Source organism: Pipra filicauda, unplaced genomic scaffold (genome assembly GCF_003945595.2).
Source record: "Pipra filicauda isolate LSUMZ 115617 unplaced genomic scaffold, ASM394559v2 scaffold377_size797966_pilon, whole genome shotgun sequence".
Taxonomy (NCBI): Eukaryota; Metazoa; Chordata; class Aves; order Passeriformes; family Pipridae; genus Pipra; species Pipra filicauda.
In genome coordinates, this window is record NW_024104506.1 from 378 (window position 1) to 142206 (window position 141829).

At 45.5% G+C, this 141829-nt stretch overlaps 5 protein-coding genes and 1 long non-coding RNA gene across 8 annotated transcripts; 2 read left to right on the plus strand and 4 right to left on the minus strand.

The window, feature by feature from the left end:
* Window positions 1-958: 958 nt before the first annotated feature.
* Window positions 959-15612, plus strand: LOC113997167 (ligand of Numb protein X 2-like; the record flags this gene model as incomplete). Its single annotated transcript, XM_039384804.1, has 8 exons — window positions 959-1185; window positions 2549-2745; window positions 4110-4475; window positions 6455-6634; window positions 7680-7854; window positions 8026-8236; window positions 12266-12424; window positions 13488-15612. Coding segments are annotated over 8 exons (1651 nt in total), but the record flags the coding sequence as incomplete, so codon positions are not given.
* Window positions 15613-17066: 1454 nt separating this feature from the next.
* Window positions 17067-39354, minus strand: LOC113997191 (pre-mRNA 3'-end-processing factor FIP1-like). Of its 2 annotated transcripts, none has more exons than XM_027738844.2 (16): window positions 39148-39354; window positions 38175-38214; window positions 35209-35293; window positions 33956-34062; window positions 33166-33224; window positions 32076-32186; window positions 29725-29855; window positions 28846-28970; window positions 27791-27896; window positions 26625-26823; window positions 25247-25273; window positions 24188-24245; window positions 23647-23702; window positions 22360-22564; window positions 20647-20805; window positions 17067-18292 (listed from the first exon to the last, which is right to left on the minus strand). In XM_027738844.2, the coding sequence occupies exons 1-16, from the start codon at window positions 39239-39241 to the stop codon at window positions 18160-18162; spliced, it is 1695 nt and encodes a 564-aa protein (XP_027594645.1). In that variant the 5' UTR covers window positions 39242-39354; the 3' UTR covers window positions 17067-18159. The 2 variants fall into 2 exon arrangements, with proteins under 2 accessions (XP_027594645.1, XP_039240739.1); XM_039384805.1 differs by lacking the exon at window positions 39148-39354 and adding an exon at window positions 38537-39035.
* Window positions 39355-42310: 2956 nt separating this feature from the next.
* LOC113997193 (cysteine-rich hydrophobic domain-containing protein 2) lies at window positions 42311-63321 on the minus strand. The gene is made up of 6 exons (XM_027738849.2): window positions 63073-63321; window positions 56611-56665; window positions 49963-50118; window positions 47227-47283; window positions 46931-46990; window positions 42311-46106 (listed from the first exon to the last, which is right to left on the minus strand). Exons 1-6 carry the CDS (start codon window positions 63240-63242, stop codon window positions 46056-46058), a joined length of 549 nt encoding a protein of 182 aa, XP_027594650.1. The 5' UTR covers window positions 63243-63321; the 3' UTR covers window positions 42311-46055.
* Window positions 63322-72659: 9338 nt separating this feature from the next.
* Window positions 72660-81190, minus strand: CDX4 (caudal type homeobox 4). The gene is made up of 3 exons (XM_027738848.2): window positions 80767-81190; window positions 75755-75900; window positions 72660-73308 (listed from the first exon to the last, which is right to left on the minus strand). The coding sequence occupies exons 1-3, from the start codon at window positions 81188-81190 to the stop codon at window positions 73102-73104; spliced, it is 777 nt and encodes a 258-aa protein (XP_027594649.1). The 3' UTR covers window positions 72660-73101.
* Window positions 81191-89518: 8328 nt separating this feature from the next.
* On the minus strand, window positions 89519-103075 carry LOC113997181 (homeobox protein CDX-4-like). The gene is made up of 3 exons (XM_027738832.2): window positions 102649-103075; window positions 92734-92879; window positions 89519-89773 (listed from the first exon to the last, which is right to left on the minus strand). Exons 1-3 carry the CDS (start codon window positions 103073-103075, stop codon window positions 89519-89521), a joined length of 828 nt encoding a protein of 275 aa, XP_027594633.1.
* Window positions 92103-102457, plus strand: LOC113997182. 2 transcript variants are annotated; one of them, XR_005564853.1, is made up of 5 exons: window positions 92103-92180; window positions 96115-96588; window positions 98398-98528; window positions 99782-99988; window positions 101904-102457. It is a non-coding gene; the product is annotated as an uncharacterized LOC113997182 (long non-coding RNA). The 2 variants fall into 2 exon arrangements; XR_005564852.1 differs by having other exon boundaries at window positions 98401-98528.
* Window positions 103076-141829: the final 38754 nt, after the last annotated feature.

Genomic DNA, 141829 nt, shown 5'->3' on the forward strand with positions numbered 1-141829 from the left:
TGCAAAATGAATTTTTTTCTTGCCATCTAAAGAGGGCACAAGTGGATCAATCAGCTCCTGTCGTTAAATTTCAGGATCATCTTACTGCTTGGAGAATAAATGAGTAGGAATAAACCAGAGGAAGTAATACTGGGGTGAGACTTGTTTAGCCAGAATGTAAATAGTCAAGTTTAATTTGAAAAGTGAGTGGTAAACACCCAATACTACCCATGTCTCTGAAAGTGATGATTTTGCATTCACCACCCTCCTCACCCGTCACCTTTTGTATAAGGACTCACAATAAAAGAGCTTGTTCTTCCTCACCCCTTGTGCTCAGAGAGGCTGGTTGTGGTGTATTTGAGCACAGGGAACATTTTGGATGGAGAATTGCTTCTGTGTGGGGAGTACCCAGTGGGATCAGAAACTCTAAATTGCTCTCATTGAGGCAGAGGCGTCAACTGCATGGACTGGAGGAGGCTGGGGCCGGAGTGTGTCTGAGGGGCAGGGCTCATTCCACAAAACAAAATGCACAAGCCTCCCTTGCTGCTCTTGTGTGCTAAAAACAAAGCCTAATTCAAGGCCCAGCTTGAAACTTGAGCCACCTTCTTTGCATAAAGATACAGTTCATAGTCGTCTCTAAAACGTCAGAGCTGAGTATTTGCTTATATTTTAAGTATTGTTCTCTTCGTGGAGTGTTTGCCAGGTAAATATTTAGCAAGGGAGACTCCCATTCCTCTTATGTTCTCCTTCTTAAAATAATTTGCTTAATAATTTTGAAAGTAGTGAAACTGCAAGCCTGCTCTTAAGCTGATATTAGTACAGGTGGAAGCTGAAGGTCAAATGAGAATAAGTTTTAGCATCTGTGCTACCAGCATTGCAGCTGGTGAGATCTGGAACATACATTTGTCAGCCAGAGCTTGCATGTGCCAGGTCATCCAGGCAGGGACAGCACTGACAGACCCTGACAATCTCTCTCCAGGTGTCCCGGGTTCAAGAAATACAAATCTGAACTACAGAGGAAAAAGAATCCCATTTCCAAAGGGAAGGAAGATCCTCCCACCAAGGGGGAGACAAACACGCCCAAGGATGCGGAGGTACCAGGTGGAGGCTCATCACTTGTGGCAGAAAGCTCTGGAGCTGCTGTGGTGTCACTGGGGACTGCTGAGCCTGGGCTGGTTAATCCAGCTTTTGAGGAGACTGAAGAAGGTGAGAGTTTGATACACAAGTGTAATTATGTATTTATCTTTTATAATATAAAAATGAGGTAATTATCTCAGACAGTTCAGTTTCTAAAGTGTCCCCAGCACTCTCAGACATCCTCAGTGCTATTCAGCCATTAGCAGCCATCAGAGTAATCTCTTTGCTCAGCTTGTCCTTGAGCAGCAGGGAGATGTGTTCATGTGCATCAGGGGTGGCAGGATCTGCTCACAAGCACAGAACTGAGCAAAACAATTTGGAGAGCCTCTGTTAGACAGCAGCGAGTATTTGCAGAATTCTTTGCAGAAACAAAGGCAGTCCCTGTCCATGTGAACGTGGAGCCAAATAATTAGTAACTAGGAACTGTTCCAGGTTCTTTTTAATCTCGTTAGGAAAATTAAATATACAGTTTCCTGTATATTCCTGGTCAGTCCCTCCCTAATGGTGTGCAGTGAGTGTGTTTTTACAGCATAAGTTAGGGTTTGGATTAATAGTCAGTTCTGAAAGCCTTGCAGATAAAATAACCATCTCCAGTGTAGCACCGCTTGTCTCAAGCCCTGTTAGGAGGCAGCAGCGTGGAAATCCCTGTGCCTCTTTCAAAGTTACTCTCAGCTTCCAAGTGAGCTGGAGCTGACAACTGCTGTGCCTGGGACAGAGGTAACGCACAGGTCAGTTCACTTCTCTCTTGGCTTCTCCTCAAGTGCACTTGGAGCAGGTTTGGTGACAAGTGCCCTTCACCCTGCCAAGCAGCGCTCTGGGCTGTGTCCGTGCTGGGCTGCCTGAACGGCTCAGTGCTGGGAGATTCAATAGGACCTGCTAACAACTACTCTCATCTTCAAAGTGAGGCATTGCTTCATCCTCAGGATGCTGGGAAATAGCCAAACATGATTCCTGTTTTACAGGGGGGCTGGGAAAAGAGGAGCAGAGGAAATTAGAGGAAGGAAGTTGCGGTGAGGTGCCTATGGTAAAGTCACTGCAGCAGCAGAGCAGTAATTACTGGGTAGTCCCCTTCCCTAATGGGCATCATGGAAATTGGAATTTGCTATGTGTGTGCTTCTAGCAGGACAGCTGTCGCAGGAGGAAAATACACCTCTAAAGAGTAGCCAAAACATACTGAATGTCCTTTAATAGAACTCAAGCCATAATAATAAAGAGTTTGAATTCAACATAAGCTAGGAGAAAATGGGAAGCATTCTGGAGGAACTGTAAAGAAACAGAGGGTTTTTAAGCCTTTCATCTGACCTTTTGTCTCCTGATAGCTGCTTTCCCTCCAGGCTTTGAACACAGCCTGCCAGGGGTATGAATCTTGTGGTGCTACGAGAAGGAAAATTCTATGAATGTGTTGTTTTTTCTCTTCACTTTCCTCGAGCAGACCTCCCTCACAGAACGAGTCTTGTGGCTGAAACCACCACCATTGAAATCCACCGAGAAGACCTGGAGGAGGAGCTGGGGATAAGGATCGTGGGGGGTAAAGACACCCCACTGGGGAACATTGTTGTTCAGGAAGTGCTGCGGGACTCTGTGATTGCTGCAGATGGGAGAATAGCACCTGGGGATCATATTCTGGAGGTAGGAAAAACCCCACTGGTAGTGCCATTGCTACTCCTGACTTGACATGAGGGCTGGGGGAGGAGAGCTGCCCGGAAAAACTGGGAAATTTCCACAGCTGAGGGTCTTAAAGCACTGATCAGACCTGTGTGTCAGCAGCATTGTGTATCTGCTGGGGCTGAGGAGCAGACTTTTGTGGCTCCTTTACAGGCACACTCATATTTCCCTTGCATATTTGATGGTCTAAATTTAGACCATTTTGGAAAAAGTGGAAGATTTCTATCTGGTAATTTTCACACAGTAGCTCCGTTTCTCTCCAAAGGGCGACGCTCTAGTCAGGAAGTCTCATAATTGCTTGTTTTCCCATGTTGCTTAAGCTGCATGTTCTCCATGGGCAGGTCCAAAGTGACCTTATGAGTGAAGTGAGCATTAGACATGTGATGTGAGAAATGCAGAGCACCAGCCCACAGTCAGGGGAGTTCCCAGGTTAGTCACCTGTGTGGCAGTGGGGGACCAAGGGGACACCAGCTTTGTGCAGCAGGGAGGGGACACCTCCATCCCTGGCTGCCCAGGCATTTGACAGGCCATGAGGACCTCACTGTCCTGTGGGATCCTTCCTGATGCCCACACACGGTGGGACTCCTGGGGATGGTCCTGTGCAGGGCCAGGAGTTGGACTGGATAATCCTCGTGGGTCCCTTCCAGCTCAGGATATTCCATGACTGTGGTTCCATGAAGGAGTGGCAGCCCCACATGCACAAGTGGCTGATCCCATCTCTGACCTGGTTCCTTAGGGAGACCACTGGAGTAACTTCTCTGTTATCCAGTGGGATTGTACATGTCTCAGTCTCGGCTAGGTGTTAATAGGGCAGGTCCCCACACTTAGTCCCAAAAGACTGCACAGAGTCTTACGTGATAACTGACAAAATGAGAACTCTCAGAGTTACCTTGGTAACAGCGTCATTAGCCAGGTGATTCCAGAAGCTTGTGGACTGTGGACCACTCCTCAGCTTAAAAGGGAGGATAGGCAGCCTTCAATTTGAGCCTTTTCCAAGTCTGTACTGAAGGCTGGAAGTTAAGGGAAAGTTGCCAAGGGATGGAAGGAATGACTGAACACTTTGCAGTGTCAGGTTTGTTAGTATGTGAGGTGTCCTATCTCTCCCTGCCCTCAGTTAATCACCAGCAATTACAGTCTAACTTCATCTGCAGCTTTCTTCATTCTTTTTGGGAAAACTGCTCTCTGACGTGCCTCAGAAGCAGCTGCTGCAGTTAGAGCCTTGCACAGGGAGTTTGACATCCTGCTCCAGCTGGGTGATGTCCCACCCTGTCCTCAGAGCCCAGATTCCATGGATCCTGATTAGAGCCTGTGCTGTGTTTGTCTCTCAGGTGAATGGTGTCAACATCAGCAGTGTGACTCACTGCCAGGCTGTCTCCTTCCTGCGCCACCCAGGCCCTGTTCTCCACCTCATGGTCCTGCAGGAAAAGGGCTTTTCCAACAAGACTGCACAGCAGGATTCCAGTTCTGCAAACCGGGAAGTGATCCACGTCACCTTGATCAAGAGAGACCGCTCCGAACCCCTGGGAATCAAACTGATCAGGAAGACTGACGAGGCTGGGATTTTTATTCTGGATCTCTTAGAGGGAGGTTTGGCAGCCAAAAATGGGAGGCTGAGTCGGAATGACAGAGTGCTGTCAATAAATGGGCAGGATCTGAGGCAAGGGACACCTGAGGCCGCAGCACAGATCATCCAGGTGAGCTCAGGTGTAAGATGTGGATGGGAATGCTCTGCAGCTCTTTGGCTGATGGCAGGGCTCCTGTTCTGACCCAAGGGCTGGCAGAACACACAGGAGCAACCTGCATTCCTTCAAATATCTCTTTGGGAAAGCGACTTCCCTGCGGATGTGTGGGATCACCACTTCCACATGAAGACAAACATGAAGAGTGTGTATCACTGTGAGTCACTCTGACAGCTCTGGGGCCAGGCAGTGGCTCATGGCTCAGTGGTTCATCCGAGGTGATTGGATCTCCTTGGTGCTGTTTGCAGCCTTTCCTGCAGAGGGAATGTTGTCTGCACTGTGTGGATTCATAGAGCAGGGATCAGGACAGCCCTCTGTGATTCAAACAGAGGGAAGGTGCTTGTTGGGAGCTGTGATGGGCTGGCAGCACAGAACAAAACCCTTCGGGCTGATTTGAAGCCCTTTCTCCCCATTTTCCCTGTATTTGGGAAGAGTCTAGAAAACAACGTGGGGCCCCTCAGCCCGAAAACATTCCAAGATGCTAAATGGATAGAGGAGGGGTGGTCTTCCCCTGTACAATGAGGAATTGCTGCTGTTGCAGCATGCCAGATGTTTTGGGGAAAGCATGGGCAAGGAATTTTGGTGAAAGGATTAAGGGTTGCTCATGTGCAGCAGATATCACATAGATCAGTTTAAGTTCTTTATCTCCTAGGCAAGTACCTCCAGTTTGAGGTTTTATCTGAGGATCCTGACACAATACATCTCATCACACTGTTTATATCCCAAAAGGATGTGAGGTCAGTGCTGAGGGAGAACCAGTTCTCTTCCTGGCAATCAGAGGAGCACAGTGCATGGGAGAAAAGAAGGGAAAGGGAATAGTTCCACTACTGAGATCCCTTTTCATGTTAAATATGTGATTCCATTCTATGGCCTCTTAGAACTTGTTTGCATCCCACAAGTGCCGCTGTATTTCTGTCACAATGTGGACACACAATTCCCAGAAGAGGAACTCTGTCTCATCCCACTGGAACCAGTAACCGAAGTCTCAGAACTGGCTTCATTAGGTTTGGGGATTGAATCCTTTTGAAGTAATATTTTTGTAAAACTGTGACAGTTTTCCAAACATTATCTGTTCTTCTGAGGGCTAACTCCAATTCTTGGTTAAATGTAACTTAAAAAGTCCCTCTTCCAAGGCCAGGGAATTCCCTGCTGCCTGTGTGCTGTGGCAGCAGGGAAATGGGGTCCTTCTGTGGCAAGAAGTGAAGCAGCAAATGTATTTCTGTCATGCCCTGCAGGAAACACCCAAGGGAGCACATCCACCCTACCCCAGTGGAGTCCTTCCCAATAAGGGTTTGTCAAGTGATCTGAAAGAACAAACCAAACCAGAAGAGCAGTAACAATAGTGGGGACGTCCCCTGTAGTTCTGCCAAGGCCAGACATACAGCTGGTTAAGTGTTTAATTGGCAGCAGACTCAGAGCAGAGGTCGTGTCTTCAGGTACTCTGGGGGAAAAATGGCTGGGAGATGTGGAACAATGGAGAGCACAGGCTGGGAGGGAAAGAGCTTGAAGAAGTTTCTTTACAATGGAAGGAAAGCCTCCAGTGCTTGTCACGACAATGGTGTGGCCCAGTCAGTGTTCCAGCTCTGCTCACCTTGGATCACAACACAATATGTCATTTTGGCTATTTGTACTCAAGTGGAGGAGTTAATCATCCCTTTCCACCTTCTCTTGCTTGGCATTTGTTGGAGAGGGGGGATGAGTGAAGCCTGCCTCTCCTCCTGTTCCTTCTGGCTAGTGTTTGCCAATCCTCTTCTCTTCTAACAGCATTCCCTGGCTCTTCGCAAAAGACTTTGCAGCATGTCAAGGAGCTGTTCCAGACTTTGTGGGGATCAATGCCAACCCTTCTCTTTCCCCAGGAGAATGTCAGGGGCTGTCCCTAACTGCTCATTTATTTTTCTCTCTGTTTTATTTACACTCCTGGTTTCTCCTGGCAGACCACTGAATCCAGAGTGAACTTTGTGATCCTGAGGCAGCCCGGGGTGCAGCTGCCAGAGCCAGCAGAGGATGGCAGCTCCTCCAACAGCAGCAGCAGCAGCAGCAGTGGGGGCAGCCCCGTCCACCACCGGAGGCGGCTGGACCAGAACCACTACAGACGGAAATCCACCTACCAGAAGGTCAGGCTGGCAAAGGAGGGCAGAAGGGCTGCTTGTTCCTGGCCCAGCAGAGGGGCTGTGTTTGCTCTGCAGTGCTGACTTATCCTGTAGGGCTGAGCAGCAGCTCCATTGCTACTTGACCTGTTGAAAAGCAGCAGGTTTGTGGCTTTTGGTCTTGGAGAACCAGTTTGTCATCTGCTGGGAAACATCATTTTAAGGGAAGAGGTGTCAAAATTTCTTCAAGTGTCTCTCATGTGGATGCAGAACTGGTGTTTAATCCTTTCTTGTCTGGAAAGGGCAATGAGGAATTTACCATTCATGTGTTGCTCGAGACTTGCTTCTCCACACCCTCCAAGCCCCACATGTTCAGGGTGTTGCACTGACCCAGGTGATGCTGGTGTGGGGCCAGAGGCCTTTATGGTGCAGGAGCAGAATCCCAGAGGACACTGGTGCTCTGGGGCTGCATTGTGTGTTTGTGCAACACAGAAGGCACCATGAGCCAGAGGAGAATCACCAGCCTAGTGTACCAGGAGAGAGTTACTCTGTGTTTAGAACTTCCCGTTGGGTGAGAAAACATGCTGCATGTGCTTAGGCTTGTGTGTTTGAGTGTCCCTGAGTCCCGTAGGTAGCTGTCATACAGGGAGCGTGGTTCCTTGATTTAATCCTGCAGGAACATTTCCATACTGTTTGTACAGCCTGTGCTCTGATGTGTGCTCTCACTGCAACCTCAACACTTAGTCAGAGCTTGATTGCTTGATAGGAATGGCCTTGAAATGAGTTCAAAGCTTTTCCTCAGTGTAAAATTATCTTCCTCAGTGAGCATCTCCACAGCAAAATGGATGTGGGAACACCAGGACAGCACTGCCCTGGTCCTGCTGGCTCACCAGGGAAACACTACTCTGCATTTCCACCCAGAGCAAAGACATGGGGAGCTGACTTTGCCACCCAGCAACACTGCTGGAATGTTCTGGATAACAGATAAATGTTCTGTGGTTATCTCCCAGGTCTGGGTTCTAGTGTTGATTACATTACTGAAGCTGCATTTTGTGCTGTCATTCCTTTTTAGGATTTACCTCAGGGATATGCAAGTCATGAAAAGACAGTTGCAATCAAAAAGGAACCAAAGGAATCTTTAGGAATAACAATTGGAGGTGGAAGGGATAACAAAAACAAGCTCCCTATTTATGTAACGAGTGTGCAGCCCATCGGGTGCCTCTTCAGGGATGGCAGAATCAAGAGAGGTAAGGAGGCTCTGGGACCCTTTATCCTTTTGGAAATGGGGGTTTTTTTCAGTGAAAGTTGGACTTGGACACCAAAGTGAGGCTGGAAACAGGATTCCACATGACACCTTGAGGCAGAAACGGGCTTCGAAGCAGAAGGTCTATAATAGTCCCTTTTTATTTCATCAACAGGAGATGTACTTTTGAGCATCAATGGCATTGATTTGACTCATCTGAACTATTATGAAGCTGTGGCAGCACTGAAATCTAATGCTGCTTCCCACTCAGTCACACTGAAAGCCTTGGAAATCCTTTCCCTCAACTCACCAGAGGCACCCCTGGACGTCAGGGAGCAGGGATTCAGCTGGTCCCCCCTCTGGATCACATGGCTGGGACTGCCCAGGTATGTGTGTTCAGTGGCTGTGCAGAGCAGGTAATCACAGGCCTGACTTTCACTCAAACACTGGGAATTAATTGCTTTGTTGACTACCTTGGAAGCATTGCTGGCATTCCCATTTAGCTGTGAGGCAGTGGGAAGCCTTGTTTGCCAATGAGATCACAGTGTAATGAATGCATAAGAAACTTCCACGGCTTTTATGGTGTGACCCATCATTGCCCCACTCCTGTGGGACAGTAACCGTGTGGTAGAAGCTCCTGAATCGCCTTTTTTCAAAGAGAAATAGTCAATGTTTGATCCAGCCCCTGTTCTGGTATTAACTGAATTCCCCTTCTAGATCTCCTCACACAAGCCAGACCCCGGAGCTGTTTGGTAGTTTCTAATCTGCTCATCTCACTTAGGGGCAGACATTCTTTCAGTCTGTTCTTCTTGGCTGTTGTAATTGTGTCATCTTTAGCATGAAGCAGAAATGATTCTGAATAGCTGAGTTTTCCTGCTGCAAGGCTTTGGAGCACAGACTGAGCACAGCTTTTAGCAGCATCACGGGATGTTCCAGGTGACAGCACTAAGACTTCCTGGAAAGGTGAAAGTCTGGTTTGCTCACTTGTGCAGTTGCACCAAAATCAACTGAACTGCGAAAGGCAGAGCCTGTTGTCATCCCAGTGACTAGAGGAGGATTGTGCAGGAGATGCACGTGGAAGAGTAAAGCCAAACCCTTCTGTGGGAAGCCTGGATTATTTACAGCCTTGTTTCTTGAGGCACCTGAAAGAAGAAACACTTGACAAAGGCTCTGTTGTGTTACCCCTGAGTTACTTAGCAGCCTGTAAATGCTGAACAAACCAACCCAAGGAAGGGCTTTTGTGTCTGGAGTGACTGTAACTTGGCCTGTGCTCAGCACTCTCCTTCCATTCCCTCTGCTCTCCCAGGAATCCCTGTCTGTGCTGGGCAGGTCTAGTGGGAAGCAGCCCTGAGCTGAGCCCAAACTGGAGCACAAACCCTCAGATGCTGCCTGTGTGTGTTCCTCAGGGGTGCTCCTGCAGCACTAGAGCAAGACAGAACCTGGCTGTACTTCTTTCTTTCTTCCTTTTTCCCAGTTTCTTTGGATGTGGGTGACCTGCAGCTTCACCACACCCTGTTCTGCTCCAGGGACTGGAGTCCCTCTGTGCTCATGGATCACCTGCCCTCATTTCAGGAGTCTCCTGGCATTCCCTGCCATTTAATACATTGCTTGATATTCTTTGCTGCTGGTGTTAATGTTGCCCCCCTTCCTTTGACTGTGACTGGACCTGGAGCAGGATTTCAGGTGCCCTTTCTGCTCTTTTCTTCCTTTTGCTCCAGCCCAAATTCCAGCCCCTGTCCTTGTGTACAGTTCTGGTTGTGAGGGTTTTCAGAAGGCACCTGGTGAGGTCATTTCATTTCAAGAACTCACCAAATCTTCTTCCTTGTTTCCAACAATAAAAATTCCTGTGTTTCCTCACTCCTTTTCCCATGTGCTCGCAGTCAGACCTGGTAGGAACTGGCTGGTGACCCACAGACACCGCTGTTGGTCCCCTGGCAATGCTACCTGGGGTTTCAGGTTTCAGGGAGGTGCAGCTGAAATGAGGATCCCTCCAGTGTCCCCCTGCAGTGTTTGGGGTCACCCCCCGAGCTGGGTTTCCTTGGGACAGGACTGACCCTGCAGTGCTGCAGAGGAGCCCATTGCACAGACCCCACGTGTGCCACCCTGACCCTGCAGTGCAGGAATCCCCTGCAGTGTGCCCAAACTGCCCCTGTGTCCTCAGCAGTGGCACCTGTTCCTTTGGGCTGCCCTGCTGAAGGGCCTCAGTGTGCCAGAGCCTTCTGCAGTGCAGTGGGAGAGTTTAATGCTTACTGCATGTGCAATTTTGGGTTTGTTCAGCTTTTATTTTTTCAGTTATTCCTCTGACCCAGCAGAAATATCCCTTTGTTTCTAGAGGAATGTATTTCTTTCTAGTTTGAACCCAAACTAGGGAAGTATATCTGGTTGTTGCAGCGCTTGAGCCCACAGTGCTTAACTCAGGCTTTGATTCTTGATCTGTGGTCCCTGTTTCTGCCAAAAGCTGCCACCTGGGCACTCCTGGGGATGTGCTGTGACAGTGGAGCCCCTGCAGCCTGGCCTGGGTTCTGTGCCAGGCACTGCTGTGGGTTTTAGGAGAGAGAGAGAGAGAGAGGACAGCCCTGGTCCTGTGCCCTCTTTGGGACCCTGGGGAGCAACTCCTTGGCTATGCTGACCCAGGGGCTGGCATTTCTTGTCTTGTAATGCAAACCTGCTGTCCTCATAAACTCACTGCCCTCCATTCTTTGCGTTAACTGGTGGCAGAGAGGGCTCCAGTGGTTTACTACCATTTATTGCTGCTGCTTGTTCGTCACAGATAGAGCATAGAAACTTTGATTTCTTGATGGTATTATGTTAAATCAATACCAGCCATAGGCAGTACAAAATACCATCTCAAATGCTGGTTTGGAGGGGGTCTGTGTCCTAAACACTGCACCCTAAAGGTACCAGAAATACCAAGGTCACAGACTGATGTATCTTTTCTCTGTAAAACCTTTGCTTCTTGAAAACAGTAACTGTGCACAGTATGGCTTATGGGTAACTCCTGGGGGTGGAAAAGCAGTTTTCCTCCTGCCTTCTTCCCTGGTTTGTCCAAGACAGGGACACAAAGTTCGAGCTCTTCCCACACCACCGTGGTGCTCCTGCCTGGGCCCTGCTGGAGCTGCACACTCCAAACTCCCAAAGGGCTGAGGAAGTGCCAGCTCAGCATCGGGCTTAGGCTTGGCACTGTAAAACCGGCACCTCCACCTTCCCTAAAGTCCTCAATTCTTTTCCCACAGTCATTTTACATAATACTAAATTAATGTTTCCCTTCCTAAAACCTCTTCTTTTGTGCTGAAAACTGATTTCTAGCAAACTGCCTTTATGTCTGATGCTTTGATTTCCATTCTGTGCACTTGCCCCTCTTGCTCTCAGGGCTGTTTATTTGCACTGCCCCAGATGTGTCTCAGAGCTGGTTTTGCACTTGTGTGGTACCTGTGAAGGAATCCATGGAGGAACCAGTAAGCTGGAGCTGGATTATGTGTGTTTATGTGTGAAAAACTCCTACCAAAGTAAACAGTTTGAAGTAGATAATTGGATCTTTCTCCTGGTGAGAAGTGAACTGAGAAGGCTTTTGAAATCTGAAACTCCTCTGCAAACGGCTCCAGCGAAGCCCTCGAGGCAAAAACGTTTATTAGGAAAAGCTTAGCTGCTGGAACAGCTCAGGGGTGAGGAGCAGCAGTTTCACACCGAGCCCTGAGTGGCAGCCAGGGCACACGGGACGCTCCTGCCACCCCTCCCTGCCTGGCCAAGGCTTTGTGTCGCTGTGCCACCCTGGGCAGCAAGTGCTGCTGAGCACTTCACATCGCATTCCCAGGCTCCCTGAGGAGACAAACCTCCATGGCCAGCAGCCAAAAACGGGCCTGGCAGCTCTCAGCTTACAGCCACCCTGCATCCTCAGGACAGGCCACGCTCCGAGCTGGCAGGCAGAGGAAAGGCAGCTCTGCCTCCCGTGTTTGCCCTCTCCAGGGCTGGACAGCTGCCCTGTGCCTGCCCTGTGCCTGCCCTGTGCCTGCCCTGTGCCTGCCCTGTGCCTGCCTGCACTCTGCCTGCCCTTAGAGCTGGGACAGCAGGCCCTGCTCTCAGGAATTGTGTGGCTGTAGCTGCTGCTCACCGTTAGCGTGAGTTTGTCACTGGGCCATGTGTTCCTTGGGAGAATTCCTGAAGGTATTCCCGAGTCTTTCAGGTCACAGACCCCTCCAGAGAATGGGAATTTCCTGTTAACTCTTTGACAACACTGAGAAAAGAGTCCAAAGGTCAGATTTTAGAATTAGCCCTGCAAAGGGGTGTCTCAAATCCTGGAAAAAAATGAGGCTGTGACATAGCTGGATCCATGTGCTTTCCCTGAGGGGAATCAGAAGCTTCTGGTCAGGCAGTTTTCCTTCAAAGGCTCTCACCAGCTCTCTCTGTTTCTGCCACAGCTACCTGCACTTCTGCCAGGACATTGTCCTGAGTAAAGGGAACCTGGAGAGCTGGGGCTTCAGCATCGTTGGGGGCTTTGAGGAGAGCAAAGGAAACCAGCCCTTCTTCATCAAAACCATCGTGCCTGGCACTCCTGCCTTCCGGGACAGGAAGCTCAAGTAGGTGTGAACTACCCGGGTGGCTGGGGGGCATCACAAACAGTCCCGGGGTTTTCCCTTTGCCCCTTGAGACCAGCCCAGCTAAAAGTTAATGACTGTAATTCCTACACACTCAACTGCACAGTTAATGCTGATGCCAAACATGTAACAAACCAAGTCCTGTATTAAGGAGTGTTTTGGTTTCTCCATAAAGGTGCAATGAAAAGGAATTAACAGTTAAGTTTTAAAGGGCTGTAAAGGTCTTAATTGAGTAATTAGGGAAAAGTAGAAAGGGGATGTTTGAGATGAATCTTGGAGGTTCTAGAATATAATATCTCTTGGGTAAGCAGAAGTATCCCAATAGAAGCAACAAAAGGAAACTTAAAATGGAGCTTTGCCGAGCTGTTTGTGAGTGAGAAATCCCCGAGGGGAGGAGTGGAGCTGGAGGAGCCCCAGTGCTATCCCTGGGAAGCAGGAACTGGCTCCCCACAGGCTGCAGGTGCAGGACTGTGAAGGACAGAGGCTGGTCTTTGCAGGGGCTGTGGTTTGGGTGGAGGGAGCCAGGCTTTGCTCTCCTCAGAGCTGGGAGAGGCCAGAGCTGTGGTGGGAGGACTGGGCTCAGTGGGAGTGGGAGGACAGGAGAGGGATGTGTCTCCCCATCAGAGCCAGGGTGAGGTTCCAGCACCTCCCAGCCCTCTAGAGGTGCTGCTGTACCAGAGGGGCAGATCCCACAGGACCTTCAGCCCCTGCTGTCCTGAGCTGCAGGGTGACAGTACAGCTCCAGCCTGCAGAGCACCTCCTCTGGGGGACTGTGCCTGACCTGCAGCACTGACCTGGGTCAGGAGTGTGGGACAGCACAAACCTGCCCTTGCAGCTTCTCCCTCTGCTGTCCCTGCCCTGGTCGTGCTCCTGGGGCCATTCCCTCTGCCACCAGCAGTGTCCTCCCTTTCTCTTCCCTCGGACTCACAAGGGAACAAGCTGCTCCCAGTAGGAGTTGGTGACGTTGGCTCAGGGTGGGTGATCTGACCCTGGGGGCTGCAATTCCGGGTTGCCTCAGCCTGCCCAGCGTGTCCTGTGTTCCCAGGTGTGGAGACGAGATCGTGGCCGTGAACGGAGTCCCGGCCATCGGAATGAGCAACGCGGAGCTGATCCCGATGCTGAAGGAGCAGCGCAACAAAGTCACCCTGACGGTGGTGTCCTGGCCAGGGAGCCTCGTGTGACAGCTCACACCATCCAGCACTGCCTGCGGGATCAGGGACCAGCTGCCACCACGGGGGACACATGGACCCGGGGCCTGCTCCGCTCCTGCTCCCGGGGCAGTGCCAGGGAGGACTCTTTGCTTCCTTCCTGTGGAAAACATTTTCCTGTGCCAAGGTTGTCACCAAATCTGGCAGTTGAACTCCGAGGAACAGTTAATCCAACAGTTGTGGCTTCCCAGGCTCATTAAAACTCCTTAGGCTGCTGTTGCAGAGGAAGCTCTTCCCAGCGTTTCTCACAACCTGCCTTGGAGGCTGGTCAGGCACTTCCCTTGATTTTAGGGCTCAGCTTTCCTTTTCCTATTTTGATCAGGTTAAACCAGTGGCTCTTAGGAGCTGCTGATAAATCATTCTGTAGGGACAGGGACCCACTCTTGATATTTTCAGGTTTCAGTAACCCAAGGAATGTGTTAATACATTGAAAAAACCAATGGTAACTCAGAGCTGGCACCTGAAGAGCTGCTGGGGCAGGATGGTGGGGCTGTGTTGACCCGTACGAAGGTCCTGTCATAAATCCTGGTTTAGGATCCTGCCAACTCCACTGATTTATTGCAAATGGACAATTTAAACTGCTTAAAGAACCCCTGTCAAAGGGAGCAGCAGAAGTGGTTTCACTGACATGTGATGTTGCAGAGTGTGACTTTAGCAGAGGGCGATGGCAAGGCTCACAGAGAAGCTTCCCTGGTTTTATGACTTGATAAAGCAGCTTTTCCCACAGAAGGCAGGTGATTCAGTAAACAGGCTGTAACCAGTACCCTGTGTCCCACATGCTGTCTGGGATTCTCTCAGCTGCCTGGCTTTCCCTTATCAATCCCAGTGCCCAAGGCGGGGTTGGGGCAGGGGGAGGAGCCCCTGCATGGTCAGGCAGAGCAGATTTGCTCCTGCAGTTCTGTTCACATCCCGCTCACAGCTGGAGCCAAATACCAACTCACTTGAACCAGGGAGGCTCCAAGGGCCATTGCTCCTGGGCCACTTTGTGCCCAGGGCAGCAGGAAGTCCCTCCAGGACAGTGCCCGGCCTGGCTTCAGTTCACACCCTCTGCACAGGGAAAATGTACCTGCAGAGCTGGAGCTGGGCCAGGGGGGTTGTCCTGACAGCCTGCCACGTTGCTCCTTTCAAGCTCCACCTGAAGCAACTCATCCTCTTCCAGCAGGTCCTTAGTGAGCAGGAGCAGGGACGGGTCCTTCTCAAACCGGGCTGCACTGAGAGGTCTCCCCTCTCCTGCTGCCTCTGCTGCACCTTTTACAGGACCAGCTTTGTACGAATCAAGAGTCCCCTCTGGCGAAATGCTGAACTCCCTGCAGTGCCCCTGCAGGTGGAGCCCGTCCCTGGCTGAGCGAGGCTGCCCCTGGGGCTGCTGCAGAGCTGGCCCTGGCCCCTGCACACACAGGGCCCCCACTGCCCGCGCTGGAGCTCCAGGCAGGCACAGCAGGGCTGTTCCCAGAGCCAGCACACAGCAACAGTTCGGGATCCAGCCCCACAACAGCCTCCCTCTGGCTGACAAACACCCCTGGGACTCTGACAGCACAGTCGTGGTTCCCTGTTGTTTCTCCTGAATGCTGAGAGCAAAATCATTCACACAGGAAAACTCCTCCTCGACCTTTGCTCGGACACAAAGGAACACGAAAACCTGAAGCAATGTTTTGTCTCTTTCCAATCAATGTGCAGAACCTGTGCCTGGGGTGGAACAGTAAATATTGGTGTACAGAGAGGGCCATTCCTCCTGCCTGCACCATGTGCCAGTGGCTGATGGGCAGGAGGAAGAGCTGCTGGGCAATGGGAGGGAGCAGGAGCTGCAGAAGGATTTTACTGTTACTCCACCTCCTTCCAAGGTGCCTTCAACTTCACCAAAATGTCCTCATAATTTAAATGTTGTTTCAAAAATCAGCTTGTTAATAGATGTTGAATTTGTTTTGATGCCTTTATAAATTATTGTAATATTGCTGAAAAATATGTGTCATAGGTGTGGTTTTCACTTTCTTTCCACTGTATCAGTTAATGCCCCCTGAATAGGTGACCTCAACAAGACACTGCTCCAGGAAGCTGGCTCTGGGCGGCAGGAAACAGCCCCCAGGAAAGGAGCTGGACTATCCTGAAATACCCTGGGGCTGGGAAAACAACCCTGACCAACAGTAGGCCCACATCCAACAACAGCAAACCTGCAGCAGCTTCCTGGTGCAAGCAAAGATCGTTTCCCTGGTATTAAGGGCAAGCATTTGATCTCTATTTATTTAAGAGAACAATTTAAAACCTTAACTTCCTAGCTGCCCCTGGCACCACCATCCTGCTCCCAGGAGTGCAGGACCCAGGTCCAGCTCCTTCAGTAGCTCGGGAGGAAGCTCCCCCTGCCCCATCCCTGCAGGATTCCCCATCTCCCTGGTGCAGAGGGAAGCAGAGGGATGTGACCACCAGGAATTCAGTCTGTTTACAGCAGGCTTCTGTCACCTCCACAGGCTGTGGAACAGCTCTGCCCACCCCCGGAGAGGCCCCAGGACACCTGAGCCTGCAGCCATGGCAAACATGGCCCTGGCCGGGGCCACACCCCACTGCCCTTGGCAGGACACGCTGTGCCAGCCCCTCTCTGACCCAGGGTGGGCTGGGGCCACTGCCTGACCCCCTCTGGCACTGCTGCCCTGCAAGTTCAGAGTTCAGTGCCGGAAAAAAACAACCCCATTTCACAATTCCCAAATCTGGGCTCTCTGTGGAGCCCAGGGCAGGGCTGCTGGGCCCTCTCCCCTTGGCACTGCCCTGCCCAGGGGAGCCTGTGCTCTGGGAGCCGAGGGAGGGCACAGACCAGGCGCTCCTGAGTCCTCACCAGGCTGGGTGTGGTTTCTCCCTGCCCAGGCCCCACCAGTGCCATGATCCTGCTGACAAGGTGGTGACGGCTCAGAGGCCTTTTCCAACCCCAGTGATTCTGGGATCCTGTAACTGCATAGAAGCCAGTTCCCCCCAAGCTCCTGAACGCTCCTGGGCACTCTCAGCTGAACTCCAGGAGCATTGCCCTTGGTCCCCCCCCAGTGCCAGGAGATGAGATTCCCTGGCTGGGGTTACCCCTGCCCATCCTCTGCTGCCCCTCAGAGACATCGCGTTCCCAAACCCTGGGGTCTGCTGTGGCTGCAGAGGGAGGAACAGCTCCAGCCCCATTCCAGGCCCTGCCCCTCATCCTGGGTCAGGGCACACACATTTCCTGTGACCTCAAAGCACATGAAAAACCGCCATAAAAACCAAAACCCAAGACAGCCCCCACTTCTTCCCCCTCTCCCCCAAGCTCTGCAGTTAAGGACTCATCCCAGTGTCACCCATTCCCAGAGGGCTCTCCTGGCTCAGGTCTCAGCCCCGACACTTCACAGCACACTCAGACTTGCAAGGTTACAATACCAAAATATACAGAACATTTCAGAACCGTATTATTTTAGGACAAATATTTAAGACAGTTTTAAATAACAAGTCAAAGAAAAATGAGACACTTGTGGACTCACACAAACTGAAGGGTGGGATCCTAAGGACCAAAACCCGTAAAATTATCTCCCCTGTTCTCCCCACCCAGAAACATCTCTGTTACCCCTCTCCCCAACCAATACTAAGTCCAAAGAAACTTTGGAATTCGACTAAATTTATTTTGGGATCTAGGGGAAGGAATTCATCGGACAGGAGTGTCGGTGATAACCAAACAGAAATGCCAACCCCACGAGGGCAAAATGCTGGGACTTGGTGCTCTCTACTGCCCTTGGTTATTCAGCTCAACTCAGGAAAGAAAAAGGAAACAAAACAGGCAAGTCAAAAGTAATTAAAGAGAAAGTCTTACTACAGGTCTTCATCGATTCCCACTCAGAGGTGTAACATGACAGAGCTACCTTTGCAATGGGTAACAAAGTGAGTTTTGGGGTCTCTGCCCACGCTGGGTGAGTGTCAGGCAGAGCAGACCCTGTGCCCAGCAGGCAGAGCAGACCCTGCAGCTCCTCAGCCATGGAGAAACCAGAGGCTCTTTCTGTAGCTATAAAGGAATTTATTTGGGATGAGACTTCACTACCACACCAGACTCTAAGCTGGCTCTCGGGGTCTAAGTCACACTGTTCTTTGGACAATAAATTTCAAGTTGCACTTACTGTCCTATTGAAAAAGGAATGATGATGACAAAAAAGAACCAAAAGCTATTACCTAATTGTGTTAATTTCAGCTGAAGCCATCTTCCATCAGAAACCATAGGATCTGATACACCAAAGTCCTCCCTAGGGATGTGTATGAGTAGAGTAGCTCAGTGCTTTGTAACTAGTACTGCTGTATTGTCTTGTATCAAAAACAAAAAACAACAAAAAAGGAAGTTTAAGGGCATGTGCAGCCTCAGCTCCCTGAGCCCTGTGCCGTGTCAGGGCTCCCAGTCGGCCTCTTCCCTTAGAAAAAGTAAAAAATAATAAAAAAAAATCACCCCCCACCCCAAACATCAGCAGTGCCAGGCTGGGGGCCCAGGAGTGGCTCCTCCCGAGGGCTGAGGGGGCCTGCTCACTCCTTGGTGTCCTGCTCCTCTCCCTCCTGGGCCCCGTCCTCGCTGGTCTCCTTCTCCTCTTTGCTCCGCTTGTTCTTTTTGTGCTTGTGGCGCCGGTGACTCTCCCCCTCCTCGCTCTCGTGCTGCTTCCTGTGGGGAACAGAGGGGACAAGTGACACCTGTGCCTGTGCCAGCACAGCTCTGCCACAGGAGGGACCTGCACGGACAGGGATACACCAGCAGGGCCTCCCTGGCTTTGTTTGGGATGAGCTGATCCCGCAGGTTGTGCCAACACCACACGTGGCAGCGGCACAGCCCGGCAGGCAGAGCCACTGCGGCTCTGTGGAACACCCACGTCCCTCCGCTCCACGGGAGCTCCAGCAATGCTGGCACAGCACGGAGCTGCTGAGAGGAGGGAGAGCCCTAAGTCCAGAGGGGTTTGGAACCTTCACTCCTCTGAACACCTGGGGGAAATCCTGGGACTTGAGGCAAGAAAGGGGTCAATGGAGTGAGGGAAATGTGGATTTCCCAATGGGAGGCAGATCCTCTTTCTGCTTCTGCTTACTCACACATGACCTGGCTCTTCACTGGCTCCATGCTCCACAACTCCTCTATCTCCTCACCCGTTTTCCTGATGCAGGTGGAAAGCTGGGATTGTTGGCACAGGATCTCTGTGATGTGGGAGGAATCCCAGGCAGCAGGGGCTCGGACTGGGCCCTGGGCACAGTTCTGCCTCCCATCAGGGGAAGTGGGAAGGTGGGAGCTCTGCTCTGGTCCCTCCTGGGAGGAGATTTTCTGCTGCTTCTCCAACACACAATTATTTCTCCTCACAGGCTGCAAACCAGGCGAGCTCTTGAGAGCTGAGCATGGGGTGAAGGTGGCAGAGGTAAAACACAGCACAGAGCACAGGAAAATGCAGACGAACATTCCAGCACAGGCACAGTTCCACGAGTGGGGACAGTGTCAGGTTAGAGACAAATCCTGACATGGCTGGAACACTGGTTTGGCAGCACAGACACCAAACTGGCTGAACCTGGCTGAAAAGCTCCTGGCCTCGAGTAACTTTCTGACTAGTTTAATGAATGGTTTCATAGTCATTAAAGGGGAAAAAATCAACACCTTCAGCCACCCTGTGGACAATGTGTCAGTGGGTTGTGCTGGGACAATGGGACTGGCCTTTAATACTGGAACCAGCATCGGTGATTTCCTGCAGACTGGGCACTTTGCAGGGAGCTGGAAACTGCAACCAGAGCCTTTCATGTGCCTGCAGACGCCTCATCAGGCTCAGAGCTCCGTGTGCCTCAAGCAGGGACTCTGACATGCACCCCAAGTGGCCTTAAACACAGTATTGCCCCCGTTTCTTTAGCTCACAAACACTGCTCATCTCACTGCTTTGAGTCAGAGGGAGCATCTGTGTGTGGTTTAGGGAGCAGAGGAAAAGTCTCCCGGTTCCCACTTTGTGCCCCAGCCCAGATCTGCACATGGAGCTCTCAAGCAGATCTGCCCCTGCTTGGGTGAATTTTACCCTGTTCACAGAATCCCAGAATGGTTTGGGTTGGAAGGGACCTTTAAGATTATCGAATTCCAAACCCCCTGCCATGGGCAGGGATTCCTACAGCGAGGTATCTACTACAAGGTTTCAATTCTGAGTGGAGGAAGCTGAGAAATATCCCCTAAAGGCACTGGCTTGTTCATCTGGTACCAGCCCAGCTTCCATTTGTTCTGTATTCAGAACAAATTCAGGTGGTCCTGGCCTTTCTTCCCAACACTTTGTTTCCACCCCTTCAGCCATCAGTCCTTCCCTGATAACTTCCTCATCTCCTTAAGGATGAGAACAGCCTTTTACTTCCATCACTGTGCAGGAGTGATACCAATTTCAAAATAAGGGTCATCACCTACAGAGCTGACCCAAATTTCATCTAAAAGAAGGAAGTAAGTTGAAGCACCAAGCAAAAGGAGCAAGAACAAGTCTGCTCAATCCGTTACCAGGATGTGAAGTGACAGGATCTGAGCAGAGAACCTGCCTCAGCCCAGGGAGCAGAGCTGCTGCTAGAACAGTGCTCTCCCAGGAAGATCATCTGTTGCAAATACATTTTCCCTAGAAAAACTGGGATTTCAGGACATCTGGCTGTGCCTCAGCAGTGTCTCACCTTTGTGCAGCCCATCACCAGCCTCGCTGTCAGGCGCTGGGCACAGAGCTCTGATCACACATTTCAGATTGCAGAGAGCTCTGCCCTGGTGCACAAGAGCAACAGGACCCACAGCACAGGTCACCCCTCCTCCACTCCTCAGTGCTGCCCCTCTTGAGAACTCACAAGCACTGAGGGCTCCTCTCCTGTTACAGATGTTTCCTCCTCCCGAAGGCTCTTGCCCTCACCTGGGGCATCACCTCTGGGGACATCAGCAGCTCACAGGATGAGCCAGGGCGACACTTCACCCCGAGAACATCAAGCTCCTTGTCCGCAGCCAGAAGCGTTCCCATCCCATCCCATCCCATCCCTCACCGCCGGGAGGACTTGTGCTTGGAGCTCTCCTCCTTGTCGCGGTGCCGGCGCTCGCGGTGCCGGTCCTCTCGCTCCCGGCTGCGGTCGCGGCTGCGCCGATAGTCACGCTCGAAGTCGTAGCTGCGCTCCCGGCTGTAGTAGCGGTACCGCTCGTCGTCACTGGGGGGAGAGAGCACAAGTGAGGCACAGGAACACGCCCCTCGGACCGCACTGTGACCCTCCTCACCGACATCTGGCACCCCGCACTCTACTCACAGCAATCGGGGGTGCTCCTGAAAAAACCTGCAACAGGAAAACAACACAAACAGGCTCCTCTTACCACTCTGCTTCCCCTGCTGCTGGGTTTTCCCTCACCACACCAACACCCCAGAAAGTCTGGAACTCTTTTCTCTGAGTTGGACTAACGGGCTGTTTTCTTCTGTGAGCAGAGCTGAGGTGGTTCTTCTGCCTACAAAGCATCTCATTCCATCTCCATACAGGAGCAGGCACAAGTTACCCCAAAATGAGACACATCTCCCATCCCCTTCCCTCTACACCTCACAGTCCATGTGCAGTTTCTGAAAGCCAAAATATGAAGGGTTAACAAGTCCCTCTGTGAGAAACAACATTCAGACTCTGACAGAAGGGAAGTCCAAACGTTGTCCTGACGCTCCTGGGAACGAGCTGGACAAATAAACTGATGATCTGGGAGTGCTCCCAAGGAGCACACCAAGCACTGCCACTCATCCTGCTTTGACAGGCAAGATCTCAGCTCCAGAGTGCTCCACATCACCCAGAAATGCCAACAATGTGCCCAGGAGTGCTGATCCCAAGCCTTGGCTGCCCAAGGACCTGCTCAAGGGAGTGGGGGACTCTGAGCTCTTCCCACTTTGGCAAATTTGCCATCTGTTGTGTTCCTGCCCCTCCCACCCACAGTGACCACAAGCTCATAAGTTCAAAAAAAAAAAAAAAAAAGGGAAAGTAAAAGAAAAAAGCTCAGGAACAAGTTGCCCTGTTTGCTCCTTCCCCAGGCTGGGAAGGTCCCCAGCAGGAAGCACCCCATGTCAGGAATGCACATTCTGATCATGTTTTGAATGATAATTGGCATTTCTGGGCCTGCAGAGCACTGGCACTGCTGGTGACTGAACACCCAAGTGATGGGTTTGGTTTAGGAGTCCGTGCTTCCCAGCCTCCAGTTCAGCTCTCCGGGTCAGGGAGGCTCCAAGCCTCCTCTCCTTCCCCCAGTGCTCCCAGCACTGCTGTCACCCGAGGGCACAGCAGTTCCCACCGAGGTGGTCTCTCCCGGCTGCTCCCAGGCAGTGGCACTCCCTGCCCCAAAGCCTCTCCAGGAGAGCAGAGTGGGGCAGGGTGTCTGTCCTTTGATCTGCCAGTGACATTTAGAGGACAAGAAGCAGCAGCTCCTGCGCTTCACACGGAGCTGTGAAAGGCCAGGTAAACACAGAGGGGCTGTTTCATTTACTGGCCTGGTGGGAGGGCAAGAGGAACTGGTTCTGCTGGATTTAAACAAAGAACCCCAACCCCAGACACAGGAAATCAGCCAGTGACACCAGCTCCTGGTCTGTCCTTGAGTCATTGATCCAAAGTATCCCTTCCCCAGACATTTCAGAAAATTCCACTGGTACCATCCACAATCCCACCCTGTGGCAAACCCCCTGTGGGGCTGTGGGGCAGGGTCAGCCTCCCCATGTGAGCAGGATGAGCAGCAGCACTCACTTGTTGTATTCACTGGTGGTGGGGGTGCGGTCCCGGTCCCGGTCTCGCTCCCTCTCCCGCTCCCGCTCCCGTTCCCGCTCCCTCTCCCGCCTGGAGCCCGAGTACTCCCAGTGGCTGCTGCTGGAGCTGCTCGTGCCCTTGTCCACCGTGGTCACCCAGGGAGTGTGGGACGTGGAGATGGGTGGGTAGCTGATGAAACCTGAATCTGCAGGAGAGCAGAAGCCTTGCTCATCTGAAGCAGCCACAGCATCCCCCCTTGTCCCTCCCCTTCCAAAGATCCCCTCTGGCAGTACAGCTAGATCCAAGGACACAATGGCCTCTCCTGTCCTTTCCCTTTCCCTTCCAGCAGTTTGCTAAGAGCAGAACACCTTTTCCCCGAGGCAGACGCAGCAAGAGCAGGTAATCACAGGCAGTGCTGCACAACCCCTGCTAGCCCTGGGCTCTTGGCCTCCTGTCTCACCTCTCACCAGGGACCTTCTGGTCTAAGGTGGCACCTGGTGAGGGCCAGGGCCACCAGCTGTGAATGAAGGATGTCACCTGATGGGCCCAGAGCCAGGGGTTGGGCTGCTCAGCTGGGCCAGTAAGGGGGTATCCCGAAGCAGTGCCAGCTGCTGAGCAGCGGCACACCCGGAGCTCCGGAAGGACTGGCACTGCTCCAACCCCTCCTGCAGGGACACACTCTGGAGCTTCCACCTGCTCAGCACGGCCAGGAGAGGTCGCTCCGAGTGCTGGTCACTATGGACTGGGAGAGAACAGGGCACTGCTGCCAGGGCTGCCCCAGGGAGGGATCCTGCTGAAATCCTGGCACTGCCTCTGCCACTACAAAACCAAAGGAGATGGTGCCTGTAGGCAAGGCAGAGGGGGAAGTGGGCGAGGAGGGATTCAAAAGCTCAGGAGGAGATGCCAAGCTGATAGTTGTGGATGGCTGTGCTTGTCTCTGAGGGTGGGGAAAAGGAAGAGAGTGTGAGTGAGGGAGAGCACGTGTGTGTGCAAACAGGCACAAGGACACGGTGCTGAGGCACCTGGGGGAGCTTCTCTGGTGCTGAAAGCTGGCCTGAGCCTCAGCACTCAGCCACAAAACTGCACCACCAGGGCTGCCCAACATTCAGCTCTCCAAGCACTGCCCAGTGCAGTCAGACTCAGGGTGTGTTCCTACTGACTGGGATCATCTGGGGCACAAGCAAGAGCCTGAAGTTAAAGCAAACCTGCTGCCTGTCAGCTCAGAAAAGCCTGCACTGCCAAGGACCAGAGGAGAGAGAGCAGCAGTCTGTTCTGGGCAGTGCTCACCTGCGGAGTTGTAGCCAAAGGGAGGTGGCTGCCTGTTGTTGTAGCTGGCTGGCTGGCTGGGGGAGAGAAAAGGAGGAGTTACCAACACCAGGGAGTCCCTGCAGGGATGTCTGTGCTGCAGGGTCACCCCGCTTTTTCTGGAGGTCTGTGGAACATCCTTATGGGAACCCTCCCCACCAGAAATGCACACGGGTGCAGGGGCTTTGCCACGGCTTCCAAACATTCCATAACCCCACTGCCTGCCCTGCTTCACTCCAGCCAGGCTTCCTGGGAAAGCACCCCTGCTCCCAAACTACCTGGAGAATCTTTATAGTAACAAAACATGCCATCAGCTACCCCAGATTTTGCCTAGATTGTATGGACTCCTTCCTGTGCCTTGAATGTGACAAAATGCACAGAGGATTCCTGACAGACTCTGCTCTCACCCCCGTCCCAACCCAAGACCAGCCCATGAATCACTGTCACTGCTTTTTAACCTTTTCTCCTCCCTTCCTCACTCCAGCAGAGCTGCACCCCTGGCTCAGCCCAGGTGTGGTCTTACCCATCCAAGGTTGGAATGAGAAGAGCTGGTGGCGGTGCCAGAGGCGGCGGGAACAACCCTAAACACAGAAGGGCAGTGTCAGCACAGAGGCCCAGCTCGCACAGGGGAGCCACATTTCAGTGCTGTTCACAGTTCAAAGCAGCTAAAGAACCTTTTACTCTAAACAAGGCCTTGTTTGAAATGGAATCATTTTCCTTTAGGGTTGTATCTCCTCCCAAAATTCAAACCCTATGGCTGTGTTAGTTCTGTGGGGGTATGGGAAGAAAAACGAAAGAAAAACTACCTTGTTTTGGCTTATAAATCTTAACCATAAGAGTCATCAAGGAGTAAAGATTAACCCTTACAGTCCTACGGAAGAAAAGTAGGTTTTGGGATGCAGATATGTCACAACTACAGCAAAAGTTTTATCGCTCCATTAATTACAATGAGTAACTTTGTCCTTTACAAAGCACAGAATTCACTGTCAGCCCTGGATTTTCAGAGGGGCAGCACCTGGTCACACCTATTGCTCCAAGTGCTCTGCTCTACCAGCAGCTAACTGTTTTCAATGGCAAAATTTCCAGTAGAAAAAAAAAATAACAGCTAGAAACAATTTAGTCCCGAATTAGGGAGTTCAGCAGCTCTGAATTAGGGGCTTCTTGACTTATACACAAGATTAGTTGTTACATTTTTTCCTTAGTTTTCAGCATCTTTGCAACGGCCTCTGCTGGAAGTGGCATTTGTTCTGCTCAGTCTCACACCCCCAATTCCTGCATAAAGGAATCCCAAGAATTAAACCATTTCAAATCTAAGTGGCTTTTGCCATGTCAAGTTCTCCATTTCACTGTTTCAAATTGTCTTCAGAGACAAAACAAGACAGAATTTATCCTTATGGATGACTATTTAGGTCCAGAATATAAGATAAGATCGAGTTCAACACTGCATTGGAGTTCATTAGTCTTAAATTAACTGTGCTCTGAACTGGTGCCATCCTATCTCACGTCACTCACTCCAAATGCTCAAGTAGGGCCACTGTGTGTTCAGAATTGCTGCTGTTACTGAAAGCAAGGTAACACCTACCTGGAATGGGACCTGGAGGTGGCAGGCCTGTGGAAATCAGTAAGGAAAACAAGTGAGGACAACAGGGAAAGCATGGCACCTCTGTGCCTCAAGCTAAACCTCAAGGACACTTTGAATAAATGTCACATGTTGGAGCAAACAGCAGCAGAAAAATTGCTGCTCCTAAGCAGGAACTACCCTGCAAACTGTATCATTTTCTCCAGTGATGATCTCTTTACCTTTATGTTATAATTTAAAATGTTGCTGCCCTCTTACACTGGAGAATTCCTTTTCTAAGTGTCAACACATGAACAACTGACTTGGACTTCAGAACAGAGGAGAACCTGCTGCAGGCTCCATCCAGTGTGTCCATCTGGATTTTGCCAATCATTTTAACGAAAGGCAGTAGGAAAAGTTACCAGGAAAAGTATCAGTGAGTTCTGCAGGAGGAATCCTCCTCAGACAGGGGTTACTGCATGAAGTGCTCCTGGTGACTCCTCTGAAGCCTGGCCAGAAGCCCAGAGCATGGCCCCTTCACTTAAAACTGGCACTACTTCAGCCAGAAGCAACAGGGGCACAGACATGACTCATGTGGGATCGGAAGATGCACAGACTCAGTGAAAAGTGAAAAGAGAAATATGTGCCTTAGGCCACGGCCACTATATCTGTAAACTTGCACAGAAAAATGACCCTGAGCCCCTGGAAAATGCTGCAGATTTGTCCTTTTCCACTGCAAAGTTCTTTGTTCTCTCAACCATTTGCCTGATGCTAGAAACTTATTTATACTACTTATACTTTGTTTTGAAAATGAAGCACTGCTCTGAGGTCTGCACTGGACACTGGACTCCTCTGGGAGCAGCAGAATCCCCCTGTAGTGGCAGCTGAACAGTAAAATGCACAGAGAAAGGTACCAATTTTGGTATTTCAAGGCATAAATCAATCAAGGCCTGAAAAGTTATTTGTTACGGCTGCTGTTGCAGAATTGCCTATTCCAGCATCACCTTTGAAACACCTACAATCAGCAAGAGCCAGAGAGGACCCTGACCTGAACAATCTGCTGATCTGACCCAGGAGAGCAATTCCAACATCCTCAACTTCTTTCACAGAGAAAGAGGAACCCGTTCCTTTACATTTATCAATAAAGCAAATGGCTCAGTAGCACTGAAAGGTTCCCTCAAGGAAACAAAGTCCAGAGTTGTTTTTTTGAAGGACCAGCTGCCATTTTTTAAGTATTCAAGGGCAGATGTTCAACAGGCTGATGGAGACACTGAACAGAGCCTGGCCAGTTAAGGAGCTGTTCCCTGCCTGCTCAGCTGCCTGACAGCACCTCACCATGGAACCTCTGGTTTGCTCCAAGCCTGGGACGTCCCAACTCGCGTTCCTCAGAGTGAGCACGTACCTGGAGGGTGCAGGGGAGGTGGAACAGAGGTGACTGGAGGAGGAGGGTGCAGGAAGTGTGGTGGAGGAGGCCCAGCGAGCGGGGGAGGCGGAGGCCCTGCTGGTGGAGCGAACGGCTGCTGCTGAGGAGGCTGTTGGGGCTGGGATGGCTGCTGGGGCTGCTGGGGAGGCTGTGGTTTACTCCCGTGGTCTCCAAGGACCTTAGAAGGCAGAGGAATGAGGAGAGACCATTTTAATTCCGTTGCTCCTGCAGCAGGGACCTCCCAGTGCTGGCAGGAAGCAGGCGGGGGGGAGATGCCTGGGAAGAGTGACCAATCTGCAGAGGCACCAGAGAGACCTGGAAATGCAGCTCTTAGTGCTTGTAAGGGCCAGGAACAGCCACCACTGCCCAGCAAATGCTTTCTCTCAGGCAAACTCCTCTTGTTGGCAAGAAATAAACTGACCACAAACCCACATGTAAAAACAAAACCAGGAATTGTTCCACGTTTGGCTTTTCTTGGAGAGTTAAAAGTGGCTGGTAGGAAGAAGAGGGTTAAGAGAAGAGCTTTTGGCAGATGGTCCTCAAACCTTGCACACAGCAGCTTCCTACAGAGAAGCCAACCAGAACATGATGGTCATACCCTGGGCATGCAAGCTCAGAACTGAGACCAGTTTTATACCCCAGGCTTTCATTCCTTACAAGGGACAAGATCCAGTACCACAGGCCCAGCCTGTCTGAAGCGTGGGCTGCACCAAATGCTGCTGAGACTAAATGTTACTTCAAAGGAAAATGAAACACCAGTCCCAGGTACAAACCCTCCACTGCAGAACTGGAGATTCCACCCCAACAGTGGGAAAGGGAATGATCCACAGAAGAGCTTCCCAGCTATACAGCCCAAGAAATACTCTGGGAGAGCTGATGAGGAAAGGAACTCAGGCTTTGCCACTCTGAAGGGAAGACTAGTTTTTAAAGGACAAATCCGGCTCCTAGCGAGACCAAGTTTTTAACCCAGAAGTGAACTGAGCCTGCAGGAGGGAACAACCCATGCGCACACCCCTGTAGGGTCAATACATCACCTGCTGCTTTGCAGGAACTGGGACGGGAGGTCAGGAGTGCACAGGCATTTGCTCAGGGTTCAGCAGAAGTGCAAGAGTCAGGAGTTTGCCAAGGCAGCACAAAACCTTTACCTGGATGGGGTTCTCCTCCGAGGCATGTTTATCCCGACGTCTTCCTTCCACCCTCCGAATGGTGCCTGCCTGGCCCCCGATCACATCAATGGTCCCACCCAGCTTCCTGGTACAAAGCAGAGGCACCTTTTTAGGCTCAGAGACATCAGAAGGAGCCATTTTCCCAGACTTCTCTCGTGCATTCTTTCCCAACAGGCAAACATCTCCAGAGACAGCACTCAAATTGACAAGAGGCAAATGAAAAGCCTGTTTTCACTTCTGGGAACTTCACTTTGAGCAGGGCTGAGTTTGGTCTCTCTGAAAACCCAGAAATACGATCCAAAGAATCCCCACAAATGGGTGTAATAACAGGGACTGCACACTGGGACAGAAATAGCCCCAAAGTGCTCAAATGCCAACACACTGAGCAGAGCTTTAAAGTTTAAACTCAAAGCACAGAGCTGGTTCTCAGACTAAGTGTAGAGCTGGAATGACAGGCTGGTTTCTGCAAGGCAGGTGTGCAAAAGCTGATTTGGGAATGAAGCACCAGAAGCCCCCAGAGCACAAAGCTCTGGCCTGTCAGGTTTCACACAGCTTTGTTTGTTCTGCAGCTTTTGATAAACCCATGGCTCTCAAAAGGGCCAAGTGGTTTCCCCAGCAGAGGCTCCCATCAGTGACTCAATTGTTTTACCACAGTCCAGCAGTGTCACACACAGGCTCAGGCACCACCTCTTATCCACTGCCAAACTCCAAACCCACTGCCACTGAAGATTACCATCATGGGAGCAGGGATCAGCCAGGCCAGCACAAGCAGTGTGCAGGGTAAGCCCTCAGAGCTGAGGGGTTTGCCTTGCTGCCTCTGCTCCCAGACATGTGTCCCATCAGCTGGGATCCAGGACTCCCTCCCTGCACTGACAACAGCACCAGGAGAGGTGAATGGGTAGGCAGGGGCTATCTGTTGAACAGTTTCCCAGCTTCCTGGGAAGTTTAAAAGCTTCTGTTTGAGGCTTGAGGAGGTTCAGATGTGGCCCAGGTAGATCCCAGCTGCCCCCAGGAAGAACTTGTTCATCTCTCACCTGTTGGGAGGAGGCCCAGCCTTCATCCTTCCTCCCACCAGTGCCAGGAAGTCTGTTTTGAACTCTGTTTTGATGATGTTGTTTTCCACCTCTTTTTCAGCATTTCCTGTTCTCCCCTGCTGAACCTGTGGAAGGCAATATTTAACAGACAGCTTTAATGCTCTTTCAACTGAATGTAGCACCAGAGAGAACCCTCAGCAAAAGAAAAGGAACAATCACAGGGCTCTTGCCACAAGCCACCTATTCTTCAGTCAAGGCACAGACATTTCTGTGAACTAGAGGCCATTCCAGCCTTCCTGCTGGCCACTGTCTCCTGATAGAAGTCCAAAGGTTTAATAATCTCATGTCCCTTCTCAGGTAGTCCTTAAGTCAACACTGGAACTTGTAATACTTGCTGTACTGACAATTTGGCTGAAGTTCTGGTTCCCAGCTGTTGGCCACCAATGGACTCTGCAAAGGCTGATGGCCAAAGCAGCCTCCAAATACAAAAGGCAGCCACACAACTGCAGCACTCAACAGCAGTGAGCAGAACAGCCATGGAAGCCCAGCTCCCCTCCCTGCATCTCCTTCATCCACAGGATATTCCAGCCAGACATCCCTATTGCTGGGGAGCCTCAAAGTCAACTGGATATTCCCTCCAGTCTTGCTGCTGTGGTGGTTCAAACCTGCCAGACAGACAGAACTGTCCCTCCCATAGAGAAAAGATTTTCAGCTGAGAGACTCAATCTTTAAAGACTCGTTTTTGTATTTCTAATCACTCAAAGAACACAGAACAGTCTGGAATTGAGGCACCTTCTGCTTTCAAACCCTTCTCTCTGTGATTACAGCCCCAAGAGTCAGTTTTCCTGGAGCCATGAGCAGCAGGAACACGTCACCCACCGTGATCTTGTTCTCAGTGCTGATGGGGGGAGCAGGGTCCAGCCCCAGCTGCAGCCGCCGCTGCTTCTCACAATAAGCCTTCCACGTTTCTTCATTGAATCCATAATTAAAGTAATCAGAGAGATCAGCACCTGCCAGAGGGAGCAGAAGTTACACAGAGATTCTGCAGACTGGCATCCTCCAACTGTTCTTTAACTGCTTAAATAAAGAGCTAAGAAAACCAAGATTTTTCTAGAGCCCCCAGCTGGCTGTGCATGTCACTGTCACAATCTGCTGGGGCCAGAGATGGCAGAACCTTTGGTGGGAGGGGGACACCATGAGCACCATGGGACACCTGGGACACAACACAGCACCTACACAGGCCATGGAGAGCTGCTTGCCACTACTTCTTCACCAACCTGATTTTTCCAGATTGCTTTCTTCCAAGTGTCCACATGTGGTGAGTGCTGGGGAGAGCACAGGAGTGACAGTTCCCCAGCTCCCAGCACAAAAATGGGATGGTGTCAGAGAACCTTTTTCTTGGCAGAACTGAGCCCACACACTCCCCTCCTGACTATCACTGCCTTTGCTGTTTGGTGAAGAGATTCTGGGGCTCACCCATTCCATGAAAGACATCTAAAGTGCAAGTTTTTTATTGATATGTCCTGGACTGCACAAGTAATTACAGTGCAGTCACAACCCTGATTAGTCATCCAAGATTGTTATCTCACACTGACAGTCTCCTGTGCAATGTGCCCATTCAGCACCAGCACTTCTGAACAACAGAGGTGCCCACAAACTGCTTTGCCAAGGATGCAAAGGGACAATCCTGGCTGCAGGAACTCCCTGAGCACTCCTCCCACTTCCCCCCAGGAAGCACTACAAAGCACCTCCTGCCCCGCTGAGGTGTCCCTCAAACATCCCACACACAAAGATATCCCTACAGAGACCATTCCAGAACATTGAGCTGACACAGGGCTAAGCAAAGCACTCTGAGAGTGGTTTAAGCTGTGAGGTCTAAGCAGTGAGGTTTAAGTTTATCTCCTAGGCAGGCCACTCTTCCTGTTGTACCACCCAAACATGCAAATTGCACCAACACCGACTCAGCAACACCACATTTACTCATCTATTTTATCAGCCTCTATTCCAGACCCCTATCAGCTCCTCCACACAGGATTTATTCTTCTTCTCCCTCACTCAAAGGGATCCCAACTTGCTGAGCAATTAACTGTAAAGGATATAAACTCAAAAGGCTGTTGAATAACAAGCTACTTGCCATCTCCAATAAACCCAGGCCACACACCTCTGCAGTCACCTTCCCTCTACTCTACTCCCACAGTGTTTTAGGGCCAGCTGGCTCTGTTTTGGTCCGGGAATGGCAGCACGGCTACAACCATTTCCAGGCTTTACCTCTGAACTCCACTGTATTCTTTCTAACTAATTTTCTTCCCATTCCCCTCTTTCTCACCTCACAACCAAGGGAAATCCCTGCAGGAGAAAGGCTACATGTTTTATTCTGCCTGCACTTGCTCCATCACAGGGAGCAGCTTTAGTGCTGGTTTGATACCCTGACAGAGTTATTAGCTCTGGTCTGTACCCTGATGCCTTTCATGTGGGCAAGAGACACCCAAACCACACCACAAACATCCTTAGAACAGCACCACTTACTCAGCACAGCAAGAGCTCTGAAAGATAAATAAAATACAGGGGCAGGCAGGGAGAAGAATTATTTCTGAGAAGAGGATTTTTTGTTTCAGGTGACATTTCACCAGAGCACATTTTATGAGCAGCACAGCAAACATTTGGATCTCTTGTCCCTCCAATTCATTTTGTGTCAGATGAAGAGCAGCAGTTCATTTGTGGCATCCTACAGCTGTCCTGCAACAGTGGAAACCTCCCTCACATCAGGGAGTGTGGGCAGTCCCAGGACTCAAACGAGGAGGAGACATGGGGACAACTCTGGGCTTGTTCTGAGACACAGAACAAGCTGCTGCACAGGAAGAGGAGAGCACAAATCAATATCCAAATCCTGATCCACTCAAATGCCTTTAAGGCCAACAAACATTACTGGATTGGTATCAGTGCAACATTTTCTGGAACTAGGGAATTAATAAAACAGATCATTAAAAAAACAGCTGTTCCCTTTAGCTAAATTATTAGAATAAATGCGGCCCAATTTTAGAGAGAGCATGGCTTGTTCAATCAGTAAATGCCACTGATTGTCTAGACAGGCATCAGAGGCTGAGCAACACTCATTGTTCCAGCTGCCCTGTTCCCTGGCAACAACAAATGGACAGAAATGACATGTGAAATTAAAGAGAGACAACTAAAACTGCAGAAAATATTTATCACAAGGAACTGTGAGGCCCCACCTGGTTTCCTCCATGGCTTGTCTTCAAATGAATCCAAATCCACTTCTATAACAGGCAATCCATTTATATTCCCTGCGGCATCCAAGTCAATACCTTTGGGCTGCAACTTGGCTTTGGAGAGAGAGAAACTGTTACTACTTTTAATGCAATGCCTTTAATCCTCTCATTTGCTGAGCAAATTATTCCAGTCAAAACCAAAGAGCTGCTGTGAATTAATCTCTGGCTTTGCAGCACATAGGTAACCACAATCAACTTTTTAATAAATATACTTCAGTCACTTCACAAACAAACAGCCAGGGTGTGCAGCACTTGCAGCTGAACAGCAGAGAAGCAAACTCAACCCAGATTGGTACTACAAGACAGTAAACCATTAGATCATGCATGAAATTTACCCCAAAGGAAAATAAAATAAAATTATTTTTCTCCACAGGCAAAATATTTATATTTTTGTCGTTACTGACTGTGGACTAATGGGAGTCAGCAAAAATCTGATACAGAATCTTCAAGGAGAATTTTTCTTATTTTCTCACTCAGAAGAGAATTCATTTGGATAAAAAAAATAAAGGGAAGGAAGTAGATGAAGCCCACAAAAGGACAGTCTCACATATGTGGAAGGAAAGAATCCCAGTCTCAACATACAACAGACACCAAACTGAAGGGGGGGAAATTTCATCAGCAGAAACCTGCAGAGCTGATACTCGAGGCCAGAGTTTGTTTCTTTGAGTATCCCACACTGCAAGCAGCTCAAGACACGGAGCAGAGTTACAGTCCTTCTCCAGGCAAGCAGTGCAACAATACAGTTTAGAAATATTCTGGGTTTTCTACTATAAAGTAATAATGTACTTTTTGTAGTTTAAGAAGAATTATAATCACCTTGTTCAGCGATGGGTAAATAAGTCCCTCCACTGCATCCTGGACTTTCAGACTGCCCTAGGAGCACTTATCTTTAGGAAAGGCACTATGCCTGGTTTACATAAGATGCACTAATTCTATATCCTTCCAAACAGAAAAAAAACTGCAGCTGCTGCAGCTCTCAGTGCCAGGGGAGTGAAACGTTGCAAAAGGTGAAGGATAAAAACAACAGTGGTACCTGAAGCAGATGCTCCATAGCCTCTACCCGTTTTTAAGTTTAGGTTCATAGGAGTTCCCCTATTGGAAAAGAATCACTGCATTGGCATTTGAACAAATGACTTGGCTGAAGATTCACATGCAAAATATACTCAAGCCCTGACACCCTTCAGAAGATGCTTTAGTTCACCTGGGTTTGCTATTCAGAGTCATCCATCAGAGTGAAACTACCTTTACAACAAGAGAAGGAAATTATCCATGAAGTGGAAGAACTAGAATATGCAGCAAAGCACAGGTAAGGCATTCCCCTGAGAGGAAGGCTGCTAGCAGCAGGCAAGAGTGCTGTATTATTATTTTTATTCAATGCACATTAGGCAGTTTTAAAAAATTCCATCTCCTGGTTCTCAAATCCAGCCTCACCATTTCTGAGCCATGAAAAATCTGACAGCTGGGAATTAGTAAATCCACAGCTTTATGCAAATTCTCAGCAATAGAGATTTGGGTTCTGGAAGTTTTCACAGATGAGTTAAGTGTGACTTCCCACCTTTGATTCTGCCCCATGAAGCACAGTAATTTGTAGGGTAATTTTCCAGCAGCAGACCCATGAATACCATTCCTATTTTACAGATGGATTCTCCAACAAGCAATTGCAGGACAGAGTTGCCCATCAGCTCCCAGTCCCATTCCAGTGTTCTGGGCGTTACTCCCGTGTCTCCCAGGAGACAGAGCAGCTCTTGCCTCATTCCCAGTTCAATCCCAACATGCTGGAGCCACCTCAGCCCCAGCATCCAACCCTGAGCAGCAATACCCACATGTAGGACGGTGCTCCCGTTTTGATGTTGCCAATGGTCACTTTGACATCGTCATCATCACTGTCGCTGTCGCTGTCATCTTCATCATCCTCGCCGCTGGGGAGGGCCTGCAACAGTGCCACCACAGGAGCTCAGTGATGCACACGAGTGACAATGCCCCAGGACACTCAGCCACATCTGGGAAAGCTTCCTGAGCAGTCCTCACACCAATGGACAGAGAAACCCCTGTGTCCTTTGAAGGCATTGCCCCAGTTCTCATGGAGGGTCACGTTTCTGAATGCAGGGAAGGTTTAGCTCAGGTCTAAGAATGTCACCACATCCCTCAGCTCCTCTGCCCCACTCTTTATGAAAGGGTTAGGGCTTTTCTGACACACCTCCCTCACAGCTCCATGGTCAAAGGACATGACCACAAATAAAACCTACCAAAATACATTCACCAGGCTTCCCCCAAAAACCTTCAGGCAAATATTCTCTCACAACTTCTGTGGTAGGAAGCTGCTGAGCAGTTTGCCTTAGCTGATTTAGCACAGTCAGTCCCCAGGTCCCTTCACTTTACAGCTGCTGATTTGACCCCAATGAAGCCCCAGTGCTGGGGCACAAAAATGAAGGAATAGGCAAGGAAGGTTTCCAGACATCTGGCAGTGCAGCTCTGTGAGATGCATGAGCTGAATTAACATGTCACCCTACAAAAGGGCATGAGGAAGGTGTTCCTTCCCTCCCTCCTTTTCCATGGCACACAAACCCTCTGTAAGCCCTCTTGATGTGCCACAATGGCAGAAAATAAACCCATCAAAGAGACCAGGAGAGAAGGGAGGGGAGAAGCAACCCTCCTCCTTCTCTTTCAGCACCGAGCCACGGATTGCATTCTAAGAGGTCTGGGCCTGAATCAAAACTGATTCCCAGCACTTTGGGCTTTCTATCCCAGTGTTTGCCAGATCTTACTGGCCCTTGAGAAGTCACACTGAATACTGAGCTGGAGGTAACACCATGTTCTGTTTTTCCTGCCAGACTGCAGCACCAGAGCCCCTCATGTGCCTCCTGGGTGGGCACAAGCAGAGCTCACACCAGACTCCCTCCACACTCCTCAAGGCAGGCTGACAAGTGTTGCTGGCACTGGGAATGGCTGTCAGTGCATCCTGACACTACAAAGATAAGGCATTAGGCAGTCCCAGGATCTTTACAGCTCATCTGTTTCTCCAGGAGTGTGGAGCAGCACAGCCCCACCCTGTGCACCGTGGGCAGGGGACACGTACGTGCTGGGACATCTCCCGGTCCTCACTGTTGACAGGCCGGCTCTCCTGGGGAGCATCCTGCAGAGGATGAGCAGATTCTGCATGTCTGGGAACACAAAAAACAAAGTGACCATGACACAGAACAGCAGGTGGACCAGCCCAGCCTGGAGGTTCACCTACAAACAGTTCTAAAACCTTCCTCCAGGCGACTTTCATGTAACACCTTATTCATGTCCTGTGTTTGCTCCGCTGGCACCCAGCTCAACTACATGGCAAAAATTCCATCCTCCTGCCTTGGTTTGGATTTGCTTTTGCTGGAAAGAATCAGTTTCACACACCCAGAGAGCACCTGATAGCACTCCACAGCTAACGTGTAAGTGGCAGCTAGAACAGCTTCCAGCTTTGGTCTGGCACAATCACAACTGAGAAGAATAAGACCATAAGAAGCAAAATTTCCCCTCACCCTTAAGGATCTCATAATTACACAAGTATTTAGTAAGCAGCAAGGGCATCCGTTCCAAAAAGTGAGGAAAAAGTGATTTTAGTGTGTCTGCAAATAGTTTACAGTAACGAGAAGTTAAAATTCCAAGAAGAAAACACAGATAATTATCCACCCAATCTTCCCACTCATTACAAATTAGCCCTAATGCAACAATGGCCAGGTTTGGATTTACCTCAAATAAAGAGTTTGTGCAAACATTAACATTATTTACTGCATTGGCCAAGCAAGAATGTCAAATTGGTGCACACATGCTAGAAAAGAGTATGCCAAGTGTCACAGAACTAAAATACAGAAAGAGGTCATTTGTCTCTAATGTCATAGATAAAACCCGGTAGAACTTCATAACAATTCTGACTTTTCAAGAGACAATTAGAATAGCCCAGAAAACCCAGTTCTCCACGAGAGCTTTGTGGAGATGTTGCTATTTAAAATCCCAGGTTCCCACTCGGACAACAAACATACACAAGACTGTCTACAAAAACAAACACAGAATCCAAACACCGGTCACAGTAAAGCCACAGAATGGCAGGAAAGGAGACACCAAACAAGCCAAAGTAACACAATTCACCAGTTACCGAGCATAAAACAAAGAACAAACAAACAATTTGAGCAGTAACTGAAGGCCCATATTGGAAAAGCCCCACATACAAAGAAATTCATCAAGCCAAGATCAAAAAGAAGGGCTGAAGGCTTTGCAGCTGCCCAGGGAAGGTCCCGTGGTCACCATGTTCCTGATGTGACACCTGCAGACACTTCCAGGTATAAAAAGCAGCCAAGATGTCAGAGGGAAAATGAGCCTCCAAGTATTTCCATGCTGCAGACACAGGCTGGGACAGGAGGACCAAAGGATGGACCACTGGAGAAAACCTCTCTGATGGAACCAAAACCTTTCGCCCAACCCAATCAACTCCTAACATTGACCTCAACCCCTGAATTTCGTTTAAGAATCTGAGATGACTGTGGTTCCTGACTTCAGGAAGAGTGACAAGTATTACCTTCAGCTTCAAGTCACATGAGGGATTTGTGGGTGTGCATTAAAATTTATGAACTGGAGTTTAGAGAGACATTTGCTCCCCAGCAGCCCTTCCCTAACCTGTTTGCTTCCCAGGAATGAGCCATCTGGCAGGTCCCCAGCACCACCTGCACCCAGAAAAACCTCACGGCCTTTCACTGCCCTGGAATGCCAACATCATCCTGGGCACTGCTGCTGTGAGAGCATCCTGCTGGTGTTCAACACATCCCTGAGGCTTGGGAATGTTAACGGACACTGCAGCCCAAACTACCTGGATCTCTGCTCCATGGTTGGGGACAATCACTCCAGACACACCAGCAGAGCATCCCTGGAGCTGCAGCCGTTGACAACAGAGCAAACAAAGAGTGGTTTTTCTTAAAACACCCCCTAGCTCTTCATTTAGGGAGATTCTCCTTGTGCAACGAAGAAATGGGGAAAAAAAACAAAAAGAGGACAACAAAAAAAAAAGGAGAGCTAACACGAGCACTAGTACTTCTTCCTGCATCTTACAGTTATTGAAGGAAGTTGCTGGAAATTCAGATTTCTAATCCTGCTTGTGAAGTAAAATTCCATTCAGATGAATCTGACATGGAACAATAGATTTATGCAAATCAGCAGTAAATTTCTGTCTAAAAGTTTTCTTTCCCACAAAGCTCATCTGATGATTTTAGGTAACAATTTACTGAGTTTTTTAGCACTTGTTTATTTGCACAAGTTTTCATATTCCTTAAGCACACAAGTAGAACAGCATCCATAAAAATCCCAGAAATTCTAGACACTGAATCCACGGCCACAATAAACATTAGACTGAACTTTGGCAGGTGCTGAGCACACAGAAGTCCAGTGAAGATCATGTCCTCTGGAAAATGCTCCATTTTAAAATGGCAAACAGATAATATTGTGCTGAGAGAAAGCTCAACAAAACATACAGCTGCAAATAGAGAGGAATTATGACCCAGGACAGACAATACTTTCCACACACAGAAACCCAAACTGATCATCGGATTTATCTCCAAGTCTTACCCAAACCACACACTTTAGACACCTCACAGAATGTGCTGATTTGATCATGTCAAGATTTTAACCCAAGATGTTTTACCTTTTCCAGGCTAAAGCACAGGCCACAGTTTCACCAACGCCAGGCCAGCACAAAGGCCAGTCCTCAAGGCATCATTTTTCCCAGGGCATTAAACTGGAAAACAGATCTGATTTAAAACTAATTGGTGAGGTGAAAAAAGGGCTAAAAGTTAGTTTTAAATCAAACCAGTTGACTGAGCCAGTCCGCCTTCCACATCCATAAATGTGTGCCAGCCGACCACGGTGGCTGCGGATGATCCCATGGGATGGGGAAAGGACAGGCTGCTGTTCCTGGCAACAGCACCAGTCTAAAGCACTCATGAAACTCTGCTTAACAAGTCTTTATCTTCTTTGTAGCATGTACTGTTAGAGTGAATAAATAGCCTCTGGACTCACCCAGAAATTGGTCCATCTTCTTGCTTACCAGTGGTGTCATCTGCAAAAACAACAGCAAGAACAAAGAAATTATTCAAGTGAAAGAAAAAAAAGGTAAATTTAAGCACAAAAGGCATCACAGGTACAGAAATACCTCCTGGTGCCAAGGCACCATAACCCCAACGCTCTCTTTCCAACAAAGTTCAACTAGAAATGGAGCAACTAAAAATAAACCCAACCCAACAAGCAACATCCAGCCATCTGCAGAGGTGATGCCTCAGCCACTGACATAGAACAAAATTCAAAATATACATCTAAAGTCTCAGAGAGTAGAGACAAACATCACACAGGAAGATATGAAGGTCTTTATATAGAATTGTAACCTGCCAGGGAAGAAGAAACACAAAAGCATTCATGTGGAAAGCCCAGGGGGAGGACAATAGGGTTTCAGTAAAGTCCTGTGGTTTGCCCTGGACACATCGGAGCCCTGTTAGGCCAAAAGGTTTGGGCGATTAGAGAACTGAAACTCCAACAAAAGCACCTCGTTAACCTCCCTGCACCAGTGATGGTGATAAAAGGACAATAACACACCGCCGCCCTGTGAAGGGACGGGGGGGAGGGGGGATGGCGGTCCCTGAGAGGGGACGGGGATGGCGGTCCCTGAGAGGGGACGGGGATGGCGGTCCCTGAGAGGGGACGGGGGGATGGCGGTCCCTGAGAGGGGACGGGGATGGCGGTCCCTGAGAGGGGACGGGGATATGGCGGTCCCTGAGAGGGGACGGGGATGGCGGTCCCTGAGAGGGGACGGGGATGGCGGTCCCTGAGAGGGGACGGCGGTCCCTGTGATGCGCACGGGGGGCCGATGCCGCTCCCTTCCCCCCGCACACCGCGGGGCCGCCCCCGGTGCCTCCCCCGGCCCCGCACGGCCCTCGCAGGCGGGGGCGGCCCTGAGGCGGGGCCGGGCCCGCCGCCGGCCGGGCCCCGCGGTACCTACCCCCGTACAGCCAGTGCTCCTCGTCCTCCTCCGCCTCCAGCGGCGCCGCGCCCGACACGGCGCTGGCGGCCGGCGGCTCCAGCTCGGTGGCCATGGCGGCCGCGGGACTGAGGGGAGCGGCGGCGGCGGGAGGAGGAGGAGGAGGAGCGGTGGCGGCCCCGCTCGGCTCCCGCCGGGCCCGGGCGCGGCGCTCGGGCGGGGGATCGGCGGCCGCGCTACGGCGCCGCCATCGCTGCTGCTGCGGCGGGAGAGGCGGCGGGACCCCCGCGGGGGCGCGCTGGGGCCGAGCACCGCCCGGCAGCGCCGCGGGGTCCTAGTGCCGCCCGCAGGGCTCCGCAGGGTCCTAGTGCCGCCCGCAGGGCTCCGCAGGGTCCCAGTGCCGCCCGCCCGCACTGCCCCGCTTATCCCAGAGCCGCCCTGCAGGGTCCCAGTGCCGGCCGCCGGGGGCTCAGGCGCATGCGCGGTAGCTCGCGGCAATGGCGGGAGCGCGCTCCCTGGGTCGGGGACACGGTTGGATTCCTCCACAATTTCAGCCTTTCCACCTCTCAACCTCCCACCGCCACGCTCCAAGGGATGAGGCTCCGCACAGTCTCGGCGAGCAGAGCCCGAAGAGCCGCTTCTTCCCGCGCGGAGCCCCCTGAAGGGCGGGAGGAGTCCAGCAGAATTCCCGAAGAGGCGTTGGGAAGTGATGGGGGCAAACGACGCTGTTGTCAGTGCCACTTCCCAAGCGCCAGGGGCTGTTGTGTCGGTGCAGCGGTGGCAGATTCAGCACTGTCTGGGCGGGGTTGACACTCCCCAGACCTGGCTGTGCAGTTCCGCAGGGAATTCCACATCTCGCACCCCCAGGAGGCAGCGCCTGCTGCTCATTCTGGACCTCGGAGCCATCTTTGCTTCTGCTCTGCAGCAGCTGCACCAGTTGGTCCCACCCTGTCCGAGTGTCAGGCCCCCAGCTCCATCCCCCTGGACACGCAGCGAGGGTATTTTCAGCACTGCTCATTATGACAATTCCACAGAATCCTGAAGCAAGGCACCTCTTCCATGCACTAAGCAACGACAAAAATTACCTATTAGGTTACTTCAGGAGTGTCTCTCTTCCCTGTGGTCCCCGTGTGGCTCTGCTCCATTCCTCCTCCAGTTCGGAATGCTGGGATGCTCCCGTAGGAACTGGAAAAGGAATTGGACATCCCCAGGACCCCCGCAGCCCAGGGGAGCTGACAGATCCCTGGTTATACCCATGGCTCCAGGTTAACTCCACAGAGGGGGGAAAGTGCTGCTTGTTCCGTAAACCTCAGCAGTGCCCAACACTGTTTTCCATTAACATCGTTTTCCATTTTCAAAACCAGAATTCCTTTTGATTCTTGTTGCTCTATTCAGACACTTCACTGTCAAAAAAGTCCAGGGAGGTCCCTGTAGACACTGCCTGGAGAACCAGTGGTTTTCAATGCCTTACTCAGGCTTGCATGTCACATAATTTACACTAAATACAGATCAGCCATTACCTTTTGATTAGTATTTGCCTTTTAATTTTAAATTCTTCTTAGTCTGAGAGGTACTGTAATTCCTCTTCCTAATTTTATTACAATGCTAGGTATCCCACGTGACTCAAAGTGTTCTTAAAAAGTGTTTTTTTCCTAGTTGGAATCTCAGGTTGTATTTGTTATCACTGCACATAGAAATATAAATCTATTTCCTGCAGAAACTTTAATTTACTGCTCAAAAAAGGCTACTATGGATTATATGGTTTACAAAAAGAATGTGAGATAAAATGTGAATATATTAGAAGGATAATTATCTAAACAGATCTAGCAATTACAGAAAATGCAGAGAATTCAGCAGTTTAGAAAACAAACAGCTGTAAATCAACCAAGTCCAGGTAGGTTGGATGTACCAGGTAAACCTCAACGAGGAAATGACGGGTTCAGTCGCATGGAGAAATAACAGAAACATTTAATCAGGGACTAAGCAAAAGGGCTTTTAGAAAATGATGAGAAAAATTCAGGCATCAATCTAGGAACTAATGTTTTTAGTAAAACCATTTTTGTTAACTTTGCAGATGAATCAGTCAGCAACAAAGGCTTTTTACAGGAGGAATGGGAGCACCTCCACAAGGACCCCTGTCATGGAAGTACTGAGGAATTCACTAGTACAAAGTGTCAGGTGCTGAGTCTGGACTGGTAGGACTGGTAATGAGAGTGCCTGTTGGGAGCTCCTATAAACTACAAGTGACCGAAGAGAAAAAGTCTCAAATTTATCATGGAATGGCTGTGAACCAGAAATACAATACAACCATTAAGGGGACAAATGTGATCCTTTCAATTTAATGGATCATATTCTGTTCACAGAAGAGAGGGAACTCTCAACACTGAAATCCCTGGTGCCTCAGCCATGAGCTGCTCTCTGGAATATCCCATTGTTTCTGGTCACCTCCATCCAAGGAAAATGAATTCAAACAAATAAATACAGATAGGATGACCAGGAACAGAGAACTTTGCTTTTGAGAGGAGACTAACATTTAGTTTTGTCTAAGAAATGAAGGGTTTAAGTCTCTATAAAGTCAACTGAACTGAGGACAGACACACAGCATTACAAATACACTGGCACAGACATTACAGGAAGCTCTAAAACTGCCTCCCAGGAGAAGTCAGGGCCAAATCCCAAATATTCCTAGTATGGACCTTTGCTGCCAGTCTGGACAATTACACCTCATAAACCCCATGAGGGAGTGAACTCCCTGACTCAGCCCCCTCTTCCAGCCAAACCCCACAGTAACATTCTCTGCTTTCTGGAGAGGAATGCTGCAGGAAGAGATTCCTTCAAGAAGTCCTTCCAACAGAAGGCCTGTAAACCCACCAAGCAAATCATGGAATTGTTAAGGCTGGAAAAGGCCTTTCAGACCACGCAGTCCAACCAGCACCACCTCCATGGTCACCATTAACCCACGGCCCCAAGTGCCTCATCCACACGTTTCCTGAACACTTCCACCTCTGCCCTGGGTAGAAGGTGGAGCATCTGGAAAGCCAGCTGTGATGATCATTCTGCAGTTTTCCTCTCTGGAAATGCCCCCTAAGCTTTCCCAGTGTTGTTCTTTAAATAAGCCCTCCCACTTACACTCTGCTACGCAAAACATTCCTATTATTTTTTTTCCCATAAACACATTGCACTATTTGAGGTTTTCATCTTTAAATTTAATTAAAGAAAAATGTCTCAAAGTGATGAAGCATGTCTGACTTCCAGCTTCTTTCAATGGCACAAGCCAGTGCAGTAAATTGTAGAAAGCGAGCTCAGTTAGAATTTTCATTTAAAATAAAAAATAGAGAGAAAACTCTCCAGATGTGAGGTCCTGTTAAAAAAGTGGCTGTTCACTTGTAAACAGAATCAAAGTGTTAAGAACACAGTTTCATACAGCTTAAACAAAACCACTTTTCTGAAGCAGTACAAGTATGTTACAACACTGTAAGAACACCAAAAGCAGAAAACAAAAGAATGGCAGAAGAATCACAAAACATTATTTACTAAAGTGATAAATAATTTACGTTGAATGTTAATAGCTTGACATTTTATTGCTCCAATGGTAACATGTTGACAAGGAAATGTAGTAAACTCTCATAGTGGGACAATAATAAACATCTATTTATGGTTTTGCATTTGGAGTTTTGTACCTAAGCAAGGAAAGCAGAGGAACCTTTTTTGGATTTATCAAAACCACGCCAGATTTAGCAAAATTTTTTTTCTGTTGTTAAAGCCACCCATTTACAACTCAATCCACACTTCCCAGACTTGTCTGTGCATGCCTTGGACACTTTTTATGATATTCCTGTGGTAAAACACCTCCCCAGGCATAGGCAGGGGATCAGCAGTAAGAGCTCTGATGCTCTGCCAGTGTTCTTTACTCCTCCAGTACTCCTTAGATACCAAACTCACTGGATACAAACCCAAATATTTCCTGGATAAAAACTAGAAAGGAAAGTTAGTGTCAACATGTTTATATGAAAAATTAAACACTGATTTGGTAGACAGTAGCTGCTTTTAAAAGTCTGCTGCAAACTCCCCCTCCTGAGGTACCAGTTCCCTTCTCTCCTCACTGCTGTTGGAACCAGCCAAGGCACTTTCTTTACCACTTCCACTCACTTTGCTGACATGAATCTCTGTTATGTTGCTACAGATTCTTTCTCCAGCTGACAAACATCCTCCCTAAGCAGGTTTACTAATTCATGCTGATGGCTTTAGTGTCAAAAATGACATTTTCAGAATTACCTGGGGATGTTTTTATGTTAAAGCAAAGGAGAGCCCAGGCAAAGCAGAACCTGTGTAGAGAGCTCACAGCAGCACTTAGAGCTGCCCTCACCTTTCAATGAGCTTGGATCTTTCAGATGCAAATATAGTAACTGCTGCTGGCTTTGCATTTTAATGCAAATTTATCTACTTATTAAACATGGAGCTTAATGGAAATGGCAGTTTTGGCTCTCCTTCTTTACTAGTTGCTTTATGGCCACATAGTTAAATGTCTATTAAAATACAAAAGAGGAGGCCCATTCATGGTTTGGAGACTGCACAATTAATAATTAAGGACAAAGTAAAATGTACAGAATTTACATAGTTAAAATGTAAACTTTAATGTGCTGAAGTGCTCAAGGCCAGGTTGGATGGAGCTCTGAGCAACCTGGAAGGTGTCCCTGCCCATGGCAGGGGGTGGGACTGGAGGAGCTTTAGGGTCCCTTCCAACCCAAACTATTCTGGGATTCCACAGAAAGTGCCTGTTCTCAAATGGAAAAGTACAGTTACAGAAAGAAGAAAATAAGAACTTGCTGGGATTTCTTGAGTTTCTTGCACAAAACACAAAAGTCATTGACAAAGTTCTGGCATAACAATAAGAAACTTCTATTGTTCTGTTAATTAAGCCAAGCTCCCTTCATTTTCTCCACAAACTCAGGGAAATCCAGAGAACTGCGTGTGCTATTTCAGTTTTGGTTTACCCTGTGTTTTTCTGCCATTATTTTCTCTGCTTCCAGTTAACACTCATCCCAAAAAATTAAAAATAAATTGGAGACAACACTTTGCTTGGTTCTGTGATGGAAATGCAAGTTGCAAGGTGTAGCTGACATTAAACTCGAACCACACAAGAGGTTTTTATTTGTATTACAAATGCAATTACACACTCAGCTGTCACCAATCTACCAGTCAAATGAAGCTGCTGCATGAAGTGTGCAGATCCCAGACTCTGATCCTCCTCAGCTGTGCAGGAGGAACAGCACAAACTTTGCACAAAACTGGCCTTCTGTAAACACTGTGGAAAGAAATCTGACCTACTACACATATTAGAATGCAATGGTCCTACAAATACTGTGTTTTAATACCATACTGCAAACCGAAAGAATGCAAATACATTCAGAGGAAATCCCAAGTCACCCTGAAACTAAAAAGCAACTTGGGATGATGTCGCAGAAAGTCAAGTTGCTGCAAAGAAATGCCTGGACACTGATGATAATATTCATCCCAACTTGCAGATACTCAGCTGTCTGCTGGTTTAAATTATTTGTAGTTAGGAAAGGGAGAAAATTTGCACCAATTTTCATTTGCTTTCTATTATCAAGTGGTCTTGCTTAGGTCAGTCATTACAGGAAGTTCTTCTACAATTACTTCCCTTCCTGAGATCAGGCAAACAGGGAAGTATCCGAAATAATACTGAATTCCACAAGGCATTTGGGGCTTTCCAGACACTGCCTGACTGCCAAAAAATACGCAGGAGCCCTTTCAACTGCTCCACTTCCTCCCTCAGCATGTTTGGAAATGCCACTGATTTAGATAAAATTCATTTCCACTGGAAAGGATGTCATGTCACTTAACTGTTAAAATGCTGAAGTACAATCACCCTACAGTAACAAAGGTGTTACTTCAGCTTTGATTTTCAGCTCTTCCAAATTTTTCTCCTTAGTAATGAAGATCTCCAATTATGAGACCTTTTTTCCCCTTACTTTAAAACAAAACTTGACATCCAAATATTCCTAACTCAAAAAGAGACTTTAGAGTATTTTTTGTTAAGAGCAGCTGCCACCTATCCCACAAATGCAGCTTTTTCGGAGGTGGACACATTTCAGCTTCCTACATCAGGTGCTGCAAACACCACCTGAAATGCTTTTTTAAAATAAAAAGACAGACAGAAATGCTCTGCATTTTTCATCCATTTACTAAACAAAGTGCAACTGAGCCCTACACATCTGAGAGTATGTACAAACTCCTTATGGCTTTCCCATAAAACCACGTGTGGGTGGGTCTGTACAATCCAGGGACATGAGCAAATGAACTGTGGGACTGTTGGCAAGAGAGTAAGAGCTATAATACATTCTGTAAACCTTGGCATACCACACTTTACATTATGCAAAGAGTCAATATTTACAATTCCAGAGTGGGTAAACTAATGTCTGATGATTTTGCAAGGTGCAGGACAAACCCAGTGCTGTTGATTGCAAGTCCTATGCAAGCAGGTTATACTAAATCATCACTACGAGACAATTACCTGGACATTCCTACTGAGGGGTTCTAGGATTGAGACATTTAGGATGGAATAGAGGATGACACAGCCTTAGGATGCACGTTTTGAGGACAGCAAATAATTGAGAAATTAATAAGGCAGCATGCTCAGAACAAGCTGAAGCAGCACTGATGTCAGATCCCTAGTGGCAACTCTATCAGTTATTATGTTAAAAATTCAGAGTGCAACATAGAAGCCTCGTTTAACATAAAAAATGTGCAAACTGTTCTCTTCTTAACAAAAGAAAGTAACAGCGAGGAAGATATTCTACTGAAGAACATTTTAAGTCACAGCAAAGTAGACCATCTTCTTTCCAAAATCATCTACAAGGCACTAAGGGTAGAAAATGACAGGTAACATAAAAGACCAATGTTGTTCCTCAGTCAGGTCGAAATATGGGATATTTTGGTAAGAACTCTATTAATATTACCTGTTGAAGAAGGGGAAAAAGACAAGAACAGAACACAGTAACCAAGAAGTTCAAACCTTCAGCACAATTTCCATGCAGCATTTGCTAGTTCATAAGACTAAACATATCTGAGATAGTCAGTAAGGAGGGAATGTTCCCCAGGGGAGCAAAGCAGAGATTCCAGTCATTTGGAAATAGAGGGATTCTGGATGCCTGAATTTTTTGGGGGGACTATCTTTTCCCTTAAAGTCTACACAATCTCCACAGCTATGTGTTAAAGAGGAGGGGGGAGTAGCAGGATCACAGAAGTAGTTTGAATTCTGCTTTCCTGAAAGGCCTGTCTCATTTAAAACTTTGTGAAATTTAGAGCTGGCAAAGAAAGAAAAAGAAAAAAGGAAAAGATCCATTAAAAAAAACCAAAAAAACCCCAAAACTACAAAAATGCAATATTTCTGCACAAATTATTTGAATCAAAGTAATTATGAATACCACTAGAAAAGGGGGATATGTGTTAAAGAACTAGGGACTGGTGCTGGGGTGGGAATCACACCAAGGCATGAAGTGCCAGCAGGTCTCCTCCATTCCAAAGTATAGACCAAAACAAGTGTGTCTGCCCTGCAAACACAGAATTGTCATGAAGGACAAACATATCTGTGGTGACAATGCCTGAGTCTCAATATGTGCCCTGGCTGCTGTTGTTAAGAGGGGCCTTTCTGGATGTGTGTCAAACCCAACTCCACGTTTGTCTGAGAGATTTTTTTGCACAGGGTCAGTCTGGCAAGTTAAGGATTTTCTCTATGAAATCATATGGGGAATAGCAAATTAGGAACAGAAGTAATACTTACATACTCCATCATATTGCTAGTTTCACATTTCCTTTTACTCAGCTTCCAGTGCAAACCAAGCTAAGAAAATAATTAACAAGGGATTAACATACCACATAACACAGCCTTGTTTGGGTGAGTAATGCCACAAGCACTAGCAATACTGAATTATTAACAACTAGAACACTTTAGGATCAGTACAAAGTATTATAAGAACAATATTATTCTAATATTATTATAAGAATTATAAGACGTAAAATTTCTTCATGCCAATATTCTTAAAGCTGAAAAAAAACAAGCACTCTGACTTTTCTTACCTTATGATATAGTCTGTTATTTTCCCATTCTAATAACTTCTGAATTGATCTTCTAGTCTAAAAAGTAGAGTCAAAACTGTATTATAAATGGTTCAGTAGCCATTCAGAAGAATCTCACTATGACATTTCTGGCTAAGATTAATTTATAAGAAGTTAGTTTTAGATAAGCAGAACCAAGCAAAAGAGAAATTATCAATGGAAGTCCTACCACTTTGACTCCCCACTCCTACTTTTTTCAGAAAAGGAAACACCCATGGGTTTTTTGTTAATTTAGGACTGCAAATCCCTCAGAATTCACACAGATAGGAAGAGACCCTTTGAATTTGGTATTTTTACCTATCACAGGCAAGCCAACAAAACCAAATCTCCCATATTCCCTTGGCCAAATTCTGCACTCACTACAGGTGTTCTCCTGACAACACATTATTTCCATACATGCAATTTCTACTGACCCATACATCATTTACACACATGTAATTCCCAGATTTTTTTCCTGTAATTGTGATCTGAATCCTGAAAAACTCTCCCCACCACAGAACTCCAGTTCACAACAAACCCTGCTTGTATTTTCAACTCTTGGCTACCAAAGTGGGACCTTCCTGTTCTGCTCTTTCCATAGCTGTGGGAGAGGAGCTGATTTTTGGAGTTTCAGTGATTTTTAAGGTCACAAAAAGACCACTGTGGTGACCCTGCATGGTATGCACAGAATTCCATCACCAATTCCTTTGCTAAATAATAATGGACGTGAGCTGCAGCACCTCACTGAAAAAAACATACAAAGCTATCTGAGGCAAAGACTCCACGGTGGGGAATCCACACAAAGCTACCCTTGGAATTTAGAAGGAGGTGTTGTTTCCAGTGCCAGCTGTCCCAGTCTCACACTGCAGCCCTTGGATCTCTGCTCCCTTTGCTGCTGGGGAAATGTTCTTCCCAGCAGTCTGCAGGACTGGCACAGTGCTGATCCCCAGCAGTGTGGTGGCTGTTGCAGAGCACTGCCCAAAGGGATATGCCATCCATGGAACACCAGGCTCAACGGGACAGCTGGGGGCTGCTCTTTCCCAGCTCGGGGCTGGGCCTGTGCAGGGCTGAGGGTCGGACTCCATGATCCTTGGGGGGTCCCTTCCAGCTCAGCACATTCAGTGGGTCTGTGAGTGATTTGTCTCTTCATCACTTGGGTTTTCTTCCCTGTTTCTCCTTCACTTACTAAACTTTATCTAAAGACCTACGTTTTTCTTATTCTTCCTCTTGTGATTCTCTCCCCCATCCTGCTCTGGGGGGCAGGGGTGTGTAAGTGAGGGGCTGGGGGGAGCTCAGGTGCTCTCTGGGTTCAACTCAGAACAAGAAAAAATTAAGAACCATCTTGTGATTGTTGGTGCTGAAATACAATCAGACACCCCCCACGCACCACCCCCCCCAGAAGCCCCATTGTTTTCCCTGCTTGTGTATCTTGTATATATTCTGTAGCCTTGAGAATGACATTAACACTACACATGGGCATTTATTTTGATTTTCACTAGCACAAGAATGTCAAATATGGCTTTAAAACTGCAAATACTCCATTTGCCTATCTCAGGTCCATTCCTCTGCAATAATTACATTTATAAAGGCAGTTAAAATGAGCTAAAACAAGTCCTGTGACTTTGTAGTGATACAGCTTCAGCAATGAGCAGTCAACAAGTTAACATGTTATGCCTTTAATGCATTTTATTGTATTATTTTAACTAAAACCTCAGTGCCAGTCAATGCAGCTTTTTCTTGAGCAAGCTGGAAAATTTGGCAAAACACTTGTAGTCTGAAAGGCCCATTCCTTGTTTTTGCTTTTGGTTTGTTTTATTAAAGATCAGAAACTCCGAAAAGCCAGAAGGATTACTTTTTAACAGATTTTTACTTAAGATCTTTTCCCATAATTAAATTAAAAAGTGTAAGAGGTTTTGCCCAGTGCACCTAAATAATATTTGCATTTGAGGATAATAAGATTTTATGGCTACAAGTCTCACAAACTACATAACTGCAAAGAATATCATCACAATATACCCACTCACGTACCTCCTAAACGTTTCCTGCTGTGAGAAATCAATCTAAATGTAAACCACAGAGGTAATTAAATCATATTTACTTGGTATTACTAAAGTGCTTTTCAAAATTATTACTTTGGACCTGATTATAGGAGTGGTCAATTCTCTGTTGTGGGGGGAAGTCTTTAAACTTCCCAAATAGAAAACAATTTGTGCTTCTTCTTACCAGAAACAGCACAGTAAAATAGGCCAGATGAAGCACAGCACTGAAATGTTACGGTATCTGTTGCATACAAAAAAATTACTTGTAATTTAAAAAAATATTCGGGGGAGGGGTGTGAAGAGGAGAAGTGATTTTCAGTCCAGTTCTGGCAGTCTTGGAAGGTCAGTGTCCAGTTCTGCACTGATTTAACTCAATTCTTAAACCTTTGGAGATCCTGGAAATTCAGGTTATCATATACTCCATCCTGTTCTGTGAACTGAGGTGGAAGCAGCTATTCCTAAAACTATTAATTCAACTGGTAATTTGGTGTCACTTCATTAACAAACACATTTTTCCTGTTTTCTGAGGAATGGAAAGCAGAATAACCTTCTGAATGCGAGTGAGGCCAAAGAAAGGTCTTGAAATTGGGATGACATTATTAGAAGTTATTTTATACTGTTTTTAGTAATACTAATAATTGCAAAATCAATCGAATAAGAAGGTGAAGCAGGCACTCACTCTTTTGTTAAGACAGACTACAGGCCAGAGGCTGCAGCCCAGGGTGCAGCAGCAGCAGAGGCAGCCGCAGAGCAGCCACTTCACGTTGATGGGCAGGTTCTTCCTCAGACAGGCATTCACTCTGCTGATGCTGGTCTTGAACTCCTCGGGGGCCACCTGCAACACAAGGGCTGGGTCTCAGGGGACAGGGGCTTGAACCAGTAACTGCCTCTACAGTTTACAGTGGAACTGGAACAGAAGCCCCCCACACAACTGGACCCCACCTCCTAAAGCACCGGTCACCAGGGAGCAGGAAGAGTCACTTCCCTGTGCAGGCCTTGCACAAACCTCATTAAAAAGCTAAACATGGCTTAGATAAACAGCCTCATCTGAGTTTATTGCACCATTGATAAATCAATTGGCCTGATAACACAGTGGCCCCCAAAGAAAATTTGAATTGGGACCCAATACATGCACTGGCTACACTGACCAAACCCAGGGAACAATGACAAAGATCTGTTTCCCAAGGGAATGTGGGGCAGCTTTGTGGGAAAAGGATGCATCACAAAAACAGATAATATTATCCAGATTCATTTCATACCAGTGCAAGTCTACACTGTGCCTGGGTAAGGTGGACCTCTGCCCACAGACAAATTCCTGAAGTGGTCCATACTGACTTGAAGCCACAACTTCCCTTGTGGCTGCTTCCTAAAATAGGGAAGCCTGGAAAGATATATACTGGATTATATTCAAGGCAGAGCACTGCATCTTGTACAGGGTTATGGATAAAGCTTAGCTGTTGAAAAACAACTGCTTTAAAATAAAGCCTATTCAGCAGAGCTTAGTCAAAATAGTATTTTCTATAAATTGCCACTGCAGAGTCACAGTGGAAACACCCATTTTCTATCAGAAATAAGCTCATTTCTACAATAGCAGCATGTTTCTTACCTATTTACATACCCCAAATCCCTCATCTCTCTACAGGATCTAAATAACTTGTATCTGGCAAGCCAAGTATGGATTTGAGGCACTGTCTCCAAGATGACACCTTTAACTGTAACACAGTCCAGGAGGAAAACACACAAAGCAAAATAATCAGCTCCAACTTCAACAGACTTGACCAGGCAGGCACAGCTCATAAAAATACCAAAAAAAGAAATCAAAAAATCATCCCTAACTACTTGCAAAGTTGATGAAAAAAACCCCTGGAACGAGTCTGTACACAAATCTGTGCAACTACACAAGCCCCCAGCCCAACTCTGTCCATCTCAGTCTGCAACACCACCAGAAGTGTTAATTTAGTGACAAAGATTCCTTTGACCAGGAGCAAAGCCCTGGGGCAGGAAATGGAGAGGACCTGCTGCTGCCTCCTCCTATTCACCAGAGCTAAATTTGTTAAAGCATTGCAGGAAAGGCAGCAAATAAATCCAGCATCTGTTTCCTGGCCATTGAGGTGGCCAGGCAGCAGAGTCAGGGGGCAGCTGGGTTTGCACACAAGCCAGGCCTAAGTTAGTAACATAAGGACATGATTTAACATTGGAATTATTTTATCAATATGAAGTATTTATTCTGCACTAATATAGGCTGCCTCCCTCCCATATTACATGGACTGGCTTGGTTTACACACACAAATGGAGCAATTAAAAACATTTCTTTATCTATTTTACAACACACACCTTAGTTTAGGGGGAAAAAAAAGAAAATGGCAATAAAAGCCCAGACATCCTTCCTATTTATTTTCAATGAAAAGAAATCCCATTGTAACGTGGAAAATTGGCCTGGACTTGCATGTCTCTGAAACAAGCTTTTACAGCCTCCTTGGCCAATGCCAGCTGTTGTATTTGGGATATAACAAATACCAGCTGTTGCATTTGGGATATCACAAATACCAGACACACATGAGCAAAAACCTTTCATCTTCAATGTAGGAGAATGTTTTGTAGGAAAGAACAACTGGGCTGTTGCTTGCAGTGACCTGTCCAGCTGCTGCAGGCAGAGGTGCCTCAAAGTAAATTGAGATTCCTACATTAATTAACATTCCCCACTCCTAAGGAAGTTTCCACGTGCCTCATATTTAGGTATCTTTTGGAATTTTACATGTATCATTCTATCTGTTTATTTGAAAGATTAAAAAAAAAAGCAGTTTTTTTTCTTGACCCTTTAATACTTTTGCAATGAAACCCCCTGAGAAAAGAGAATGTCTCCTTTTCCATTAGACACAAAGTTTGCTGGACCTTGACAACACCACTCCCCAACCCCAAATCCAGCTGGACAAACCTACCAAAGGCCATGGAATCTGATTTAGTTTAACAAGAATAACCCTTATCATCAGTGATGACATCCAACATGGAAAGAATCAAACAGATTCTTAGATTACAACTGGCAGAAAAGCGTAGGCCCTGACAAGAGAACACAGGGATGGTGAAGATTCCCTATTCCTGGGACCATTTCTAGGGAGTCACTGTCCACAGTTTGATTCTACTTTGTAAGAACAATGTTGAAGTTCTCTCCTTCCTGTAGAACAAATGGCTACACTAGAAACCAACTAAGGAACAGAACATTTCCATTTCGGGAATGTTGGTCTGATGGTTACCTTAATACAGTGTTATGAAAGCACAGCTACGACCTGCTAACTCACCAAATACTTTCGTTTAAAGAGAAACCTCTTGGCTACAACAGAAGATGTAATTACTTGAGATGGTTTTGGCTAACCCAGACTATTGGATTATTTCTCCCTTTAGGAAATGTAATCACAATAAATATTTCTGTCACTTAGTGACACATCTTCATCTGAAACTAAAGGAACTGGTGAGGAAGATAAACCTCATATTGTGATAAACAGAAGTAAGAAACAGTTTGTTGCTGTCAGTTTACAGCTCAGTAACAGTTAAGCTTTGTTACACAGTGATAAGGAACAAAATACCTGTAAATAAAAGAACTGTTCTAATTTAACAATAAAATGGTATCCAAACAAAAGTCACCAAAGAATTTTGTTGATTTTCTGGCATAACTTTAAATCTCACCTTTCCTCCAGGTACAGCTGTTGAAAGGTGGGTATGAAACGACTAATGCATTTCAAACAAACAGAGAATTAACAGCACCTCCTGCACAAAGAAAGCTCCCTAAGAAAGGGCAGTTTTGAGTAATTCTGGAATCTCTTGGAGGGTTGTGTCTGGCTCCTGAAAAGACTGAGATAAGCACAAGGCTCCTGGCTGTGCAGTGCACCTTGTGAAGGGACAGCAGTTCCTTTCAGGCCTTCAAGGGAGGGGAAAAAACAAAAACATAAAAGGAAAGGAGGGGGTGTCATAATATTTTACAACAGGATGCAGAGGATCCACAAACACAGGAAGAGAGTAAGGAAAGCCCAGCAGGCCTGATCTTCCTCCTTCAATCACCAGGATCACAAGCCCTATCAATCACAGGCTGCAGGCGATCACAGTGCCCAGCCCACCCTTTATGGCTCCCATTGCACAGTCCTCTCTGGGCAGGACCCTTTTTGTTTGAGAGCAGAGCAGGAAACTCCACTTTCTCCCTTAAGGTTCACTGCCCCCATCGTTTTCTGGTCACCTGGAGCAGTGTGTGCTATTGTGCTACATATAATGAAGAGTATTTTGTTAAAAGCTATTAAGTGCTTGTTTTAAAAGAATTAATAATCCTGTAAAACTGCAACACACAGAATTTAAATGTAACCGGAATTTAAATTTAGGCCAATGTCCAATTATGTTATTAATAATAATGTAATTATATAATATTACATTATTACAAGTTAAATACTGCCTTTCTATTAAGTGTAGCTAAATCTTTTCTTAAAACATTCCTTTGAAAAGAACACAGGTTGAAAGCCTGGCTCAGGATTTCTGAACAAGCTGAGCTTGTATCTCATCCTGCAAGATGAATATTAAGTCAATGTGGCTGAATTAGCCAGGCCACATTTCTGACCTACCTGGGCTCTTCCTTTATTATTTTATTGTCTGGGCTTTCTCCTCCAATGTACACATTCACCTCCCCCAGGAGAGCAAGAACCATCTCAATTAAACACTGCAGAGGTAGCTGCAGGCACTGCAGCTCCAGGCTGACTTACAACAGCTCTCCAGGCTCCCGAAAAACTGGGAGACTGGGAGGGAAGGGAGGTGGGTGAAGAGGGAGAGGTATTTCAGATTTCAAAAAAAGAAAATTAGCAGAAGGTTTCCTACCATCATTATGTGGATGGGCAAACTGAGGGGCAGGAAGCTGCACAAACTACTGACACAACTTAGTGGGGCATAACCCCCAAAACTCTGGGCTTCTGGGACAAAGGTGCAGCTGGATGGTTTTCTCTATTTAGGATTTTTATTGTGTATTGGATGGATTGTCATCCTCTGCTAAAAACCTGCCTCGGTTACATCTGTATTTATTAAAAAAGAAAGCAATACCATAGAAAAATCCATCAAACCCATCTAAGGGCTTCATCTCTTACACTCCATTAGCAGAAGGGATATATTATTAATATCAATTCACAGTGGACAGCAAAGCCATTAAACTTAATGTTGCCCAGACATTCTGAATAAACTATGCCATTGCCTTCCAGCAGCTGAGTACTAATGCAAGTTCACAGTAAACACCTTAATCACAATTTGTTAATATAAACAGTCACGCTGCAATTCATAATGTTAGATTTCATAAGAAGGTAAAAACCAACATTTTAAGAACAGAAGAGGATCTTAAAGTGGTGTCTCCGTTGACTACAATGCTGATTATTGAGAATTATTTAGCAGGGTATTGGAAGAAAACCTTCTTACTGGAAAAAAGACCGTATTTTCATTTTCATAGAGATTAAAATGATTGACTGTCTCAACCAGAGGAAGCAGCAGATTATTTATTTCTTACAATTCATGAAAAGTATTAAAAACCAGAAGACCCGCAACTGTGGTTTTTAATGTCTTCCATGGCACTGTGTGGCAGGCAGGAAGAAAAATGGCTTTACTATCTTGTTTCATTGGTGTTCTCCCCTGACAAAAGGGAATTCATTTCCTTTCAAGGCCTTCTTGCTCAGAAAGCCCTTCAAATCCCCAAGATAACAGGATATCGAGACTCTCAGCAGAAGCACATCCCCACACACGGCAAACCCCTGTGCACATCACCCCGTGCCACTGGGACATCCACAGAGCAAATGCCGAGCACAACAACTTCCTCTCTCCTCTCTTTGCTAACTTAAGTCCAAGCAGTCAACTGAACTTGAAATTAAGCTTTTGTTCACTCTCTATTTAACAAGAGGAGGACAATCGAGTGGGAAATGTGACGGGCTGGTATTAAGAAGTGTAGGCTTGGGGGGTTGGGTTTGGTTTTTAATACACACAAATATTTTAAAGAGAAAGAGATGAAATTATAGAATCAAATTAATTTTTAACATCTCTTGCTAGGGATTTTCTATGGGCTTATTTATAACAAACTACAACTTGAGTATAAGAACATGAAATTTTTCTTTCTCAAAAATTCTGTGGCTTTCCAGTGATCAGAAGGAGCTTCCCAGGAAAGAACAAGCTTTAGACATGCGAGGGGGTGAAACGCAAACGGCGTGTGGTATCGCCAGCCCTCACATAAGACACTGTGCCATCAGGAAGACTTTTCCCGTCAGGTTTAGTGAGATTCTGAAACAAGGCCACAATTCCCAGGCTGACTTTTAGCAGCCAAAAACTCCTGCTTTTCAGTGGTGCTGCTGGCACAATGCTGGACAATTCCAACACAAGGATTTTATTCATCATACTCTGGGGGGAAAATGAAGGAGAAAACCCCCAGCCTGATTTGGCAGGAGCAGGAGATACCATCCAGCTGTGTTTCAGTGCACTGCTGGAGTGACTCAACCTCTGCAAGGGGCTGCAGAGGTGGTGTAACTGTTTAGGATGGCATTAGAAAAAGTAGGAAGAGCCAAACTTTTTCCTTACAAATTCTGGAAAAGATATACAAAGGGGATATAAAATGAAACAAAGCACTAGAGAGTGAAAGAGCAGGAAGAAAAAAAAAATCCAAGAGAAAAAAAGAATTAAAAATTTTAAAGTCTAAAAAAATACAATTAAAATAATTTAAAACCATAACTAAGACTTTTGTGAAGATTTAATTAATAGTTACAAATTATTGTTTCTCAAACCTGCATTTAGTTAGGTGACAGGACTCCAGAGAAAGCAGGAGACTTGTCACTATTAATCTTCAGAACTAAATCATCTCTGAAAACGAATTAAAAACCTACTTAACTTGTAGATTTAACACTGCGTTTTGTTCTGTAAAGCTTCAGACCAAACTGATTCTCTTCCAGAGATCTGTCTAAACACACACTCAGGGCTTGTCAGACCCTCAAAAGAGAGGTGTAGTATCTGAACTCAGTAAATGCACACAGGAGGGAGCACAAATTCCAGGTATTTACAAAGCAAGGTGAAGTGAGTCCTGCTTTCCTGGCTGTTGCCTGCATGGAAACAGTGGTTTTTTGCTGTGTTTAAAATGTCAATAATGATGGCAATTCCTGCAAAGCTTTGTTTTCTTGTTTCAAAGTGCACCAGAGGGATTGGTCAGCAACCAGCTGGTTCACACAGGGCAGAGTTAACAACCTTTAGTGGGTTCATGAGCATGTATCTAACACAGAAACCACTGGATGCACTGATCTTCCCATGGAAAAGAACAGTTTAATCTCACACTTACCTTCCCTGTCAGAACAGAAGGAAATTCTGTATCAAACTTGTTGCTCAAGCCAAACCTTGAAAACAAAAGAGACAAACAAAATATATTCCACCTAACTTATTTTGTTTCCCTTAATCAAAAAATGTAATAAGATTTTTTACTTTAGAAAAAAAGAAAACTCTTCATTTCTTTTGCCTTTAGATTTACATTATTTCATGAGCTTTCCATCTCAGTTTATATAAGGTCTCATGTATCCTTTAAAAGGTCATTTCTAAGACAGAGAAATACAGCTTGCTGCCTTATTTAATAACTCCAAGTCCCCAAAAAAATGCAAAAATTCTGTTACAAGTGGATGGCAGGAAGTCTCAATCTTTGCTATCTTTACAAAAAACCCTCCAACTGTTAAATTCCAGTTTTACTGTGTTCAATAATTCTTTGACTCATGCAATTGTTTCACATGCAACAGATGAAGCTTGTTATAAGGAACCCATTCATCATCATCATCTTAGAAATTTATAAGCATCTGGGTTTAAAAAACTGCTTTGGGCTGAGTTAAAATGCCTCATGCAAAACATGTAAGAGCCTCCACAAAGAACAGTTTTACAGCTGTGAACTTCAAGCAAATTAAGTCTCAGGTATGACTGTGGCTGCTCTTCATTGGAGTGTTCTGGGTTTTGAACAAGAGGGTTTCATTATAACCAGGGAAAGCTACAAGGAACTGGGCTTTGCTTGGAAACCTGTTTCCATCAGCTCCAGAACTCCTGAACCTTCACAATCCAGTGATTTAACAGAATCCAGCAGCAGCTGGCCCTCAATACCTGGATGTTTGAACAGAGCTTCATGTTACATTTGGCAAGTTAAATATCTTGGATATCAGGTCCACCATCAGCTCTGCTGAACTATCTCCTGAGTATTTGTCTTGAACAAAAGAAAAAAAACCAAAAGAAGAGCACAAATTCATTTGGTATTGCTGTATTTATTGTAGGAACAAACCTGGAAAGTACTTGCTCTGGTTTGGGTTGGAAGGACCTCAAAGCTCAGCTGGTTCCAACCCCCTGCCCTGGGCAGGGACACCTTCCATGAGACATCAGCCTCCACCATTACATCACACACACAGTCCTGGGCACCCTGCAGCAGTCCAGGTACCCAAAACTGACCCTGAAACTTGTTTACAAGGATCAAAACGAGTCAAACCAACCTTAAAGGAGAGGCACAACAGAAGAACTTGTGCTGGCTTTAGAAATCCAGCAAGCTCATTGAAATGTTTGGCAACACTGGTGAAGGCCAAGCCAGTTCTGCAATGAATAATTTTAAGTCAGAGCCTTTACTCTTGTCAAGAGCATCATATTGGAACACTGGTTGTGTAAAACATGAAAAGAAATCCATCAAAACAGTAAAAATAATAAGATTTTAGGCAAGCACAAAGGTTACTAGTATAGCACATTTCCATTCTCAGTGAATGTAATCTGCCAAGTCAGCCTCCACATTTTGTAGCTTTTCTTTTTAAGCTGAAGTCTTCTAAGTTTTGTAATATATATTTAGTTTTAAGGAAGCTTGAAAAGCAATGGAGTAATCCTTTCAGTCTTAAAAATACCCAGAAAACACTAACAATAGGAAACACACACACAAGGCTGTTTTGAGGAGCACAGACTTCTCTGTGCATCAGCAAAGAAACCACCTGAAACGATGCCAAAGGAGTAGCAATCAGACAACATAATAAAAGAACTACCGGAAAGTCCAGGTGATACTCAGAATTATTTACTCTACCCATGTAAGAGACTAATTCCACTAAACCATGCCAAAGGTCCACCTCTCCCAGAACACTGACTCTCATAGGGGCCAGGAGCAGAAGCCTAGGAGACAGCAAAAAAAAAACCAAAACCAATACCAATAAAAAAGCAAACATGTACCAGCAGTGCCCCAGAATCCACCCCTGACCTTCAACAACTCTTAGTTCAAACACTTCCCAAGCCACAGGTAGTGTCTTTCATCTCATCGATCATATATGCTCATTAAAATTCCCACTGCACCCCCAATTTCCATAAAGAACAAGATAAATTAGTGCTGATTTAGAATTCTGATTAAGAATGCAAGATCACAATATATTTTATTACGTTCAGTTTGAAGGTTGATGTCATGAAACACGTTTAAAACCCAAACCTTTTATCAGTTGCCAAAACATTCCCTTCAGTTGTAGCACATCCAAGAAACTTCAGTTACAGAAAGGCACCTCTCACACTGACACCTGCAAATGGCTAAAAGGATATAAAAGTTTTAACTACACTGAAAACGGGACTGTGCCACATTAAAATACTGCATTTAGTCAGCACCACTGATGGCCTCTAGAACACTTTCACTAAAGTGTCTCTAGGAGTTTCACAGACTCTCCTGTGATTATTTACCACAGTTGAGAAATATGAAACTCCTGTTAGGTAGGGCAGTGGGGTGGTGATTCAAGAACTAAATAAAATAAAAGATTTGAAGCAGGATGTTATACAGTTGTACAGCTTTGCAAGCAGCTCTGTAAAAGCACTGAAGTGTTATTGGAATATTTAATGTAAAAAAAGTTAAGATTTAAAGTCTTGTTCAAGAGATAATATTAGACTTCCTACAACAGACTAGTGATCTAGCGTGATCAGGCCTACAGAGCCTTCTAAAATTCAGTATATTTAAAAATCACTGTGTAAAATCAATTCCAGTACCTGTTCTTAAAGTCCTTGAAAGCATCAGTTGGTGGTGACTTATTTCTAGGCCAGTTCTCTGACTCCTCAGTGAGAGCTGTCCAAAGCGTAACATTTAGAAATTCAGATCAGTCACCCACATACTTGGGTTGCACTTTTCTCACTGCATGACAAGTATCTCTAAAAGCAAGGCACTGTTTCCTACAGGCTGGAAGAGAACTAGGATGACCTCACTTTCCAGTTCTGTCCCTCCTTCCCTGATTTCATGTCTGGCATCAGACAAGTCCCATCACCTCATTTTCCCCCATCGGTGAAGTGGGGAGAACACAGCTTCTCCAAAGGAGCTGTAATAAGACATATTCCTAAATCCCTCCAATTAAAGACTGAAAGGAACACCCTGAATCACCAGTCACAAACCCCGCCTGCAACAGGTACCACAATAGAAACTTCTATTAGTGCACAAAGCAGGACCTCAGGTTTCTGTGCCCAGAAGATTTTGGGAAACACTCTCATATCTAGAAGGGACATATTTACAGGTGCTTTGTCTTTCTTTTTTTAAATTTTGACTTAAACAGTGCTTCTTTCTCCTTTCTCCTCTCCTGTATTTATAGACAGTAATCAGCCTCACTGGACTGCACAAGCTAAACCCATTCAGTGAAGCTCTCCAGCTCCTTTTTGTTCAGCTCCTTTCCCCACGCCTAATCCAGGTTACATTGAACCTCCCTGGAACAGAGGAGCTCAGGTCCCACACGCTGCTCTTTAGGAGGCATCGGCTCAGCTTTGTCCAGCATAAAGATGATATTCACCAAGAAATGAATAAATAATTAAATAAATATCCAGGTAAAGATGATATTCATCAAGAGCCCTGAGCTGAAATCCTCTTGAACAACTGGCATTTCTCTTCCTAATTTCGGACATTTTCCTGTGGGGCCAACAGAACTATCCAAGGGTGTCTTTACCCATGGATGATGTTTTGGGAAATGAAGTTTTTGATAAGTAGTGGGAGCCTGAGGTCATTGGCTCTTTGAAATATGCAGAAGATGGAGTAATATCAGATAATAGTCAAATGTCATCACAACTGGTTCTTCCCTCCCTTCCCCAGCTGATGACAACAAGTTTTTCGTCAGCACCTGGTCTGTGGGTCCCTGGGGCACTCCCACAGAAAACAGGATGGAACACCAAAAGTTAACTTCCAGCCAAAACTAGGAGGTTTGCAGACTTCAGCAGGAATCACAAGCTGGATATTAAGGGCAATAATATGCTTAAAGGCTATTTCATGACCTCATTGCCATCCATCCACATGGACTTAATGATATGGAAAAATCACATAGGATAAATAAAACCTTATAACCAAGTTACAGTTTGTTTACTACTCTGTTTCTGAAAGTTATTGTCTTTGCTTTGCTGAGCAGATGACTCAGTCTTCACTAAAAATGCCTGTGTTGAGATATTTGGATACACCAAGCAGAGTCCCACTGACCATGCCAGAAACAGCAAACAAGGGGTTTATAACTCATCAAAATGGAATTTCGGAAGCAAAAGCATTTACTAGGACCTACTAATTCCTCTGTGCTAAAAATCAAAAGCTTTCTGAAAACAATAAATATGGCTGAGAGCTAATTTTTTCAAAGTAAGAATCTTGAACAAGATGAGAATAAATTTTGCCAACCACTTTCACATACCTTCTCTCTGTCTTTCTCTCTCTGAGTAAAATAAAACAAATACACTTTTCATGGTCACTCTTACCATGCACAGGGGTAGATGGGTTAGCAAAAGTCAGTGGAAAAAGCAAGATCCTGCTAAATACCCTGGGAAGCTTCTCAATTTATGTTTAGTACTGTTGGATAATGCAGAACAGCTCTGTCAGGGAGAGCAGCTCACTGACAAGGGCAGAAGAATAAAAACTCTCATGCAAGAAACTAACACAGAGTTTGAACCTCCCAACTTGGGAGTTTTATAAGAGAACTGTACATGAAAAGCTGAAGCAGAAAATGACCCTGGAATTTGAGAATTATCCCTTCCCTATACTCCAAAAGTATCCAAGAAAGCCAGTGTCAGCTGAAGAACAGAAGGCATCTGAAACAATGGGAAACAATGGCTTTATAAAGATAACTGGTTTTCTTTACTAGTGTCTGACTTGTCAGGACAGAAATTTTTATCAGCAGTTGTTCCAGAGAGGTTCAGAAAACAAACACAAGTTTTCCTGGCTGACGTATTCCACCTCAGTAACTGGAGCAGGCTGATTTCAAAAGCATCTGTGTGATCAAACACTGACAGAGTTCCAGCACTGATACATTCTAACCACAAACTCTTTGGGAAGCAGAACAGTTCCCATTCATAGGAAGTTCAGATTATGTACTCCAGTGTCCAGAGCTTACTTGCATTTTATTGGTAACATCCACTAACTGGTTTTATTAGTTTAAGGGGATTTAAAAATACATCATGAGGTGATAAAAGCTGCCTTCTGTCACACAGGTGGGGATACCTATTACAGGAGGAAAGCTGAGGAGGGGCGGGAAAAAGGGAAAATGAGTTGAAAGGGATTCAGCTCAGGTGGCTGCAAGGGTAACTCAGGATTTCCATTGAGGAGTACTGCTTTCTTCTGATGGAGACACCCCTCGTTTTGGGAGATGCTCCTGCCCATCCCGAAGAGGTGCTGGAGCCAAGCAGGAACTTTAAGGAACATCACTGGCACAGAAAAAGCAGCACAGAGGACAAAGCAAACCAGTGTGTAATGTTTTTTCCAGGTAACTCCTAAGATGGGTCCATGGCATTATGACAACTTCGCTTGTGTTCCACCTCTCCTTTAGTGAGGCCACTAGCTATCTGGGGTCAGGGCAGATGGAAATCCCATCAACAGAGCAAATGCACTGTGATGCAGCAGAGCAACCCCCCCGCTGGCACCAGCTCCATGCAAACCTGATTCAGACTTACAGGAGGACACAGTACCACATCCAACACAAGTTCCCTTGGGACAGGAGAGCCTTCCCCACCCATTGCTTTCACTGCAGAGTTAGATCACACTGCACCTATTTACAGAAAGAAACGTGCATTTTATGCAATCCAAAGGCAGAGCCAAAGCAACACAAGATGGGCCTCTGCAATACAGCACCTTCAGTACTTCCCTCCCTGCCACGAACATCAATGTAACAACCAATAGCTTGTTATGGATGTGCTTGGTTCTATTAAATCTTCTGTTTACAGGAGTAAGAACGTTAAAGATTCCTACGAGTAAACATCACATATGAGAAAACACAGCTTGCTCATCCTCTGTTCAATGCTGAAATGAGCAGCAAACATTCTGGCTCATGCTGTGTTCCCGTGATAAAAACACTCAATCTGAACCCAACTCACAACGAAGTTTGGAAGCAGACGAAGCCCAGCCCAGCCCCGAGCCTGCTCTGCAGTGCAGTGAGGGGGTTCCGCTGGGGCACAGCAACATGGTCTGAACGGGTTGCCCGTCCTCGCATCGCCTGGACTTTGCTTTTTATCGAAGAAATTGCTTGGGTAAAGCGGAGCCCCAGGGAGGGCTGATCCACCTCCGCACCCACAGCCAATTCCCGCTGCTCATTCACGGCCCGGGGCTACCTGGGGCTACGGGAGCACCGAGTCCCACGTTTCCACGCGTTAAGAGCACAATTCCGCTCACGGAGAGGGTGCCGGGGGCGCAGGGCAGTGCGGCCCTGCGCTGAGGGGCGGCCGGGACCGCCAGGGCCGGGCACGGAGTTGCCGCTGCCCTCACGCTCCCGGCGCTCCCGCCCCGGCACGCCGGCCCGCCACGCCGCCCGCGCTCCTTCCTTACACGGTGATGTGCCCGGCGCCCCGCACCGCCACGGGGTCGGGCGCGTCACGGGGCCGCGGCAGCTCCTGGCTGCGCACCACGGGCTCGGACTCGTCCTGCTCCTCGTCCTCCTCCTCCTCCAGCTCGTAGATCGTGTCGAAGTCCGCCATGTTGGGCAGCAGGACGCTCATCGCCGGCCCCCCGCCCTCCCGCCGCGCCTGCGCACCGCGCGCCGGGGGCGGGGCCGCGTCCGGGACTCGGCGGCGGGAGGCGGGAGCGCGGCGCGCAGGCGGGTCGAGGGAGAAGTGGGCGGGGACGACACCGGGGAGTGTCTGAGCGCGGTGTCTGTGTCGGTGTCCTCGACGCAGTCTGCTGGGAGGCAGTGCCCCCGCGGAGATGGCGGGGGCTGGCGAGTTGCGCCGGTCTCGGTGACCGGAGGGCGGCTGCCTCCCGCGCCCCTCGGGTGCGCGCGCGCGCGCCTGTTCCTCCCCTCAAGAGCCCCGGGGGGGGGTCACGAGCCGGCGCGAGGCTCTGCTGAGGGAGGTTGTGTTTGCCGGTTACAGCCAAGCCGGAATAACCTCACTGGTTTTTGTTTTCAAACATTCCGTCTAAGCCTTCGGCGTACAAGGAACTCGAATATCTGTACTATCGTCAGGATTTATAACTCCCCCTCCACTTCCCGCCGCGCTCCCCTCAGGTGCGCGCACGCCCCTTCCCGCCCCTCAGGAGCGCCGGAGCCGGCGCGAGGCGCTGCTGAGAGAGGTCGCGTTTGCCGGTTGTAGTGAAGCTGGAATAACCGTGTTGAGTTGTGCTTTCAAAGAATCCGTCTTATCTTTCGGTGTACAAGGAACTCGAATATATACACTACCGTTAGGCTTTATAACTTACCCCCCCCCCCCCCCCTTCCTCTCCCTCAGGAGCGCCGGGGGTCACGATCCGGCGCGAGGCGCTGCTGAGGGAAGTTGTATTTGTTGGTTGTAGTGAAGCCGGAATAACCTTGTGGAATTTTAAACTACTTTTCAGAAGTTCCCTCTAAGCCTTCAGTGTACAAGGAACCTGAGTATCTATACTATCGTTAGTGTTAAAGCTTCTCGCACTTCCCGCCGCCCCCCTCAGGTGCGTGCGCCATTTCCCCCCGCAGCCCCTCAGGCGCTTTCAGCCGCAAAGGAAAACTAAAGAGGGTCGTTGAAAGCTTCAGTTCCCAAGGTATTATTCTCTAGCTTCACCCAAGTGAGAAGAGGTTTTTGCCAGCCCTCGGTTGCCGGCTGGGCTGAGGGCAGCGCTGAAACCTGAGGGGGCTCTGTTGGCTGCTGTGGACACCCCCATGTTCAGCTTGGGCAGAGCTGTTTAAAGGTCTCCTGCAGACCTGTTCTGCCCAAGGAAGGCATGAAAAGCCCCAAGGAATCCTTCCGTGTCCGAAGCATTGCTTGCGGGTTGCACAGAGAGAGGGAAAGGACCCTCTCGCCCGGCTCCCTCAGACTCAGCACTGATTTCCCCTCCGTCGAGCAGTGACCTCCCTTCAAGAGGTACCGGGTTCATTTCAGGGCAAATCAGGCTAAGATCAACACCTTCACTGTGTCTGCTCAGAGAGAGGGAGCAGGAGTCGAGGTTGGAGCGAATTCGCAGCCCTTCGGGTTGTGCTGGAGGTGGAACCGTGGCTCATTCCCCTTCCCCCTCGGGGGCGCGAGGGGTGGCTGAGGGAAGGGGGGCGAGGTGCTGATCCTCCTCTTTTTAAACCCCTTTTCCAGGTGTATTTCTGTGGCGATTTGAACAAAACCAGCCCTGTAGTGCTTCCGCTTTTTCCCCGTTCATTTTTCCCAACTCGCGGCCGAGGGAAAGGTGAGGGAGGGTTTGGAGTTTTCCCGAAGGTTTGAGGTGGTTGCCTGGAGTTTGGTGATGGGTTTGGAAAGAGAGTTATGTGCAGGGTGGTAGAGTGGTGAGAGAGAAGAAAATCCACATAGGAATAGCAAAATTGGTGAAAAAAACCTCTCAGAATAGCCCCGCCCCAGCACACAGGTGTAAATTATTGAGGTAATAAGCACTTAATTACTCTCCTACTGCAAATGGAAAGTAGCCCAAAAAATTATTGGTGCTTGTAATTGTAGTAGAGGAATGAAAAATGAGATTCCAAAGGGGGGATTTTGGCCTGGTGGGTTTTATTTTATTTTTTTAATATTAGTGTAGCTACCATAAAGCATTGGGTCTGGTATGTATCCAAATCAGAATTCCTGACCCACAGCTACTGTAAGGAAGGAGCTCACCTCCTCCTACACTAGAAAAATTGTCTCCATCTCTGTCTGCTGTTTTCAGGAAAATACTTCTCTCATAAATCAACTTTAGTGTTTTACAGGTGTTTCTAGACCGCAGCAAAATGCAGATGACTTGACTGTGAAAATTTTTGCTGCTTCCCAAAGCAAAATTTTATGAGCTCCAGTTTTATCAGTGCTCCATGCTCTTCCTTCAGCACATTATCTATCTTATGTGGAGCTGCAGGTAAATCATACTCTAATGACTTGAGGAAAAAAAGAGACAAGTTGTTATAAAATGAAATTACGTGTTCTATGTTCTCCCATTTTTGTCAAAACACTTTTCTCTTGTTTAGTGATGAATACTGTCAATATACTGCAGGAAAAGTAAGTCATTGATCAAATATTGAAAATACATCCCGTTTAGAAACCTGTCAAAAAAGAGAAAATTATTCTATACCTGAGGATCTGATATTTTTCCACACATCTTCATCTTTATGTAGATTATTGCTGTTCATAACCCATGGAAATAAAATCCTGAAACTACTGAAATAAAGTTATATATGGGGTTGTTAATAAGGTACTGGCCTTTATTTTACTCTCAGTGAAATTCCAGGTGTCTGCTTTAACTGATGTAAAAGCCAAAAAGGTAAATCTCATAACTGAGAACACAGGAAGAAATGATAATTCTGATGCTGTGCATTATAGGCTTGAATATTTAGTTGAGATCATCTTAATTCTTGGCAGCTTTGGTGAAATACTCATGAGAAAGGTAGTTATATTTAAAATATAATCACAGGCTATGTAACCTGATGTCCTTTTGGCCAGTGTTTCCTATGAGAAAGGGCTAAATGCAAGCCTTTGGGTTCAAAGCTACGTGCTTTGTGAGCAGAAAAGCCAGACAGCTCTGGGTCTACTTCATGGAAAAGTTAAAACTCTTGTTCCTGGTTTATTGTGGAAGCATTTTCCATCACTGTCCCTGCAGAATGCTAAAAAGAATTATGAAAATTAATTGCTTTCTCTTCTTCATGGTGCTACAACATTTCGTTTTTGCTCAAAGCTTTGTCTGGCTGCTGATTTTTATTAACCTTGCTGGTGTCTTTCCATTTCTTAGACTCTTCTGACCTGGTGAGCAAAGAGTTTTTACAAGTGCTTCTATACTCAAAGGAATAGTTTGAGTAGAGGGCCACAGGTAGAGTTTTGAACTCTTACCCAGCTAGATGTGAAATGCATCCTCTTAAATAATTAGAGTAAGGTGTTTATAAGATATTTGGTATCTTTTTCTGTGTTTAGCTAACTACTGGTGTCAGTAATTCTTATTTATCATCACTATTTCACCAGGACCGTGGCTTTGCAGTGCTCCCATTAATGGAATTGTGAGTGCATCAGTGGCAGGGATTTCTTGGCATGGAAAAAAATAGAAAAGATTTCTTGACCACTTGTAACAGCATCTCTGTAACCACATGAGTTAAGAGACCCTGCCCCATCTGCTAAAGGATGTTTATGTTCGTGTGTTTTCATAAAACTAAAATGACAGTGGCAGTGATTTCGTTGATATAAAGTGTTTGGATTTCAGAATAGGTTCCCATTAAAATGCCTCTCTGCTGAAATGAAGCTGTTTTGAGGGGAAGGATAACTTAGTGACCTTCTAAACGCTAGAAACCCAGAGATAATGGTAAAGACAGCCCTCATATTCAGGAGAGCTTTCTAATGAAGTCCAGCAGTGCCGTTCAACATGACTAAATGCTTTGGAATAGCAGGTTGCCACTGAGGTGTCTCACTGACTTTTGGCAAAACTGGGTCTGTACTGCACAGAGCTCAGGAGGGTAAGGGACTTAAACCTGTCTCAGTGCTGTCTGACTGTGTGCTCATTGCTCTGCATAACCTTTGGATGCCAAAGGGAGAGAGGAAAATCCTGGAACAGACAGCTGCAAGTGGCTGAGGAGCAGTCCACGGCCTGCTTTTGGGAATAAATGAGAGCAGAAGAGGCAGCTTGGGAGGGCTTAGGCTGGAATTTCCCATGGTCATGACACCATGCCGTCCTGGAACGATCAGCTTTCGCTGGGATAAGCACTGACTTGGGATGTGGATCAAGCCCGTTAAGAAGATTTTTCTAGAGCCTTTAGGATCCACCTTGGGTGCTATAAAACCAAGCTCACTTCCCATTCCTACCTATTATGTGTTCAATTTTGTTCAAATAAAAACCTCTTGGAAATTTTAGAAGGACGAAAGAAATGAGAGAGAAGCAGTGTGTGTGCCAGAAAGGGAAATAAACCCCAGGGCCTTGGGCAAGGATTGACCACTTTAGCATTAGATATGACAGTGGTGAGATTCAGGTGTCAGGGAGAGGTGTGGCAAACAGGGAGCCACCCAGCAGCAGGAGCAGGTTTCACTGAAGAGCCTCCATTTTAATGCAACCTGTGTTCTGATTTAATAAACAAGGTCCTGTTCCAGCCATTTCAATGGATGTTGTGCCAGGAGGGCACGTGTGACGGATCAAGGCTTGAAGTCCATTAGGTGCTGAACAGGTGGGACAGCAATTTGCTGAGTTGAAGGGTGAAAAGAGCAAGTGTAGAGTTTTGACACAATATACTATGTGACCCCTTTCTGGTGAGTGAGGGATTAGCAAACCACAAAAGGAATCTCTTTAATTGGAAAAGGTACTTTGCTATACCAGCTACATGTTTAACATCTTGTGCTTTTTAAGTAGTAGCTTGAAGTCAAAGTTCAGCTGAAGTTTCAGTGGACTTTTTTTTTATATGTTTGTGTGTTCTCTCCTGTAGGAATGATGACTGTGGGTAAAAATAGACCATTTTAGAAAAACACCTTTTGTAACCCATGCCTGTGTTTGAAGTATGTCTGCTGAATATTGGGTTTGAGAGGTAAATACTACAGGGAATTTTTTTAAGCCTGATTTATCGAACTTTATGGCTTCACAGGAGGAAATATTTACAAGTCTCATTTCAGTACTGTTTTAGGAGGCTGCTTATTTGATGAAACTATTATGCCATAAAAACTGGGTGATTTGTGGAGAGATGATGGGCTCTGGCAGTGTTTATCCACCCAAATCACTTCCTTTCTTGGAATCAAGTGTTCTTATGTAGAGCATGAAACACAAAAAGAGAGCAGGAAAGAGAGGAGATAAAGCACAGTATTAAATAGAAGCTCTACTGAGAGAAAATAAAGTGAATGCTAATGGGGGCCTGAGAGAGTCCAAGTCTTCCAATGTATTTTTATCTTGTTTGTTCCATATAAATCCCCACCAGTCATTCTTCAGAAGGAAGGATATACAACAAGTGATGTCATATTGGCTGCCAGAATTCCCTCATTTCCCACACTTGTGTGTTTCAACAAAGGAGGAGGTTGTTGGATGAGAGGAATATACTCCTGGAGTTTGGAGAATGTATTTTAAGTCTGGTGGACAAACCATCATGTTTCTCGATCAACTGATACAAACTCTTTTCCCAAGCTGAGTTGCATCTCACGGCAAACCCACGTCATTTTGCTAAGCAATAGAAATGTGTAACTCATTAGGCAAATTTCGATACGTTCGATTGCTGAAGGAAGGCAAGTCAAGAGTGATGGGAGAGGTTTAATGAAATTGAGTTTGTGACACAAATATTCTGTAGTGTCTAGGAGGTTTTGGGCAGGGGTGTGCAGCTCTGTGCTGCTTATACTGAAAATGCCTGATGGAGATCCATTTTCAAAAATAATCTAAGTTTCAAGAGGTTGTCAGGTTTCTGATCCAGGTTTTTGCTTGACTTGTATGACTACTACAAGCAGCCAGTTAGGTGTTTAAGTTATGGTCTCTTCTCTGCAAATTGATATTTTAAATATCTTATAATGAGGTCCTTTCCAATTTCTGGTCTAAACTATCTGTCCTTACTGTAACTATGGACAAATCTGTATTTTTCTTTATTTTCTCCCACAGATCAATATTTAGAAGTTAGTTAATAAAGCCAGATCACTGTGGTGCTACACTGAGTGTCAGCATGAGCACTTTGTGGCAAATTGTTCCTTCTTGATTAAGTATTTATAGGCAGTGGGACTGAGAAGGGCGATTGTTGCCAAAGCTTTGGCACCCCTACAGAATTCTCCTAAGAATAAAGATGATTCAGATAAAGGCCAGGAGGGATTTGCTGGCTGCTGGAATCAGACAGTTGTGTGACACAGAGTTCTCGTTTGATATCAGCTGGTGTTCCAGTGGCTTGCTGCTCTGCAAACTCCAAACACCAACCAAACAGCTGAATTTAAACAGTGGGATGGTTTTCTATTTACATAAAGGGAAAAACACAGGAAACTCAGAGAGCTTGGGGAAGGTCCCCACTGGGTGAGAAGGGTGGCATTTGATTTATTATTATTTTAATTGCCTAACAGTGCTAAGGGAGAGTCTAAAGTCCCTGGAGAAGCCTTCAAAGGGGGAAAGATAAATATTGAAAAATGTTATTTATAGCCTTTAGTGTTTCACCCATGTAAATACAAAAATGAAATACAAGGGCTGATCACATCTTCTGAAGTTTCTCCTTCGCATAAGCAATGCTGAAGAGGCAAACACAGCTGCCCAAAAATAATGGCAAGGTGAGGCCTTTGGCTGTGTGTCCTCCACCCAACTGCCTCTCCCGGCCCTCGTGTTCCCGGGCTGGTGTTGGCAGAACGTGAGTGTAGGATGGGCTCCTGTCAGGCTCTCCCGTGATCCATAATGGGCATTGAGACGTGCCAGCATTAAGTGCTCAATTGGATTTGATTTGGGAATAAGGGCTGCAGTCAGAGACAGAGGAAGGATTTTCTGCTTTCAGGTTCTTACCATTTCCCCTCTCTATGGCCTCCCAGCCTCCTGGTGTGGAACTCTGACTGCATGGTTATCACCCTCCGATCAAGTTTACTAAAAATTATTCTGATCAGTCCAAAAGTGTTTAATTTTCTTTCCCTAGATTATTTTGAGAAACAGCTGTGTTGCTGCACTGAGACTGAAAGGGATGTTACGATCTGGGTGGGGGTACCTGTGCGCAGTACAAGTTAGGGGGAATAACTTCTTATCTGTCTCAGTCATAGCCAGAGAAGATAATCCAATACACTTTTTAGGCTTGGACACCATTATCTAGTGCATGAAAGAGACTGTGTCCCCCAAATATTTATTAATGTATGCTTTGGAAAAAATTCAGGATGAAGATCATGAAAAAGGAAAACACTTTTTATTGACAGGATTGATTTTAAACATGCCATAGGAGGTGCTTTGTATCCCATTCCAGCTCTGGTTTGACACTTAAAATAGGCTCATTTTGAATGATTCCTCAGTGGACTGTGGTTGTTTTGAAGTCAGTGGCTCCTCTGTCCAGTTTGTCAGGGCTCTGGGGTGTTTGCTGCCTGCCTGGCCAGTCACACAGACTGCAGCTTCTTTAGAATGTGTTGTATGTGAACATGGTAAATAACCACGTCAGATTTGTGTCTCAGTTTTGACATAAACGAGAAGGAAAGAGCAATCTGAAGTTAAGGAAGCATTTTTAGCATGCAAACATAATAAATGATGTGTTGTGTGTTAGAGCTCCACACTTGCCATTCTTTCTTGTTGTTATGATGACCGATCCCAGAAAAAAACCCGAAAACTAGAAGAAAGTGCTCTCTCTCTCTCTCTCTCTCTCTGTCTCTCTCCATTCCTGTGCCACCAATAACCCTCAGAACAGCCCTTCCCTGCTCTCCACAGAGATGGACTTTCTGGGGAGCTGGGCTTTGCATACCAAGGTAAAGGTACTCTTCCCTTTTTCTTGTGTATCTAAAGTATGAGTTTCTTGGGAGGTGATTTGATCTTGTACCTCCTTCAGGTATAGAAGTGCAACACTTCCATGACTCTAAACAGAACTAGATCTCTTTGTGGGTATTCTACAACTTGCTGCTCAGTCTCCTAAAATGTCCATCATCAGACTGGAACACCAGTGGGCAGATTTGGAAGATCCTGAATCAAAGCCACGCAGATAAAGTCTCAATTTCTCATCAGGCTGAGTTTTGTACCTGTTTATATACACAAGATTTTGTGTTTACAGTTTGTTTGCATTAAGATGCACCTATTTGTTTGAGCTATATGATAGGAGATTATTAGAAAATATATTGGGGAACCACCCACAAATGCTTACAGTGAGTAAATTCTTATCCTGTGTTACAGGATTCCTTCCTAGTTTAGTTGGAGACATGCCTCCAAATATATAATTCGGTATTTATTTTTGAAGAGGTTATTCTTGCGACTCTACTGATAGAGTTGCTTTCATGGAGTTACTCTTAACAGAGTTATTTTTAAATTATTGGGGAACAGTGAGACACATCTTCAAATATAAGTCATCTGGTGTTTGGAATGCAGATGCTGAGAGCTTTGGCAGGTTCTGTCCATATTGTTCAGTGCATTTTGAGTGCTCACTGAGACGAAGAACAGCAGAATTTAATCTGCTGGTTCTGAGAACAAGTTTGATATTGCTGAAATAAGTGATGCCTGACTTTTCATATGCCAGATAATGCTGATTTCTGTTTGTTTTCCGCTGTTTTCCCTTTTTATTACCTTTGCTCCTTTTGACCTTTTCAGTAATATTAAATTTTTCCAATAGAGCACTTAACTTGTGTGCTGTCAAAAAGCTCCCACTATGAAATTCCAATGAACAGTATTACTGTATGGGGTTTGGGGTTTTTTTTAGTGCTTTGGGTTTTCTTTCTCCTTTTCCCAGACTTCTAGATATCATTGCTGCCTTCTCACCTGCCAACATGGACTGACAATTAAAGCAAACCACACCATGAGCATGTTTATCCTTAATTTGTGCTCTTTCAGGAGTGCCCATGAAGGGAGCATTTCTTTGGTGACATTCCTGCACTTTGGGAATGCTGAGCTGCAGGTAACAACTTCAAAATAACACTGTCAGCTACTTGGGGGTATTTCTTGCCCAAAATAAGTGTCATATATAAAGTCAGTGGCCTAAGACTGCTAGTATTTAGCTTAAAATGTTTAGAGACATTAAGCAAATTCTTTATTTGCTTTTTGGGGGTTTGGTGGTAGTAACAGTCCTGTTCCCATTACATTTTTGCTCATATTTTTGAGCAGCAGTATATGCAGTCCTTGAAGATTGAAATAATGCTTATCTTCCAAATTATTTGGCATTTCCTAATGTCCATGAGAAATGGCTTAATTTCCTACAGTGGAACAGATCTTGGCAGGTTTAGTGTATTAGGTATCTGTAACTATTGCATCCTTGAATACAATGCCATAGGGCAAAGATGATTTGTGTTATTTAATTAAATGCAATATGTTGGTATAGCGACATTATTATTTTTCTTGAGTATTTAAATGTGTTTTGAATGTTTTTGTTGTTTTCAGAAAGTAGCATTCTTTTCAATACATGTAAGTGTAAATATTTATTAACATCTACTGTTTACTCTAATTATATAAATGTAACAACACAAACACACCCAGCTTCTTATATTTTCTGCAATAATACTCTGTTTTATAATCAGTCCCCTTAGTTCTCTGTGGGTATATGTGATCAGACTAGAACTATGTTTACTTGAACCTTTGTTGTCTCATTCTTTATGTCAGTGTCTGAAGCAAATTACCTGCTGTTCAAAGATATTGAGAGATGAATCTTAGCAGCACAAGTTCCCTGAGATTTCTGCAACAATTAAAATACTTTGACAACAGTCCCAGATCCCGTGCTCAGAAATCAGCTCTCTAGAGGCAGTGAAATGAGAAGGGTCCTTTGCATAAGTGAGTTTTAAAGGTGGGGAAATCCATTCCTGCTTTCTCTTTTTTCCTGTTTTTTTTTCCCTCTGTTCATTCTGAAACCATGACCTGGTGAATGTCACTAGGCTGTAATCCACTGATGCTGTGGGGAGGTGGGAACAGGGAGCTGGACAGTTCGGTGGGGCTCAGTGACCCCGAGTCGCTCTGGGCTGAGCCCCCGCTGCCATCAAACTGCGAGATTTTCTTCTTGAGCAGCTTCCTTTCCTTTGCCCGCCGGTTCTGGAACCAGATCTTCACCTGGGGCATTAGAAACGGCATCGGATTAGTGCAAAGGGCTGGGCAACCTTTTACAGCAATTAGAACTGTGAAAATGGAGAGAAGGTAAAAAACACTAGGAAAAAAACCCCAAAACCTCAAGCAAGGAAATGAACAAACAAAAAGCCCCAAAACACCCCCCCCACACACACAAAATGACCCCCCCTCGCCCTGCCATCAAAAACCCACAAACCAAACCACTGAATCTGTGCAGTGAAAACTTTTGGCTTTCCTCTGTGTTAATTTTCTGCATTATAATCAATAGAAGATTACTTTCTGTTCTTGGGCCTGGTGTGAAGGGAACATGCTGTGTTATATGTGAGAACACAGGGATCAACACACTCCTCGAGACTCAGAGACTCCCCAAGTTCATCATCCCGGCTTTGCCAGTGGCTGTGTCACACTTTAGGAAGATGCAATTAGGGAATAATTTTGAAGATTTCTTTATTATCTGTGTTACAGATTAATTCAAAGCCAAGTACTGAGGGTTCTTTTTCTTCACTTATGTTGTGAATGATTTCTGTGTGTGCATATATTCTTATGTGTTTTTAAAGCTTTGATTGCTTTTATTATGTATTATATATTTATTTCTCTTTTTTTATACCTATATTTTTCAGATACATACATACAGCCATGTGTATAACTAGATATCAGCATTATCTATTGACATTCAATTTCTCAGACTAATTGTGCAGGTGTAAAGACTCCTGTCTATTTAAAACCTGCTTTTAGTTTAAGTATTTATATTTTATTTCCTTATGTGAAAGTGTGAATGAACAGAAAGTTTGTGTTCATACTTAACAGTTTTTATTATAGCGTAGAAGGTGTGTTGAATACAATATGATAAAGTTGTGCCATTGCTTTGTATTCAAAATCTAATTATTATTTTCTATTTATTTTTATTACCTTACTGGTAATGGCATTAAGTAGCATTTAGCTTTGTCTGTCGTGAGTCCTGTAGAAATACAGATAAATTAAGTATTTTGTCTCCATTATACTTGAAGGAAACTTGCCAAAGGTTGGGTGGCATTAGGAGCAGCAGTGTAAAAAGAAACTGCTGAGTTTGTGCAGTATCTCTGGTGATTCCAGGCATGTCTGTGTTCTAAGTCAGCCAGCTTGCATAATATTAAGGTGCAGGCTTTGAATCTTTCATAACTGCAGTGCTCTGAAAAATTTCCAACGCAGCTCTGTCCTACTGTGTGACAAACTTTAGTCCATCCATGGTTTCCATTGTCACTGTCTGGGGCCGCTTGGAGTCTGCAATCTATGCACTCCTTGGGTCTGGGATTGAATGTCACTGCACTAAAATGTGTTCATGAAAATCCAGGGCTTGATCCTAAAATACCCTTGGTTATCTGTGCATCCCCACACTTCCTCCACTGGTCCCTCTCTATCCCATGCTCCTGCACAGACTGAATGCAAAGGCAGAGGAGGCCACTGAAAGAGAATATTTTAGACAACTGGATGTGTATATTCAGAAAGAACAAATGCTTGTAAAATACTAAAAAGAAAGATCTCTAGTTTGGAATTAGCTGAGGGCAATAATCTGGTTGCTAAATGAGATGCCCTATTCAATATCACCTTATCCTCCAGCTGTAGTTCTGAAGGGTTGGATCCAACAGTTACTGCAGAGCTGTGCTTTCCAACACAGGGATTTTAGGGAATTCTTATCCTGAATTCCTCTAGTCTTTGTGTGAGCACAGCTGACAGATCTGGGCCCTGCTCAGGGGAGTGTCTCTGTTCAGGACACAGATTAAATATGTACTCTATGTGAACAAATGCAGAGCTGCTTTTCAAGGAAGTAATGGATCTAAGTATGCCCTTGAACATTCCCTGCCTGGATAGTCCTGGCTACATGTATTTGTATAACAGTATCAAATGTGGCACCAAACTTTGCAGCCTAAAGCAGCCTGTATGTAGGAAGTTTGAACTACTGCTGTAGGTGAAGGACCTGTGAAAATGATAGCAAAAAGAGATCCTGACTTGAAAGTCCAGGGCTGGAAGAACCCCTTCAATATGCTGAAATCTGTGGAAGAATGTGGCCTGTGGGAGCTGTGCCAATACATTTATGACAAAAAAAGCCCATAAATATCTCATTTGGTTGCTCTTTGAATGCTCAGTTTTGATTTTCCTGGCTTACAGCTCAAATACATCCAATGCTTTGGATTTTTTTCCTGGCCATTACTTTGTGTGGTTTCAAGAAGAAATAAAGTTGTGAATGTCAGGACTATTGGGAACATAGCTAAGGTAACATGAAGCTGAACTGTTTAAATTCTATCTGTGGAGGAAGGTAGAAGGTAATTCTAAGTCCTTTGTGTAGTATAGATGAATTCCTAATGCTTCGTTACCTCTAACTGGAGGTTTCTGCCAAATGAACAGTTAATGTGGGGGGTGTGGTGTGTTCCCTGGGATGGAGGGCTCTGGGTACCTGTCTTTCGGATAGTCCCAGGTTTGCTGCCAGTTCTGACTTTCTCCTGATTGTGATGTATCTGTTGCAGTGAAATTCCTTCTCTAATTCCAGTCTCTGATGGTCTGTGTAAACAACTCGGTACTTTTCTTTTGTTCTTGTTTTACCTGTTTAGGAAAGAAATGTTATCAATATTAAGAAATATTAATTTGATTTTCCATAACAACTTTCAGACATCTCCAGCATTTTACAGACATTAATTAAACTACTCACATGGGATTGTTTTCTGTGGCACAGAGAAGGAATATGAGGTACAGGGTAAAATAAGAGAGTACTGGTTACCATAACTGTCTTTCCCTCTTTATCTCCCTCTCTCTGTAAACATACATTTAAATGTGAAGCTCTTAAGTGATAAACACCCTGAAGCATCTTCAATAATTCATAGCAGTACATCACTGGTGCTGGTTATATTAATCTCAAAGGGGTTTCATTACAGTGCTCACTGAAGGGACTTGTGTGTATTTGAGAGCAGAAATACCCAGAATTTCCAGACTGAAATTCAGTCACAATTTTAGTTGTACTGTGGCCTAATTCTTTACCTGAGTTGTTAAAGATCACTTCTCCAATACAAAGAAATGTCCTGCTGGAAGTGCTTTTGCTTTCTTGAGTGGCCACAGGACATGCTTATAAGCTTAATAATAATTTGAATTTACTTTTTCCAACAATGCCCAGCCTTGCAAGGTGCTGAGTGCCTGCAGAGGTATTCCTGGGGGTACTCTGGGCTGGGCTTCCCTTTGGAGTTGGAGGCAATTTGTAAGATGAGGCAATAAAATACTTGTAAAAGAATTTCAGGATCACCCTCTCTCTAATGTATAAAAGAACTATTCTCAGGTACATTAGATAAATACCATTGAGAGAAGCATTACTGAATGTTTAGAAGATATCTCTCATTTCATATAATTTTTAAACAATTCTTCATGCAATAATAATACAGAAAGATCAGTTTTCAACTTATTTGTTCTCCTTTGCACTTTCAACAGCCAAATAGATAGTTTTCCTTTTTTCTTCTGATCTTCTCAGTTTTTTTTGATGTGAGTTTTCTGGGACAAACTGTAGGACAAAGACTCCTTTAAAGTGATTCCCTAAAATCCATTGAGGTGTTAAGATGAAGCACACGCCACACAAAGGAGCGACAAGGAGATCTTATCAAGCCCCCCTTTCACATTCAGAACCACAAGCCAATTGGTTTGGAATTTACAAGCCCTAAACAAATGTCAGACTCTTTCATCTTAGCAGAGGAAAAAGCCACAGAAATAGATGAAGGAATATTTTTTTTTCCTCAGTTCTCTTTAAATTTGGACTGACATAGGTCAGACTGTGTTTATTTTTGTCTGAAAGCTAGAGGTAGGCATAGCTGAAATATGCAGAATTAAGGATATGTTCCCAAATCCTAGGCCAATTTGACTTCCAGCATAGAAGATTTTCCTGCCTAAATTTGCAGGACTAAAATAATCATCAAACCAAGTTTACTTTTTTCAAGGTACAAATTGTTGGGTTTGAAATCTTTGCCCTAAGTGATAGTTCTAATGCTGACAGTAGGACAGATATTCGGGTTCCTTGTAAACCGAAGGCTTAGAGGGAATCTTTGAAAACGGGTTAAAATTCAACAAGGTTATTCCGGCTTCACTATAATCAGCAAATATAACCATGATCTGAGGGGGTGGAGGAAAGGAGTAGTTTTCCCCATTGCCCTTGGTCATAAAATTCACAGAGCATTTCTTCTGAAGACAATAAAGCTGGGAGAAGGCCTCTTTATTTGCTGTGAAAATCATCACCCTTTCCGGCAATATAACTCCTGAAGAAAGGAGGGAGAAGGAAGAGACAAGGCTGCATATCAAAGCAAAGCAAAGTGAAGTGTTAAAAGGGTCTGCTGCCTCAATATGACAGATCGGCCTCAAAACCTCAGACAATGTAGGCCACTGCAAAATAGATGCCACAACCAGTTTACAAAGCAAAATAAATTAGCATTAGAGCAGAGACCTGGCTTTTTTCCTGCTTTTCTATTTTGCTTTCTGTCTGTGTTTCTGCTGTGATGTAATCTGAATTACTTGGACATCACTGCTTGTTTAAATAAAGACATCAAATGTGTTGGATATAGTTAAAAAAAATCTAAGGCTGAGCACACAACATATGAAAATAATGTCCTTTTGTTAGTCCCCTTAAAGTCCCTTCTCTTTCTGAGAACGGCCACTACCAGATGAAGTTTCATACGGAGCTTTGGAACCTGTTTTCTAGGCCCTTTCAACACCTTCTCAGTAGGTCTCATGCTTTGAAGGCTCACTAGCTCTCAGAAATACATATTTTATATTATTGATCACATAGGGTTTAGAAACTAATTTGAAGCTCTACTCTTGCACAGCTGAAGTTGATGAGGCATTTTATCATAGATTTTTAGTGAAAACAGGCTCAGACTGTCAGGAATTCTTTAGATGTTCTTTTCCTCACTTTGATAGCCTGACTGGGAGGATACCTTTACCAAGCCCACTTCTGATGTTTGGGTTTTTTTTGAATTTCTTACTGCCTCATATATTTGGAGTGTCTGTGTGCTTGAAATAAGAAAGGGATTGGTTCTGAATATGCAGTTATGGTCTTTAAGACAGAGGATTTCAAATACCATTTTATCTGTTGAAAGGACATGGTACTTCTGCCTTTGTTGTTTCATCCTGAAGATTGACATGATCAGATAAATTTTCATTTCACTTTTCCTGCAGTTGAATTTTTTTTTTTTTAATAAAAAGCTGAATACGAATATTGAATCAGAATGTAGTGTATTTACTAGAGCCTAAATAGAGAGGAAAAAAATTCCCATTAACATCCACTCCCCCCAGATAATTCCTCTTGCCTTTAGGGCAGAATTTCAGGAGGCTCCCTGCTCTAATCAGATGTGTTTTGATCTCTGTTATTCCTTGCTGCTCACACACATCCATGTGAGTACACACCACTGGTGAACTGAAGAGCAGACACATATTTATACATATAAATACATTTGTAGGGTTTAGGGCTGTAATTCTGGAATTAGAGAGCAATGAACTGTATCAAGCAGCGATAACACTGAAGGAGAGGAGCCAGTAGCTACTTTATAACATGACTGATATTATGGCAATAAGGAAAACCAGAGAGCAAAGGTGTTTCAAAGAGGGGTTATAATGGCATCAAGTCAGACATGTATAATTTTAGCCTTGTGGTTTGTTTGAATTTCCTTCCATTTATCACCATTTTTTCCGTGTCAATATTAAAATTTTCCTTTTTTTTTTTTTTTCAATCACCAATGGAAAGTCAAATCTGTTTGGTACTTTTCTTGTTTTGGACAGTTACCACATTTGTGCTTTACTCTGACAGTCCGGGGGCTGTTGCCTGGAGCTCACTTCCGTGAAGTCCTGAGCTGTTTTTAACACTTCAAAGGCAGGGAATGCACAGCCTCGGGACATGCATCTATTGATGGGCCCTGTTTCACCTGTCCCCAACGGTTCATAAAGTATTGCAGCCTGTGTGTGAATTCTGTGTAAGTGCTTTGCAGACTAGAGATAAATTTAGGCCCAAAACTGTGTCTCTGAATCACAAATATATTTTATAAAGTTGAACAAGCATGCGAGAAACTTTTCAGTTCTTCCAAGTCTGTGCAATAAGTGTAAAGCAAAGATTTAGATTTTGAAGTCTGTGTTACCGTTTAAGAATGACAGCACATTTAAAATTCAGTGGCAGCATGACACAAACAGGGCTCCCTCATTGACATTCAGTTGAATTTGGTCTCCACTCAAGTCTTGCATCACTTCTACACCTGGAAATCTCCAGTGATGTTAATGAAGCTGCTGTGATTTACATGAGGGGGGAAAAGGGACTATAAACCCCCCTCGCTTTGAGGGCCTTGGTAGAGGCTCCAAGTGGAAGGATGGCCTTGTGATATCCCAATGTTCACTGGGCATTTGATATTTAGTAACAGTGGCAAAACAGTGCCAGTCTGCTTTATAATTAAGAAACAATTACCAAGACTAATTTTGCTCCTGAGCAATAACCATTTGAAGGAGGTTTCTGTCTGAAGCAGCAGCACCGATTTTCTGTGTCTTCTAAGATTGCTCCAATTGTAATTGCTCTGCTTTCTTTGGATCATTTTCTTTGATGCTCCCTAACACACACTTACTACTTTTAACCTTAACAATAGATTTAGCAAGCCTTGCTACACCCAGTTTACACCTTGGGAATATACATGGAAGGGTTCATCTGGAGGCAGCTTGTGACAAGAACAGGCACATCAATGAGTGGCACTTGCAGGAAAATGAGTTTTAATTGTGTAATTGTGGCAAGCTGCAAAGTTCTGGTATGTAAGAAAAATATGTAAAACTGATGTGAAACTAAATGAAGAGGAAGCTTAAGTGAGGAGTTATGTGATCTGCAAACAAAATAGTCTGTGCTGATCATTTGAGTCAGATTGCCTCTCCAGGAATATTTCTTTTCACTAATAATTCTGGGTAGAAAAAGAAAAGGCACAAGACAACCAGCAGAAAGTTGTGTAATTGCTACAGTTGGATCAGAGCACATAATTTTCTTTCAAATTATTGAAATTATTTAAAAAGGTCAACCTGATTTTATATTGATATTTACCTTGCGGCACAAAGTAATTCGATAGTATTTTTTGCCTGTAGCTGTTAAATGTTGCTGCTTTCATTGCTCCATAACACTTTCAAGATTATCATGTTTTTCACACCGAGTGCTTTACAGAATGTTCCAACAGGAGCTGTGGAACCGCATCCATGTCTGACGCATCCATGTCTGACCACACCAGCCATTCAACTACAGTAACCACAGAAAGCCTTCATGGGGAGAATGTGAAACTAGCACAAATTTAGTCAAAACTGCCTTAAACAGCAGTAGGTGAAATAAATGCCGTACATGACCCACCAAGCCCTGTGCTTCAAGTAAAGTTAATTATTTGTAAGAGCAGCGAGAGCTGAGGTTGAGGTTGGATCCGCACTTACCAGTGGTGTTGGCTTGCACGGTTTTCCTCATCCACTCGTAGGAGCTGTGCCTGTGGCTGCTGGGGGAGCAGTGCTGGGCACTGCCGGGCTCTGCGGGAGGAGCCCCCCCGGCCCCGGGCTGCAGGGAGCTGTACTCGGCGGGGCTGTAGGAGCCCGGGGCGGGGGACGAGGCGCTGAGCTGGGCAGTGCCCGCGCCGGAGGGGCCCGGCCCGTACGCGTTCCAGTCCTCCCTCTGCGGGCCATAGTGGGAGCCCCAGGGCCCCGGCGGCTGCCCGTGGGTGTCCAGGGCTGGCACGGGGTGGTATCCCATGTACTCGGGGTAGGGGGGTGCGGACACGAAGCCCTGCCCTGGCAGGGTGTTGGCAGCCCGGGCAGAGCCTGGGTACATGCTGCCGTCCTTGTCCAGGAGCGGGCTCACGTACATGGCTGGCACACACCTGGTCACAACATCCTGCTCTGCTGTGTTGTCTTCTGCTGCTCCAAAATATTTGTGTTTGGGTTTCTCTAATAATGCCACTCTTCTTGGAATCTTCTACTTCATCCTCTTTTATTATCCACTGTGTTACCAGGTGCTGGTGGTAATGGTTTACCAAGACCTTGCCTGACGTCAGCTCAACTGCTGCCTCATAATTACATTTACATTCAAATGAAGGGCTGCCCGACCCCACCTTTCTGCTGGTTCTGGTGCTTTCTCTTTTAGAGAACTTTTATCTATCCTATTATCCTTCCCTGATATTCAACAGCCATCCCAGTCCTGCAAGATGATGCAACAGTTGCTTGTACTTGTAACTGAAATAGTTAAGTAAATAGACATTTCTCAAAAGAAACTATAGTGGTAACTATCATAGCAATGTTTAACATTCAAATGATTCTTGTCGGAAACCTTTATTTTATGATCTACTATCAATCAACAAGTAAATCTGTTACTCTTTTAATTTGTCAGATACTAAAAAAAAAATCTCATTTTTACTTTTTAAGCAGTACAGTTAATTGAATAATTGTAAGTCAATAACTTCAAAATGCAGAGCACCTCATAAACAACATGTCTTGAATATAACTGTCTCAAAAGCTTTCCTGTCATTGTTGACTTTTGTAAGTGGTTTTCCAGCCTGGGAGACTTTAAAACTCTGACTGTAGGGCACATGTTCTCACTGTCCCCACACAGAGCGATTTAAAGAGATCCCTTCATCTGGTGGCCATTGCAAACTGATAAATTTGAAAAAGCAGACAATAAATCTTCTTAACAAAGATGGTGCCAGAAGTACAAAGAAAATGACTGTAAAGAGTAGTGAAAAAAGTCTTTGATTAGGCACAGTAATATTGTTGGCTTCTGTTTCAAGACAAGCTTTATCTGCCTGAAAGGAGGCTGATTCCTTCCTCTGGAGCTGCTGCCTGTGGTCTGCTTTCAGTGGTGGCAGCTTGGCCAGGGGAAAGCAGCAGGGAGAGACATCTGGGTTGTTAATTTGTGGATCAGAACTGCCTCGATGCCCCTCCGGGAAGCCCCTGGCACACAGTGCTCCGTGGGGCAGGAAAAAAGGATTCCCATGGTGTTTTACATCTCGTTATTAAGAGCTTGGTTTAAGGTGGGAGAACTAAAGCACACCTTAGGACTCCAGACTCGCCTCTCTGGGTTGTGGAGCTGCGATTTGTGGAGTGAATTGGCTGTATTTTTATTTTGGCTGGGTTTTTTTGCAATGAGCTATTTGTAAGGGCTATGCTTGCAAAAGAGGTGCAAATTACAATGAGTTGTTTCCCTTTACAAAGGTGTGGGTTTTCATTCAGTATCCTTTGTATTTTGACACTACTGGTATTCACACATCCCTTCTAATTCCAGCACTAAAGGATTCTAAGTGTGTACTTAAAGACAGGAAAGATACTCCTTTTCTGTTGGGTGTTGAGGGGTATTTTTGAGGGAAGAATTTTTACTGAGAAGTGTAGCAAAATATTTTTAATGAATTTTGCTATATTTACAAAATCCTGCATTAATCACTGGGATCCTGAGAATGTTGAGGAAATCATGGGATAGGACATAGAAAAAGTAAGACCTTCTGTAATTAGTGTACTATTATAAAAATAACACTAAAAATAAATCGAAAGAGACTCTTTATCCCTTCATCTTGAAAGAAAAGGACTTGTAACACGATTTTTGAAAGCCCACAGAGCTTTTAGTAGTGATGTGCACTAAAAAGAACAAAGAACTCCACTGAGCATCATCCAAATTGAACAAGCTGTGTTTCCTGTACTGGGATTGTCCTTGGACTCTTTGGCTGTTTGTGAGCCTTGTGAGCAGTTAAATTCCATGTATGGGTGAATGTGACACAGAGCCTTCAGTCACAGGCAGATCCACAGGAGGGAAGTTTCGTCTCCATCGACTGCATCTGAAATCCATTGGATTTCAAACATGGACATGGTTGCTCAAGGGTTTCAGATCAGACCCAGTGTTTGACTTCTAAGCCCCCCATTTTCACATTTCAGTGAGTGACATGGCATTTCATAGACTGCATTACATGTTGGTAACATTTTTAATCCTCTTCCTTTATGGGATTCCTCTGCACGTACCCCCCACCATTTCAGTATCGCTTAATCCTATTTTTTGTATCTCAGAGCTTTATCCTTTATACTCTGTTCTTCTTTTATCTTTTGATAATGCTCCTCCTTTCCCTTTCTTGTTTTGCCTGTTCCATTATCTGAATTTTCTTCAGATCTATTTCGATTCTTTCCAGAACGTAATTAGATCAAGATACTCAGATGGCAATTTGCTGCACTGATTTGATATCAGCTCACAATAGTAAGCTTTGAATAAAGCATTTTGTTTAAAGAGATTTGCATAGCAGGATAAGATTGCTGGGTAGGACTGCAGGTTGTTAACACCAAAGTGAGAATAAGACAACTGAAATGGCAACGTTCAAATGATCTTCTGCACCCTGACTCTTATGTCTCCTATTTTGTATGACAGAACACTGTGGGGATATTAAAGGAACGTTTGCCAGCAGTTCTGAGGTGGTGGCTGGACCCCCAGAAATGTCGCCCTTAGGGAGGTGTATTTGTACCTTTTCTGGGGTGGGTGATAACGGCAGAGTGGGGCAGATCCGTGTGGTGCTGCAGCAGCAGTGCTGTGCTCTTTGGCATTCTCCAGAGAGAGGGATTGTCAGGAAAACTGAACTCCAAGGCTCTTTTTCTTCTCCACCTCCTCAAATGCCAGGTATAATTTATCTCCTAAGCCAGTGTCCATGGGAGCTGCCTCAGTGGTCGTTGGAGGGAAGTTTTATGTGTGTTAAATCAGATGTACTTGGAGCTTTTTGGGGAAAAGACTTTCTAGTTTTCTAACAAGAGGTTGATGAAATTTCTCAATAATAACACACGTGGGGATAACCATATATAGGTTATAGGAGCATATATAGGAGCTATAAAGGGTTTGTTTGGACAGGCAAGGGAGACTGTACTCTATGGTATATAAGCTGTTGTAGAGAGTAGTTCCAACCTGGGTAATAACAACATAATCACCAACGTGCAATTAAGTGTTTTAATGACAGCCATTATAACTGCAATTTCAGCACTCCTGGGAGACTAAAACCTGCCTGTACAACAATAAGTTACATGAAAGGTGTTTATAACTGTGATAGTCTTTATTAGGAGCCCTTACTCATAAAGTCACTCTTCATTTCATGGAGATAAGAAGAAACTAATCTGTCTGTCTTTGAAGCTTGAAAATTATGTGAAATCTCTCTAATTTCTTAGAATAAAAGAGCAGGTGAGCTTAGTGTGCCCCATTCTGACTCAGGTGATAGGAACAGATGTTTGTTTTCTTGTCTCCAGATGACCACTCAAATAACACTTCAGGAACACCAGGCTTAAGAATGCTTCTCGCCCATCCCTTTGTAACTGCATGCTTGGAATTTTGAGGGAATGGTTAGTGAACTCTGTGTTGCTGAGAGTTCAGTGCTGCGTTTTGGATGTGTTATTGACCCTGTATTCAGGCTGGGCTTTGTATGCACTCTTATTCCTCCTAAAATTACTATTCAACTGTGTGAATCTTGAGGAAAGGTCAGTCACTGCGTGGTTTGCTGTCAGCGGAGGGCAGTTCTGTTGGGAAAATACGTGGCAAATGATGAAGGAAGGCAGATGGTTTTAAAATTTAGAACAGTTAAAGAGACCGCTTTTGCTTTTGCTGAAGGTTCTACAAATATAAAGCTTCTGAATTCTTTTATTTGCCTTTTTAATTGGGCTGGTTTAATATCCAACACCATAGTTTAGGTCTCATTTTCAGGGTTTGAAAGGCAAACATGTGCCAAACCACATCTGGCAGATGTGGCACAGCCCAGAGAGCTGAGTGAGCAAAGCTGAGCTGTTTTCACTTGCTGAACTGACCTCCTCTGGGGAAAAGTAAAAAGGGACATATCACTAATTTCAGTTCTGCCCTGTGTGTGTCTCTGATCCCTCAAGTGTATTTGTTTTTCATAAGATAGAAACAGAAGAAATAAAGATGCCAGATGACTGTGAAACTTTCCTCAGTGATTTAAATTTTAATTTCATGCTCTAAAATTTTGGCTCTTAACAAATCCTCTTGAAAAATGGAGAGTGACTGTTGAAAGCTGAGTGTATTTGCCCTTCTATGTACCTCACTATTGATTTTCTAACTGCTGCTAACAATGACTTATCTTTAATTTCTAAAGTGTTAAAATGTGTTTTATTAAAAGTAGTGTCAATGCACTTAATGTATGATCTGCATCAGTATTGCGTTTGCCAGGGAGGAATGGGCTGAAGCCAGAGCAGGTTCTGATAGAAATCAGAGTATGTCTTACAACTCCACAGCTGTGGCAGGAGTTCCATGTGAACCCCAGGGGACATCTGGGTGCTCCCTGTGAGCCTCCAGGAGCCCTTTGGGGGCGTTTCTTGCCTGAGGTTCCATAGATGTCGGTGCCTCCCCTGTGCCCTGCCTGCCATACTCTGGTTTATGGCCCTGCCAGACTGGCACTTCTGTCCCACAGATTGAACTCTTCTCACTCCCAGACAAGAGAGATTGTTGGCTATGGAAGGTCTCTCCTGCCTTACAGTGTCTGTGTCTATTGTGGCTTAGGAACCAAGAGCATCCAGAGTGTATCCTAATTAACCCTCTCCATTTACTGGGATACATCTCAGTTTTTTTTAGAAAATGTAAAAGGATTGTGCTCTTTGAGTATGAAAACAGCTGGCAAACATTAATCATAAACCCCGTGCCTATTCCTTCACGTAGTGAGTTCAGCACAATAATGTGTCCGGGCAGCAACATCCAGTGCCACCTGCAATGGGCCTGTGTGAATCATTGGCAGGGATGTGTCATCCCAGCACACGTGCTGGCTGGAAAGGCTTGGCTGGCAGTAAGCCTGGAGGGCACCAGCAAACCCAGTAAGGGTGCTAAAGTTGGAGTCTGCTTTTTAATTTCCATGGTAACATCCCGAATTAATGTATTTTGGAATCTGCTTCTTGGGTAGCAGGTGGCACAGCTCTCTCTCTGTCCCTCAATGACTGCATAACCCCTACACAATCACTGAAGGGTTTGGGGTTAGAAATAGCATTTTGAATTGTGTATCCTGCTTCCTTGCATGAAGGTTTTGTAGAAGGTGCTGTTTGCTCTGCTGCTTGTGATGTTTTTATACCATAGGGATCCCAATTCTCGCTGGGAAATGGGGTGTAAAGGTCAGCAAATTCCTCGGAAAATTGGATATTCCTTGATCGTTCTTTTAATCAGAATCAGGATTAAGGGCTTAGATATTCCTGTGATGTAGTCTAAGGTATGCTTTTCTTCTTCAAGGCACTTTGCTAACAACCAATCCATCTTCACAACACTCTGCTTTGGTGTCCCTAGTTTTTAGATGTGATACAAGTGTTAAGTTTTATGATACACCCAAAGTAATATCCTGAGGATTGGTCCCAGTATTCTATGACTTACAGTGCTGCACCAAAATCATTTCAGTTAATTTGTCTCCAGTTTTATGTCTCTCTTGTTTTTAATTATACACGGTACATCATCTAAGCAACAGCACTGCACAAGCTTCAGAGAGAAAAATGGCTTTCTTTGGGTTTTGGTGGGCTGCATTTAAAGGATTAAAGCACATTGGAAATACTTAGTTAGATGGATTGCTGGTAAGTTTTACACAAAAAAATCCAACTATTTAAAACAGTCACTGGCATAACTAGAAGGTTAATAATCTCTAAGGTATTGCCCTGGTTTATAGATACTGCTTTTGGAGCAATAAATTGTAACCTTTGAACATGTGCTTCTGCAAATAAAATCCAGCCTTATTTTGTGTACTTAACAACTTCTGATTGGGAACACATAGCAACCTATAGCAAGCATGCTTTCAGCAAACTGGAGCAGAAATGAGGCAGATCTTCAAAGTGCTCACTTATCTTCCTCAATAACTCTTCTACATGTAAACAAGATAAACCAGGTTGTTTTGCCAGATCCCCCTCTCTTTGAATGATGTTCAAAAAATTTTAAAGAGAAAGAAGTTGTGTTCAGACGTATTTCTTAAAGTTTTTCCTTGAAGTACCCTTTTTTCTTTTTCCTTTTAGAAATGTTATTGTAAAATTAAGCTGTGTCATGGAAATGTGATTAAAATAGGGAGCTCTGTACTTAATTCTGCAGAACCCTGGGGCCAGGCTGCTTTTAGAAGTTCTGCTAGAACTAGGGCCTAAATTATTGTGTATCAGTACAAAAGACCAACTTTCCCTCTGCATTCTTACCTTTTGAAAGTCTAAATCTGGAAATCTCAGCTGTTTTTTCTCTAGTCAGTCAGCACAATTCTGGTTAATTGGCCAGTGTGAGGTTGGTTCTCTTGAGGAACCTTTTGTAGTCTGTTAAGTTAAATCTGTGTGTGAGTGTGAAGCAAAGGTAACACCTCTGGCATTTCCCTCTGCAGACAGACTGGCTGTTCTCTGTATTTCCAGTGGATTCCTCTTTTGGGTACATCCGATGGAGACCACTCTGGGGAGAGCAGTGGTTGGCTTTGGATACAGATGGCAAATGGCTTTTGTTCCCAGGTGCTGTTTGCCGTATTCCTCTTTTCAGACCATGTGGAAACCAGTGGAGTCTTTCTGTTGCTGAACTTTGAGTTGCAGTTTCCTGCTCTGCCCTGTTTCCTGTACAAAGCTCCAGACTGCTCCCACCATTGTGACAGGAATGAGTGGGAATGTTACCATGGCCCCCATGGCTCCAGCTGAAGTTGAATTCTACTTTTATTTAGCACTGTCCTTATCAGAAAATGATAAATAAAATTAAGAACTGGTGAAAACTGCCAGCTCCCTGAACCATCCTGGTCTTACCATGCTCCTCTAATTTTTGGAAGCTTTTTTACCATCACCCTCCTTTTAAATTTGGTATTCCAAGTCAGTAACAGATCAATCATGAAAAACTTCATGTTCACTTGCTACAGTAGCTGATACCACACTGGAAAATGGTTATGAAAAAAGTAATTTATTTTAATGTTCTTTATATACAAAGTAATTTCACATTACCAACATTTTGATGCTCTAATAGTACTATTTGTTATAATTAAGGAAAAAAGAGAACAAGAATGTAGTGCCTAAATGACTTAATGCTCCTAAGTCTTGTTTGCAGCAGTGACAGAGATATTTCAGAGGACACCTTGATGGAAATTAGTGAAGAAAGGCATCCTAAATTTCTAAACTGCTTTTGACAATGAAGGTATAAATTCCCAAATTTTCCTTTTGCAGACAGAAGTTATGCACATGCAATTGGTAGTCATGTTAGGAAGTATCTGGATTATTCTTAAGTACTGATTACCTACCAAATTCTGCTCAGTGTGGGAAAGATCAGTACTTCAGAAATTGAGACCCTCTTAAAAAATGCTGAGAGCTTACATCTAAGTAAAATATTTTGTTTGTTTTTTCTTCCAATAATTTGGCTTCTCAGATTCTTTTAGTGCCACAATAGCTCATAAAACTGGAACAAATTTAAAATTGGTTGAATGCAATTATTGCATCTCTATCCATGGGCTCTGTTGTCTCATGAAATGCAGTCACTTTTCAAAATACCTACACTTTTTTTAAGGATTACTGCCCCCCTTTCCTCTTTCTTTTAGGATCCAAAATGAGTCTGACATGAATTTTCTTTGACCAAAAATGAATTTGGGCCAAGATTCACAATTCCGGAACGCTTTCAAAACACTACCAGCGAGATGGAAGAGTGTGTGTTTGTACCAGTGTGTGGAGCATTGGAAATCATACCTGTCAAAACCAAAACATTCCAAAAAGCTCATCCCTGACCTTTGCCCTTAACATGGAGTGAGTGCAACCACCAGGATCCAGGCTTTCTATCAAGTGGGTTGAAACACGTGAGCCGGGTTTCCATTTGTCGAGATCCGTGTGTAAAGTCCATGCAGGGAGCTCAGCACTCGGAGCCTGTGTGGGGCTCAGAGCAGCAGGAATGTTCCCCTCCCGGGCGCCAGGGGCAGTCCCTGGGGCGCAGCTGCCCCAGCCTCGGGGGGTTCCTGGGGCAGGTTTGTGCTGTGTCAGTCTGCACTGCACTGCACTGTCCCAAGGGGCTGTGTCTGCTCCCAGCTCTCCTGGTGCCTCCCTGGCCGAAGGACTCCTTGCCTTGTGGCAACACATCCTCTTCCAGAGGCTCCTGGCACGGTTGCACCGCCCTTGGGAAGCTGTGCTGTCCTGCAGACCCGGCTCTCGAGTTACTGTCCTTGAGGCCCGTGTCGTCCCCGCGGCAGTGCTCCGGGTGCTCCTGCTGGCAGGAGCCTCACTGCGAGGCCACGACCTGCTGCAGCCCCCCGGGGTGCTGCAACCCCCCCATGGGGAGCGGGGGGGGCGGGGGGGGCGCTGGGAACAGGGAACTGGGCATCTCGGAGTGAGTCTGTGGGTCAGGGACGGGCATGGGGCTCACAGAGCCAGAGTCACTCTGCAGGGAGCCCAGGCTGCTGCCCTCAAAGTGAGTCATTTTCTTCTTCATTAACTTTCTTTCCTTGGCTCTGCGGTTCTGGAACCAGATTTTCACCTGTAAAGGGGCAGAGGAAAGCTGTTTTCAGTTGCTGATAAAGTGCATTTACTCACGGAATCACAAGGAACATCAGTGCCATGAGCACCAGTGAGAAAGGCAGTGGCAAAGTGAGACAACAGAACTGTGTGCTTGTTGGTAATCTTTCCTGGCTGGTAATGAAATATTTAGTAATAGCTTGATAAAAAGTGTTTTTCAGTGTTAGTTTAGAGGTATTTCTTTATGGAATGACCTTTGATTCATTTGATTTTACTTTTTTAAACGAAATCTAACAGAACAGAATCTTGTGGGTCACAGTGATGGCCAAAAGGATCCAAGAGTATCATTGCATTGAAAACTACATGTCCTAGTCAGGGCAAGTCAAAATCTGTTCCTGGCCAATAAACTGAGGCACAAAAGCTTTCCTGTTTGGATGCTGCACAGGAATTGGTGATCTCCAGTGTGTGAGCCAGTGCAAATGCACTTCTGAGCAGAGTTTCACCAGTGCACTACCCTTGGGACTCCATGGTAATTCAAAGTGTTGTATAAGCAGTGCCTTAATAGCTCAATGCCTTTTATTGCATTCACAGATGGAGCCAGAATGTGCTACTGCTTTTCACCACATCCCAGGGACACAGTTATCCCTGGGAAGAAAGGAAGGACCCATTGAAGAGTACATGGATTTTGGCTGGCGTGGAAAAAGTGAGGAATGAGATGAAGTTGATGAGCAACTAAAAATACATCAGTACTTGCTGAGGTTTGAAACGGTGAATGTGAATCCCCAGCATTGGATTTGAAGCAGTAAAAGCCAGCTGTTTATCCTTGGAAGTGGCTCTGTATCACGTCTAGTCAGTGTAATAAGCTCCCTCATTCAGGTATGTTGTGTTTTCTTGCTGGTGTTTAGATGGCAAAGGAAACACTTTTCTCATTTTTCTTTTTCTTTGGGTTTACTATAACCTAAAGAAAAATCAAAGGTTTGCTGAGAAATACTGATCTGTTTAGATCTTCACTAGAATCTGGAAAGGGAAAGAGAATGATGATCAGAAAGGAGGTAAAACTGTAAGAGGTGATAACATCTGTGGCTGCCAGGTTGTGTTTTAAAACAAAACCACTGGTGAAGTCCACAAAACCTCTTAAGGAGTCTCTGTGACAGCCTTGGTGCCTTGAGGCATTATTATGGTTTTACAGTTGAAGAATTCAATTACATGCAAAGCTTGTGTAAATTTGAACTAGGTCTCTTAAGTCCTAGGCTGTCATCTGAGATGTTTGACAATTCATTTTGTTGTCTTAGTTCTGGAATATCATTTCAGTGCCAAACTGTTCCACCAAACCCATCTCAAGTGCTCTCAGCATTTATGAATTCCCCTCTGGCTTCAATGTTCTTATCTACCTGTGAATTTAGGGGTTTGTTCTGGTTTGTTGTTAAACTAGGGAAGCAAATCTGCAGCAGATCCAGAGAGAATTTTAGTGGACACCAGAGGGTCATACCAAATAAGTACAAGTAAGTTCAGATCTGTAATGTCAGACTGAAAACCAGCGTGTCCAGTTGCATCAGTCTGACTTGTTCTTCACCTGCTTCCTTTCAGTATTCTTTTTTTTCCATATATCTCTTCCTCTGAAGTATGATTTTCTCTCTTCTTTCTTGTCCTCATCATCTCCTTTATTTCTGTATCCTCCCTTTATTAACAATTTTGCCTTTTTTTTTTTTCTTACTTGGATATTGCATCTTTCCTTCCTTGTTTAAATGATTGTTCTTTGTCCTTCTGTGTTGAGTTATTCCTTCCAGTGTCCTGGATGGGATTTTGGCATAGGTAGGAAAAAAGCTTTTCCAGAAAATCCTTTCAGGTTTTAAGTGGAGGTTGGGATGGGACAGTGTTCAGTCATGTTCATCCCATGGGGTTGTTTAATTTGTACTGAAGGGTAGTGGGGAGAATCTATCACATGCTTTTTTTTTAATCTTACCAGAGATGCAGGTTTTATGTGTTGGAATTAATTTTGTGACATATTGCTGATGAAGAAGAGCAAATATGGCAAAAACTGTTGCCATATTTGGAAACATTTGAGGAAACACTCCAATACATGACAAAGAAACATATCACATGGTTTTGTTACACCTCTTCAAATATACCAACCAAAGGGTTTATCAGGAATTACCACTAGGAAGTTTCAAGTAAATGTGATTGGCTGTTTACAGAAGCAAGGCCATAACTTTCGAAGTCAGCATAATGAAGTCAAGTTATTAACGTTTTGACAGCCAGCAAAAAGACACACAGTGTATTTTTTATACCCAGTTGAAATAATTGCAATTGTCAATAATTAAATACTTGCATTCAACAGCAGATTGAGAAATATTTCCTTCTCCATTTCTGTGAGCTCTTCCAGGATGTGCTGGGTGAGACAGGTTCGAGTTGGATGGACAGTGCTACAGGTGGGTGGATTTTAGACTATCCCTGCTCAGCAGAGCCCATAAAACAATGGTGAGTCATAGGATTGTGCTTTAAGTTATCTTCTGGGAACAGAAGTGGGATTTGGAGGGGGTGGTAGGAAATAGGAGTAGCAAGTATGTAGGAATTATTTAACAAAAGGTAATAGGCAGCTGAAAACACAAACACCTTCAAGTGTCCTGAACATACCTGATTTCATCACTCCCATTCTCCACTCAGACTGACCTGGTTATGGAATTCCCACTGGCTTCAGCAGAACCAGGACTTCTGCTTTAGAAATGTCAGCAGAAATTTCTCCCTGTTCCCACTGCCCAGAGGGAAATCCAGACAGGATTTGTTGGTATTCCTTAGCTCCTGTTCCTCAGAGCAGGACTGTGTGTGCAGGTGGTGGTTGCATTTGCTGCAGAGGGAACCCAGTCCCCTGTTTGGTTATAGGAGGCACTGGCAGTTGTGTGTTCCTCACCAGTACTCTCCTCTGCAGCAGAGATAAATTCAAAGGGAATCCTGGGTGGGGGATCCATGGGATCCATACTCTACCTGTCTCTCAGAAAGCCTTAGGTTTGCAGCCAGTTCAGATTTCCTCCTGATTGTGATGTATCTGTTGTAATGAAACTCCTTCTCTAGCTCTAATCTCTGATGATCTGTGTAAACCACTCGGTACTTCTCTCTTGTTCTTGTTTTACCTGTTTTGAAAGAAGAACACATTGTTTCAAGCTAAAATATTTTAACTTAAGTTACGCAAAATATCTGGCTTTACATTTGCAAATGTTGGTGGGTGTTTTAGGCCTGATTTCTAGGCACTTACCCAGCGTGAATCCCTTGACTTGATCTTGATTTTCAACACAAGAGGTTCATACCATCAGATATTAGGTTTCCTCCTTAGTAAATAGATGATAAACTGCTTCTCATGCTCTTTATCACCCCTGCGTTATCATTTGGAAAAGGGAAGGTGTTCTGGCTAAGAAGAAGGAACCAGGAAAGCTGGGTTCTGTTCCCAGCTCTCACCCGAGCTTCCTGCCTGGGGGTGAACCGCCCTTGTTTTTCTGTCCTGGAGCCCAAAGACTGCTACCTGCTGCAGTGACTGGGAAGGACATTTTACTGCACAGAAAGTACTGAGAGCTTCCAAAGTCCCTCACTTGTTGTTGCTAGAAAAATTCCTACAACACTGTGATTGTTCCTGCAGTTTGGAGGCTGTGTTTTCCCTTAGGGTCTGGCACTGTCTGTCCACAACCTGATAATAGCACAGTAACATAGATCTTTTAGATGACAGTTAATAAAAAAGAGAAAAGGAAAGCAATAATCCTTCACAATGGGCAGAGAAGTGCAGCATCTGCTCTTTTGCAGGCAGCACTGCTGCCTCTGCTCAGCCCTGGGTGCAGCTGAGTGGAGCAGCCGGGGCTCAGCAGTGGCCAGGCCATTAAAAGGCAATGGAAATGACAGCAGGGAACACAGATGCAAGGCCCTGCAAGTTTATGGATTCCATAGAGGGGAATTTCGGAGGACAGGATGTGTGGCTGCAGTGGAAGAGAACTGAGAATGGGAGAGGCTGCTGGTGCTTCCTTTCTCACCCTCCTTTCCCCTGTGGTTAACGCTCACATCAGGCAGTCCGTGGATTGGAGATCAGCACCTGCTCAAAACCAAGGCCTGAGCCCTGGCCTGAGGTCATCCACATATTTGACAGATTGGATCATGTTGTGTTGGGACCAGTGTTACCATCTCTGCTAACCACAGCTTGACCAGTGTTTGGTGCTTGCTTGTCTGTCTCTATATGGGCATTCCTCTACATGGATGGATTTAGGCTGTCCATTGTCTGGGACGGGGAATGCACTTCCACTTTTGCCATGTGTGCCACTGTGGTGCTGTGGGTTGTGAATTGTGTCCCCAGTGGTCACTGTAGTAGGTCCAGGTTCTCTCAGATGATGCACAGAACTGGAGGTGTCCTGTGCCTTCTTACCTGTACCCGCCTGCTGTTGCTGCAGACCTGGGGTGGCTTCACACAGCAGCTCCTGTTTCCTTACAGAACTTCTGAAGGGATTATGTGGATACCTAACTCCTCATAAAGAGATTCCACAAACTCCTATTAATTGCTCTAAGAGAAGTTAATTTTGAATGGAGTGAAATAAATTCTGAGGCACTGAGTTGGTAAAGTATCAGTCTCTGAGTAGATCCCAAAGGCACATGGCCCAGAGCACCCAGCTTCCCTGGCAGGAGAGAGGAGCTGGAGGGTCATCTATCAGTGGTGCTAAAGGCCTCCTTCTTCCCTAGCCCCTCCTTCCCATCCCCCTTTTGTTTGAAGTTTAAGTGGCACCCAAAGTTCAGAATTCAGGGTACAAAACTACAGCAGAGTCTTGGGAGTGCTTTATCCCCTAATTCCTGATTTGGGTTAACGTTTTTCCCCATCTGTGGAGGGAGATGTGATGTCTCATCAGTTTTAAGGGCTGAACATGTTTAAAATCAGCATTGTCTTCCACTTGCTGTGCTCTCTGTGTGGTCATGGTTGAAAGCCACATCACTTCTGTCTCTTATGGTGTTTGACAGTACTTTCCTACTTGTAGGGATTTTTGGCTCCCCAGCCTACTGCGTGCATTGGAAGGGTCTTCATGCTCTGCTCCTCTTTGTACTGTTTGGAGAGATCCCAGATGCAGAGTTGTTGAGCACAGGAAGCCCTGGGCAGTGCCATGCTGTAAATAAACACTGTTCCACTTTGGTTGGGGATGGTTCTGGTTCCCCTAAGGACAGGGTTTCTCCAGGACTCTCTCCAGGCTTGTAGAACATCCGATTTCAGCTCCCACGCTCCGCCCTGGGAGAGCAGCATTCATTAATAGTGCCTTTACAACGCTCTGGGCACTGCCCAACTCTGCTGAGGGCCATCAGCCTCAGTACTTGGAATATTTCAGTGGGGGAAAGAGGGTGTTTGTTCCTAACGCTGGAAACTCTGCTAAATCCATGCAGCCAAACCACTTGGAGTCAATCTGTTGCCTCCCCTGGGAAGATTCTGCTGGGCTGGGGATGACACACGGGACATTCTCATTTCAGCAGCATTTCTGTCAGTGCAAAGCTGCAGTGAAAGCAGGATTAGCCCAATTCCCTTTACACCGATAATCAACTGAAAAGTGCTGTTAATTTTACAACATTAGGGTAAGAATTTTAGAGTCTCTAAGGAGCAGCAGTTACTCAGTTCAGTCCACATAAATCCCAGGACATTTGTTTTCGTTCACTCCAAGTGTAAATTGTTTGTTTAACATACGGTCACCTGTGGTGCTTTAATGCCTCACTTAATATTTTTAAACTTTTGATCTCTCTAGCTGCTGGTTTGGTTCGGGGATTTTTTCCCCTCTGCAAATGAGAACTTGGGGTCATTCTATGGGACAAAATGTTTAACATGTTTCCTTAGTGTCCTTTGTGTCGTTAACCCGGAGTACACAAAAGAGCAACAAGGCGATCTTATCTTGACCTCTATTCTCATTCAGAAACCACAGACAAATATCAAATGTTCTTCTATTGCCAAAACAAGGTGGTAAACGTCAAGATAAACCTTTCTGTTTCTGGTTTTAAGTGCTTAAACCCTTATTATCTGACTAGGAGGGGGTTGTGAGGTTGTTTTATTTGTTTTTAAACTGGAGAAGAAATTAAATGTACAAGGAAAACAGAACTTTCTCCTGTAAAATCTTTTATTTTTGTATTAGTAGCTCCCAGAGGTTTTTTTTTTAGTAGAAATTATAATATCTGGTTTCTTTTTGAAGGAAGTTTGGGAGCTTTGACATCTAATTTCTTTCTTTAAAGTAAGTTAGGAAAATAAAAAGTAGAAAAGCAAAAGGAAGGAAATTCTGAGAAATGCTCTGAGAAAAATGCTCTGATTTGTCACATAAATCTTATCTTTATTAATTTGATTTTTTGTTTGTTTGTTTGTTTGTTCAGAGTAATACCCTCTGTGAGAGACAACGGGCAGTGGGAGCTGAGGTCTACCAGGGTCTCCTGAGAAGACACTTTCAGTTCTGGCAGAACCCTGTTTTAGTCTGTTGGGCCTTTACTCCCACTGAGGGCAGAGAGAGTCTCCCTGATGCCTTTGTTGGATGCTGATCTGGAATCAGTCTGCACATGGCCTTTCCTTTTGAAGGCAAAGTACACTTTTATTTGCCAAAGTTAACAAACAGCAGCATCAGAACCTATCCCTGAACAGTTTGAGACTTTAGCCTCTCCATTCCGTCTGTTGGATGGAATGGATCCACTCCACTGCCTTCTGAGCCAAAGCCTGCAGCCCTTCTACTGGATTTATTTAGTGATGCCTTTTATTTCAAGAAGTATGAACTGAGTAAAACTTGAGGGAGAACTAATGGATTCACCCCAGAGACAGCAGAAGGATGTTCTTCACTTCTCAGACTTCTTTAGGAGGTAATGACAGAGTTTAATGATGCAATGATAAAAGTAACTATATTGATCCCATTCTTTAATCAAATCCTGCATATTTTACTCACTTGGGTGGGTGAAGCTGCAAACATTTAGATTTGTAGGATCTTAATGAACCTTTTGTTGGTGCCAGGTTAAAATCATAATCAGCAACATGGTGTCAGTTCCATTGGAAACACGTTCTGCCATGGACAATTATCCTGGGGAATTGCAAGTTGGTTGCAGAGGTTAATAGTGGTTGGGTGGAAGAGAAATGAAACAAAAGAGCTTTGAAGCAACTACCTTTGCAATCTGCCTGCCTTTGTCCTGGGGAAGTGGATTTCCTGGCTTTAATGAGCTGGTTAAGGAGAGAGTTTTGTCCAAAACCTCTGACTACTGAGAATTGCCTTTGGACCAGCAAAAAATAAGACATTTCAGACTCAGAAAGCTTTTAGTAAGATACAGTTTAACAATCCTGTTGTATCACACCCACCATGGCAATTTTTGTAACTGGCCAAGTTTTGAGTTGGGGGAAGGGAACAGCTTTCCCATTGGTCATAAAATTCACAGAGCATTTCTTCTGAAGACAATAAAGCTGGGAGAAGGCCTCTTTATTTGCTGTGAAAATCATCACCCTTTCCGGCAATATAACTCCTGAAGAAAGGAGGGAGAAGGAAGAGACAAGGCTGCATATCAAAGCAAAGCAAAGTGAAGTGTTAAAAGGGTCTGCTGCCTCAATATGACAGATCGGCCTCAAAACCTCAGACAATGTAGGCCAGGAAAGGAAAAAAAAAACCACCATCGGACCTCACAACTAGTTTACAAAGCAAAATAAATTAGCATTAGAACCAGCCCTGGCTCCTCTTTCAGAGCCTCCTCTCTTAACTTTTCAGGAATATTCTTCATCTACTGAAACCATTGTTCATAAAGTCCAGGAGCTGCCTGAGGATGTCACAGTACAGAATAGTGTGGGATTGCTGTGGGATTACAGCTCGGCTTCCAGGGTTTTGTTTCAGGGGAAGGAATGTCTGTACTTGGTGGCTGGAGTTACCTTAAATCAGCTGGAAATGGGGAACAGCTTTCTGGCCTGAGCATGGGCTCAGTTCAAACCTGCACCTCTCTGTTAGCTTAGTGTTAAGAAACTAATGTTAATTTTTGAGCTTATAAAGATATGGACTGTCAGAGATCAGGCCCCAGAGATTTGTTTAGGACTATCTCTAACTCTTTATGTACTTTAAAAGTGTAGGAAAAGTAAAGGGCAGATTCTCCCCAGTGTAATTTCACTGCCTCAGTTGAAGTTGTGAAGCAAAAATAATTTAAAGTAAGTTTTGAAGACAGATATTGTGCTGCACGTGATGTTCTTAAAGTTAAATTAATAAAACCTCCAAAACCACATTGCCATTGTATTAGAAAATGTTCCATGGGCCCGGTCCTGTGTAATGTGAGTATAATATTCCTGCCAGAAATCTCGGTGTGCTGAGTAGGTGTCCTGGTCCCAGGCATTACTGCAAAGTTAACTGCAGAAAGAAACATGGTGAAATTCTGTGTTTGTATTTTCTGCTGTGTCTTGTTCCTTGTTCTTGTCATACATGTTCAGGTTATTCATGCTGAAAAGAACAGAGCAGGATCATAGGATTGGAACTTTTCAACAGACTTGGAGTTCCCCTTCTGTTTTCAATTTTGAACATGTTCTGCTATTCTGAAATAAAGCTCATTGGCCAAATTCTGTCCTTGCCCTTGCTAGTGTGAACTTTTCTAATACTCTTCACCCTACAGAAGTGAGTCCAAAGCAGAGCTGTTTTTATCCCCTTTAAGCAGTGACGGGACAGGCTGCCCTGTGTGGATCCTCTTTGCAGACAGACATGACCTGTGGAAAATGGAGGTGCATTTCTGAGGGGCAAATCAGGGGAAATCCACGGCCAGTGACTCTACAGACTAAAAGGCAAGTGAGTAACTGAATTTTCTTTCCAAGTGTTCTGTGTTCTTTAGGCCTTCAGCATTTTCACAGGATCACACAATCTGCTAAGTTGGAAGGGACCCAAAAGGATCATGGAGTTCATTTTGCAGGAATGCCTTCTAAAGAGGTTTGTTCCCTTTCCTTAGATTTGAGGGGATATAACTTCTTCCTTCAGAGACTAAATGCACATTTACAGTGCATTTGGTCCTGATGCTCTCAGCACCCTCAGCAGCAGCAGAATTGCCCTTATGTCTTCACAGTAACTTTTATTGAGGAAGAATGATAGGAGGAGAACTGTCATCTACAGGAGAAGGCTCTGCTCATAATTATTCACCTGCTTCAAAACTTGTCCCCTCCCTGTTTTGTGGTAACATTAGTGCAGATCTTAAGATGTACTTTCAGCTTCAGAGCAAACTCTCCTTGGCCTGGGTGCCCTGCTCACACTCGGTGTTCTGGGCACACTTTGACCGCAGGTGTGTGTTGTGATCTCACACAGCCAGAAAGCCAACTCTGCTCCTGTGGGAGCCACGACACACCTCTGTAAAAATATTGGAATCAACAGGAGGAGATTTGTAACTTGTTCTGAGGTGGTTTTATTCTACCTTCTGCCAAAGAATTTGCTGTAATTATGTCACGTGTGTGTGTGTGTGTGTGTGTGTGTGGAATTGCCACCTCAGATTCGTATCTGTGCCCTTGTTCTGTTCTCGGTTACAGTTGCTCCTTGGCTGTGCTGCCCTCTCCAAGTAGGGGTTGAGGACAGTGAGCAGGAGCAGTGTAAGGGTTAGAGAAGGGTCTTTTCTATCAGTGTTCTTGGTTGAAAATACTCATTAGTCAGTGTTTCCTCCTTCAGGAGTCCTGAGTACACGTTTGCTCTCTCCTGTGTCCTGGACACCCTCCCAGTGCAGTGATAGGACGTTGAACCCTGGGTGCACTGAATTTAGGAGCAAGTCCCAGTCCTTCCAGCTCCAAAGCTGCAGGGACAGGCACTCAGACATCCTTCAACCAGAGAGAGAATGATCCATGAAAGCCTCAGTAGGTCTTTTCTGCAGGAAATGCATTTCAGTAACACTAAACAGGGTGATGGTCTCACATTAAATACTGAGATCTTCCAGAGGTTTCATGTAGCAAAGCCTCATAAGCTTCACTTAACACCAGCTGAAGACATGGTATCTTCAATTTACATGGGATGTTGTTTTTAAAATTACTGAGTAAGACTTGAAATCATTTCTCCCTTTGTTGCAGGTTAGCTGTGTAGATACCAGGGTATCAAAGGGCCTGTAGGACATGAGGCATTGGTGGAAATTGGAATTAAGTGTTTTGTTTGTCATCTCTATGGACACGAGGCCACAAAGCACCACGAAGAGAAGCTGACCATGGAATCTCTGGAGCTGGAAATGCCACAGACTCAGGGCCTTGTTTCTGTAGCTGCCATGAGTTACACTGCTCAAAGTAAGTTACCTTTGGAATGAATCTCTCCCAGTCTTAAAGGGATAAGATTACAGGAACACTTCTTGCCCACTTCCAAGAATATCTTGCAAAAATCACTTGCCTTAATAGTTATTGTTTCCACAGTGCAATAATATTGATAACTAGTGTAATGAATAAATAATAAAATTAACCTGTCTAGATAATTTCTGTTCTGATCACCTCAGGTAAGTCTGAGCCTGTTTTCTCATCTTTAAGAACAGTGGTTCCTATCTACTGCACAGGGAATAAGGAAAGCCAATAAATAAGAGCTGTGATTCCTTGACTCCTGCCTATACTTGCTCTACTGAAAATCCTGAAGTTTCGCAAAGAGACAGAAGGATAATGCTCAGTGGACACATACAGCTTTAAGGATGGGAAAAGCAATGGATTCCATCCAAGAAGACCCAGCAAGCAACACTGGTCCTTGCAGTTGGCCTGGTCACACACCTGAGGTCACCTGCAACACCTGCATGCACAGAACCGAACTCAGAGTGTGACATTCTACAGCTGGCATTGCTGGAAGGGAAAATACTTAAAAATTACTTTATTTTTTTGAAAAATGAAGAACAATGGTGCCCTTGCTTTTAAACAGAGGAAAAGGAGTGAAAGCACAAAAAGGAACCAATTCCAGTGAAAGAGATTTATTGGCACAGAGCCTTCTTGGCCTAGCAGAGAAAAATATATATAAGAGGGAAAGAAACAACAATTAGAATTCCCAGTCTGGAGTTCTCCCTAAAGCAGGACCTAATAGTTATTAAATGAATGGCCAGGCCCCCACCAGCTTCAGAGGGCCTTACATGGCTCATGGGTGTTTGGGATGCTGATTCCTCCTGTCATAAAGACACTCATGTCAGACTGTTCCAGGATGGAGACACTTCCAGCTCTTCCTGGGAATGCTCTGACCCTTGCAGACTTGAAATTTGAAAAGTTAGAAAGTTCTAAGTGTGCTACTCAGGCAGGCAGTTGGAAGGGGGTATTGTCTGTAACACACACATAAAATATCAATCTATCTCACTAAGTCCCCACTATCAAAGGGACACACAGACAGAACAAATCAGGTCTTGCTCTCAAAGGCTGCAGCTGGAATGCACAGGAGCATAGGGCAGGTAGGGAAAGAAGAGATGAGCAGTGGATTATTGAAGCAAAGGTCCTGCTGTCTGTAAATCAGTTAGTGAGCAATTTCATTGCCCTTGGAAGGACTACCCAAAAGCAGGCTGTAAGTTTTTACAAAACAGGCCCTCTTTTGTTTTGTCTTGTATTCAGTGAAGAAAAAATATGATTTAAAATCACTTGCTTTTTTTTTTTCCCCCAAAAAATTCTTATTCTCCTGAGGTAACAACCTATTTTGATTGGCCGACTGACTTCTGTGGACTCTCTGTGAACTGAAGTTGTGTTCAGCAGGAGTGAGGATGGATCTGTCCATACATATAAATTAGAGGCATTATTTTAATATAGACTATTTTTCTAGACACTTGCATTCTTTTCTCTAACTTATGGTTTCAGTAATGGCTTTTCCACCAGAGATTGATTCGGTACTTGCTTTGCAGACTATTATTTACAGGCATGTGTGGAGCAGAGCTGGGGCTGGAGGGAGGGCTGAAAGGGAAGGGACCTTCCAGGGATGGAACATTGGAATACTGGGAGTATCTCTGAAGGGGAGGAACTGAGCATCCTTAATTTTTACTGATCTCAGTGCGTGGCAGAGCTGCTCAGCACCTTGGAGGATCAAATACTTTCATACAGCAGTCTGTGCCTCTGTGCTTTTCAGGCAGTTTCCCCTCTTTTTCTTATCCTTCTCCCCTTTCTTGTTTCATAATTTTTTCATATAATACAAGGTACAGGGTTTTTTTTACAGATGCTCAATATTTACCTTTTGTTCTCTTGTTCCTTCTCCCAGTCAAACAGGACCTTTTCCTCATGTCCACAGCTAATTTTTCCTGGTTAAATACGATTGAAGGATTGTACTCATTGACTGTTACACATCAGAGACTGATCTGCGGCTGCATTAACTGACTGTGTTCCCATGGATCTTTGTATTCCTGCACATTCTGAGAGCTGCTGCTCCAAAGTGAAGCCAACTTTTCCTTATCATCCCTATTTTTAAAGCATGGGCTCATTGTTTGATCTGGCAGATTTCATTTCAGTGCTCTGAGGTTTAGAGAGGCTGTTTCTAATACAAAGCCTTATTGCCACCCCCCTGCTGTACATGTTTCACTTGAACTTTTCATAAGTACTGCAAAACTTGAGGGAAGTAAGCAAAGCGTAGGTGGTGCTGAAGTCCAATACTTCGATCACGATCCATTTCTGCAGACATGCTGCTTCATTCCCGTCTATAGGGGAATCTATTCCCACCTGTAATCTCCTATTGAAAGCAATTATTTGATATCACAAACTTTTTAAGCACATCTGAAGTGAGAAGTGAAAGGCCATTGGTTTTCATTTCCCGCAGCGTTAGAGGTCAAGGAAGAAACGTAAGAATCAGTCAAGTGATTGAGTGATCGACCCAATATTTAGCACGAGGATTCCTCAGAGCAATAAGGACCTTTGTTCATCTGTGTGGCTCCCTCTGAAAGGGGAACCTGGCAAACCCCCCAGCAAGTGAGACCTCTCCTCAGCATCACCCCCAGTGCCCTCCTTCGTACCTGTGGACGTGGCTTGCACGGTTTTCCTCATCCACTCGTAGGAGCTGTGCCTGTGGCTGCTGGGGGAGCAGTGCTGGGCACTGCCGGGCTCTGCGGGAGGAGCCCCCCCGGCCCCGGGCTGCAGGGAGCTGTACTCGGCGGGGCTGTAGGAGCCCGGGGCGGGGGACGAGGCGCTGAGCTGGGCAGTGCCCGCGCCGGAGGGGCCCGGCCCGTACGCGTTCCAGTCCTCCCTCTGCGGGCCATAGTGGGAGCCCCAGGGCCCCGGCGGCTGCCCGTGGGTGTCCAGGGCTGGCACGGGGTGGTATCCCATGTACTCGGGGTAGGGGGGTGCGGACACGAAGCCCTGCCCTGGCAGGGTGCTGCCGGTGCACCGGGCAGAGCCTGGGTACATGCTGCTCTCCTGCTCCAAAAGGTAGCTCACGTACATGGTGTTCAGAGCCCGGCTCTGTCCTGCCGGGACATCCTGCTCCTCGCAGGGCTCGTTTGATCTCCCTTCCCCTCCTCTTTCTTTCTCTCTTTTCTAGCCCTGCCTGGCTCTATAAATGACTCACGCTAGCCCTGATGTCCCTTTACTACACATGATTAACAATGGTTTTACCAGGTGCTGGTGGTAACAGTTTACTAAGGTCCTGCCTGATGTCACAGATAACTGCCTGCCCCAAAATTACATTTGCATTCAAATGAAGGGCTGCCCATGCAGGCAACCCCACCTTGCTGCGAGTTCCAGTGCTTCCTTTCTCACAGCTCTCTATGGATTGCCAGCCCCGTCCTATACGTGCAGAAAGGAGTTTGAAATCTCGTGCTCTTCAAGAAGAGCTGTGTCCACAGCTACCCATAACTGTTGAGACAGTAGAGGCAGCGTTTCTCTTGAGCCGTGCATGCCAGAATCTAACTTCAGGCACCAGCTTATAGTCACTTAAAGCCTGGTTTCTGCCTGTCCAGTAGTAGTTCTGTCAGAGTGTGCTGTATTATTTTTTTAAACTAAACCCAAAGGACCAGTTCAGTCTTTAACTGCAGCTCTTACATTGTTTCTCATATGAACACCCTTCTTGACTTAAACTCTTAGTCTGTGTGGGAGAGCACTTAGAAACCGCAGTAATCCTGCTGATTTTAACATTACAAAGGATATACAAGAAGTCTCGTAGTCATTTTGAGCATTTGTTCATACGAATAGTCTTGTTGATGTTAGCGAGCCTATTCATGAGCTGGCTGCTTGCCACGGTGATTGAAGTTCCTCGGTTCTAACTTACAATGGAAACAGAAAGAGAATCTGTTATTGAGAGAATGCAAAATTTGTCACTTTGCCTATGCTCGTGTCTTGTTTGTGATATTGAAATGAGTGGTATCTTCCCCTGAAGGTTTTTCTGTTCTCATTGCTGTGCTTGTTCACAGTAAGGAACACCTTTTTTTAGAAAGATGGGAGCAAATTAGAGCTTTTTAGCTCAGAAAAGCAGTTTCTAACTTTCAGGAGCAATCTTATGTAAGTAACAAATCCCTACGAGATCATCTGTAACCAGGAGCAAGGAGAGAAAGTGTGGATTTCTTTTTTTTAAGTGAGATAGATACCTCAGCATTGTCTCTTAATGGGACTTCACCCTGTTTTCATTCCTATTCCTTTAATGATGTGATACTTAATTGCACCTTTATTAATGATCCAACTTGCTAAAGGGATTTTTCCCTTAAACAGGCGCAAAGTATAATGAGTTTTTTCTTTGTTCAGAGGTGTATTTTTTCTCTGAGAGTCTTTTGCACTTCGACACCGTTTAAACTTAGAGGTTCTCAGGAGGAGAGAGTCACTTTGCACACCTGACAACACCGATGTTGTCAGTGAGAGAAAGGTGTCCTCGGGCTGAATTCACAGCATGGGTGGGGGAAAAGGCTTTTCTGACTGAGAATTCCAGAGCTGGGTGCAGAAGCACAGCCACCTTCTCTGAGTATTTAAGATTTTCCTACTGTGCACGTTGCTAAAACTTGTACCTGTTTGCATCCGGAGTTTTTGGAGGCCGATGTTTTGCTGGTGTAATTGCTGAAAGGTATTTCAAAAATCATTAGGTGGAGGGAAGTTGGCAGAAATGGTTTCTTCTGCTTGCATATGTGAGCTTTTTGGGTTGCAATTCACACTTCTGTCCCAGCTGGTCACTCGGAATGGCCAAGCAGAGCGGCTGGTACAGCCTCCCCAAATCCAGGGAAGTCACTGCTCAGTGTGTCATGGATCTGAACTGCCCAATTCTCCCGTAGCAGCAAAATAAATCAGTTATTAATTAGGAATGAGCTGGCTCTAGACAAGTGTCTGCAGTTACCAGCACAGTGTGATTTTAATGTTCGGGTTTTTAGCCAGTGTTTCCCTCCCTGTCTCAATCACTCAGAGCACTGTGGTTGCTTGGTAGCTCTCAAGTTTAGACTGCATTGAAATAGTTACAAAGAAAGATGCTTTACAGCTTTTTGTTGTAACTTGATTTCATTTCCTTTCCTCCTCTTCAAAACTGTTGGAAATTGTCCTTGTAGGCATTTCAGTGCCTCTCCTGATGCAGGTGTACCAATAAATCAGCCAGAGGAAGGGGCAGCCTTTGCTGCTTTTCAGCAGCATTAGCTGTGGCCCTCCAGCTGTTTGGAAAAGGTTTCAATTATATTCATTCGACAAAACTTTCCCCACAGGCTTTATCTACCTGATACACCACAGCATAGGGCTCTGCAGAAGGACTGGGTCTCCCTGCATCCTTTGGATCGGTGCTCAGGAGCATTGGATGCACCAGGCAGGGATTCATTCTCTATCCATTGTTACCTGAGAAACATCTGGATCAGGTTTTTCATAGTGGTATAACTTGGCTGAAGAAGCTACTGAAAGTAGTAAAATAGTGATTATTCATATGGATTAGAAAAATGACATAAAAATCCCTTTTGATGCTTTCAGCTGATACAGGTATGTAATGACATGGCAGAGACTCTTTTCCTCGGTCTGTGCTGCCTAAAGAAAGTACTTTACAGTCTCTGATCGTTAAAGTAACAATACCTTACCCCTCTGGCCACATGCTGTGCCCACTAAGCAGGAAACTGCTTCCTTTGGCTTCCCCAGTACCCTAAGTTGGTCTGATTTCAGCAGGGCTGTATTTCGGGTTTGCTTAGTCCAAGTTTTTCTAATTTATACCATTTAAATCTAACCTATTAGTTAAACCACAGTCATTAGACCAAAGTGTTCTTTACCTGCTGGGGTTGTGTGAATAATCACATGCTGACAAGTTGCTTTTAAAATGAAATATTTTCAAAATTGCACAAAGTGTAAAGGAATTGGAATTTGGGTTGCTTTTCATACTTTCTAGGAGGAATATGTGTTAGTGACAGGTGTCCTGTTGGCAAGATCAGTCGGGTATAAATCTACCATCCTGCAGTCAAAAGACCCACAAACCCTGAAGTTTCTTCACTCCGTTATTACATCTGTAAAGTGTTTGTACACAGAACTTTAAGTGTACAGTGCTTGGAGCTACTTATTTTGGTGAATAAAGCTGAAAGTCTGTTAGAATACAGCAATATAGTGCATTTATGTGTGAAAAAGCCCAGTTCCCTTCCCACAGGCCTTCAGGAGGGAGCTGGTGGCACAGCAGGTGCCCAGTGTTTCTCTGGGCATTGGTACTGCAAACAGCAAAGTTCGGAGTTTGGCACTAAATTGTAGATTTCAAAGTGAGAGGAGTTTTGTTTCAGGACTTTAACCCATTTGAAAGAAAACTGCCCATATATTTGGGTTTCTGAACTCTTCCTTACATCAACTTGGTGAAACTTTTTACTTCTTATATTATTTTGGTAATCCTTAAATCTTCGTTCGCGAAGCCTAGCCATGATTTTGGCAATAATTCTGCACTGACACTTCTGCATTTCATTTTGCTGTTCTGAATAAAGCTCTCTGCAAACATTTTGGTTTAGAGTATTATCATTTGACATGCAGGAATGGCAGTGGCTCAGTGGAGAGAGGTCCCTCCAGAGCAGAGCCTGGAGAAACAAAGCAGGAATCTCTCTTTCCTGAGTATGTTTTCCCTATAACTATATTTTGAGGGATAGCAATCTCAACCTTTCCTACCCTTCTCCTCTTTGCATCCAAATCCATAACCTAGATTATATTAAGCATATATAGCCTTTCATCATTCTTTTGTAAGTAGCAACATTAAGGCTAGAAAAGCAATTAAGGTAGAATTAATTGCCTTGTAAAATGTTATTCTTATTTCTTAATGGCATCCCTTACATGATAATAAATCCCAAACAATATCAATATGAAATCAGATTTCTCCAAGTTGATTTGTGAAGAGACCAAGTCCAACATCTTGTGGATCTAACAAATAGAGTGACAATTTTGTGTTCTGGGCTCACGTTGAGAAGTCAAAAGTTGAGTGGAAATGAGAAATTGTCCTGAATTCTCAAGAGAGGAAAGAACTTTATTGTTCTGAGATAAGCCTACAACACCTTCTCCCTGGGGCCTCTCTGAGATGCATTTCTCCAGTTCTAAACTGGAACAGTTTCTGAAGCTGGGAAGTGGTCTCCACCAGAGACACTGGTTGGGAAAACATCTCTGAGGGAGGTTTTCTCAGATCCCGTGGGTCATGGCTGTGTCAGAGACTGGGCAGGAACTCGGCAATGCTCCAGCCCACTTTGAATATTCAGGAAGCTGAATGTGAGCCAGAGTGTGCCCAGTGGCCAAGAGGGCCAATGGATCCTGGCCTGGCTCAGGAAGAGTGTGGCAGCAGGAGCAGGGAAGTGATTCTTGCCCTGCACTGGGCGCTGGTGAGGCCACCCCTGGAGTGCTGTGTCCAGCTCTGGGCCCTCAGCTCAGGAAGGCCCTGGAGGGGCTGGAGCAGGTCCAGAGAAGAGCAACGAGGCTGGGGAAGGGAGTGGAGCACAAGTGCTGTGAGGAGAGGCTGAGGGAGCTGGGGGGGCTCAGCCTGGAGAAGAGGAGGCTCAGGGGAGACCTCCTCACTCTCTACAACTCCCTGCCCAGGAGGTTGTAGCCAGGTGGGAGTTGGGCTCTTCTCCCAGGAAGCAGCAGTAGGACAAGAGGGCTGGGTCTTCAGCTGTGCCAGGGGAGGTTTAGGTTGGATACTGGGAAGAAATTTTTTCCCGAGAGAGTAATCAGCCATTGGAATGGGCTGCCCAGGGAGGGGGTGGATTCTCCGTCCCTGGAGGTGTTTGAGACTGGATGTGGCATCAGTGCCATGGTCTGGGAACCACGGCGGGGTTGGATCAAGGGTTGGGCTGGATGATCTCGGAGGTCCTTTCCAACCCCGCTGATTCTGTGATTCTCTGATTCTGCCACACGAATGAGTCTCCAGAGCTTCTCTTTGCAGGATGTGCTCAGGTCGTATCCTTGTGTCTCTGTGCTGCTCTGTCCCAGCCTGTCCCCACACGGCTGTGCTGGGTGCACCCCTTCTGCTGCACGTCCCAATTCTTACCTACAGACTCCCAGAACCGCAGCAGCTCGGTTTCATTTTCCTGAGCCCGAAGGGAGCCCCCACTTTGGGAGGCTGTTCCGCTGCCTCCCTGCAGTGAGGCGATGGGGACAGCTGGTGGTCAGCGCCTGCATGGCAGGGACACCTTCACGTCTTGCCATGACTGTGACCTTATTCAGATTGCAAAGTTTAAGGACAGTTCTGTTCTATTCCCAACAGGAATTGTGTCTGTCTCTGCCCAGTTGCAGGAATTAGCAAAGCTGCTGAAGAGTCCTGGCTTAGAATTTGGGATATATCGCAGGGATTTTTGCTCTGCTATTTGATTAACGGGAACATCTCTCCTCTGAAACCTGAAGTAATGCTATCATAGGATTAGAGAGTATCCCGAGTTGGAAGGACCCACAAGGATCATCGAGTCCAGCTCCAGCCTCCTGCACAGGACACCCCAAGGATTACCCCACGTGCCTGTGTATCCACCTCTCACTTCAGCAGCGGTGAGTGAAAAAAGAAAAATTCTGGGCAACGCAGGCTCTGCACCTCAGTTCTGTACCTGCTGTATCAACCTCAGAAAGGACCTCTTGGTTTACAGGTTTCTAGTACGAAAAGCTTTCAAAAAAGCATGTTAGACAAATTAGAAAAAAGTTTAATTGGAGAACCAGTTCATTAAAGATTACAAAGTCCAGTGGCACAAATATGAATCAAGTGGATCTCCTTTTTACTACCTTTTACAGCTCAATTTTTTTAAGGTAGAAAAAATTGCTCTCAGAAAAAGTAAGCTTTTTTTTTTAATTCTTCTGCCTCCAGGCACTGTAGAACATCTTCAGTTCCCGCAGTGTTCCCAGCCTTGCTGTCTCTCTGTAGCACTGTAGGTCTATTCAAGTAAGTCCTACAAGCACTACAGATTTTCACTCCTGTGAAAATACAACAGGCTTTTCAACTGTAACTTTTTACAGGAATTGTCTATTTAACAGCGTGCTCAGATGTCTACAATGTGCTACACTACATTTGCTGAGCTGTGACCAGAGCTGGAGGGGTGAGCACGTGGGGCTGGTCTGTGTCACACTGGGACAGTGCCTTTGTGTCACCCACCATGGCATCACAGTGCTGGCATTTCACACCAGGGAAGTGCCTGAGGAGGTGATGACAGTGAAGAACCAAGGGCAGGACCATGGTATTTTAATCTTGTATCCTTTAAGGAGTAGCTGTGATTCAAATATATTTTGTTGATCAGTGTACACACTCTTAAAAGGGTGACACCACCTTCCAGCAACATTTGTTATGTATGTTTAGCCTTTAGGATGGCTGAAGGAAGCAGCCTCATAAAGACACTGAAAATGTTGCTAGTTCTGAACAAAGGATCTCTTTTCCTCACTCCTGTTTTCTGTGCTCTGAATTTTTAACACCTTGCAAAGGGCTGGATCTCCCTGGGCTGTGTGAGCGTGTCACTGCTGCAGTGGGATTGAGGGTGGTGATATTCCGGAGCCCAAGCTGCTGATTCAGTGCCACCCAGAGGAGGAACCCAGAGGGAACTGCTCAGTAATCTCCTGGAAGAAGGCCCAAAGAGCTGCCAAGTGTATGTTGTGCCTGCTTGCAGGACCTCACCTGTGCCTTTGGATGCCCCCAGGAACAGGAGGGAACTCTTGACCCAGAGACAAGAAGCCCACTTTGGGCAGTTCAGACCTGCCATGGGCAGACCTGGTGCATCACAGAAGGTTCCAGTCCCTGCCAGAGCCCCCAGGCTGAGGTGAATCCCTTCTGGGAGCTGAGGGCCAGCTGAGTTCAGCAAACTGGAACCGGGCATTGCAGTTTTGGGTTTCAGGGCTGTGTCTGTGTGTTTAACACTTCTCTGCTGCTGGAAACACACCTGTCTGCAGCTCCTGGAAATTTAGAGGAAAACTGTGTTAATTTTGAATACGTGGCAAAAAATAAATCAGGGCTCCTAAAACCTGTCTGGGGAAATTCTGTTCCTTAGGCACCAGTTTTGAGAGCTCTTGAACACCTGGACTGGAGGTGCTATTGGGCAGTTGGCTGCTGACCATGGACTGGATGTGGATTATTTGAATCTAATTCTCAACTAATAGCAAGGAATTTGATCTTTTTATTTTTGGAAACGTGCTTTCCCCCCCCCCCCCCCCTCCCCCCCCTTTAGTATGGAAAATATCCCTGGCTATGACAGAGTGTGTTGGTATGGGTGCCTGAGTGATCGTACATCTGGATAGTCGATCCTGAATCAAAGTCACCGCAGTGGCCTCTCCAAAGTGCCATTTCCCACTAGGTGGCACTTCGGATCCATGGCACAGCCAGAGCCCGCGCGGCTGATGGAGTCCCTGGTACCTGCTGCTCGGATCCGGGCTCGGTAATTGCCCGAGCTGCAAAAGGATCAATGTGCTGCTGCCTGCAGCAACTTTCACAGCTCCACTTAATACGACATTGATTAAATCCCCACCCCCAACTCGGTGTAAAGGAGCTTTAGCTCAGAAATTATCCCCTCTTCAAATCCCTGCATGCATCTTCCTCCACTGCCCAATTCCTTGCCTTAAAAAACCCACAAAAAACCCCAACGAACCAAGAAACTGCACAAACCCCCACCCATCAATCAAACAAACAAACCAAAAACCAAAATACTCTCCCCCCCAACAACCCAACTAATCTTTTCTTTCCTGGAAATGAAATGTAATCCTGCTGTTTAAAACAGTAGGATTTCTGGTTTTACTTGAAGTACCCAGGTAGGTGTCTAAGCCAACTCCCCAGGCTCCATTCACGGTGCTGTTCCAGGCTCTGTCAGGGTGGTGCAGGAGTCTGGAGTTGGCACACATAAAACAGGCCACAAGCAAGGCCATAAGTGACAGTGGAAGTAACATGCACAGAAATAAATGCTGTGGAGACAAATGGGAGCTGCAAAGGGAAAACTGCATAGGTGGTATTGAGGTTTGTATTTAGAGAGGAGTTGTTCGGGCTTTGCTAATGCTTCATTTCTGATCATGGAGCAAATTACAGAAATGGATCTACCCAATGCCCTTTCTATACATGAAACAGGTGACCCCAAAATCACCCAGTACAGAATTTAGTTACACTAAAGCTTTATTCTCCAGCTCCTGTATAAACAATGTTGGAGTTGCCCAGGAGCTACAAGAAAAGGAATTGAAATAAACTCATGAATTCTTTCTGTTTGTTTGGAGATGAGTGAGGTGGGCTCTGTTGTATCTACAGCCAAGAGCTGAGGGTGAGCAGATCATCAGTGGAGCTGCATGATGTTCACTGCCCAAAGTGGAGCTACAGGGGCTGGACAGAGGCATTGGCAAGGCTTCAAACACAGGTTTAACAGGGTGTATTGACCGAGATGGGCTCAGTGGGCACCACACATCAACTTACTGCCCACAGATACTCACTGCTACAGGTGATGCTTCTTATCCTAAATTCTGGAGTGTGCACCTGTTTACTGAGAGCAGAAATGATGAAGACACTGGACTGAGGAAACCTAGGTTCAATTTTAAGGTCAGATCAAGTCTCATTTTGCTGTTGGCATCTTATTTAATCTATTTAATTTCTGGCAAAGCATCTTGAACTATTCAGGGCTACAATGGCATAGTCCTCTTCTTCACCTTGACTTAGATGAGCTCAAGTCACTGAGAGAACTGGACTGAAGTGCATCTCTTCCAACACTGTGTTGAGGACACAAGGACGTGCTCAGCAGCTGAGATGTGTGTTTTTGAGCACTAAGCTTGCTTATGGTCCTCTGAGTGGTTTGTAGGGTTCAAAAATTACTCAGTAAACTCCAGAAGAGCCTTTAAGCTATTTATGTTGACTGTGCCCTTTTGAGGGAAGTTACTCTAAGTAGTAGGCTTGCAATTGCCATTGTTAAAAATTCATTATGAACCAGATGAGATTATTAAAAATAAATCAAATACTTTTGGGTCACTTGTACTGGTTGGCTGGATGAATTTCTGCAAATGCCAGTATAAACTCCTGAGTTGGAAACACTCGAGTTTGGTGTTAAAAGCAGAACTCTCAACACCACTCTGAAGGAAGCTCTGAAGTCTCTTCTGTGGGAGGTTTGTGACTGTACAGCTGTTGCTTGAAGTGCTCAGCATCCAACACTGCAGCAAAAGGGGCTTAAAATTAGAAATGTGTGGGCATTGAACCTGTTTATTTGGGAAGTGCCCGTACCTGTGAGAGCCCCTTCTCACTGGAGCCTCAGTGTGCTCAACAGCCTGTGGCTGGGAGGCTGTTGTTGCTGAGATCTGTCCCTCAGACCCTGGGGGAGGAACACAAAGCAAACAGGGACAGTGGCAAATGTTTTCCAGAAGGGAAAATGCAGAGATGCTCCTCTGCTTTCCTTCCGAAGGTGCTGAGTGGGAGGGACATTTGTTTTGATACCAGGACAAATGGCATGTGCAATTTACTGCTGCTGCAAGATATTACTCCGAACAAAGGGCTCGGGGGGAGTTGGATAGAGATAGGATAATTACATGAGTCAGAGGCAATATAGTGTTTAGAGAATCTCAATCCTCGTGCTTCAAGGTACCAACTGTCAGGGGTAGTTTTCCAGGATTGCGCAGTGTGTGGTTTACTGAAGTGTTCTCTAAAGTAACTGAGTTTAAATTCTTATTATTTGACAGACATTATACCTGAGTAAATGCATCAGCGCATTCGTTTTGCAGAACAATCCTTACTTTCACTATTACAGCTGTATAATAGAATTTCATACATTTTACAGTGCCTTATATTCATGAAGATCAAAGCATTTTTGCAGATATTTTCTATCTTTATGCTTCTAGCAGTCAGATAAATATTTTTCTCAAATCTAATCTGTTACACTGGGACTTGTGTGGCTGCTCAGCTGAGCATGAGATGGTTTGGGGGTAAATGATTATCTGCACAGATACTTCCATGAACTGTTTAGAAATCACTTGGATTAATTGTATGGAGTAAGGACATTTTGAGAACAAAGAGTCATGGCTAACAGTGTTCATTTGAATGAAGAATAAAGAGTTCTTACAGCCATTCTTTCTCCTCCTTTATAGTTATTAACTTACCATGAGCATATGGCCCAATGTGCAGAATGGGATAAAGCAGGGAAACCCTGGGATGGAATCAGTGACAATGTCACAACTGGGAGAACTGGGAGGGGGAAAAAGGCATGGCAAAACTCTCCCATTGTATCCCAGTTTCATTTGGCAAATAAACCTTTCGAAGAGACACACTTAGTTAGTATGTACACAAAGACAGTATGTGGAGTCTGGAGAAATAACTAAAGAATTCCTGGTTGATCATTGTTTTTAATTGCTTTTTGGACTGCACAAATGGGGAGTCTCCCAGAGACAGTAATTAGAAGCAAATCTAAAGCAGTAAAAACCTTCCTTTGGGCCTGTTCAGGCCTTTGAGCGGTTGAGTGCAGAGCTGTGGAGAGGAAGGCGGTGTTCACCCAACTCAGTGGAAATGACCTCACTTCACTCCCTTCTTCCGGTCTCTGGAGCTGTTGACTGACACCTGAGCTTTTGGAAGATGCTGGTTTGTGTATTAACAGAATACAATAGCTTTGTAGTAGGTCCTTGCTTTCCTGGTGTGTCTGAAGGAATTCCTTCCTGCCTCAAATGGCTTTCTAATGGAGCATCCGAACCCTGAGCAACCCGTGGGGAGCGAGGCAGAGACACCTCCAGTTCAGAAACCAGGGCTGATGCCAACGTGGCAGGAGGTCACGAGGTGCTGTGGCACCTCCCAGGTCTTGGTTTGCTGGGGCAGACAGTTTTCCATGGCCATTCCAGAGGGAATCTCGCTAACATGAGTGAACAGGACTATTGGACCAGCACTGTTGGTTCCACACAGGCTGAAGGACTGCAAACATTCTGGAAGTGCCTGGCTTAGTTCTCTGCTGGTCCTTTCCTGAGGCTGCCCAAGGATCTGTGCTACCTTTGGAGGTAACAAAGTTCACCCATGGAGGTGACAGCTCTGTGCTACAGTTCAGAACTGATGGAGGAGGCTGCTCAAGGACTGCTGCAAGGCCAGGTATTTCTGCCCCCTTTATGGATGGGTCAAGGGGGATATTCATCTCCAAAGTGTTACACACACACTGTGTTGGATCCAAGAGCTTCCAAAGAGCTTTGGGAGCAGCACTGTAAGTCTAATGTGACATAAGCATCTCCTTCATCTTCCGTATGGGCAGTTGGGATGCTCAGACCTGCCTGTGGTCCCACAGTGGCCCTGAGCTGAGCCAGGGATCTCCCCACAGTTCCCACTTGGCTCTGCACACTGACAGTGTGTTCTCCTGATCCTTTGCTTTCAGCAATCCTTTGCATTTCCACAGTTCTCCAGCTTTCCCCTTTTCCCTCTGAGTCGTGGCCTAACCAGCTGCTCTTCTCTTCCCAGTTTCTCATTCCCAGCTGTGAGTATCCCCTGGGAGCCTCAGGGTGCAGTCCTCAGAAAACTCCTCTGTTGTAGCTGGAATGGCTGGAGTTGTATCTGACACATCCAACTGTTGCTCCCGCCCGTGTAGCAACCCCCTGGATATTCCCAGCTAGTCAGGACTGGGACTAGGGAGCTGTTCAGTGCATGTTTATGGCTTGGATAGCTTGGATAGATTGACACTTGGCATGGGTCCTGCTTAGAAAATTCTTTTTCCTTTAACATTGTAAATAACTGGAGTTTTTGATTCTCTTTCTGTCTCAGGGTACAGCTAATAAAGAATAGAAGTGTTGGTGTTCTTGTGTTCTCATCCTTTGTGAGCCATCTGCGTGTTTTCAGCTACTGTGAGGATTTTGGGAGGGGATTCTGAGCACTGACAAAAAAATGGTTAATTTTTTTTTCTTCCTGTGGCAGTAAGAATATTTTCTAGTCCCATGGAAGCCCTTGCACGAAGGCATTGCTCAGAAGAACATCAGAACAAATGGATAGTGGTTATCTGAGTTTTGTGCTAACATTCTCTTAGACTCAAATGTTTGCTTTTTTTTTTTTTTAAATTTGCTAAATGAAAAAAGCTCTTTCATTAACTTCAAGGGTTCTGTCTTACAACCTCAATGCCTATGTTCTGATACACTGGACATCCTTAAATTTTTAAGCTGCAATCCTAATATGACTCCAGCAACTTTTAAACCAGACATTAAGGTGCAACCTTAGCAATTAAAATGCATCGATTTAATGGAATATAATATTAGAAGCTCAAATTCATAGAATTTCATAATAATAATTGTTTTAATGACAAGAATTCTTATCTTTTGTGTCTGTTTTTGCTGTGTGAACATCCCTTCCAAACTGTCAGGTCATGTCCCCCTTCGCTGCAGTGAACTGAATGGAACTGGGGGCGTGCATGAAAAAATAACCATTTACATAATTCCGATTATTTCTGTACTATTTATTTCTCTAGTATTGCTCTAACTGTAACTCCCAAATGCTTTTTCCTGCCATATTTCCTTTTCTTGACTCAAATTATTTCTTTTTTTCTCTTGAGGTAACGGAAGGACCACTTGAGGTCCCGGGCTCAGTATGTTCTTTTTTTTCTCAAAGCCTTCCAACAGGATTTCCCATTTTCAAAATAAATACAGCATTTTGTTTGTGGAAAACAGGAAGGGCAGGCCATGGAATAGATGGCAATAGAGATTGTTGCTGAGATTTCCAAACTTGGAACTCAAATTTTTAGCAGAAGGTGGACAGATCACAAACATGAGTCTTCCCTTTTTGAAGGTTTTTAAGGAAAAGAAATCATGGCAGGAAATGTGAGATGGAATTTGTTCTCAGTCTTTCCTCTACAGAGATGTCTTACCCACAAACAATGCCACTGGAAATAGGGATTGGCTTGTAAACATGAGGAGAATTCACTTGTAAAGTAGATATAGATATTAACTCTCTGCTTAGTGCCTGAATACAAGCTAAAAAAAGGTTTTATGACACAGCAAGCAGCCAATGCTTCTTATTCCTGTGTTCATGGTGTGGGGGTTCAGTTCTGTTCTTTTGTTTTTCCTTTTTTCTTCTCCTACTCCAGTCACGGTGCAAAAATTTAATGAGCCATCTGCTGAAACAGTTTTGCTCAATAAATCAAGAGGGAAAAATAGTAACCTCTTTCTTAGTAGAGTTATTCCCTAAATATGTTCAAAGTGGTATCTTTTTATCAGTGATACCACTTTTCATAATGCAGCAACAATTTAACATTTAAAACAAGGGAAAATCTCAGCTTGGGTTGGGCTTTCTTGGGTTGTATGGAGTCAGCAGGAGTTTTTTCTATCCCAGAAACCTGGATGTGGTGTTATGGGGACAGATTGTCACAGTCTTTTAGGAGATTATAGGAATTCCTTCATTGTCAAATCTTTCCAGTCTCACCAAATCAGAGGGAAGGATCACATTTGCTTTTCCATCACTAGATACACTGTGCTCACGCCATCCCTGCAGACTGAACTGGAAACAACCTTCTCTTGCACTGAGCACAAAATGTATCTCACGCAGCTCCTGGATGTCCCAGGATCAGCAGGGTGCACAAATGTATCTCAAACAGCTCCTGGATCTCCCGGGATCAGCAGGGTGCACACATTTGGGGATTTCTTGCGTTGCCGTGAGGATGGTCCTCATCAGCAGGAATTGTTTCTCAGGAATTAGGATGAGGATATTGCTGTTTATCAGTGCCTCCATTTGGGTTATCATTTGTAATCAAAAAACTCATCTTGAGAACAAATCTTGCATGTAGAAGTCTTTTAAAAGTTTAGTCCAACTGGCATTTTCTCCTGTTTCAATTCAAAATGGTTAATTTCGTAAAATCTGGGTTTAGATACTACAAAAAAACTCTCCACGAACCCAAACAAAGAGCATCTAGCCTAGAAGTATCTCCACAAACCTGACTGTGCTTGTGATTCCCCTTTCCTGTTTGGTTGGGATGTTTTGCTTGCTGGACAGAGTGCAACACAAGCCCAGCGTGCCGAGACCTGCCTTGCTCCAGGAACTGCTGGGAAGGAAGCAGGAAAGCAGCTTTGATAGGTTTGGGTTGTTCTGAGAAAGTCTAATGAAGAACTGCAGCTTCTACTTGTGGGTCAGCGTGATGAATATTCCTGACTGTGTTTCCAATATTACTGGTGTAAGGAAGAGGGAGTCGCACCTTTGTGCTGTCTGTAACTGCTGAGTTATGAACATGAGCTGAGGGGGGGAAATTTGGGTTCCCAGTGATATTCCAGATCCAGCAGATGCACTGACTTTGCCTCCTGAATAAGCCACAACAACAAGTGCTCCAGCTGATACCTCAGTGCTGCTTCCTCAGCAAAGCATCCCATTGCTACGAGACAGCAGGGAATCAGGGCTCCTGCAGGGGCTGGGCTGATCCAAACCCACGGAGAAGGGGGGTTCTTGCCAGGTCATGCAGTCTCAGTGAGGTTCAGTACTTACAGGACCTGCTGGAGACCTGTTAATATAATAGTCCTTCCGTTGGGATGCCACCAGCAATAGAGAGAACCACATTTGTGGTGTAGCTTTACATGGAATGATGGCAAATGAAGGGTTCTCTTAAAAATGAGGAGATTATAGGCAGGAGTGGATCCCTGAGGTTTTGCAGGTCCTGCATGAGACCTGCAGGTCTGTATGGAACCCAAAGGAGAGGATTTGTTTACAAATTAGTCTATAAAATGCCCATGTGGCACAGGAGGATGCAAAGGAGAGACTCTGCCTTCACTCACAGGCATTAGGCCAGAGGACACTGCAAGAGCTGTAGGAGTCCTTGAGCCCGAGGCACTCTTTGAATCTCTGCTTAACTCTAAGTGCTTTGAAGATAATTATAAAACCAGCAATCAAGCCATGATGCCTTTAAATGAGGAAGCTGAGATGAATTGTGGATTTGTTAGTGTCAATAGGACAGAGGATTTCTTCCGGCTCTTCCTGTTTCATCAACTGTAGGTTTAAGCAAACCCTGTTTTGCAGTAGGGTCTTTGGGCTTGTAATAGTGAATTTTAGAACTGTTGCATCTTTGTCTTAGAATAATCAGCATGAGCTGCTTCTGCACTTCCTTGGCCATGACTTTGTATGACAAAATCCTAAATTAACGTTGCGTAAGTGTGAAAGGATGGGTATTGTGCACAAACAGTCCCTGGGTGGGATCCCTGTCAAACCAAGGTGTTTTATAGCTTTGAAACACAACCTGAGCGCACAGCTGAGGACATGGCTCCCCTGTGCCTCTCTGTCTGTAGGCAAATTGGAATTAAAAGACAGAAAAGTCTGCCTGGTCTCTGACAGGGAGAGGTGTCTCAGGAGCTGTGGGTGTTGTCCCCTCTGAGAGGTGTCTCAGGAGCTGTGGGTGTTGTCCCCTCTGAGAGGTGTCTCAGGAGCTGTGGGTGTTGTCCCCTCTGAGAGGTGTCTCAGGAACTGTGGGTGTTGTCCCCTCTGAGAGGTGTCTCAGGAGCTGTGGGTGTTGTCCCCTCTGAGAGGTGTCTCAGGAGCTGTGGGTGTTGTCCCCTCTGAGAGGTGTCTCAGGAGCTGTGGATGTTTTCCCCTCTGTGGTACCTCCAAACCAAACTCACCTGCACCAAGCAACTACTCAGGAACAGATGGGGGGAAGAACTATTTCAGGATACTCCTTTCTTATTTCAGCTCCTACCAATGGTGCCTGGGGGACATGAGAGAGAGAATGAAACCTTTGCAGGAGGCTTTTTGTTTTTTCTTCTACCCCATCCTTGGTTTTTTTCTCTCAGGGTTGGTGTAAATATAAGCAAGGGAAAAAAGGCACATTCTTTTGAACTGATCTTCATTTCACAATAATTAGCATCATCTTAAGCAAACTCCAATGCCCTTCCATTCTGTCTGATTAGAGGAACCCAAGAGTAGGATGAAAAGAGAACAGAACTGCTTTCCTTGCACATTTGCTGTGTCATAGAGGAGAGGGGAGTTATTTTTGCTCCCTTCTGGTGATGCTGGGAGGAAACCAGCAGGAGCAGAGTGGCTCTTGCAGGTCCCCTCTTGCAACACAGGATATAGAAAATACAGCTTCTAGTTCAGAGCTTGGTAATCCTTAAAAGCTTTGTCAAGATCGTAGAGTCCACACCAAACTACCGCTCAAAACAGCTCTGCTGTGCTGGCAAAAAGTCATCTGCTGTTATGTTTGAAGTCATGCTGTGTTTGGGTGGGGTTTTTTTTGGGTTTCTCCCCTGGCAATTAGGAAGTTCAGAAAAGTTTGAAGTGTAAGTGCAAGCTCTGGGTTGTTGTTGCAGCTGCCGGGAGCTGCTGTGGGGAGCAGGCCCTGCTGTGCAGCACCGAGGGAGGGAGGAACATACCCACAGGATGGGCAGTGAGAAATGTGAGAAGGACACCTGGGAATGTCCAGGTGAGAACAAGGCTTGTTGTCTTTGAGCCATGACATCTCCCAAGCCAGCAATGAAGGCTGGAGCTCAGAGCAGCACGGGATTTAAAGGAGGAACCAGCAAAGCCCATAAACGGGGTCGAGGGCTGGTGTTACCCGCAACAAATACTGGCCAAAGCAAGTTCCTTAGGTCATATTTTCCCATCATGGAAATGGTCGTTTACAAAACATAATGAATGTGTCCTGAGCTCAGTAGGATTTCAACTTCAGCTGAACTACTTGCTTTTCTGAGCTGAGTCATCTCCATGTCCACCCCCTCCTTTTCCATGGCCAGCAGGCAGATGGCTGGTGCTGGAATTAGCCCAGTCCCACCTGCTGCAGGCTCTGTGTGTTGTATCCTCACTGCCATCCTCTCCCAGGGGAGGGGAGGGAGGCTCAGGGCTCCTCTCCTCCTGTCTCACCCTACATGGTGTCTCTGGGGAGGGGAGTTCCCTCCCTGGGCTCAGTGGGGACCATCCTTCCTTTACCAAGGGATGCCCTGGAAAACAAGCAGCAGTGTTTTAGGGTCAGGAACCCCAACCCCTCAACACACAGAGGGCTGCCTTTAGTCCCACGGTGGAATGTGGCAGAGCAGAATTCCACAGTAGCATCAATTTAGTGGAAAATAAAATTGCCCCATCCCAGGCATGGCTGTGGCATCAGACCCCCGTGCAGTGTCACCTCTGTTACCCCAGGTGGAATGACTGCCATGGCAAGTTTTTGGGCCTTATTGTACCCCTTGAGTGGTCTCCCAGTCTTGTCCTTAGGGGTCAAGGGTAGCCAGCAGGATCCTGCTGATCAACACAGGGGCAGCAAGACTTACCTGACCCTGGGAAGTTTATGCTGGACAGCACCATGTCATTGTCATCCTCATCCTATCAGAACCTCCTCTGCTGGGAAATAAGGAAACCTGGAGTTGTCCTCATGGGTAAATGAATGCAGCAGTTTCTCCTGGTAGATTTGGGACTGTTTTGTTCAGGTTTACCAACTGTGTCTCCACACACAAGTGAACAGGGTGTATGTTCCTTTTCAAGGGAGAACCTGTGGCTGTGCTGTGATCATTTGACCTACAGGAGCAAATACATTAATCCAACCTATTTTTTATGTACTGAGCAGTTACCACTCTTTACTGCAAGTCAGCTTTTCCAGCCTTCACATGTTCCTTATCAAATAGGTTTAATCCCATTTTTCAAGCAGTAGAAATTTATACACAGAAAGGCTGATTGCCTCTCTCAGAATTTAGGGCTTACAATCTTGCTCTGAGCCCCCAGGATTTCATCTCACAGCCAGATGGGATCAATGCTAAAGGCAACTGAGGCTTCTTTGAAAGGAAAATAATGAGATGTTGCTGTTCCTTCCCTCTCTTTTTGACCTAAATGGAGGTGTGTGGCTCAGCTGACGGGGATTGCTATTTCATCAAACTTGGACACCTATCTTTGACAAGCTGCCATCATTATTCCAAAACCATGTTTGAATTTCTAACTGCAGGTTGTTCAGGAATGTTGTACAAACCATGGTGTGACTGGTTCCCCTCTGCTCCCAGCTCCTGGGCTGAGCTCAGGAGAAGAAGAGTTAATCTGTTTTTATCATCAGCTGCTGCTCCAAGGACTTGGCAGTCTGGGACATGCAAAAGTGAATCAAACTGGTTGCCACCATGTGAAAGTCTGCAACAACTGCTGGGGGCTCAGATGTCTTACTCTGCACTAACGGTGTGCAGAGCTGCTCGGTAACACCCTGCACTGACAGACAGCAGACACAGCTTGGATTAGATATTAGACCTTTTAATATTTTATCCAGTTCTCTGATGCGACTGGAACATTTACACTTGCAATTTGTGGTTTTGGAGTTGCAAATTTGATGGCTTAAACTTGGTGTAGATTGGTGGGAAGTGTCTGTAGAGGTTCTGCTAAACATTTCCCATGGAATTCCCATGGGGCTACAATGATTTAAGGGATTTCTCAGTTGTACCTTGGTGTGTGTCTCCCTCAGCCTTTCCACAGAGGAACTAGCTTTACTCTGAGAGCTTTGACAAATCTGCAGTTGCAGCTCAAACACTTGGCAGTTTCAAGGAGGGGCCCCAGGAATTCAGAGAGGTTTTTAAAGAATTTGGCTGATAAAAGTGGAATTCAAAGCTGGGACAACTTTGGGAATTCCTGACTTCTATGTTTTATGCTTTTACATGAATTGATCTTTTACTTTTGATGAGTTATCAAAAACATTTATTTTCTTTTTCCTTTTGTCTCTCAGAGTGCTGCTCACTGCACAGGCAGATGGCAACTTCCATTGCTTCTGCCAAACAGCTTCGTGCAGCCAAAAAGTGGGAGGGAAAAAAAGGGAGAGAACATAATTTACTGAGTATCACGTATCAGGAGAGCAGCAGAGTCAGAACAGAAGCATCACCCAAGAGCTGGATAGGAGGGACATCACCATCTGAGAGAATGTGCCGGAGCACAGGCAGAGCACAGGCCTTCAAAGCTTTCAAATTAAATCCTCTTATATCTCCAAAGAAAATCAAAGGAAAAGGAATCATTTGTTTAAGGTTAAGGATACTCAGCCTTTTCAACAGCAATTCCAACCTCTCCAGCCTCCCCCTGGAACTGGACTGTCGAGTTTCTGACCTCTTGTGGCCACTCAGGACACTGTGGGATTTTCTCTTATCGCACTGTAATGGGAAGCCCTGGCCTAGGCTTTATTTACCTCCCTTCAGTATCTAAAGGGAAAGTTATCCCTAAACGGTCGCTGAGTGCTGTGAACTGGTTCATGTGGCTCCTGTTGCCTACCTGTGCTATAAACCCTGGGAATACTGGTGCCATCCTATAAATGCTTATCCCTGACCTTCCTTTGGATTAAAAGGTTATGGTTCCACCAGGACAGCTGAAAATACCCCCACTGAGCCCTCGGAATTTGTCTATGATGAGATGAATGTTCAGGTACACGAGAAATACTACGTTTTATTCCCTATGGGAGCACAGTTGCAGTCACCATCTTTCTGGCAGAATGGATGAGGGCATGAAATACTTTTGGTTTCCAGAAGCACCAGTTCTGGTCTCAGTGCAAACCACAAGATTCCTGGTGTTCTGCACAGCCTGGGATGTTCTTCTTGAGGTCTGGACTTGGTGAAGATGAGTAAGCACTGATCCCAAAGTGCTGAAATCAGGAGGAATCACTGACTGAACACACCTTTAGACTGAGACTTGCCCACATCAGGCTTGGAGTTTGGGTGAAGAGAAATCCCACTCCACAAAGGACTCCACCTGCACTCTGATTTCAGGTACAAAGTAAGTTTACCTGGAGATTTTACAAACACACAACTAAGGCTGAAGGTGTGCCTGGGTGTTTACCAATTCTTACTTTTTTGAGAGGATCCATAACAAAGAAACAATGATTAAGCCAAGTCTGCTACTTATTTTGATGATTATTTTCTATTTCTCCAGAGCTTTCTTCTCGCATACTGAAACACCTTCCCACTTTGCATCTGTTTTTCTTAACACCAGTCCTGTTGATATAAAAAAGAATATAAAAATAAACATAAGAGTAAAAAATCCTTCATTTTTTCGGGCTTGAAATTATTCAAAATTCACATTTTAAAATCTTTAACTCAGTCTTTAATTAAATTGATATAAAGTAGCAAATAATCCACAGAAACTCAATTTTTCATGCAAAATTGTATCGGTCCTGAGTCTTTAGCACAAAAAGAAAAGCTGTGGAGGAGTAGATGCTTTACGTTTGTTCCCTTTTGGCACCATTGCCCACCAAAGCTCTGATGTCATTCCCCAAAATCCTCCTCTCTCCTGGATTTCTGGGAAAGCCAGCAGAGAGGGCAGCAATGACCGCGGCGGTGGAACTGTGTTGTGTGCAGTTACCCAACACACAGAAATCTGTTCAGCTGAAGGGATGGAGGCAGAGACACGGGGTGGGGGGGTGGGGGGGGGAATGAGTCTTGCAGAGGTTTTCCCATTTAGGAAGCTGTTTTCTTGGGAGGCAGCCCCATTCCCTGCCTGGCTGGTGGGCCCTGTTTCCTGAGCAGAACCACCTCGGGGTTCCCCTGCTCTGAGGTGGCACTGAGACACCTCTCTGGAACCCGAGGATGGGGCTCCAGCAGGGCTCCAGCAGGAGCAGCAGAGATAAACCCTGCACCTGGGCTTAAATTAAAGCTTGATTAACTTGTTCCCAGGATCGTACCCAGGAGACTGCACTCTGTGAGCCAGTGATGTCCTTCTCAATCCAGTGTCCCCAGATCACAGAGCATGTGTCACCAGTGATGGCCAAGTGCTTACAGAGGGCACAGAAATGCTTGTACAAATAAACCTGGGGTGGCACAGGGATTACATAATGTCAGTGGCCATGTCAGGGGCTGTAAGGGCCTGTGTCACTCAGGACTCTGCTGCTTCCAAGTCAGATGTCAGAGCAGCAGAACAGCACTGAGAGAAGCTCTGGGAGGGAGGAAATGGGACCTGCCAGGAGTGCTGTGCCTGGAGAACTCACAGCCTGCCCTCGACACACTCTGACAAAGCCCAGGCTCCCTTCTGGGGGTTCTCAAGGGAATTGCCTTTCTTCTCCCTGGGTAGGATTGGAAGTGAGGACCTGACTTCCCACATTCCCAAGGTGTTCCATGACCAGGCTGGGAAGGTGTTTGGAGAGGAGTGAGTGGGGACATTCTGGCCCTGCTACAGCCGCTCCCTGGCAGGGGAGCTGCCCTGATGTGGTAGCAAAGCTGCTGGAAGGCTCCCAGGAGGAATCCTGGGGCTGGAGGAACATGGCAGTGGGTGTGTCACATGGATATCCTCAGACTGCAGGGGCCCCTGATCCTGTATTTCCCATTTTCTCCTGTTTTTCCCCCAGAATCAGGTCAGGATCGAGGACCTGAAGCAGCATATCCACATCCTTATTTCCCTGTAACTACTTTTAGGTATGGATTTTATTCCCAATTTTGCCTTTATTTTTCCCAATTATCCAGGATGTTTCCCTGGGACCCCCTTTTCCCTGCCCCCATTCCCCATCCCATTGCCACATCCCGTTCTCCCAGAAGCAGGACTGGATTGAGGCCCTGAAGCAGCACTTGGGGAACACCCATATCCCTCCCTATATCCATGTTTTGGGATCAGGATGGATTTTATCCTTGATTTTGGGTTTATCCCCTATTCCTGACCTTTTCCCTGACCCCATTCCCATGGATATTCCCATTTTTCCTGTGTTTTCCCCCCAGAATCGGGGGGGGATGGAGGCCCTGCAGCATGAACACATAATGAACTTTCACTCCTGGTTTGTTCCCAGCCCTGCAGCGGTGGATGGGGCCACTGCACTGGGGGCACAGGATGCACTCTCTAGTGCATCTGTGGCTTACAGAAGCCATCCTTCCTCCAGGACACAGATGTGTGAGCCACAGAGTGCTCATCGGTCCCAACATTCTGCTGGATGGACAATCCTGGTCCAGGCGGTGACATTTAGTGGGTTTGATCCCTGCCAAAGGAAATGAAGGTGTTTAGGAAACAAAGGTAAAGTCTCCAACAGGGGTTGGGTCTCCCTGGGTCCACACACTCCACAGGAGTGCCAAAGGCTCTCCAGGACTGCCTGGATTGCCTCAGACTTTCAAGGCAATGTGCAAATGCTAAAACTGCTGAAAAACCACTTTCACAGCTCCTCCTCCACTTGACATTCAAATTGAAGCTCAAGCTGAGGAGAAGCAGATCAGAACACCTGTATTTACACCAGGTAACACTCTGCTGGTACCACTCACACATGGCTGAGTGAGAGGAGGCTGAGCAGCAAAACCTCCTTTCAGGATGGGTATGTGAAGGTACCTTCATCAACATTTATTTACATCATATTCCCAGTGGATCTTGGTGATGGCTCTGTGGGTTATGAACACTGACTGAGTCCTGCGGTAGGAGAAAGACTTTGGAAGGAATTCCAATATCTCTGTGGAAGAAACTTCTCTACTACTTCTTTGGTAAAAAAAAAAAAACCAAACCAGACCAAAACAAAAAATGCAACTCCACAAACCAACCCAAAAAACCCCAAAAAACCCAAAACTACAAAACCCACCCACACAAAAGCAACTGACTTCTGGGAACATGAAAGCTCAGCAGAGAACATTTTGAGTAAATTTGCTCTATTTTAGCTCAACATTAAGGAACAGGGAGAAAATAAGTTACAGATTTTCAAAATGACATTATTTAGAGTTATTCAACTTCTGGCTTGGTCAACATGTGCTGGTGGAGGGAGACAGCACATCAAAACCACAGAGCAGTGACTTTGGACTCTATGTCTGCAGCACAAGGACACCTGAGACAAGCATACAGGGACTGTCACTGACTGGTTTGGGTTTGAACCCCCATCACCAAACAGTACAGGAATTAAATGCAGTGGAGAAAGACTTCTGATATTTTTCCTAGTTTTTTGTTCACTGTTTGCCCTTCCTGAGTTCCTGTCAGCTGACAGCTGTGTTCGCCTTTATCCTGATCATCCGTTCCACCTTCCCAGCATAATTCTGTTCCACTTAATCTTCCTTTCATGCTTTTCTCTGCAGAACTCTTGAGTCACATTCCTTCTGAACACTTCCATGTAGTTTGCCAGCTCTAAACCATCTTGGCCAACAGGCCTTCATGCCTCTTCATCTGTAGCTGTGCTGCTGCAGGAAGAGCAGCATCCTATACTTGAGCCATTGTGTTCCTCTCAGGGAAAGCTCTTTTCCATATTCCTCATTTCACAGTTTTTCTGGGGCATCCAACAGCCAGAGCTGCTCTTTGTGTACAGCCCCCCACTTCTGCTCAGGGTTTGGCTTTTAGGAATCCAGTGACTGGCAGTGCACAAGTCCCTGCATTTGAATCCTTTGAATAAAGTGAATAAAACACATTATTCTCTTTCTGCTCTTCCAAGTCTTGCTGTGGAAAGGGCAGTCTCTAAATCACTTGGGCATCACAGAGCTCAGAACTGTTCACAACCTGAACCACCCCAAATTCTGAGGAGGTCCCACTACAGACAACCACAACTCTCAAAGTCACAACTGACACCTGAACAACAAGAAAGGTGCTTTATTTCAGCATGTTCAAGACAGTTTTAAAGCAAACATAAAATTCCATCCCTGTTTTTAGCACAAAAGCATCAGCACTGCAAAACTCCTGCCTGGAACACCAGGTACATCTCCATCACAGACGTAGCTGTCCTTCCATCTCTCTTTGTGAGACTTGAATCCATGACTCGTGGGGTGGATTCAGGGGTGAGGAACAGTCCCCCTGGTGTATCAGTTTGGTGACCTCTCTGTGCAAACCACAGAGAGGTTTGCAGAGCCCAACAGGGCTCAGTGAAGTCAGAGCCTCAAGCGAAACATGGAACCCAAACCATACCTTAGGAGGAAGTTCATTCAGAAGCTGAGTCTGGGAGCATTCCAGAACTGGCTCCGTTTGCCTTGGGGAAGGCTTGGGCACCGGCAGCCAGGGAAGGATGCAGTGGCAGCAACAGCTTGCTTCTCAGACATTTAACTCTGTGCTTGTGGTGCTTCCAGGGGTAAGGAAATAGGCTCTCCTGATCACTTTGAATAAATGTTTGATGAACACATAAATAGTTAATGTAAAAGGAATTTAAATGTGTTATCCAGAAACGACTCACTGAGTCTGAAATAGGAAGCAAAAAGGCAACCAAGCCACTCTGTGTTACAAGCCCTGCAGGCAGTGATGTGCCTCCTTGCTCCAGAGATACTGCAGGGGGTTGTACTGGCCAGGCACAAACATCCTCATTTTATTTTGTGCCTTGAGCCCCTGTTGGCAAACCAAAGTCAAGTTACCTTTTAAAATTGCACTGTGAACATTGGACTTCTGAGTTACTCTCTCCTATTCACCTTCTTCAGCTCCAGGTAAGTGACACCTCTCAGGAATCTGGCCTCTTCCTCTCCAGGATTCCCAGTACTACACCTGCTTGGGCCAGTAGGAGAGAGGGAAAACAAACCCAGAATAAACACCATGAGAACCTGTTATCTGTGGGCCTTGGGAATTCAACCTGGTGAGTGTATAAGCAGTGACTGTTGCTGTATCCAAGAAGGAACTTGATCTGTTGCCTGGCACTGCATCTTCTAATGGGGATATTCAGTGGAAAAGAAAGCCTCTTTTATTCTTATTAAATTTTACTATATATATGACACCATTTATTTAATTTTGAACTCTATAGTAGAGTCAGAAACCCTTTGCACTTACAAAGAACAGTCCCTACTCTGAAGTGCTGATAAATTAAAGGATATGTGGACAGAAGGGGACACAAAATTAGCAGTACAGCAAAGTGATGCTGGTTGAGTCAATTATTGTAAATATTTTGAGATCATAGGTGGGAATTGATGCCCCAAGTTTAAGTTTTTCTCTATTATATCTCATTCTCACAGTGCCTTTACCCAGCACATAATAACTGCTGGGCACTTGCTGAATCTGAAGTAAAAAGCATCCAAAGAAAGAACTGGTAAGATGTGAAATCTGCCAGGTCACTTAAAGTGTCCATCTTTTTAACTGGAGAATAATTTAGATCATTAAGGGGAGTAATAGTAAAAAACCTCCAGATAAAGGAACACATTTATCTCGGATGAGGGAAGCTGCAGAACTGGATGAATTGTATCATTCACAAAGACCTTGCTGAACTCGGTGCCCGGAAACCTTCTGGAATTACACGAGTGACCTATTTTGATTTCACCAGAGGATGAAGGAGCTGCCTACTCAGCCACCTTTGTGCAGGAATTGTCCTGATTAAGAGGCATCACAAAGGGAGCAGCTGGAACTCCTGCTCAAAACTTATTGCATGCCAGTGGAACTGCTTTTTCAATGAGGGCATTTGCATTTAAATGAGGAAGTCGGCCAGGCTGAAGTGCAGCAGTGGTGCCAAAGTACAAAGAATTAATCACTGGGAACGGCAAAGCCTGCCCAGTTCTACTGCCACATCTGGAATATTCACCTGGCAGGGATAACCCATCTTGTTACTTGAACTGTAATCCACAGGTCCTCAAAACACAGCTCAATTCCTGCACCACAGACCTTGTCTTTCTACTCCACAAAGCTTTAAGCCACCCTTCTTAATTTTGTTACTTGTTAAGTGACAGGAGGCCTGTTTCAGACAGGAAATCTTCAACATCTCAAAGCTTTCATGAAACTCATTTGTTCAGAGGCATGGAGAGTTTCAGCCCAGGCAATCAGCCTCTGCTTTCACCACAAGGCTTGATGTTGTCCCAGGTATTGTGATGAAAGGAGTGATTTCTTCTTATTTCATCCCTGCTTTGCTGAGTGAAAGTAATTACTGTCATACCAGTTACAAACTTAGGGAAAACACCTTAAGATATTTTATAAGTTTCTCAATACTGAAAAATACAGTGGAGGATGTTATTTTTCATTTTTTGCTGGCCAGTGAATGTAATTCCAATTCTCACAGCCAAGCTGCAATTTTTCATGAACTACCAAGGCACCAAAAATCCTTTTGTGACCTGTTTTGTGTGCATCTGTAAATGCATTTCTGCCGTTTACCAGAACAGTAACCAGTGTTTTCAGATTCTATATTGCAAAGTTCACAAAAATTTGTGTTTATTTTAACCCTTAGGAGTGAGATTGTATCAAGACCTGGGAGGCCACAGCAGGAAGCAGTGACAAACTTGATATAATTAGAGAACGAACTGCAACATGGTTAAGAAGGCAAAATTTTCCAGGTAAGGAGACTTAAAAAATGTATCATTTGCTGATAGGGGACCAAGTAATTAAACAGTGACCATTTAAACTGTGAACACCAGAGCACTTCCACATGTGGCATCTGACAGCAGGGTCTGCAGGAGCAGAGTGTTCTGTGGTCAGAGTAAATCACTGGGCTTGGCCACTGCTGTGCCAGAGGGGTGTCACAGCACAGAACCAAAGCTCTGGTGTCACAGTCCTGCCTTTGCACACACCTGAACCCTGGGCTTCTGCCTTAGGGACAGATATGTGCAGGATAATTGATATTTAGAGGCTAAAGGCTACCCAGGGATTTATTTGACAGCCTGGAGAGCACAATGAACCCAACTGGGATTTTTTACCTCTGCGAACTTGTCTCCACATCACACTAATACAGAAGTTACTCTGAGGTGATCATGGCAGCTTTTCTCTGTAGATTAGGGCTAAACTTGATAAGCCTTCTCTAGTCTGCACCCAGGAAAGCTAAATGGCTACGTCAGGAATATTTCCACTTGGATAGATTAAAGTGTTTCGAGCTCTGAAGGGGGGAGGCAATGGGAATAGGGCTGAGATGGCTCCATCCCTTTCCCATGACTCAAGATATGTGCCCTTAACCCTGAGTCCACATTCTCCAACAGTTTTAAAGACTGAATTTTCTCATGGCTTGTGGTACTTCACAGAAATCTTCTATTTGAAGAGCGTCAAAGCTGGGATCTGTACCAGTACAAGCAGCTCACTCAAGACTAAACCAGCCCCTGCCCCCTGGATGCTGCAGAGGTTTGCAGGACAAGTCTGGGTAGAAATTGCAGTTCTCAGTCCCAAAATAAAGCCTGTGCTCAGGCAGGTGTGTCTGAAGGAACACAGGCTACAGCCCATCGTGGTCAAACCTAACCCAGAGGAAACCAGATAACATCAGCTCTGATGGATCCAGGGGGGCTTCATGGAAATGACTCTTCCAGGAAGGGATGGAAAAACCTGATGTTTGCAGAAGTAATTGAACACGTCTTAGACTGAGATTAAAAGCCATTTCTGCAACGTCAGTCAAGAGCCACCCCAGCAGATCACTTTAACACTCGGCAGGAGTGGGTGAGCCCACAGCACACATTGTCCTCTCCAGGGGCAGGAACTGCATTTCCAGCCTCTGAGGCCCAGTACAGCTCAAAATTCCAGATGGCCCATATTTATCTGAGTGAACTCCAGTTTCTCTGCTTTGCTCAAAGTCTATTTTAAGTCAGTCCATCTCTGAGGAAAAGTTTCCTCTGGAGTTTCACAGGGATTAAACACAATGAACTTCCATTTGAACAACTCTACCCGTTGAATGAGTGGATTCCTTAGGATTTTAAAATCTTTTAGCTTATTACAAGGCCCCAAAATACAATGAGGGAGCAGCTGTTCTACAAAGAGAGGCACTGATTATTAGCCATATTCTTCAGGCCATTTGACTGTAATTACATTTCATTTTGCTGGCTAACATTCCGATAAAGTCAATTTAGAGGCCTCTTTATGTTTTTTTTTTCAAAACCTCTAGAACTCAATTAACAGGCTTTGTCAAGGCTTGGACTTCAAAGTCCTGGACAGAGTAGTTTAGAAAATGAAATAAAGAAGCCCATTGTAAAGTCCAGAAGCTGCAGTTCCCACTTGAACATTCCCTCAGCCAGGTTGACAGGCGCCAGGACAGAGTTTTCATTGCTTTGATTACACTTGTATTAAACTGTGTCAGTTACAGTTCAGAGTGCACATTTAAATCCCACCCCAGAACATGAAGATAAAATATTACACATCAGTTTTCTGCAATTCAGACACAATTTTGAAAATCAACCAAGCCAAACCCATCAAACTTAAGTCTCTTGTGAATTCAGGACCTCAGAAATTATTTATGTGTCTTCTCACGTAAATTTTTGCATGCAGCCCATTCTGGACCTCCCCAGGTCCACCAGCTTTCTCATCAAGTTATCATTTCTCTCTGAAGCTGCAGATTTCCTTTCAGCTAATATTTTAAAATTAACTGGTAAAAATTATTTCCTCAGTTATTAGTTGTTGAGGTACGTCCCAGATCACGGGAACTGGTTTTCATAAAATATAATTAACTGTGTTTGGCCTTTTATAATACTTCATGACAAGAAAAAAGCAGTTTCTTAAACATAAAGATCTGAATTAAAAATTTATTTCCTACAAGCTCAAACCTTTTCTGCCTCTCTCCCCTTCCCCAGGGAAGTCCTGGAGGTTACAAAATTGAGGGGTGAGGTTGCCTTTTAAAAATCTTTGTTCATGATGACATATGCACCTGCAATCTTGCAGAAGGACATTTAGGCATTGATAGAAAGGAATTATTAAAGCTGCTGACCCGGGTGATCCAACATGCTTTGTTACACTCAGAGCATCCACCCACTCCTGGCTCTGGAGCAGAAAGGCAAAGCCAGGCCTGGGAAAACTGGGTTACTGGGTTCTGAAGAAAGGGAGCTGGACTTTGTAAGTGATTCAGCAAAAAAATGGCAAATAAGGTATTGCTAAACCTATGAATTCATTCTCACCTGTTTTCGCAAAAGTTCTAAAAGAAACAGGCACAAAGCTCCTTCAGGAATCCCATCTCCAGGCCCAGTTTGCCAGGGCTGTGGGAGAAGCAGCTTCACAGCCTCTGAGCCAGGAGGGGGAGTTTGTGGGAATGAAGGCTGAGGAATAAAGGACAGGGCTGGAGCTTGGGCTGCTTCATTTCAGGTTAAAATTCTTCATTCTGCCTCTTTTTTTGTTTTTAATTTTATCTTTTCCATTTAGCAATAGGTCTGTACTGTAAGGGCAGGAGGATGGATAACCTATGGGGTTTCCTGTCTTTCTCTGATTTCCCAGCCTTTTTTCTTTGCTCATTTAAAACACTTCTGTCTCTCAGGAAGGGCCATCGTGTGTCAGCTCTTTCTTTGGAACTACCAGACCCCAATCCGGAGTCTGGATCACACTGACTCCTGAAGGGAGAGAACTGGCACCTTTGGGTCACCTGGGCATCACAGTTCTGCCAGGGTGCTGAAGTACCTCTTGTTTAAAAGCCTCCATGGGGTGATGCAGACACACAAATTAATTTAAACATGCACATCCAGCCCTGGAATTTGGGCAGGAGGATTGTGGTGGGCACGGGACACTCCAGGCTGAGCAGAGCAGGGTGACACTGGGGGCACAGGTGGGGTGACGGGTGGGGGGACATCCAGGGAACCAGAGTGACCCCTGGGTGGGTAAATGGGTGGGTGCTGGAGACACCAAGGTGAGCTCTGGGTGGGTAAATGGGAGCCCTGGGTGACACTGAGGGCACCAAGGTCCCATGTCCCCACCCAGGGGCCACCTTGGGCCCCCTGATGTCCCCTTTGTCACCCCACCAATGCCCCCAGTGTCACCCAGGGCTCCCATTTACCCACCTAGAGCTCACCTTGGTGTCTCCAGCACCCAGCCGATTCTCAAAGATGTTTCTGTGCTTTTTATTTTGCTTTTTTTGGCCCAAGCGATGCCCTCATAAACTGCACTTTGCAGAGCTCTGTCTGGCATCTCAAAACAGTCAGATGGGTGCCGTATCTAAAAATCCGTTCTGCTCCTGCTGTGCTCCAGAGCCCTGCCCGGGATGCGGGAGTTCCCTTTCCCGGTTCCACCATTAGATGTCCCTGAGCGCTCAGGGTTCTGCGGCCGCTCCCGCCCCATTCCCGCATCCCGGGGCGATGGAGCTCGGGACAGCTTCGGGAGCGTCCCAGAGGTGCCCAGGACAAGGCATTCCCGATTCCTTCCCTGCTGTGCAGCTGGGAAGCAAAGGGGGAGCTCGGAAAAGCAGCAAACCTGTCCCAGGTGTTCCCCAAATGTTATCCTGGGTGTAAAGTGCTCTGTTTGATAAATGCTGGTTGTTCGATGCTAACACACATTTCTCTGCTTAATGCCCTAAACATTCCAGGTGCTCAGCGTGGTTCTTTTGCAAATAGCACCCAAGCACCTTGGAGCAGGGCTGGAGTTTACCTGGATGAAGTTTGTTGCAGGTAAGGATTGCCCTGAGTGCAGGAAACAGAAATTTTGCTCATCAGGGAGAAGAAGAGGGCTCTGAGCAGGATTAGACACCATTTTGCAGAGCTCTCTTTGTTCTCTGGAGCTGCAGGTGGTGCAGGGCTGCTCCTCCTGGCTCTGGACACATCCCTGTGCTGTTGGGTCGAGGCCTCTGGTAACTCCTGCTTTGGCAGCTGTTAGATGCCAGGCTGGATGGCTGCACATGTACAAGGCTTTGGGACAGACACTCCCTTTGGACATGGAATTACAGCCACATCTCCCCCTCACTGTGGACGTGGCTTGTCAGAAGCCCTGCCAGGGTCCTGTCAGGTAAATAGTGTTGCTGCAGTGACAGATTTTGGAATAGAGCTGAACACAATCCCTGAATTGCACTCCCTGCCTTCTCACTGCAACAAATCTGCTTTAATTGTTTCTATGACTGTTATATCTGCGTTTTTCTGTAATGATCGATTGCTGAGTATATACATTTAAATAATGAGCCATTGGTTCCAGGTCAGCACTTGGCTCAGTAATGACTCCAGGTATTTTCCAGAGGGGGAACAGAGTGACTGACAATTCTGACAAATTTGTATTCTATGAGCAAACCCAGAGAACAAATTCAAATTGAGCTTCTGAAATGGAAGAAAATGGGAGGCAATATCTATTAAAAAGAGTTAATAGAAACACACATTCTGAGTGAATGTTGCCCTTATGGTAATGGTGCTGTTTGCCTGTGTAATCAGGACTATTTTTATATAACCCACATCACTTTTTGTGCTCTTTGGTTCTTCAAACACTGTTCTCACTGATTAAATTTGTATGTATGAGACTGTGTATGTGGCTACATACACAGTAAAGCAGAATAAAAGGTAGAAAGATTTGCTGTGCAGGAGATAAGAGATTTGCATTATTTGTCTGTTAAAGTAAGATGATAAAATAGGGAATGAAGAAGCAAATTCATTTTATTCCATTTGCCTCTGTGCCATTCACCTTGGGGAAAATGAAATAGAACACTCCTGTGATTATAAAAAGAGCAGAGAAGTAGGATTACGGTGGTAGAACTTGTGCCACTGTAATTCCAACCTATTCTTTTCCTTTTTCACTGAATATTTCCAGTATACAGTCCAAGCAGGCAATTGTTTATCAGTGAGGTCATCACTGGAATGGCCACCTCATGGAATTGGTTCCTAATGAGATTATTAGGCCTGTGTTTATTTTGTGGGCTCTGAACAGCCCACATAAACTCAGACATTGTTATTTTGCTGTCAGGGTTGTGCCTGCAGCTCGTTTTCTTTCCCAAGACTTTAAATTTAATCTAGCAGAGATCCCAGAAGTAACAAGACCATTTGTGTTGTAGAAATCTCCATTATGCACTGGGTAAAAATGAGCGTGCCCAGGTTGCCGGCCAACTGCATGTTTTATTCTGCTCAGACAGGTGAAATACAGCACAAAAATCAAGCAGGGAAGTGGAGTTTCTCCTTTTGGGTGCATTTTCATATGGCCTGGTTGGAAACTGCTGGTTTTACCTCAAAGGACAAGTTACTTCCCCAGTGAGGTGAAGCCTGCTGTGGATGAAGAGGGTTGTGCAAGAACTGGACCTTTTAATGCCGCTGATAAAGTGAAGCACAGCAGTGTTTGAAGAAAGCCTCTATGCCACTATTGAGCAATCTGGATGAGGAAGTGATGAGAGATCCTTTCTTCACGTAAAATCACGAGGGGATTTTGCAAAAGCACGGCACAGTTACGCAAGGAGCAGCCCTCAGGGCCACTTCTCTTCAGTACATTGGACTGGGCTATGGAATTCCTTCAAATGCAGGTGGTCAGAACAGGATTTAGGCCCAGTCCCAAAGACTGCACACACTCAGGGCTCTGGTGTGTGACACTGGGACAGAGGGACTGCCATGCTCAGGAGACCTCTGGGGCTCACTCTGGCAATTCAGAACTGGATACCTCAGGAAAGCACCCAAGAAATCCTTTGAACCATAACTGGCCAGAGAGGTTTTTCTGTCACGTCAACAACCAACTCTGTGTGATCCTTGCAGATGTTGAATATTTAGTTATCTTTGATCTTTGGCATTTCTAATACAAGAGTTCTTGATTCCTAAGACACTTTGACCCTTGATGGTGCTGAGAGACACTGAGCTCTGTAGGTTTCTGTAGGAAGCTACTGCCTTTTCTCAGAGCTGAATTTACTTTGTGCTGCAACACTGAATTGTAGAAGAGCAAGTAAATATCAATCCTGGGCCTTTTCCATCCCTCCTGCCCTGTTCCTGTCCCAAACACCTCCTCAGACCGTGCATGGCTTTACTGAACTGTGCTGGTGCAGAGCCATCCCTCAGAGTTCCCTGGGCCAGCCTGTGCAGTGGATATCTCAGCAGGGTCTCAGCTCCTCTCAGCTGCTGGTGCTGGGCCATGGCAGACGTGTGGGATCATCCCAACCCAGGCTGAGCTGTAACCAAGATTGATTTGTTCCATCAAGTATTGATCTGTTCTGCAGAGCAGTTCTTAGTCAAAAGCCTTTGAAGGTCTCACCACCAGTACAGGACAAGCAGAGATTTTTACCTACCCAAAAACTCCCATGATTTTTTTATCTTGCTTTGAGGTGTGAAACGTCTTTGAACTTGACCTTTTTCTCACTAGAGCTGAGTCACTGGGGAATCAAATTAATCTCAAGGAAAAGCCAGAAATGATTTTTGTTCCAGTTTTTCCAGGATCTGTTTGCAAAGAGCAAAGTTAAAAGAGCTTCTCAGAGTCCAGGGATTGTCAAGGCCTTTATTCCAGATGGGGTCACATCTCTTTCCAGACACTGGTTAATGGTCGTACTGGTGTAACACCACATCCTCCAGCAAGGCTTATACTGCTGTAAAATAAGCAGCTTGTTCTCAAACACCGCTCTTTCTACCACTTTTTGATTGGTTTTGTATCTTTTTGTTTTATTATTTCCTCTAAGAATGAACTTGGGAATAATTATTGCCTTTTAGCATGGAGTTTCCTTGAAGCTTTTTTTATTATTTTTTATTTAAAGACACATTTGGTTTAATTGTTGTGAGATTATTAGGCAGGAAAAGGAGATACAATAAGAGATAATGTGTTCATATTTATAAAATCTTTAGACAAGCTTCAGTGAGTTCTCTAATTAACCACAAGGAGACTATATGGGTGCTGAATAAATTAACATAAAAAATAATAACCTGAGTTGATTAGAATGCCTGAAAGCAGGCTATGTATTGCTGGTCTTCCAGAAAGTGTTCACATGGGACAAATGGTTAGGAGAACCTAAAATGAGGGTCTAATCCCTCTTTCATCCTGTGAGCTCAGTATTTACCTGGGTCACTGACTGACAGTGATGGAGGAAGAAATCAGGTAGAACTGAAGAGGTCCATTGACTCTATTTTAGCTCAGTGAATTTGTTCTATTCAAAGGTATTTTAAGTCAGTTTTAGACATAGATAAACCCCCAGGGAGTCACTCTTTAACAAAGGGAATGAGAGGGTTTTTGGAGACTGAATTACCACTCTGTGTGTGCTGCCTTCACAGACCAGTTTGTGAAAAGCTCCCCCGTGGGTGCTGTTCATGCCATTCCCTTCTCCAGGGAATGGCTGGAGCTGTGTCAGGGCAGGGTCAGGTTGGATCTCAGGAAAAGGTTCTTCCCCCAGAGGCTGGTTGGGCACTGACCAGGCTCCCCAGGGCAGTGGGCACAGCCCCAAGGCTGCCAGAGCTGCAGGAGGGTTTGGACAACACTGAGGGACAGGGGGGGATTGTTGCGGTGTCTGTACAGGACCAAGGCTTGGACTGATGATCCTTGTGGGTCCCTGCCAGCTCAGGATATTCTGTGGTTCTGTGGCATAGAGATTTACTGGACATGTGTTGAGCCCTCCCTCAACATTCTGTGTACAGACATGACAAAACAGCCCCTTCCTGAATGGCTTCTTGTCCCCTGGGAAAACACTGAAACCAAACCCCATCGAGAAGGTGCTTTGTGGAGCAGTTCCTGAGCAGCAGCGGTGCCTGGTATCATGCACCACTGTGGGAGTTACTGCACCAGTGTTCCTGGGAAGCTGCCAAAGTCACACTCAGCTTCTTGGGACACCTGAACAAAATGGCCACAAGAATTGAATGTCCAGATCCTGCCCTTCTCTGCTGGCCTTTGGTTGTGGGAAACAGCTTTTGCTGGGCAAATCCCTCGGGAGGAAGCCCCAGTTTCTAGGACAGGCAGGCAAATGTTGCAAGAGCAGGACTGTGCCTGGATTTGGGTGTCATCCCTGCCCTTGGCAGTGGGTTTGGAACCAGATATCCTTGAGGGCCCTTCCAAGCCAAAACCATACCTGTACTTTGAGAGCAAACCTGAGCTGTAAACCAGAGAAATAGTCCTGATTTGGAACGAAGCCCTAGACGTGCCACAGAGCAGATGATATTAAAATGGCTCTGTGGAGTCTGTCACCATGTACATGAGGTTTTCTCCTCCCAGTGCAGCTCCTCCATTTGTCTGCAGGATTTCAGCACAAGGGAGGAAAGAACTGAATCAGAGACACAAACTGTTTCTTTGCATCATGCCCTGTGCTCTCCTCCTTCCATGATCAAATGGTGGCCCAGTTTTAAGGGTTGTTAGTGATGTGGCTTTGAGGCAGCTTCTTAAAAAATTGTGTCTGTCCCTGTGCTGGAACAGTGCTGGAGTTCCTCCAATGCTCTGTTGGTTTTCCAGACCCGTGGGACTGGGATGTGTCTGGATTATTCCATGCTGAATACTTGCCACTTCACAGAGTGGAGCACTCACTTCCGAGACAGTTATTGTTCAGTACCAGGACACACAGATGAGGGACTTTCAGTTCTCATTTCACAGTGAATATTTTGAAGTTGCTTTTTACAAGAGAACACAGGATTCAGACCTGTCCAAAAAAACTCCAGGTCCCAGCTGCTGCTACATTTAGTTCCCAGCATTTTCTAGTACCAGAGGTTTCAGAGAAAGGTGCAAAAAGTTGCAGAGAGGATGAAAATGCAAGAAGCAACTTTTGAGGAAGTTTTTCTTGTGTATTCTGACTTTGAATTGCAAAGGGCTTCTATTTCTCCTCTAATACTGTATTTCTTTGACCCCTTCTAAATGTGGATGTTCTAATTATCCACACAAATGTTCAGTCCTCTTCTGGCTCTCACTGAATTCCTGCAGGTCACCAGCTCTGGCTCATAATTTCATGAGTCACTGCTGAACAGGCACAAATGTTGGTAGTTAGGACAGTCTGACCCTTCTCTTTTAAGCAACCCTTCCTACTGCAGGTCCCACGCAATTTTGTCATTGCTTGTAATGAGAAATGTATTTCCTCAGGATGAACAGCAACCAGAAATGTGTCTGTGCCTCCTCCTGCCCTGCCAGTTCTCCTTTCCCCAGAGGAGCTCCTGGAAAGCTGCAGGTGCAGCTGGTGCAGAGTTGGGACCTTTCACAGGATCTGGGAAAAGGAGGGCTTGGCTTGAAATTACTCTTCAAACACAATCAGCCTGTCCTGGGAGACTGTTCTGCTCAGGTGCTTAATAAAGGTATGACTCTGTGTTAGCATTAATGACCTTATTAGTGATGAGACAGCAAGAAGCTTTTAATGTTATCTGTACCACAGTGGGCTGTAGGTCGAGGCTGTGAACCTTGCTGAATGACCAGTTACCCTCTTTCATAATCCAGAGCTTCCACTAGAATAATTTCAAAGCATTTAAAACACTGATTCAGAGATGCTCTTGGTTATTTAGGGACATGGATTGTTTTTATATACATCTGAAGTCAAAGGACTGTCTGACCTCAGACTGTTTAATTTCATTTGTTTATGGCAACCAATTCCCAAAGGCAAAGCCACTGTTGGGGTTATTCTGCTGAGTAAGTGCAGAGACACGTGAGCAAGCTGAGGTACAGAGGCAGCTGGATATATTTATATATATATATATAAGTATATATATATATAATATATTTCAGTGAAATGGATGCACCTGCTGAGCAGCAATGGAGTGTTTCTCACCTGTGATCCTGGGGTAGGAGAAGTGTGTGCAGTGGGGTGGCAGAGTAGTTTCAATTAAGTCTTTGAAAACAACATGTTTTTCCAGTGCTTTTCAGATTGAAGCGCTCTGCTCTACAAAACTCCTCCTAGAAAACTGGGGGATTTTCCCTGCTCTGGAATGCAGCCTCTTCCAGAGGGTGAATTGCTGTCCAACTGGTCGAGGAGAGCAGGTGAAGAAAATGGTTTTAACTAGAAAAGCAGGAGGAGGGAAAGCAAAATAATCCCTTATGATTTGATTCTTCAAGGGACAAAAGGAAGTTCTTTGAAGTCACTCAACGCTTTATCTGCTTATTTGTAGCCCTGGAAGGCCAGGAGGGGCCTTTGGAGCATCTGCCATTCCCTGGGGTCACTGTGCATCCTGGTGAATCCAGGGCTGGGGGATGGATGGTTTGGGGGGCTTGTTAATCCCCCCCCATTATGATGGGAATGGACTGGAATTGTGGCCTGGAATTTAGCTGAGCCCTCATTTTACTCTGTGTTTTATGAGCTTATAACCTTAACAAATCTTTGGGAGCCATTTACTGTCAGAAAGATAAAACTACCATTTGTAGACTTAATATTTCAAAGGACTCCCTTTTTTGGTCCCCTTTGCTACCTTTTTATAGCTCATAAAGAATGATTTGGTTTTCCTTCTTTGTTTCTGTTGGAGTTTATGAACCTGCCAGCTAATAAAATTTCAGGGAAATCTAATTCTATTGAAAAGTTCAATTCAATTTTTTTTAATAGGGGTTTTATTTGAACACCCTTGTTTTACCATAGCTGCCAGCAACATGAGCAGTTTTAGGGTTTGCTGGAGACCACATTTCATTGCTCATTCCACAGATGCACTGGATTTTAATAATTTCCAAGGGCAGCAGTTGAGACTGAAATGACAAACTGCTGTTGCCTGCACAAAAGCCTCTGGGTACCCTCACAAAAGCATGGCCAGCAATAAGATTGCAAAGAAGGACATTGTGCTTTGGAGCCTCTGTACTGTGGAATTGAAGGAAAAAGAATGGAATTCCTTTGCATCCATTACATTCTTGCCCAGTGGATACCAGAGTTCATGAATGAAAGGTGATTTTCCTTTGCACAAAGACCCTTATGAAAGCCAGGAATCCCCCAGCACTGACTCATCTCAACATTACTGGAACTCTGGGAATCCTGGAAAGGCCAGGATGTGTTGCCTGCTCCATGCCAGCCATCCTTGGGGATTGTTTACGGCCTCTGCCTTCAGAGTGAAGATGCAGCAGCCCTGAGGCTGCTGGCTCACGGGCAATCAGAGCTCGGAGCTTTGGCTGCATTGTTGGACAGTGCAAAGGGGGGTTATTTCTGCCTTCCCTTCCCCCTCCTAACTGCAGTCTGGAACTCACAGGTGCTTTTTGGCAAAATTTTTCAGAGAATACTCAGCCAAACAGTCCAAACAAATGTTTTTGGTTTGCTATTTCCATGCTGTGGGTGGAATCCTGACCCCTGGCAGAGTCCTGCACATTCCAGCATATCAGAAACACTGACACAATTAACAAAACTAACAAAATACTGCACATTTTCACTCCAGTTCCTCCTATTTCCAAATGCTTAAAAGAAATTAATATTTTTAAGATGCTTAGCACTTTTAGAATATATATTGTCCCATCTCTAGACTAACTAGGGTTTTGTTCAGTCTTTTACCCTTGTACGGTTTTACCTCCAGTTTCTTCTGCACATCCTTCTTGGCTTCCCACGGTCTGACTTGTAGTTCAGTCAATGCTGTGACGGCAAAATTTGTATTTTGTATAAAACTTGGTTTTGTTGGAGTTGATTTGCAACAAAATTTGCCTTGTCCTTGGTTGGTGGGCAAATCAGTGCTGATGTGCCCACAGCAGCAGTTCAGAGAGTGCTTCTTTCTTAGACACTGGGAGTAAAGATGTGCAGGTCCTTTCAGGGAAAGGAGATGGAAAAGATTAATCTTTTTGGATTAGGAAATAAAGCACAGTCAAGTGGTGCTGGGTGAAAATGGAGTTCTTTGTATCCCCCACCCTCAATAACCTCCAAACCCCCAAGCTACAGGCTGCCCCCAGAGCCCTGGGTTTGCTCCTGGGTGGAGCTGGGCCAGGCTGGCAGGGCTGCTTTGGGTCCCTGCTCTCTGGGACTGGTTCCTATCCCTGCTCTCTGGGACTGGTTGTGTCCCTGCTCTCTGGGACTGGTTCCTGTCCCTGCTCTCTGGGACTGGTTCCTATCCCTGCTCTCTGGGCCTCTCCCTGGTGCCCCTTGCACTGTTCCTTCCCAGGACATTGGACTTCCCCACATGCACAAACCCCTGCCATGTGTTGTCGTGTACAGTCAAGCAGGAAATGGAAATTTCTTGTTTCTTTTTCTATCCTGATCACCCTTTTTCACTTCATAAATCACTGGAAGTTCCAACTCCCGCTTCTGCACTGAGTTTTGGCACCCTGTCGATGTGTTCCCCCTCTGGCTGTGCCACTGCCCGCTTTCCTTGGCAGTTGGCAGAGACACCAATCCCTGGGGATTCATGGAGGGAGCCCCAGAGGAGCCTGAGCATCCCCTGGGCTGTGTCCTGGAGGAGGCTGCAGCACCTTGAAGTGCAATCAATGAGATGCTGCTTCTCAGCTGTTTCTGCCAATCCTTTCCATCTGGGATCAGGGAATGCAGAGCTGTCAGTGAACCCCCAAACCTGTCATTCTGCCAAGATCGTGTTCCATGCAGTGCCACAGCTGCAGGCTGAGGCTGCAGTACCTACTGGGCTGGTTTGCAACCTTCA

Coding starts and splice junctions, on each gene's coding strand:
- LOC113997181 (XM_027738832.2), bottom strand. CDS start 103,075: ATGTACGTGAGCTACCTTTTGGAGCAGGAGAGCAGCATGTACCCAGGC. Junction 92,880..102,648: donor CGTGCAAGCCACGTCCACAG/GTACGAAGGAGG, acceptor CTTTCAAAACAG/GTAAAACAAGAACAAGAGAG. Junction 89,774..92,733: donor TAAGGCTTTCTGAGAGACAG/GTAGAGTATGGA, acceptor GCCCCTTTACAG/GTGAAAATCTGGTTCCAGAA.
- CDX4 (XM_027738848.2), bottom strand. CDS start 81,190: ATGTACGTGAGCCCGCTCCTGGACAAGGACGGCAGCATGTACCCAGGC. Junction 75,901..80,766: donor CGTGCAAGCCAACACCACTG/GTAAGTGCGGAT, acceptor TTTCCTAAACAG/GTAAAACAAGAACAAAAGAA. Junction 73,309..75,754: donor TGGGACTATCCGAAAGACAG/GTACCCAGAGCC, acceptor CTAATGCCCCAG/GTGAAGATCTGGTTCCAGAA.
- LOC113997191 (XM_027738844.2), bottom strand. CDS start 39,241: ATGGCCACCGAGCTGGAGCCGCCGGCCGCCAGCGCCGTGTCGGGCGCG. Junction 38,215..39,147: donor GGAGCACTGGCTGTACGGGG/GTAGGTACCGCG, acceptor TTGTTTTTGCAG/ATGACACCACTGGTAAGCAA. Junction 22,565..23,646: donor CTTTGGCTACAACTCCGCAG/GTGAGCACTGCC, acceptor GCTCTCCTGCAG/ATTCAGGTTTCATCAGCTAC.
- LOC113997193 (XM_027738849.2), bottom strand. CDS start 63,242: ATGAGCGTCCTGCTGCCCAACATGGCGGACTTCGACACGATCTACGAG. Junction 56,666..63,072: donor GGCGCCGGGCACATCACCGT/GTAAGGAAGGAG, acceptor TTTGTTTTCAAG/GTTTGGCTTGAGCAACAAGT. Junction 50,119..56,610: donor CTTCTGTTCTGACAGGGAAG/GTAAGTGTGAGA, acceptor CTTGTGTTGCAG/GTGGCCCCCGAGGAGTTCAA.